The sequence below is a fragment of the Sciurus carolinensis genome, chromosome 12 (assembly GCF_902686445.1).
Source record: "Sciurus carolinensis chromosome 12, mSciCar1.2, whole genome shotgun sequence".
NCBI classification, from domain to species: domain Eukaryota; kingdom Metazoa; phylum Chordata; class Mammalia; order Rodentia; family Sciuridae; genus Sciurus; species Sciurus carolinensis.
The window spans coordinates 62,125,244-62,269,422 of NC_062224.1; the positions used below are offsets into that span (position 1 = coordinate 62,125,244).

Below are 144,179 nucleotides of genomic sequence, written 5' to 3' on the forward strand. Positions count from 1 at the left end.
AGCACAATGAATTTGTACATAGTTTTAACTTACATTAAAATTTCCATGGGCTGAAGTTGTGGCTTAGTGGTAGAGTGCTTGCCTGGCATGTGGAAGGCCCTAGGTTCAATTCTCAGCACAACATATAACATAAATAAATAAAATAAAAGATCCGTTGACCATTAAAAAATATTTTTTAAAAAATTTCCTGAAAAGCCAGGGGTTGCGCCATATGCCTGTAATCCCAGTGACTCGGGGGTCTGAAACAGGAGGATCACAAGTTCAAGACCAGCCTCAGCAACTTAGTGAGGCCCTTGGCAACTTAAATAGATTCTGTTTCAAACTAAAACATTTTTCTTTTTAAAAAGGGCTGGGCTGGGGATGTAGCTCAGTGGTAAAGGGTCCTTGTGTTAAATTCCCAGTACCACAAAAAAAAAAAAAAAATCCAGGAAAGTGTCTGCTATATAAACTGATTTTTTTCTTAAGGGTTGTTCAAAATTCGCAAGATCATGTTGCTAGACTGGGGATGTAGTTCAATGGTAGAAGGCTGGTCTAGCATGCATGAAGCCCCAAATTTGATTCTCAGCACCAAAATAACAACAATAATAATAAAATAAAATCTAAAACCAAGAAGCAACACCTCACCTACAGAGATACCGCTCGTCACTATCTGTCTGCATCTGTAGCAGATGTTTGGGTGGTTCCATGGAAAGAGGCTCAAGCATCTGACCTCTTCATTATTGTGGCAGGATTCATGCTCAAATGTTCAGTTTTGCTCATTGTTTTCTCTGTATTTACCCTTTATATTTCAATTAGGACATTTCCAAATTCTCTATGTTGTTTGTTCTATTAATTTCCTCCAGGTAGTAAAACAGAAACTTAAGAATAATCAGATGAAAAACCTTTGTGTCTTAAAGGGCTAAGATCTCAAAGTATACTGAGCAGAGACTACCCCATAGTCCCTGCACCTGGAATATGTGGAAGGCACTCAAACATTTGTGGAATGAATAACTTCACTAGGACAATCTTTTGGGGAAGTTAATACCAGCCCCTTGCTCTGTCCTGTGCATATAGTAAGGGATCAATAAATATTTCTTAAATGAATGTATGAAAATGGTTGTGCTTTGGACAGAAGAAGGCTGCAAAAATTATGCTTAAGATAATTTTGTCACTCAAGCTGCTCTTTGGCAATTGGGAGAGCATTTGAGGGGTTGGTGTAGTTAACTTAATTCAATAAATAGTTTGGGAGGAAATGAAGATAAGGAAGAAATGCTTCTGTATTTCCATATTTTTTCATCCACTGAACAAATGTTTGTTCAGTATCTACCATATGTCAGGTGCCAGGAGGCATAGCTGCCATAGTAGTAACAGGCTTTGGAAAAAGATGAAAAAACACAGTAAAGTATATAATAGAAAGATTAAAAAAAATTAGCCATTATCCCATCAATCCTAGACTACCCCTCAGTGACATTTAAAATATAATGCACAAGAAGCCAAGCATGGTAGGCCACACCTGTGATCCCAGTGACTCCTGAAACTGCTGCAGGAGGGATTGCAAGTTCAGGGCCAGCCTCAGCAAATAAGGGAGGCCCTAAACAATTTAGCAAGAACCTGTCTCAAAAAATAAAGGGCTGGCTGGGTGTGGTGGTTCAGGTCTATAATCCCAGCGGTTTAGGAGGCTGAAGCAGGAGGATAGAAAGTTCAAAGCCAGTCTCAGCAACTTAGGCCCCCTAAGCAACTCAGGGAGATCCTGTCTCTAAATAAAATATAAAAAAGGGCTGGGGATGTGTGTTAAGTGCCCCTAGGTGCAATCCCTGTACAAACATTAGAAAATAAAACAAACAAAATAACATGTACCCTAGTGAGCCTTATATGTGAGAGGGTACATTCTAAGACCCTCCAGCAGATGTCTGAAACCATAGCTAATACTAAACTCTGCATATACTTTTTTTTCCTACACAGACATACCTGTGATACAATTTACCTTATAAGTTAAATACAGAAAGAGATTACAATAACTAATGATAAAAGTAGAACAATTATAACTGTATTTTGCTATTAAAGTGATGTGAATGTGGTCCCTCTCACTCTCTCTCAAAATCTTATTGTGGTTTAGTCACCCTTCTTATGATGATATGAGGTGATACAATGCATATGTGAGGAGATGAAGTGAGATGAGTGATGTAGGTGGCATTGTGAGGTCATGTTAAGCTACTATGTAAGTGTTGCTTGGACCCAAGCACCACTATATAGTGACAGTCAATTTGATAACTGAGATGGCTACTAAGTGATCAACAGCGAGTGATTCATATCCTGGGCAGGATGGAGTGGGATGGCATGAGAATTCATGCTACTCAGAATGGCAAGCAATTTCAAACTCTTGAATTATTTTTAGAATCTTCCATTTAATATTTTCAAATTATTATTGACCATGGGCAACTGAAACCACAGAAAGTGAAACTGTGGATGAGGGGGACTGAATGTGTAAGATTAGAAAATTCAAACACTACAGAAACAGAATGAAAGGCTAGTTGCCCACATCTATTCCATATGTTTCTATTTTTAAAAATCTATATAAGTATTTTAATCCAAAAGAGTCATACTGTAAACATGGTCTTGTGCCTTCTTTTTGTAACATTAATATATTTTTGAGATCTTTCCATATTGGGACATTCTTATTAACAGCCATTAGAATTGCACATTCAGTGCCATAATGTATGTCACTTGTCTCTTAGTAATAGGCAGTCGACAGTGTGTATATTTTTCGTCTATATCTTTATTTTTTTGGTACTGGAAATTGAATCCAGGGGTACTCCACTATGGAGCTATATTCCCAGCCCTTTTTTTTTGGGGGGGGGCACCAGGGATTGAACTCAGGGGCATTTGATTACTGAGCCATATCCCCAGTCCTATTTTGTATCTTATTTAGAGACAGGGTCTCACTGAGTTGCTTAGCACCTTGCTTTTGCTGAGGCTAGCTTTGAACTCACGATCCTCCTGCCTCAGCCTCCTGAGTCGCTGGGATTACAGGCCTACACTACCAGGCCCTGCCATTCTCAGTCCTTTTTATTTTTTTATTTTGAGACAGTCTCACTAAGTTGCTTAGGGCCTCGTCAAGTTGCTGAGGCTGGCCTCAAACTTGTGACCCTCCTTTCTCTGTCTCCTGAGTCATTGAGATTACAGGCATGTGTGCCTACACGTTGGCACACTTTTGAGAGCTCTCTGTATCCCTTGCCAAGAGACCGGTTTTGTCTTCTCCTCTGACCAGCCCCAGGCAAAGAGGGGTGGGAGGGTGGGGGCTTTGTCTCTCAAACAGCGACCTCCTCTGGGCTGGGACAGGAAAGCACCCCATTAGGAAATAATGGCATTCATAGTACCTGTGTTAACAGAAGCTCTTTGGTGGCAGAATTCTACAAGTTTCTTTTTCTTTATATTTTTCTATGTTGATGGTCACCCATGGACCAAGAAGTGGGCCTTCACCAGCCATCAAACTGACTTCCTTGTCTTCAGAAATGTGAGAAATAAATTTCTGTTATTTATAAGCCACACAGTCTATGGTATTTGATTACAGCACACAGAGTAAGACAAGTGGCCGGGCAGGTAACAATATAAATTGATACAGTCCAAATCTACTTATCTTTTGACATGGAACACATACAGGTCCATGACATATAAACAGTGTCTGTCACTGCCCTATCCAGTGCTCTGACTTGGTTTTACTTATTGGACCATGACGTCTTGAGGTTGGACAGTACAGCCACTTACCTTTGTATTCCCTTCAGTATCCGGTAAACAAGTCAGTCTCTAAATGTATGTTGAGCTGAACTGATGTTTTATGTAACTGATGTAATTTTGCCTTCATTCATTTAACAAAACACTCTGAGTGCCTACTTCATATCCCATCCTGGGCTTGGGACTATGGGGAGTACAGAGAAATTGCCTTTGTACACCAGATGCTTATGGTCAAGGAGCATAACCTAATTTTCACTACTAAAGTGTTCTGCATTACTAAATAACTGCAAAATTTTACTGAGTACTAATTATTGATACATGAGATAAAGCAGGAAACAAAAAATTTAACTCAGTTCCTATCTGGTGACCTAACAATGTTTAGCAAGGAAGATGAAAATATGTGGACAGAACAAGGTAAAAATTGGTTTAGGGAAGAAATGTTAGGAAATATTTCAGAAATGGTAACACTTCAGATGGAAAATCATTGAATAGAACACCATATATATAGGCTTTCTATCACTGCGATAAAATACTTGAGATACATCATTTTAAAGAGAGGAACAGCTGATTTTGGCTCATGGTTTGGTCCATGGTTGGTTGGCTGTTGTTCTGGGTATGTGGCAAAGCACAGAATCACAGGGAGAGTGCATAGTGGAGTAAAGTTGCTTTAGCTCATGGTGGCCAGGAAGCAAAGAGAGGGTCAGGAAGGGGCCAGGATTCCAATATCCCTCTTCAAGGCACATCCCCAATTAGCTAACTTCCTTCCACTAGACCTCTTCTCATAAAAATTCTGTCACTTCTCAATAGTACCATGAGATGGGGACCAAATCTTTAACATATTTGCCTTTGGGGAACATTTAAGTTCAAGCAACTGAAATTTACAGTGAAGATGGTTGATTTAAAATACGCACCTTTGTACAAGAACAAACATGGAGAAGATATTTGAGTTTTGTTTTGTTGGGGTACTGGGGGTTGAACCTAGTGGGCACTCTACCACTGTGCTATATCCCCAGTCCTTAATTTTTGATACAGGGTCTTGCTAAGTTGCCGAGGGTGGCCTATAACTTGCAATCGCCTACCTCTAGCTCCACAGGTTGCTGGGATTACAGGCATGTGCCAGCATGCCTGGCTTTGAGAAGATATTTGAAAAGTTTCAGAAAATATGCCTTCTTTTTTTTTTTTTTTTTTTGAAGCTGGGAATTGAACCCAGGGCCTGTGCTTGCAAAGCAAGCACCCTACCAACTAAGCTAAATCCCCAGCACTGAAAATATGCCTTTTTAACAAATTAAAAAAATGAACTAGCCCCACTTAAAAAGTGAAAACAATAAATAAAAGTATTACAAAAAAAAAAAGGAAAAAAAGGAAAAAAAAAAAAGGAAAAGAAAATATGCCCTTTTGGCAATTCTCTGAGCATCCTTACATATGAAAAACAGATAAGGAAAAGCAGGGCTGTTTATGTAAAGTCAGATTCTATTGTGACACATGTCTTTTCCAATAGACATTTTTATAAAGTCTTTGGGGAGGGATTACAAATGAGGTGATGAATATGCTTGCTATGTTGATTGTGGTGACAGTTTTATAATCATATTCATATGTCAAAATCTAAATTACAAACACTAGTATTTGCATTTTATTATATACAAATTATATCACAATAAGATTGTGAGGAAAAAAGTTTGCTAGACTTTCTATTCAAACTGTGATCTGTAGACAGCAGCATCAGCATTGCCAGATTATTAGAAATGTGGGTTCTCTGGGTCTAGGGTTATGGTATGATGGCAGAGCACGTGCCTAGCAAGTGTGAGCAACTGGGTTTGATTTTCAGCACCATATAAACAAACAGATATTGTGTCCATCTACAACTAAAAATAATGAAATAAAAAAAAAAAAAAGAAATGTGGGTTCTCTAGAGCTAGGAGTGTGGCTCAGTGATAAGAGTGCTTGCCTAGCATGCGTAAGGCCGTAGCTTCCATCCCCAGCAGCACCCAGAAAGAAAGAAAGGTTGATTCCTGGGCCTCCCTGCACACTTACTGGGTCAGAATCTGTAGTTTAACAACTTTCAGGTGATTCTCACATTAAAGTTTCACCTCTTCTTATAGTGAATGTCTGGAACTCATCTCTCATAATGAATTGTTAAAAGGAAGTTGTATTGTTTAGGCCTTTTTTGGTCACTCTTAAGAGCAACAATCTTAGAGATGGTCCTTGCTGGTTCTATTAGGAAGAGATTTAGCTGTTAAGTATGAAGGATGTTTGGGTTTTTCAGTAACATTTGTTAAGTTCCGAACAGTCAAAAAATATCAATGGTGATTAATTTCCTATCATACTTTACCTCTCTAGACGTATTCTATAAGTTTTAATATTTGTTCTTTAAATTAACTTTTTTTGCTGGGCTTGGTGGTACACACCTGAAGTCTTAGTAGCTTGGGGAGGTAAAGTGCCTTTGGGTTCAATCTCTGGTACCTACCACCAAATTAACTTCTTTTTCTGATTACAAAAGAAATGCTAAAATTTTTTTTTTTTTTTTTTTTGGGTGCTGGGGATTGAACCCAGGGCCTTGTGCTTACAAGGCAAGCACTCTACCGACTGAGCTATCTCCCCAGTCCCTAAAATTTTTTTAAATAAAAAAGAAATGTTGGACTGGGGTTGTAGCTCAGTGGTAGAGCACTCCCCTAGTATATGTGAGGCACTGGGCTCGATTCTCAGCACCACATATAAATAATTAAGTAAAAAAACAAAGGTCCAACAACAATTTAAGAAAATTTAAAAAAAGAAATGCTAATTGTGGAAAACAATCTATAATTCCATGAAGCAGAGTTATATTTACCCATTTCATTATTACCTGCAACAGTTACTGAATACTAAAGGTAGGATGATGAGTTAGATACAACCCAGAGAATATATTTAATGACTTTTTGGAGGTTGGGTCTTGTAATATGTATATTTTAAAACTATTTTAAGCTAGATATAAACATCCAAGCTAAGTAGAAAGAATCCAGGTACTGGAGTTAGAAATAATCTTGAGTCTTTTACAAGTGGGTTTATCATGAAGTTAATGAAGTTCAAGTTTTAGGGCTCTGCATTTGCATAGACTCCTTCCAAGGTCCCAGAGGGGCCCTAGAGTACATACATATGGTATAAAATTACTGTAAAATCTTTGAGAATAATATATTTAAGACCACTCACTGTCTTTTTATTTCTGATTTCCCTTCATCACACTTTTCCTCTGAGTTAGGAATGGTCATCAACTTTTAGGGATCTGGCTAAGGGGACAATGATTTAATAAGGTATATATCTTGGGTTTTAGTAGCATGCATTTAAGTGGTTTGCACAAATAGTTAAATCATCGCTCACTGTAGGTGTAGGAATGGCTTTCTGAAATACATCTATTACCCATTCTGCCAATTCAATTAGTACCATGTCACAAAAGTGCAGGGCAAAAGGGCAGAAGCACTATAGTGCCTGGCACAGTAAGTACATAGGTAGTGAAGGAGAAACAAAGATTGAAAGAAAAGGAGAATCTAGTCCACAGAGAAGTTTTCCAATCATCAGGAGTGAAAAATTTTAAGTAGAGGGATCAATTCTCTCAGTGTTACATCAAAATGCAAGTTCTCATTGATCAGTAATCTACTAAATAATGTCATATATACAATTATAAATGCACCATACTTATTTTGGTTTTATGGGAATCATGCAAAAGAGAATATATTAGAATTCCTATTGTCTGTATGTGAAGTTATGTGTCTTATTCATTCTAATGGATCAAATTGTCTGAACATAGCAGACAAATCTAGTTCTGAAAAAACTCTCTGGGGCTCCAGTAAACATTGCACACAAGCTGGGTTCCGTGGCACATGCCTATAACCCCAGTGGCTTGGGAGGCTGAGGCAGAAGGATCATAAGTTCAAAGCCAGCCTCAACCATTAAAGGCCCCAAGCAACTTAGGGAGACCCTGTTTCAAAATGAAATGTAAAGGGCTGGGGATGGGGATGTGGTTCAGTGGCTAAGCGTGTGTTCAATCCCCAGTACCAAAACAAAACAAAGCAACAACAAAAAATACCCACACACAAAATTGCCATTGAAACTGCCAAATGATCCTTAAGATCTTATAGTTTATGTATTAGAGAAATTTAAGGTTTCCCCAAATTTGACAATAATTCTAAAAAAGTACATAAGAATTGTGAAGCTTAAACAATAAAAAATTAGCCATGCCAATTTTTTGTAATATCTTCATAGAAAATATTACAAAATAATCATAAGAAAAAGATGATCAAAAGTATGCAGTCCCCCTCCAAAAAAAAGTAAGAAAAATGATCATAAATGGTGCCCCAAAAGTCTAGAAACAGGTGATACGTCAAGGACATCTTTGATCTTTAAAAACAATGATTATTTTGGGGCTCTCAGACACCTAGTATCAGGCAGTTAAAATATGGTTATGTGTGATCTGTGGATCTTGTTAATTTAAAAATGTCATTTGTGAATTCTTTCATTCCAAACATATTCACTTTCCTATCCTCCTGTTCCTATTGTTTTGTACTCTTTTTTTTCCCAGTAAGGGTCCCACAAATTACGTGAGGTTCAGTTCCTGCAAAACCAGGAGCTCCATCTATCTACAACCAACCCAGAGAAGCCACTGAATTTCTCAGCAGTTCTGTTTCCTCTTAAAAGAAAAAAAAAAAAGTTTTTTGCCTTGCATTTCCTCAGTTTCTGTGACGATCAAATAAAACTGGTGGGCAAAAATAACTCTGCCAACCACATAATCCCCTACAAAAAGTGAAGGGCGCCCTGGCGGGTGGGGCGCCTAGCTACACAGTCACACTCTCTGCACTGACCCTCACGCTGGGCTTGTCTGACCCCGCCCCTGCTGAACCGTGAATAGCCGCTGAACCCAACGGGGAGACTCGGCGGGGGGCGTTGGGGTGTAGCAGCCACCCACCAGGAAGAGCTGGAATCAGAGTGCCCGGGTGATGGCAGGGAGGGGCGGCGAAGAGCAGTCGGACCTGAGGCGATGGCGGGTGGTCGCGGAGGGGGCGTGATCGACGGTTCCGGAGGGGGCGGGGCATTAGGCTTCAGCCCCTCACGGGGAGCTCTGGAGTCTCCTTAGCACCGGAAGTTCCGGTGTCGGCAAGCGGAGGTCAGAGGTCAGCAGGAAGTCGATACGTGGCCGCCGCCTGTCCCCGCCGAGGAGGCGCAGCAGCCGGAGATGGCGGCGGTGCTGAACGCAGAGCGACTTGAGGTGTCGGTCGACGGCCTCACGCTAAGTCCAGATCCGGAGGAGCGGCCCACTGCGGAGGGCGCACCGCTGCTGCCGCCGCCGCCACTGCCGCCACCCTCGCCGCCTGGGTCCGGCCGGGGCTCGGGCGCCGCCGGTGAGCAGCCGGAGCCCGGGGAGGCGGCGGCTGGGGGCGCGGCGGAGGAGGCGCGGCGGCTGGAGCAGCGCTGGGGCTTCGGCCTGGAGGAGCTGTATGGCCTGGCTCTGCGCTTCTTCAGAGGTGAGCCGCGCCGCCCCCACTCCCGCCGCCTCTGCCCGGCACCGGGAGCCAGGGCTGTGGTCCCCAGGGAGACCGGACCAGTCTCATTCCTACCACCCGTGGTAGGCCCGGTGACCCGAGCAGGGCTCCGTCCTTGGGGGTACCCGAAGTTTGTCACTATCAGCTTGGACCAGGTCACACCCCTGAGGGGCCTGGAACCGTGCTTTAGCAGTCGAGTCCCGCCTCCCCTAGGTTACCGGGGCATTTTACCTGATTTAGCGTCTCCGGTTTCCATGAGCCAGGATAGAAGAATGAGACCTCTCTCCCAGAGGATCCTATTCTGGGATTGCTTTTTTTTTTTTTTTTTTTTTTTAGCCGACGTTTTCCTTTTCCTGTTTCCCATGGTTTGTCACATAGGACTCCACCGGCTTTTACCCTTTTCCTATAGTGGGAGAAATTTTTCAATTGGTCCCACACACATACCTCTTCCAGCCTTTTGGGGGAACTATAGGACATGGTCCCCTGGCAGTATTGATGTAGGAGAGGAAAAATTAAAGTGTTAAGCTCTTTCATGATTTCCAGCTTGTCAGATTCCGAAGAGATGTCCACTATGTTCTAGTAGGTTCTAAATGGTTAAAATTTTATCCTGTAACCAGTGTGGAAGAGTGAATTCTCAGTAAAGCCTTAAAGTACCCTCAGTGCCTCTCGTATAATTAATTGTGAAATGTCTCTTGTTTTAGAACAAGATTGTGTTGTGCAGTGTTTTATTTATTTATTTAAAGTGGGTGATTCACTTAGTCAGATGGTGGAGACCCATCAATAGTTTTGTCAGTAGGAAAGAGTGATGACTGTTAGTTTGATCCTTAAAGATATTTATGCCTTGGTTGCAGGGCAGAGAGAGAAATCAAATGAAACTTTTAAAATGTGGTTGCTAGGTTCTACGTACATTCCAGAACAGCATATTTATGACAGTTTTCCCAGAGGGAGTACCTTTCAAAGTACACATTTTACCACCTGAAGTTGAATAGTTCACCTTAGTGATACATGTTAAAGATATATATTTTCTCTCAAAATAACTTTAATTTTGCAAACTAGTAAAGATTTATCTTTTATAAATCTTCAGAAGGTTTGATCATTCCACATTTTTTTATTAAAAAGTTTACCCTTGAACTATTCTTTGTCCTTATACAATGAATTTAGCATTCATGTACTGGCTAGCTTGGGGAATTGGTAATGGCTAATGGATTTTGGATCACTTGACCCCTTAGGTCATTGACTTGAATTTAGCGTTTGCTGTGGTATGATATATTACCACGTATATACAAATCTAGTGGTTCTGTACAATTCATGAAATGGATGTATCTTAAAATTTTATTCTTGGAATTTATTTTTCCAATCAAGTATATTGTAGCAGAGACTAAGAGTAGAAAGGAATCAACTTTTATTTGCTTTTGCTACATGACTAACAACAAAATGGGTAATTTCATCTTTTTAGCCCGTCTTATTTAGAAATAGTAGTAACATCTACTTTGAAAGATTGAAATACTGTATATGGTACAGTAAATTTAGCATTGCCTCGAGAGTCAGGAACCTCTGGATTCTAGTTCCTTGTAAACTCTTAGACATTAACTTTGTCAGACCTAGTTTCATATTTATAAAGGGATCTGGATTAGATGAAGTTTGATATCTCAGATTTAAGCTTTAGTGTTCTAAACCTAACATTTTATTGAGTGGTAGAAACCCTAGGGGAATCCATAGTGTGGGGAACTTAGTTATCAGTCATCTTAGTGACAAAAGCTTCCTTGATTAGATATGGTTCACTCATTTCTTAAGTTTTCAAAGCAGTATCCAAGTACTTAAAAAGAGAAGTAGCTGTTTAGCAATTAAAAGCTACCTTTCTGCATGGATCATTACATCAGATGACAGTATATGAGATGCTAATTGATTAAAAAAGGAAGAATGTAAAAGTAATCAGAAGAATTATGAAAGTGTGGTGAACCAATTAGTGCTGCCTTTGTTTTAATGAATTTTTTTTTCTAGCAGAATACTTGGTATGTTTGCAAGGTCTTCCAATGTATTACTGTTTTATAGTTTTGTACTAGTACCTGATAAAAATTAAAGATCACATTTTATATTCTGTGGAATAATTGTGAATCTTGAAAGCATGAATATAATTTTCCATCGAAAATAATTTGGATTGGGAATCAGGAACCCTGTTTCTAGTTCTAATATTGTCACAGTGGTCATAGATCAATGATTAAGTTTATATGTCAACTACTCTCTTAATTTGGTCAAGGTAAAAAGTTAAATAATATAGTCTGGGGTGTAGCTCAGTGCATTTGCCTAGCATGTGTGAAGACCTGGGTTTTATCCCCAGCACTAAACAGAAGAAAAAAACAAGTGAAGGGCTGGGTATATAGCTCAGTTGGTAGAATACCTGCCTCACATGCAGAAGGCCCTGGGTTCAATCCCCAGCACCACAAAAACAAAAAACAAGTGAAATAATGGGTGGAAGTACGGGTAAATGTAAGTTAGTATTTTACCATCTAAATTGTAGGCATTATTGCATCCTTATTATGTATAATATTTTAAGTTAGGTTACAACTGTAAATGAATAATACATTCCTTTTTTGCTATAAGGACCTATGAGTCCAAAGAGGAGTTAAAGACTCAGTGACAACAGTGTGAAAGATTGAGGGAGTGGTGCCATTTCATTAAGTTGGTAAGGCCAGAAACCCTGAATGGGCAAGGCATGTATGTCTGGGAAGTGGCACATAGGAAGTAGTTTGGAGAGAGCTAGCTTAAAAGGTAAGTTTAATTGTGATCCTAATAGGAGTTGAATGCCATTGTAAATAATTTGTCCTTTTTGTCAGCATATGGTGAAGAACCACTGAAAGTTTTTAAAGGGAGCAACAGAGTTGGCCTAATTCAATTTTAACAAAACTAAGTTGGGTTTTCTTTTCTTGTTAAAGACCCAGGGGAACCCAGAGCATATAGCCTTTATACTTCTTGGATGAAGTTTGGGTTTTTAGAGTTCTTGTGAAGGGGTGGATTTTTCTTTTTCTAATACTTTATTGCCACATTACATTAAGTTGTTAGATTGGTTGCATTAACTTAAAATTCCAAACTAATGATTTCCAATATGTTGAGCAGATGTTCACTATGGTGAAAGCAGTATACATGCTGTTTTGTTTAATTTTCCTATGCCCTTTTGTGAAGGTGTAATTCCCGTTTCTTGCATGAGGAACCTGTCTGGGCCATTCATTCAGTGGGTATTAATTTGGCACTGGGGATTGCACCCTGGGGTCCTTCACCACTGAGCTACATCCCCAGCCATTTTAAAAATTTAATTTTAGGGACTGTGTGGCTCAGTGCCTAGCATGTGTGAGGCACTGGGTTTGATTCTCAGCACTGCATATAAATAAATTAAAATAAAGGTTTGTCCATAACTAAGAAAAAATGTTTTTAAATTAATTCTAATTTTTTTTTAAGTGGGGCAGGGGGGGTGGACAGGAGAATAAACCCAAGGGCATACTACTGAGCCACATCCCCGGCCCTTTTAAACCCCTTTACTTTGAATGTTTCCCTTAGTTGCTGTGGGCTTTCTTTCCTAAGTTGCTGAGCTGGGCTCAAACTTGTTATTCTTCTGTCTCAGTCTCCCTAGTATCTGAGATGACAGGCATGTGCCACCACACCAGGCTCAGTTTTTATTTGTTTAAGAGAGGAGTTTGGTTCTCAGTCTGTTCGATTTCAAAGAGTTCTTTGCACCACAGGAGATAAAAACAAACAGGAGCTCTGTTTTTTGGTGAAGAGAATATTTAAAACAACCTAGCTAATTAGATGCCTTATCACATTTTGGAACTTCTTCAGTGTATTTTCAGGAAAATATAAAGGACTAATGGAAAGATCCAAGTTGGTTTTCTAAACATGATCATATTCTAGAACGGCTCAGATGTCTGTAAAATAAGCGTGAGGGAATTCCTAAATAACATTGCTTTTGGCTTTGAAAATTTGAATGCATTGAGGGAGAAATCCTAAAGGACTTAAGTAAATGTGCCCATCAGAAACGAGTCCTGCCTCAGCCTCCCAGGTCTTTGGGATTATAGGCAGGCATTCTGGGCACCAAATTTCCTCAGTGAACAACATGTATAGGAAAAAAGTGGTGGAAAAGTTGTAATCTTATTTGAAACCTTATTTAAATAAACTAACAAATTGTAGCTCAGTGGTAAAGCACGCACTTAACTTGAGCAAGAAAGGTCCTGGGTTCAATCCCTAGCATTCCCCCAACCCCTGAGGAAAAAAAAGATGAGTCCTGTTATTGCTAAATCTCATTTCCATTTAGCTAATGTAATGATTATTATTATTATTTTACGTTATAAACTACTGTAATGTAATGCTAATGTAATGATTATTATTATTTTACTGTTATAAAAATAGATGTAACATTTTTAAGTTTAATTTAAATTTTTTTTAGTTGTAGATGTACACAATATTTTTTTATTTTGTTTTAGTTGTAGGTGGACACAATACCTTTATTATATTTTTTTATATGGTGCTGAGGATCACACACACTAAATGAGCACTCTACCACTGAGCCACAACTCCAGCCCTTAAGTTTAGTTTTTTAAATTTAAATCTTATTTTAACTTTTTATTATGGAGAATTTCAAACACACAAAAAGAGGCAAAATGGTGCAGTGAATATCCTTGTACCCATTACCCAGCCTGACCTTCTCCATTTAATTCCCAAGTCATCTAAATATTTAATTATATTTAAAAAGTGAAGATTCCTTATTTTGTTTTGTTTTGCGGTATTAGGGATTTAACACAGGGGCACTCTACATTACATGCCTTTTTTATTTTTTATTTTGAAACAAGGTCTTGCTAAGTTGCTGAGGTTGGCCTTAAACTTGAAATCTTCTGCCTCAACCTCCTAGTTAACTAGGATTATAGGTGTGTGTCATAATCCCTGGCAAAGACTTCTTTTAAGAACTGACTACAATTCCATTATTACAAAAGTTTTAAATTTATAATTCTTTAGTATCACATGTCTAGTTAAGGGATAAAGTTAAGGGTAGTTTCATTACAATTTCTTGAACAGTTTATTTAAATGATGTTTCAGTTAAGATTTACACATCCATTCCTTATTTCCTTTACATTTTGTTTGTTGAGGAAATTGGACACCCATAGTGCATGCCTGTCATCCTGGGGAATTGGGAGGCTGAGGCAGGAGGATCACAAATTAAATTTGAGGCCAGCCTCAGCAATTTAGCAAGACCCTTAGCAACTTAGTGAGATCCTGTCTCAAAATATAGAACTGGGAATATAGCTCAGTGGTAAAGCATCCTTGGGTTCAGTCCATAGTACGCAAAAACAAAAAGAAATTGGGTGGTTTTTCGGTAGATTTTGTGTGTGTTTTTTTTTTAATATTTTGTTTTATTTGTAGGTAAACACAATACCTTTATTTTATTTTTATGTTGTACTAAGGATTGAACCCAGGGCCTCATGCATACTAGGTGATCGCTCTACCACTAAGCCACAACCCCAGCCCTAGATTTTGTTGATTGCATCCATGTGGCTTAAAATATTTTTTCATCTCTGTATTTCCTAAAGTTGAATAGTACAGATTCAGGTTCTGGTTTTCTGGCAAGACTACTTTGTATTGTGTGCATTCTTCCATGAGGCAGATAATGTTAAGTTGTGTCTTCTTTTGTGATGTTAAGGCCATTGATAATGTTTGGATCTGTTAATTAAGGATTTTTAAATGGTGGTATTTTATTTGTCCTTCACTGAAATACTTTTCCTCATATATTGTTTGATTTAGGGTAGAGTTCAAATAGGAAAGATAAATACTTGTTTCCCTCTATTTACTAGTTTTCAAATTAGTGAATTTTCCCCCTAGCAGCCTCAAAAAGTTACTTTTTTTTTAATGTCATGATATACTCATACCCTTACACATGTGATTTTTATTTACTTTTTCTTCTTGGTAATTCTTATTGATGCTCAAATTATACCATCTTGGGCAAGTGGTAAATTGTATTGCCTTTCTTTCTTTTTTTATTTGCAGTACTGGAGCTTGAACCCAGGACCTCATGCATGGTAGTCAAGCACCCTTTTATTGAGCTACACCCCTATCCCTTTTCATTTTTTTTTCGAGACAGGGTCTTACCAAGTTGCTGAGGCTGTCCTGGAACTTGGAATCTTCCTGCCTCAGTCTCCCAAATAGCTGGGATTACAGGTGTGTGTGTGTTGTACTTTTTTTTTTTTTTTTTTTTTTTTTTTTTTTGAGTACCAGGGATTGAACCCAGGAATGCTTAATCACTGAGCTCTGAGCTACATACTTACCCTTTTTTTTTTTTTTTTGCAGTTCTGGGGATCGAACCCAGAGCCCTGTGCTTGTAAGGCAAGCGCTTTACCAACTGAGCTATCTCCCCAGCCCCATACTTAGCCCTTTTTATATTTTATTTTGAGATAGGGTCTTGCTAAGTTGCTGAGCCTGGCCTCAAACTTGGGATCCTCCTGCCTCAGCGTCCCAAGCTGTTACAGGTTTGTGCCATTGCACCCAGTAGTGTTATAGAATTTTAAAATTGGTTCTGGACTTCCTTTGGCAGGACTCTAATAATTTTCTATAGCTTCCTTGCTTTGTGGTATGAGATGTTCCAGGGTTATCTTACACATGTCTTGCCTCGAGGAATTGGCTGTTTCTTGGGGGATATGGTTCCTTTGAGTGGAAAATGTCATTTAAAGAACAATAATCTGAGCAAAAGGGGTGGATGTTCATTGCTAACTGGATTGGTCATTATTTCAGTAGATATATCTAGGGAGGTGTCTAGGAGTGGGGAGTGTTTTTGAGGGTATGATATAAAAAAGGCTAAGTTGGATCTGGAAGGACTTAAATCTTAGACTTGGTTTATTATTAATTATGTTTGAATTAGTGTTGGCTGTTTATATTATTCATAGCTGGGACAGACATATAGTTTGATTGCATTTTGGTTCTTGAACAAACTTGTTTTTTGTGTGGAGGCAGTTACTTGTTTTCTTTGTCCTCAGGTTAACTTAATTAATTAATTAATTTTTTAAACATCAGCTCAGTTTCTTTATGGGATAGTGTGTTTCTGCTAGCTTTGCTGTTGATTATATTGTTATGTTACCTATAGTACTGTACTCTAGCAGAGAATTATATATTAACAATAGGATCATAAGGGCAGTTGAAATGGTTCCATTTCATGTGGTCTTTAAGTATTTGCATCTGTAAGAACTTTCCTTATGAAAGTTTTAAAATACTGTACAACAGCTATCATTTATTTATTTGTAACTTATACAAAATTAGCATGGACCTCCTAGACTTAGGAGGATTAGCCTCAGATAATTTCAAGTTTGCTTGAAGCTATGAAGCTATTTTAAATTTTGGATTTATTTATTTCCCCCTTATTTATTTATTGTCTTTACTTTTAGACATAAGTGTGTACAGGAAGATGTATAGACCTAAGAGATAGTTGCAAGATAAAATATTATAGCCACCAGGTTCATATTAAATTTGAGATGAACTGAAATTTTTCATTGGTTGAACTCAGAGAGGTGTATGTGTATTTCATATGGGAAGTTGAACCCAGGAATTCTTTACCACTAAGTTACATCTCCATCCCTATTCATTTTTCATTTTGAAATGGTCTCATGAAGTTGTGTAGAGCCTTTTAAGGTGCTGAGTCTGGTCTTGAACTTGGCTCTTCTCCTTCCTCAGCCTCCCTAGTCAGTGAGATTACAGGTGTGCACCACTGCCCCTGACTTTGTGCGTATTTTTTTAATGTAAATGATTTGAAATTTGAGACCTTTCCTGTATCATACATGCAGAAAAGTACAGATTCCAAGTGTATAGCTTCCTGAACTTCCATGAAGTGGACACCTCATTGTATAGCCAACACCCAGAAAGATGTTTACTTTTATCACTATTGAGAGCCACAGTGACTCAGTATTTAGAAGGTGAGCATTGGAGTCAATACTACATGGGGAGTTTTTCCTCTCTCAGCTGTTTAATTGTTTAAACATTTTGTGCCTTCATTTCTCAAATGGTGATTGTAAGAATTATAAAAAATTATACGTATATACACAGGCACATATATACACATTTTCTTAACAGTACCTGACAATTGGCAGCTGCATTTGTTAAAAAGGAGGAGTTGCCAAAAATTGATTGTGGGTGTGTTAAATTAATGGGGAGGAAATCTTAAACTTTTATTATTTAGCACATGCTAAGTAATTTCCAAAGTGTTTCATATTCGTTGAGTCAGGGATATGGTACTGTATTATTCTTTTCTTTTAAATAGTATAAGAATTTGTGAATTTTAGGCTTTTTCTCAATTCAGAAATGGGAAGATGTGTTTTTATGTTAATATGAATTTTAATAAGGGATGGATTTTATTTAAAGTCTATTTTCTATTGGGTATGGGGGCATACACCTATAATCCCAGCAACTCCGGAGGCTGAGGCAGGAGGATCACAAGTTCAAGGCCAGCTCAGCAACTTTGTGAGACCCCAAGCGACTTAGTAAGACCCTCTCTCAAAATTTAAAAACAACTGGTTAGGGACATTCAGTGGTTAAATATCTCTGGGTTCAGTCCCCAGTAAAAGAAAGGAAGGGTCATAGGACAAAATTTTGTGTGTCCTAACTTTATATCATACTTTATAATTAATTATGTTTGAATTAGTGTTGGCTGTTTATATTATTCATAGCTGGAACAGAACATATAGTTTGATTGCATTTTGGTTCTTGAACAAACTTGTTTTTTGTGTGGAGGCAGTTACTTGTTTTCTTTGTCCTCAGGTTAACTTAATTAATTAATTTATTTTTAAAATATCAGAACATACTTCTGACTCTAGAATCAAAAATAAAACCAAGGGCTTGGGTTATAGCTCAGTGGTAGAGTGCTTGCCTAGCACATGCCAGGCACTGTGTTCCATCCTCAGCACCACATAAAAATAAAAAAATAAAGATATTGTGTCTGCCTACAACTAAAAAATATTTTTAAAAAGTAAAGCCAATTAAGATCTGTAGCACTGGGTTCAAGTCTCAGCACCACATACAGATAAATAAAAATAAAGGTCCATCTACAACTAAAAAAAAATTTTTAAAAAAATCTGTTAAAAAGAAAAGACATGTATTTTTTGCCTAAATTAGTTAATTAGTCTTAGTTTTCTACTGCACTTCTGTCTTCTTGGAAACTGATTACTGTTACCTTTCTGTTCTTTTGAACTCCTTTTTACCTGAATCATTGCTATTTACTATGCATACACTGGAAATGCATGCCCCTAGTAGCTTCTTGAGAGGAGAGTACATGGAGGTTACAGTTTTTTAAACCATGCCTTTCTAAAAATTTGTGTGTTTTACTGTCACATTTGATTGTTTGGGCACCAAAGTCTAGACTGGGAATGTTTTGTTTTTCTCTAGCAAATATAGAGTCCTCTGCAGAAGTTGGGACAAAGTAACCATTTGCCCTTTTGGGTTATTATACATAATGGGAGGGATAGTGGCTCTTTGCTTCTTATATAAACTTTAAAACAAATTCCAGTTTTAAAAGAATTTGGTGCCTTTGGTTTCTGAACATTTTCAGGGTTCTCTAAATTGGCTTATTTATTTCTTTTAGTGGGATTTCATTGAGGATAAGAGATAATTGTGTGTGTTCAGGATATCTTTAACTGGAAGTTTTATTTGCATGTTTTCTAACCTTTTAATTATATTTGTGTTTTTTAAACTTCCTGGAAATAATTTTGGTCCTTTGAATTTGCTTCTTCCTGTAGTCTAGGGTTAACAAACTTTTCTTGTAACAGGCCAGGTAGTAAACACTTTAGGGCTCGAGGATCATACATGGTATGGTTAGTGTTGCATACGCTTTGTTTTGTTTTTGCTTTTCGTCTTTTTATAACCCTTTTAAAAAGGTAAAGATCATTTTTAACTTGTAGGTGTCATAAAAAAAAAAAAAAAATTAGCTGTGGGGGCTGGGAATGCAGCTCAGTGGAGCTGTGGGAGGAGTTGGGCTAGTTTACCAGCCTCTAGGGGCTTTGGTCAGTCTCCGTTAGGTAAAACAGATTTTTAACCTATTATTGGTTTTCAGTTTTATAGAAATGGAAGTGGACTTTGTTATGGTTGTTGCTGGACACATGTCAGCTAGTGATCTCAGTTCAGTTGAGAAGGGCTAGATTTGCATTCATGCTTCTTAAGGTAACAGAAGTACTTCTTTCTCATTAGAATAAGGACATTTTCACTATGGCATCTGAAAAATAGCTCTGTAACTTCTTTACAAGCATATTTTATGTTTATTTTTGGTTGCCATAGAAAGTAGAGTTCCAGAATTGATTGAACTAAATTACTTTGCAATAATTAACTCTTATCTAATTTTAAAAAGTCTAAACAAACCATTGTGATGTGTGAACTAGAGCCATCTGAAAAAAGAGAAGAAAACTTTTTTTTTTCTTTTTGGTAATACTAAAATTTGCCAAGCAATTTAGATGGTAAAGCATTTTCATTTTTCTGTCTGTTTGTAGTTAGGACACATGCTACATAATAAAGGTGGTCGGGATTAGCATAGCCTCCTGGGTTTTGTATATTCTGCGGGAGAATAATTAATCTTTTCACTTTGTCCCAAAGGCTGAAGACATTGATTTGACTTTTTTTTTTTTTGGGCGGGGGGAGGTCCTGGGAATTGGACCAGGTCCTTATTCGTGCTAGTATACACTCTTCCAATGAGCTACATCCCCAGCCACACTTTGACTTTTTAAAAGTACGTTAAAAAAGAAAAAAGTGTTTTTGAATGAAAAAAGGGGTTATGTATATGTTTATTGAAGAAAATTTGGAAAAATAAAAAAAATGAATAGAGAAAATACAATTAATCTGTAATCCATTCTTTCCAAAATAATTATTGGTCTTAACATTTACCATGTTTTCTTTTTCTTGAATTTTTTTAAGACAAATTTGATTCTGAAGTAGAATAATAATGATTAATTTGAAAATTCAGTAACAAAGTTTAAAGGAAAGATTATAGATTGATCCTTAAAACTAGTAAGTGTATAAAATATAAAAGATTCACTGAAAATACCAATATAATTCACAAGGGTGGAGGTACAGTTTTGCTCATTGTCACAAATTGACCCATGAAGTTGATAAGTTGATTTTCCTCCTCCTCCTCCTCCTCCCCCCTCCTCCCCCTCCTCCTCCTCCTTTCTTCTTTCTTCTTTCTTTCTTTTCTTTTCTTTTTTTCTTTTTTTTTTTTTTGTATGAGGGATTTGAATCCTGTAGTTCTTACCAACTGAGCCACATCTGTGGATCTTTTTATTTTGTATTTTGAGACAAAATCTTACTGAAGTTGCTTAGGGTCCTGCTAAGTTGCTGAGACTGGCCTCAAACTTGAAATCCTCCTGCCTCAGCCTCCCACGTCACTAGGATTGATGTGTGCCACGATGCCCTGCTTAAGTTGATTTCTTTCTTTTCTTTTCTTTTTCTTTTTACTTTTTTTTTTTTTTTTGATACTGGGGATTGAACTCAGGGGCATTCAACCATTGAGCCACATCCCCAGTCCTATTTTGGTATTTTATTCAGAGATGGGTTCTCATTGAGTTGTTTAGTACCTTTCTTTTTGCTGTGCCTGACTTTGAACTCTGGATCCTCCTGTCTCAGCCTCCTGAACCACTGGTATTACAGGTGAAGTTGATTTCTTTAGTGAGATGTGTTGGGCCTGGTTTTGGTGGCTAATGCCAGTGAATAAAGCATGTAGCTGAGCACTGGGGGTCATGGTGGTAGACAAATCTGTTTTGTGTATTCCTTAGGAGAATACTTAACCAGGACTAACACTGCAAACATAATTTTTAAAATTATTTTCCTAATTTGCAAGGCATCATTAATTTTGACAGTCATAAAAATAGGCATATGTTAATTTAATATCCCCAAGACCTACCTCTTACCCTTCCTATTGATGAGTCACATTTTGGTGCTCAGGGTTAAACTAACACCTGCTATATGATGGGTAGTTCTCTTGTGTATGTACCATTTCCATAGTCTACTACACATAGTTGGAACCACCAAATGCTTAAAATGAAGCAATTTATCATCTGATGGGAAAAGGACACATTCTCCACAGCCCTGACTACCATTTGTACTTATACTACTTATTAAAAAATATGACTACTATAACCTGTGACTACTATAAGGTTATTTGTATAATACTATAAAAGCTATTTTACAAATAACTTTTATGATGGTTGTCGATTAAGAAAAAATTTTTATACCCACTGGTCCGTCTCATACCATCTCCCTACTGCAAAAAAAAAATGTATGTTTGAAAATTGCTGTTTCACTTGGCCAATCTGAAAAGTGATTGATCTTCCAGAGAATAAAGATTCCATCTGATTTTATCTTATTTATATATATTGTTTATTTTTTCTTTTTGCAGTGCTTGGGGATTGAACCTGGGCCAAGCACTCTATCACTGAACCACATCCCTAGCCCTGATTTTATTGACATTTACTTAGGTTAATAAAACCATTTTCATCAAATTTATACTGTTTTTTCAAAGAAAAAGTGAAAATATTCTAACCTCATCGTTTTCAGGCTTACTACATCTTTTTTCTTTAATCACCAGCAGGCACTTTTTTCTTTTATAAGATTTAAGATAAAATGACATAGATGAAGGCCTTTTTTATTTTAAGCAACAAAAACCTAAAGTAGGCACCAATGACACATGCCTATAATCCCAGCAACTCTGGAGATTGAATCAGGAGGATGGCAAGTTCAAGGCCAGCCTGGGCAACTTAGAGCCTGTCTCAAAGTACAAAGAGCTAGAGATGTAGCTCAGTGGCAGAGCACTTCTGAGTTCAATACCCAATACTTTAAGAAAAATGAAAAGAAGAAGAAAAAAAGAAACTTTGGTCATTAATATGTCTAAAATTAAGATGGATGGAATGAATGCTTTTGAAATTGGAGATAATCTTTTTGGTAAGTAGCACAAGTACAGTTTGTAGCCACTATTGCTTTACATATTTTAACAACCCAACAACATCTTAGAATAGAATTCTGTCTAGTTTATTTTGTAAGAAAAATGCTGCAGTTTTTTAGAAGAATGATCTATAAGTGTATCCACTTTCCCAAATTATAAAAATTTTATCTTTCTGTATTCTCCCTGAATATCTGTCCACATTGTAGGCATTTTATATTGTGGAAAGTATAGCACATAATTTTCCATTCTACTTAATTAATTCATTATCAGTATGTTCTCTGTGTTATAATTGGCCTTATCAAAGGTCCTGTAATAATCATTTTAATAGCTATATAGTCTGTTCAATGAATTCAAGCATTGCATTGTTGAATATATTTTTTTCTTTTTCAAAAAAAATTAATGTAGCAGGGAACGGTTGTAACACCATTTTTGTTGCTATAAATTTTCAAGGTTGTATTTCAGGGAGATTTCAATGGGAAGAGAATGAAATAAAGAACAGTTCTCTTAGGCTTGTTGGTTTTCATATAAAAGATAACATCAAGGTGTATTTCGGTTTCATACACTATAATCTCTTTTGCTTTATACTGTGCTGGAATTTAACAGAACTACTCTCCTAACCTAAGGAGTTGTAACAAGTCTACTTTATTACTTTTTTTTTTTTTTTTTTGGTCAGAAGTAAACTAAAATCTTTCCTTTATCTCAATATAATTTTGTTACAAGTTGTTCTGTTATATATATATATATATATATACACACACACACACACACACACACATATACACACATATTTTTATTTACATACAGATACACACATACACAGCTAGGTGTGGTGGCACACATCTATAATCCCAGCAAATCAAGAGGCTGAGGCAGGAGGATTACAAGTTTGAAACCAGCCTGGGCAATTTAGTGAGACCCTATCCCAAAATAAACTGAAAATAAAAAGGACTGGGGATGTTGCTCAGTGGCAGGGTGTCCTGTTCAATCCCCAGTACTGCAAAAAAAAAAAAAATGTATATAGATAAATACACGCACATACATACATACATACATACATACATACAAACAACACCCCTGGCTTGAAAAAATATTTTTTAAACGACCAAGCTGTCAGGTTGTTAGATGTGGTGCAGCCTGAGACTGAGGCAGGAGAATCACAAGTTCAAGCCAGTCTCAGCAACTTAGCAGGACTCTATATGAAAATAAAAATAAGAAGGTACTGGAGCCAGATGCAGTGGTATACACCTGTAATCCCAGCATCTTGGGAGGCTGAGGCAGGAGAATCGAGAGTTCAAAGCCTTAGCAATGGTGAGGTGCTAAGCAACTCAGTGAGACCGTGTCTCTAATTAAATACAAAATAGGACTGGAGATGTGGCTCGGTGGTTGAGTGCCTCTGAGTTCAATCCCTGATATAAAAAAAAAAGATACTGGGAACCCCTGGGTTCAATCCCTAGTACCAAAAAAGGGGAAAAAAAAAAAAAAATCCCTTAAGTATCACATGAGTTTCTGCTTAAAAATTTTTCATGTGGTATATAAATGGGGAAACTTGTTCAGTTCCCACCCTTCAATATTGCAAGTCACTTTCCAGAGGCAGTACTTCTTAACTGTTTAGTTTGTCCTTCTAGATATTTTCCTTTGAAAGATTAAATGTTGCAAGGAAAACTTCAATTCTCTACAACCACTTCTAATTCCTTTTTCCTCCCTCTTCTGTTCTCATCTTTTTCTTTGCATTTACAGTAATGTTAGGTTTGCCTAACAGCTTATACTTCATCAATTCTAAGACTTATCTTAGGGACAATTTAAAAAAAAAAAAAAAAAACTGACTGGGCCTGTGGCTTAGTGGTAGAGTACTTCCCTAGCATGTACAATGTCCTGAATTTTCTAAGTTTGATCCTCAGCATTGCCAGGGTGGGTGAAGGGGGCAAAAGAAAATAAAAACTGCCGATTTATAACTATAAAATATACATTGTAAACCCTAATCTCACATTAGAGATGTTAAAGTGTGTGTGTAGAGAGTACTTAGAATTGATCAGATACATTTGTGCTATGATTATGTGTAGTTTTCTGCTACTTACCTTTTTTCACTTAATAATGGTAACTGCTTCATTTATACCATGGTCTGAATATACCCCATTATTTCACTGGGCTGCTATTGATGAACTTTTATTTTGTTTCTAGTAACAGTGCTGCAGTGAATTCTTACATTTGTTTCCTTCTAGATTTGGGAGTGCTTTTCAAGGCTATGGCTACGTAATAAAAATTGAAATTACTGGATCATAGGGAATGCATATTTATAATTTTGAAATACATTACCAAATTGTTGACCTGGATAACTTTAACAGTTTATACTTTCAACAGTAGTATACAAGAGTGGGTCCTTGTTTGTCCCCTTCTTACCAACTTTGAAAGTTACCTTTGTTTTTTATCTGATGGAAGGAGGGAGTCTTGGTATCTCATAATTTTAAATTTCTGTTTTTTTCTTTCTTTTTTTTGTGGGGGGATGGTGCCAGGGAATGAACTCAGGCGCACTTGACCACTAAGCCACATCCCCAGCCCTATTTTGTATTTTATTTAAAGACAGGGTCTCACTAAGTTGCTTAGTGCCTCACTTTTGCTGAGGCTGACTTTGAACTCACAGTCCTCCTGCCTTAGCCTCTCAAGCTGCTGTGATTATAGGTGTGCACCACCATACCCAGCAAATTTCTCTTTTCTTAACTAGTGAAATTGAATATCCTTTTGCATATTTATTGTCAACGTTTGTATTTTTTCAAGTTTCCTGTTCATATTTTATGTCTTATTTTTCTTACTAGTGATTTTATTTTGGACACTCCTATAAAAATGAATTAAATGTGTTGTCAGTATATACTACTTTACCTTTATTGAAATTTGGTAATCCGTTCTTCTTAGAATCAACCAATAATGTTTCTTTTTATCAAAGAAGTAGTATTCTTTAAAGATTTCCCATTTTTACCAGCACCCAGTTTTATACAGCTTTTGAATGTTGGTGGAGGTTAAATCTTCCCAGGTCAAACTTGGTTTCATTCTTTTTTTTTTTTTTAATTAAATTTATTAATTAGTCTTTTTATTTATCCATTTATTTATTGGTGCTGGGATTAAACCCACGGATGCTCTGCCACTGAGCTACATTACCCTAGCCCTTTTTATTTTTTTATTTTGAGACAGGGTCTCAACTAAGTTGAAGAAGCTGAACTTAAAAATTTGTAGTCCTCCAACTTCATCCTTCCAAGTCTTGGGATTACAGGTATGAGCTGCTATACCTAGAGCTGGTTTCAGTCTTGATTGTCTGGTTGGAAGCTTGCCAGAGATAACCATAATATGAAGGAAGGCAAAAGATGTGATAGTTATTGTTAAATAACATCCTACTGCCTTTGAAGCAGCAGTTTGACCCTCACTTTCTCAATGAACAAACTGAGAGGTTAACTGGAATCTCTTGGAAATGTGAGATGAGATTTTAAATTAACCAACCTGCAGGGTGCATGCCTATAATCCCAGCAGTTTGGGAGGCTGAGGCAGGAGAATTGCAAGTTCAGTCTCAGCAATGGTGAGGCACTAAGCAGTTTAGTGAGACCCTGTCTCTAAATAAAATACAAATAGGACTGGGAATGTGACTCCGTGGTTGAGTACCTGAGTTCAACGCCTGGTACCAGCACGCCCCCCCCCCCCCCCCAAAAAAAAAAAAAAAAAACTAAACTAAATAAATAAATAAAATTAACCAAACTGTCTGATTTTAGAGTTCCTCGTACCATAGCAAAGCTTCAATATATAGTACTGGGAATTATATATTTTGTTGGTACTAATTGTTTCCTTTGTATTTCTTTTTTGTTACAGAAAAGGATGGCAAAGCCTTTCATCCAACTTATGAAGAAAAACTGAAACTTGTGGCACTGCATAAGCAGGTCCTTGTGGGCCCATATAATCCAGACACTTGTCCTGAAGTTGGATTCTTTGATGTGTTGGGGAATGACAGGAGGTAACGCTGTTTTGTTGTATAGTAAATGTAATGAGAACAATGTTGGGAAAGGGTGCAGTGTAACTTGATTAAGATGCAAATAACTGTCTTGTTAGTTTAAGACTGCAACATTTTGCTTGTAGTTTCTGGAGTCTTCAGATATAAATTATATTTTTGGCTTGGAGATGTTTATGTCTAACTGTTGATGTTTTCTCATCTGATTATGAACGTAAGACAAGTACATTTTCAATTGCCTCTTCCTAAATAATATTAAAAACAGCCCTTTATGATACATAGAAATTGATTCCCTTACTGGGATATGTATAGAGTTTGCCACAAAAGAATACATTAAGTATTTTGTTCAGTTAAAGCTAAAATATGATGTAAGGAAAATAAAAGGTAGACAACTTTTCATCTTATGGGAATTAATATCAATGAAGTTAAATTTTGGATTGTATGTGGCATTATTTATTAAGTCAATACATGATCATTGAAACTTGGAAGTTTTGAACCTTTTGCTTAAATTAGAATCATTCTTTTAGGTATAATTGAAAAATTTTCACATTTAGGTTTAAATTAAATCACGTTCTTATTCTGTTAAGGGGAGGTAACTTTTCTTATTATTCTTTATAGGAGAGAATGGGCGGCCCTGGGAAACATGTCTAAAGAGGATGCCATGGTAGAGTTTGTCAAGCTCTTAAATAGGTGTTGCCATCTCTTTTCAACGTATGTTGCATCCCACAAAATAGAGAAGGAAGAGCAAGAAAAAAAAAGGTGACATTTGAGGGCATGGAAAATATTTTACACTTGTATAGACAGTATGCTGGTACTTTGGTTTATGGAGTATCTTTTCCAGGTATCTTTCCGTCAGTCCCCATTTTTAATGGCAGTTTAAACTTCCTTATGTGAACAGGTATTTATACCTGAATTTTGATGGATACTGCTTCCTTCTGGCTATGCCTTTTAAGTTACTTCTCATCCATCATGGCAGTGTTTCTTTTGTCTTATTACACTATAAACTCCATCATAAACTCAACTACACCTTCTTCCTTACCTTAGGTCTTATATACCCTTTGCTACTGTCTCTCAGGAGCTTTTAGAATATTCATACTCCATGTTTTTCAACCGCTACATGCTAGACCTTATGTAGTCATATATATTTTTGTCTCCCAGATGTCTTATTAATTATTTCCAGTGTTGGAGAAGGAACTGCAAAATGTGCTGTTTATGTTTTGGGGATTCTCTGTTGTGAATTAGAATTATAGTTAGCATCTTATTTATCTAGGAGTTATATTTTTATCAACAACTCTGACTTTTTAAAATTCTAGGTAATTAAGATCATTCAATGAGGCCAGATTATGTTGTACTTTGGAAACATTTGAGTCTCTGGTTTCCTTCCTTAATCTGCATTAGAAATCACAGAAGAGGAAATAGCCTAAAAGTGAGGGAGAAAAATGAAAATAGACATAAGAATTATAAAATCATGTCAGAGACTATTTAATATGATGGTGAACTTTTCCATCAAATATTGTATCACAGTACTATTTTTATGTTTGTAGTCATAACCCAGAGTTATCAAGGGGCAGAGCATCAGATATAATTTATTACTGTTTAAGAGCTTAATTATATTTTCAAAAGCTACTTATCCAAAGTACTTTTTTTTTTTTTTACCCAAAAGAAAAGTTTTTATTCTACTGGAAATGGAATAAGATTGCTTTAACTACAAAATTAATTTATGTACTAATAAATTCTCTGGCCATGTTGGATCAGTGAGGCATAGCTACAATGTCCTTGAAAATATATATGCCTTGCTTTTTTTTTTTTTTTAGATGTAGTTGTAGATGGACACAATTCCTTCATTTTATTTATTTATTTTTATGTGGTGCTGAGGATCAAACCCAGTGCCTCACACATGCTAGGCAAGCGCTCTACCACTGAGCCACAACCCTAGTCCCCTATTTATTGCTTTTTAAGTTCTAATTTTAATAATAATTACAATATTCTCTTAAGCATTGTCAAAAGGTATTTATTTGCGTTAACATTTTAGTTAGATTTCAAAGGTACATGTTTATTTTTTGTAGTGCTGGGGATTGAACCAAGGCCCTCACACATGCTATATATGCATTTGTTGAGTGTTTTCCAGCACTACTTAGCCCCGAGTATGTAGTGGTATGAGATAGGCAGTCTGTGTCCTTATGGAACATACTTTTTTGTACTGGAGTCTAAACTCGGGGCCTTGTGCATGCTAGGCAAGCACTCCCACTGGGCTGCATCCCCAGCCATGTGGAATATATATTTTAGTGGGTAAATCAGTTATATTGCTAAATTTATCACATAAACTTAATTACAACTGCGCAAGAATTATGAAGGGAGGGCCCATGGTTGTGGCTCAGTGGTAGAACACTTGTTAGCACATGTGAGGAACTGGGTTCAATCCTCAGCACCACATAAAAATAAAGTTATTGTGTCCATCTACAACTAAACAAACACACACACACAAAGAATTATGAAGGGAAAGCTGCTAGTACTATTAGTATATGTTAAAGGGGATCCATCCTTTAGGGTCATAATAACTTAAGTAGTACCTTATCAATGGACTCCTTTCTCTAACCCCCCCCCAATCCCTTTCTAAGTTTTTAATTTTGGTACAGGGTCTTGCTAAGTTGTTAAGATTTTCCTGAGTCTCTAGAATAATAGACATGTGCCACCATACCTGGCAGCAATAATTATTCTTGATGTGATCTTGTATATTGTCAGATTCACTTCATAATGTTAAGTTTCTACTAGTGAAGTGTATGTGGTTTATATTTTGATGAGATTGTTGCATCATTCTCTAAAAAGGTTGTTTCACTGGGCTTAGTGGTACATGGCTGTAATCCCAGTGACTTGGGAGATTGAGGCAGGAGGATGTCAGGTTTGATGCTGGGTTAGGCAGGACCTGTATCAAAATAAAAAGGGCTGGGGAAATAACTCAGAACACCTCTGGGTTCAGTTCCCACTGCCAAAAGAAATGAAGGATGGATGAGAGGGTAGGTAGGTAGGTTGTGTCAGTTTTTACTGGGAGCTTAAATTTCAGTGATTTTTAAGCCACTTCATTCTCTCTGGTCTTTTGGGAAGGTTTCATTCTCTCTGGTCTTTTAGGAAGGAGGAAGAGGAGCGAAGGCGACGTGAAGAGGAAGAAAGAGAACGTCTGCAAAAAGAAGAAGAAAAACGTAGGCGAGAAGAAGAGGAAAGGCTTAGACGAGAGGAAGAAGAGAGGAGGCGAATAGAAGAAGAAAGACTTCGGTTAGAGCAGCAAAAGTAAGCTTGTTGTATGAGTTATATTTAAAAATGAAAAATGGGCTACCATACTGTTCAACTATCTTAAGTTTTTACCATTGTGTGTCTTAGAATAATTCTGCAGTTGTGTGACTGGGAGGTAGACTAATACAAGCTATTTTTCCATTTTTACCAGTGATCTGTTGTCAGAGAATATATTGGAAGGATTTGTTATTAGCTTGCAAAACCCAGAGACTAAAGCAGGAACTGAGGTTGCTTTGGTTGTTCTGTCTCTGGGTCCATATGACCTCTTGTCATCTTCTCAGCTTATGTCTCTGTTTCATTCTTCCTGATACATGCAAAGTGTCGCTCTGCTTTGGCATTGGCATATGCAAGGCTATCTCAACTTGGATTTTTTGTGATTGATTTTTCCCTGTGTCTAACAAAGACTGGCTGGAATCTGTGAGACTCAGTAAAAATTCTGAGAACAGAGAATAGTTGACCCAGTGTATATATCTGGTGTCCATCCCTAGTTCGTATTACAGGACTTGGTGGCTGAAACTATGTCTTATTCAGTAGGAGTTGTGAGAGCAGTTATATCAGAAGGAACTAATTCTTCAAAAGGGAGATGTAGATATGAGGAGGAAGTGATTAGCACACGTTAAACACTGGGAGAAGTCCTGAGGTTCCAGGGGTGGCATGGTGGATAAGTTGAACCAGATAACCTAAGGGTTCGTTGCTTTCTCCCTATTATTTCCAGGTAGTTTCTCAGAAAAAGACTAAAGTGCTAGCCTCAGACTGATCCAGGCCCTCTTTCTACTTTGGAGAGAGACTAAATGCTATTCTTTCTTGGGGTGGAGTGCCCTAGGTTGACCAGTGTTATGTTTTATTAGGATTCTATGAGATTTTACTTGGTTATCTGTTTATCTTCTTCTTAATAGATAGCTTTGAGATATTCGTTAAGTGATCACAAAACCCAGTTATAAAGCATGTAGTTTCTCTATGAAAGAAAATAGAATGTAAGAGTTTAAAGAAATTGGTTTCCCCTTTAATAAAGGCAGCTTTCAGTAAAATGCTGCAGACCCTCAGATTTTTTTTATTTATCCTTGTAAGGGGTAAATAATATCTTTTGACTATTCTTTTGCCTCTATTTTACCGTTTGTTGTTTTTAGGTAGAGAAGCCATAGCCAACATCTCTGCCCAAATGATAGTCCATCAAATTATAGCATCATGGTGAATTAGTATAACCTTTGGAGCCAGACTGTCTGGATTTGAATCCTGGCTCTGGCATCTACCTGCAGTAGAATCTCAGTCAAGTTATTGAACAATCTCCTAGGGTTGTTGTGTACTAAATGGATTAGTACATCTAAGTGCTTTGAACAGTACATGGCACACAGTAAGGGTACAATAAATGTTAGTATAATTATTGTGATGGTGATGAGGATGATGTACTTATTATTCGTCATCCCAAATTTGCCTTGAAAAACCTTAAAATAAAAAATGAGAGGCCAGATTTATTTTCTTAAATCTTTCTTCTAGGGCTGGGATATTTGGTGATTGATACATAATACTAGCTTAGTCACTTTTAAAGACTTACAAACTATAAAAATAATAAGGGCATTTTTATTTTGTCATGAACAAAATCTCCTGTAGTCAGACTAGTGTATATTTTTTAATGTTTTTAGGCAGCAGATAATGGCAGCTTTAAACTCCCAGACTGCCGTGCAGTTCCAGCAGTATGCAGCCCAACAGTATCCAGGGAACTACGAACAACAGCAAATTCTCATCCGCCAGTTGCAGGAGCAGCACTATCAGCAGTATATGCAGCAATTGTATCAAGTCCAGCTTGCACAGCAACAGGTATGATAGACAACCAAGAATTCAGCCTTAGAGAAGGAGTTTGATTTCATTGGAACCAAAAAGTTATTTTTTAGCAGATACCAATGAATTTTTTTGCATTAGTTAGCCTCTAAGGTATAAAATAACTTTCAGATGATCTTTTAACAGACTTCAGCATTGCACTGGCAATTGTGAGAGAAAATAGATGATTTGAAGCAACAAATGGTGAGACCACTGTTATATCGTCATAAGGGTATTTGGGAGTTGTATGGGCCAAGTGTTATTAAAATGAGTCTGGTGTAGACCCTTGTAGTTCTCCTGAAACCATAAGGACCTTGGTTTAATTCAAGGACATCCTTCAGGAAGAGCACTACCAGAGGCCAGAAGTGTCCAGAGGGAGGATTTCCCCTAGGGACATAGGCTGGATCTGTAGAGCTACATCAAATTCATGGTAGTGCTCATGACAACACATTCATATACTTCCTCCGACTCCCTACCCACTAAGTGTTTTGTTTCAACATGGAGGAAAGTGGTTTAGGTAAAAGGACTTGGGTCTAGGGGGTGTGATAGCAATTGGATTTTTATACTAGCTTTGTCTTTATCTTGTTCTCAGACATGTTATTATTGATCTGATTTTCTTCCTTTTCTCCTAGTTTATGAAAATAGAATACAGAATCAAGGTTCCTGTCCTGCTAACCTCACAGGACTATCAGAGGAAGAAAATGAGAGAATAGTTATTTTGTATGCATGGAATATGGTGATTCTTTTTCATTTGTGGAAGCATAAAATGTTTCCTTAAACTTAAACTTAACTGTGTTAAGTTTAATTTATTTAATTTTCACTTATAAAGTACTTTATCACCTGTCAAAAAAACTGAATGAAGAAAAGTGTTACATTATAAGTACTCAGCATTTCTTATTACATGAAATAATCTTTGTTGTTTTTGACAGACTCTTTTTAAATTCCTTGAAAATGTACGTTTTCTAACCTCCATCCCCACCATCTTTGGCATTAGTGAGGATTTAAAAAATTCTTTGGGTTTTGCATAATCCACAAGAGGAGGAAAAGGATACTAAACCAGAGTTCAAAATAATAAACAGTGTTTTTGAGGAATTCTTTTCTGTTCCCTTCAGCCTGTTTCTGCTTTATTATATTGCTTTCCTTTTTCTGTTTCTTGGATGGGCATTGAGATAATTTTTTAATAGGATAGCTCATACACACTGTACTCTTTATAGGTTGCTGTCCATGAAGAGAAATTCAGTGTAGGCAAATTCAAGGGCAGTCTTTGAAACAGAATTAGAAATTCACAGTTGGGAGTAGAGTGATCACACTCAGTTTATCAAATTGATTGGTTGCCTCTGGGAACAAGTATGATAGATACGTTTTTTATTTTGAGACAAGATGTAAGTCTTAATAAGTTGTCCAGACTGACCTTGGACTTGAGATCCTTCTGCCTCAGCCTCCCAGGTTTCTTGATAAGAGCCATTCACCACTTCATCCAGCCTGCCAATAAATTTTGCATGAGGGGAAGGAACAAAGGGAACTTTGCCCATATAAAGTATTTAATTTTTATACAAACATCAAGCAAAATGACAGAATGGGAACACTTGTTAACTTTTGAGTATGGGTACATGGACGGGTGGTTTGCTGTATTTTTCCTTTATCTTTCTATGCTTTTTTTAAACTTCCGAAAGTAAATAAAAGAGTCATAAATAAATAATTGCAGTCTGTTGTATGTAATAGATGCATATTAATGGATAGTAAGATCTCAGAGAATGGGGTTTGTTCATTCTGTCAGAAAGCTTAGTGGAAAGGGACTATTTACACAGGACCTAGTGATCATAAGTGAAAAAAAAAAGTTTTGAGCAGTCACTGTTTTGAGCATACTGACGTTTTGGTTGTATGTACTTTTTCTGGAAGCTGGTACTCTTTCTAAAAGACTAACATGGAGATTATTAAGAATCCAGTCTTGGGAAGAGGTACTTTAATTAAAATCTTAAATGTATTACTAGCCTGCCTGTGCTAGCAGCAGAGAGAGGTGTGGCTATCCCTCTAATTAATTGACTTATAAATGATATACTAAATAAAATGTGTATAAAATAAGTTATCCCTAAACCATGGCATTATAAAGTTCTCTCACATACACACACACACACACACGTGTGTATATATATGTTTGTGTATACTTACATTTTTTTAACTGCAGTGAACATAATATGCTTTCTTGTGACTTAGTGTTTTAGTTTGAAAAGTACTTACATGCCCAAATGCTCATCAACAGGAGGATGGGTAAATAAATTGTATATTTTCACAGTGAACTATCCTAAAGCAATGTAAACCACAATTTACAAGTATTTATGACTTTGTAGGTGAACATTACAGAAGTAATGTTGAGTGAAAAACAGACATAAAAAAGAACATATACTGTCAATTTAAAAACAGGCAAAGCAAATCTAAATGTAAGTTGAAATAGTTGTTGGTCTTTGGAAAAGGTATCTGGAAAGGGGGTATCAAGAAGGTTTCTAAGATGCAAGTAATGTCTTTATCTGGGTGTTGGTTGCATGAATATGTTTGATTTATAAAGATGAAGCTGTATAATTTATGATCTGTGTACTTTTTCTATGTTTATTCTAATTCAGTTTAAAGTTCTCCCAAAAGTCATTAGGTAATAACATAGCTATTTCAGTAGAACTATTATTTTATTTTTATTCATTGTGATATTGGGGACTGAATCCCGGGTCTCACATGTGCTAGGCAAGTGCTCTACTACTAAGCTACATCCTTTTTATTTTTCATTTTGGGACAGGATCTTGCTGTGTTTCCCAGACTGGCCTCAGACTTGTCATCTTCTTGTCTCAGTCTCCTGAGTAATACTAGTGCATCCTGATTTAGAAGAGAAATATCCCTTAGTTGTCCTTTGGGCAAAAGTTACTTTTATTCTTCTATTTTCATTTCATATTTTATACATTTTAATCCTAATCATGAAAACTGTCAAAATTGCATTGAGGAAAAAATATATATATTTGGAAAAATATATATATATATTTTAGTTGTCGATGGATTTTTACTTTATTTATTTATATATGGTGCTGAGAATTGAACCCAGTGCTTCACACATGCCAGGCAATGCTCTACCACTGAGCCACAACTCCAGTGAGAAATTTTTACTTCAAACTTTCATCTATAAACCTATTTAATTCTTAGATCAATGCAATTTTTACAACATTACTAACAGTTTTAAATTTAAGGATGTCCTGGGGATGTAGCTCAGTGGTAAAGCACCAACTTAGTGTGCATGAGGTCCTGGGTTCAATCCTTACCACTGCATACATATGTACATACATATGTTCATACACAAATTTAATTGTGATTGTAATCTTTCTATCTTTGTGAATTTTCTCCTGTGAGCATTAGTTTCTATAAAGTATAATTTTCCTAATCCAAATTTTATGTAATTGAATTTTATGAAGACTTTTTTTTTTTTTTTTTAATCAGTTTTGAGAAAACATTACTGAGCTGGGCATAGTAGCACACACCTGTGATCTCATCAACTCTGGAGAATGAGGCAAGAGGATCTCAAGTTTAAGGCCAGCCTGAGCAACTTAGCAAGACTGTCTCAAGAAAAATAATGAGGGCTGGGAGTGTAGTTCAATGGTAGAGCACCCCTGTATTCAATTCCCAATACCACAAAAACAAAAAACAAAAAAAAGTTACTGTTTTTTGTCTTTAATAGTATTATTTTGGGTTGATTGTTTCTACCTATTTTAATTTTTGCTTGTTAATTTTTCTAATGATGCTCAAATCAGGAAATGTGATCCTTAGTTACAGTGTTTTGTCCATGTTAATTTTCATCATTTTAAGCTGTCAGTTGGTATTATACTACTAAAATAGGACAAAAACCAATAAAAGTTTATTGGTTATTTCTTGGAGTAGAATGCTTTGGCAGAGCACATGCATGGAGTCAGAATGTACCTCACGGCAAATGTTCCATCTATTAGCCTTCCTGGTCAGTGTATCTTCACTTTCTCTTAATTCATAGGCAGCATTACAGAAACAACAGGAAGTAGTGGCTGGGTCTTCTTCACCTACTTCATCAAAAGTGAATGCAACTGTCCCAAGTGATATGATGTCAGTTAATGGACAGGCCAAAACTCACACTGACAACTCTGAAAAAGAACTTGAGACAGAAGCTGCAGAAGAAGCCTTGGAGAATGGACCAAAAGGTATGGTTCCACATATGCATTCAACCACCCAGGTGTCCTAATTCAGATGTCCTAATTCAGATCCCATGAAAAGGAAAAATAAGGAAGACAGACTAACAAGCTTTTGAGAGCAATTACATATTTGTGAGAGTGGAGCAGTTTTTCATTTCATTCTTGTGAGTTTGGATCTGATGCTTCTGTTGATCTTTAGAATAGTGTAAAAGAGCAAATAAGATGTTTTAGACAGTTAAGACAAGATACTTTTTGTGTCTATATGTATCAATTATTTAAAGCTATGTAACACATTGCATTGCAGAATTAGCAGTTTAAAATAACAATAAACAGTCAGCCTTTGTGGCACATGCCTGCAGTCCCAGTAACTGAGGAGGCTGAGACCAGAGGATCACAAGTTTGAGGCAGCTTAGTGAGACCCTAAGCAAATAAGCGAGACCGTATCTCAATTAAAAAAAATAAAAAGAACTGAGGATATGGCTCAGTGGTCAAACACCCTTAGGTTCAATCCCCAATACTAAAGAAGAAAAGTAACAATAAACATTTCTTTTTTGCATAGTTTCTGTGGGTCAGGAATTCAGGAGCAATTCAACTGAATAGTTCTGGCACTAGGTGTGTGAAGAGGTTGTAGTCAAGATGTTGACTGGGGCTGTCATATTGTGAAGGATTGCCTAGGACCAGAGAATCGGCTTCAAAAGTGCTTCTCACACATGGCTGGCAAGTTGGTGCTAGCCGTTGGCAGGAGGTCTGTTTCTTGCCATAGGAAGCCTCTTATAAAACTGCTTGAGTGTCCTTAGCACAATGGCTGGCTTCCCCCAAAGTACATTATCCAAAAGAGAATAAGGCAAAAGTGGCAGTGTCTTTTATTCCCTGACTTTGGAAAGCAGTGTGTCAGTACTATGACCATATTTTGTTGTTTACACTTGCCAACCCTACTGTGTATTATGGGTGAAGACCTTGAAAGTGCATGAAAAATCAGAGGCCAGGATCACTGAGGGCCATTTGGAGACTTGCTACTATATATTACATTTTTTTGAGAATAAAGTACCATGTTGCCCAGAAGATAACAGCATTTTGAAAACTATATTAGCTGTCCACAGGCAGCTTATTTATTCATTCAGCAATTGGTCGAAGGTTCTCTGAGTGCTAGGAAAAAGGTGGTAAGACAAAATAACATACATAAAATGTAAATCATAGCTGTGATAAGTGATACGATGGAGAAAGAAGCACATTATAGTGTTCTTTATGACCTCAAAGAGGTCACCAGAGGCTTTCCTGAGGAAGGGACAATTGGCCAACAGATCTGAAGCAAGGATAGGAGTTAAGTTTCAGTGACAGTGATCAGGGATGGTTGTGTGGTTCCTAAGAAACTTTAGAAACCTTGAGATGCTTGGTTTACCCTCCCCCCACTTTTTTTTTCTTACTAAGAGTTTATGCCAGTGACTAACTCTGGAAAACCTGCTGAGTGATCCAGTGCACATACACACTTTTCAGTAACAAGACTTTGCACCTTTTCTTAATTCCCATTGGTTCTATTTTTGTCCACAGTTTTCTGTTCCTTTGAACTCCTTCAAAAAAGCCCCTACAACTTTGGGACAGGTCAAGGCTTTTTCAAGCGATTACTGAAGTCAAAGCCCAATTTTCTTTGTTCACATCCAAAAGAATAATTTATTCTGAATTCCAGATCTCTCTTGCTGTATTTTCCCCCTAGGTTCAGTTAGGGAGTTTCCAAAAGTTATTCTTAAGTCCTCCTATGTAATCAAGGGTTGAAAAAAATCACATCCAAGATTATGAATTCCATTTGTTATTTGAAGTAGTATGTTGACCTCTGAGTATTTGTGACCTTATTAAATGAATGTAGTAAGTAACCTGGGGAGAGATTTCCATGAAGGGGCTTTTATGGACGGGGCTGTGGGTCAGTGGTAGAGCACTTACCTAACTTGTGTGAGGCACTGGGTTCAATCTTCAGCACCACATAAATAAAGGTATTGTGTCCATCTACAACTAAAACAATACATATTTTTTAAAAAAGAGAGAGAGAGTGTGTTTTATATTCCCTTCTGCTTTTAGTTTAAGCTATGTGGTACTGCACTAGTTGCCTGAGTTACTTGGGCAGGTGACCCTATGCAAATAGTGCTGCCTGCAAGGTGAAGGCTTTTTTTCTTTAGCTTTTGTAATTCCTGTTGCCTTTAGAATCTCTTCCAGTAATAGCAGCTCCATCCATGTGGACCCGACCCCAGATCAAAGACTTTAAAGAGAAGATTCGGCAGGATGCGGATTCTGTGATTACAGTGGGCCGAGGAGAAGTTGTCACTGTTCGAGTTCCTACCCATGAAGAAGGATCATATCTCTTTTGGGAATTTGCTACAGACAATTATGACATTGGGTTTGGGGTGTATTTTGAATGGACAGACTCTCCAAACACTGCTGTCAGCGTGCACGTCAGCGAGTCCAGCGATGATGAGGAGGAGGAGGAAGGTAGAGCCATTGGTTCATATTCAGTAGCTGCTATTTGTTTGTTGGCTAAAATGGTACATCATTCCTATATATCAGTCAGCCTTATGCTTCGTGATTAACACTTCATGGTCAGAAAACATCCTCATCACTAGTGGAACCTTGAAGAAGCTGTGAGAGGATCAGGGTCTGAATGTAAATTTTTCTAAATGCCAGGAAAGTCTGTTTGGCAGTTAGCTATTTTACTCCTTTTTGGATACTATTGTACTTCCAGCCTTGTGTGTTGAAAAGTTAAAGGTGTGAGATAACTTTGAACATTGTTAAAATTTATTTATTTGGTGGTCTCGCTGTGTTGCCCAGGCTGACCTTAAACTCCTGGGCTCAGGTGATCTACCTGCTTCCGTTTCCTAAATAACTGGGGCTACAGGTATACACCACCAACCCCCAATTTGAAAAATTTTAAAGGGGCAAGTAAAAATTTATGTTTCTGTTAATAGATTTTTAGGTCATTTTTTCTAAAATTTTTTAATGAGAATATAGAAATTCACCAGAACATCCCACCTAAAAAAAAAAAAAAAGAAAAAAAAATTTCAATTGTTCTTCCCTTTGGAAACCACTAATTTACTAGAGTTTAACTATCTGAGTAAGTAGACAAAAATCAGGTGTTTTTAAGGGCTGTCTAACTTACCTTGGTGTAGGAAGCAGATTATACAGTGTATTGCTTTTTTGAGAAGATGGACTCCTTAATTTTGTTACCTAGAAAAGTTTGGGCTTGAACTGGGTGCGGTGTTGCATGCCTGTAATCCTGGTGACTTGGGAGGCTGAGGTAGGAGGATCATGTGTTCAAATCCAGCCTCAGCAATTTAGCAAGGCTCTAAGCAAGTTAGTGAGACCCTGTCTCAAAATAAAACATTTTTTAAAAAGGGCTGGGGATATGGTTCAGTGGTTAGCCTCCCAGTTCAATTCCTGATACTACACACAAAAAAGAAAAGTTTGAGCTTGAGGATACATACCTAGTAAGGGCTTATTTGCTGATTTGATTGGGAGTGATCTGAAGGGTGGAAAAGCATCATGTCTCAGTTCTCCATGACCAGCTGATCTTCAGGTGACTTGTAAACAGAGTGCTTATTCTTGAGTAGAGTTGGTAATGTTTCACAGGGATTATATTGAGATAAATTTGAAGAGATTTCCTGGAAGTATGTGGAGTGGGCATAAAGTTCAGTCGTCTTTAATCATCTTTAATCATAGTTCAGTCATGTGTAATTATACTACCACACCATGCCACACTCTGGAGTCCCTGAGGTCATGTAAGAGGTCATGAAACACACAGCAGGTATGCCATAGCATTTCTTGAAATTAAGTTTCATGGTTAATATTTAATACTAATAAATTTTTCAGCTCCAAAGACAATTTTTATTCTGTACCATTATCTATATGTATGTACCATCAGAGTGTCCCAGATATCACAGTTTATCTTGCAGATTTACTTTCACCCCAGAAGCAGATTTGAAATCCTTTATTATATCACAGGTTCATATTTGGGCTGATAAATGTGAACTCATGTGCCACTTTGTCTTACATGGCATTTTGTTTTCACCAATCTTTATTCCTAAGTACCACTAGCAAGGTAAACCGTTGCCTGTAAATACTGCCGACTGGCCCCCCAAAAAAAAGAGTTGAGAAGGAGGGTATGTGGCTCAATGGTAGAACTCATGATTTGTATGTGTGAGGACCTGGGTTCAATTTCCATCCCTGGGGGAGGTGGGGAGTCCCTGTTAAGAAGTTGAAGTAATGCGTTTCTCCTGTCCTGCCTGTAGAGAGCTTCTAAAAAGAGGTGACTTCTTAAGCTGAGGCCTTCAGCTGATGGCAGTTTGCAGGTTACTGATGTTAGGAAGTGCACTGGTAAAAATGACTGAGATGAGGACTTTGATGTCCTCAGCCTTAGCTTTAATGTTTGTCCCTCCCAGGGGAGATGGCATTTACTACCCTTGTGCCTTTCCTAATCATAAAAAAATTTGCAGCAAATACTAACCCATCAGAACTTCTGTACTTTGTTAACAAGAACAATAGGGAGAGTTTATTGCTTGCAAGATTTGTTCACTAGGAGTGGGCATAACTTCCTCATTGAAAGATTTAGCTCATGAATTGCATTTGTACATATATCTTAGGCTGCACTGTGTCTTGTTCATAATGTACATTTTATAAGGAGTTCTTTTGACTTGATTTCAATAGAAACTGAGCCCAGTTTTTGTTTGGTGTTTGGTTGGTTTAAATTTTCTCTAGGTCTTAAAGGTAGATAATTTGTTTTCTATGAAGAAGCATCCTATGGGCAATGCTCTTTTTTCTTTATTGTTTCTAGGTCCCAAGGCTTTGTTTAAACTGATGAAAGGTGCATTGTTCATCTATCCCAGTAATCTTTAGTTTTGCAGAACTTGAACAAAATTGGATCTTGAATCAGTGGACTCATCTGTTGCCTGAATCTCCTTATAAGTCAATAGTGTACATTTTTTGAATTCTGTATTTCTTCTTTGCTCATGAAATATGTTTGATTGTAGGTATATCTGTGGTCAAGCAAATTTGATTTGGACCTACTTTTATATGAGTTCCATCTAGTTTTCTTAAATAAAGCTTTTTATTTTAGAATAGTTTTACACTTATAGAAAATCTGCAAAAATAGTGCAAAGAGCAGCTGTTTACCAGTTGTGTATTCTGCCTCCAGTTTCCCCTGTTGTTAATATCTTTCTTTATACTATGGTATATTTATTTTATATTCCAAAATGATATATTACTATTATTTAAAGTCCATATTTTTCTAGCTTTACTTAGTTCTTAAAAGTTCCATGATCCAATCCAAGAGGCCACTTTAGGGTTTCATTTCCTTATTTTCTCTAGACTGAAAGTTTCTCAGACTTCCCTTGTTTTAAATTCCTGATGGTGGCCATTGACAAGTATCACTCAGTTAACTCATGTCACTGGAATTCACTCTACCATGTTGTAACCTTGAAAAACTTTTTAAAAAATCTTCTATTAGGAATTTTCCCTTTATCTATTTTCCCGGAGGCCATTTATATTTAAAATGATCAACTGAGACTTCAGGTGGCATAATTTTCTCATTTCTGTGGGTTCCTAACCTCATGCCATTACAGTTCAAAAAACTTCATTGAAGCAACCTATGATCAAAACTCATTTTTTGCCACTTGGATCATCTCTGGGTTAATAAGTAAGCCTACCAGAAATAATAATTTGAAGAGCATCTCTGAATGCCTACCTTTTTACTATGGTTTTTACAGATTTTACCCTATTTAAGACATACAGAAAGTAGTAGTCCTCATAAACTACCTTCTCCTGTTCTTTTTTTTTTTTTTTTTTTTTTGTGGTACTGGGGATTGAACCCAGGGCCTTGTGCTTGTGAGGCAAGCACTCTACCAACTGAGCCATATCCCCAGCCCCTTCTCCTGTTCTTAAAGTGGGGAGGACTTATGGGGAAGGAGGAAATCAGAGTAACATTTTCTTTGGTCTTACTTAGAAGAGCAGGATTCCTTCTACTGGGGAAGAATTTAGAATTGAATGGATATCAAAGGGTAAAAATGGGGCCCAGAAATAGAGCAGTGGTAAGACAGACAGAAGGATAGCATGCAGGTTGCTATTGCCATTCCAGGTCCAACACTAGGCTCCCAAGTTCCAGAACAGTACATTTTACATAGCAGGTACTCTTGCATTTGAGTGAATGAATGAATAATACATGCTCACATGCACATAAATTGTAGAATGGTTCAAGAACATTCCTAACAAGCAATTTCTCAAAGAAAGGATAGAATTTAATTGCTTGATGCCAAGTTGATTTTCTTGGATCTGTTCTTTGACTTGACCCTACCTATTCTTTTCACAGAAAACATCACTTGTGAAGAAAAAGCCAAAAAGAATGCCAATAAGCCTCTGCTGGACGAAATTGTGCCTGTGTACCGGCGGGACTGTCATGAGGAAGTGTATGCTGGCAGCCACCAGTATCCAGGGAGAGGAGTCTATCTCCTCAAGTTTGATAACTCCTACTCTTTGTGGAGGTCAAAATCTGTCTACTACAGAGTCTATTATACTAGATAAAGATGTTACAGTGTCTGAAGTCTAGGGTTGGCAGAAGATGGCATTGAATTTCTTTTGACTTTTGTGGAGCTTTGGAGTCATTGTTTACCCTATTGATTTTGGTCTGATAGTTTGTGAACTCTTGCTGGGAATAAGGGATTTCCTTGAGGCTCTTTAGCATTAATACTTTGGGGTTAAAAGGGGTTCCTCAGACTCATCTAGCCCTTGGGTGCTGACCAGCAGAGTCACTAGTGGATGCTGAAGTTACATGAGCTACATGTTAAATATTCAACGTCTTCAAAATAAAACATCCCAACATTGACCCCACCTGGCTGATGGTTAGTCCATTGCTGCCTACTCCATGTGTTTTCTCGGAGCCCATACTTAACAGTACCCTTTAATTTGAAATGCTTACGTTAATAGTCTGCATCAGATGCAGCTGGCATTGAAGGTCACGTTTTTAAAATTTAAAAACTCACAACCTGATTTTAATTCAAAAAGAAATGCTTCCATTATATCTTATTCTGAATGACCCAGATTGTTTTTGCTTTGGGAAAAGCTGATTAGTTCCAGAGTTATATTATAGAGAATTACTTTCTGAACTAATCGTAAATTTAGAATATTCAAACCCAATAGATAATTCAGTTATCAGGATACATAGAACACTTCAAACATCTTTCTTGGTGAGTCTCCACAAACTCTCAGGCTTTTTCTTTTCGTTTGATATTCAAAGCAAAACTGATTTTTCTCTTGATTTGACTTTATAGAGCATCTCAGAACTGTTCTCTGACCAAAGCATACAGTTAGGGATTTTGTAAACTCAAATTGGCTACTGAATTAAAAATCTATAAAGTCATTTAAATATTATTCAACATTTGGGGAGTACCATTGCACTAATAATGGAAATCACTGCCAGATACAGTCCATTTTCTTTTCATTTGTTACCAAGGCACAAACCCTACATGATTCCAATTTGAAATTACTTATTAGAATTGGAAATGCCCATGCTTAAATTTTTAAACTTTAATCTGTATTATGTCTTTATTGATGAGAAGAGGCACATCCTTGTTTTTCTTACTGAAAACAAATATGGATTAATTGCTTCAAATTTGTATAAGTGATAAATGTAGAGATTCTTGTTTTCATAATGGTGGGTGGACTAGATAGAAAATGACAAAGATGGCAATATACACTTAATGTTGTTATATGTTCTTACTGAAAAGCTTAGATTTTTTAAATTTCAGGTCATAAATCACTTCTTACAGGAGGGATTCCATTGATTAGCTGCAGTATATACAGTTCACTACATACAGGCTGTTTGGGTTTTTGTGTACTGCATTTCTTTGTTTTTTAATACCCAGTTTTGTATGTATCTAACTCTGTTCTCTTTTGTTTGTTCAAAAATTGGATTATTTTCTCCTAAGCAGTGCTTAATTTGTTTTTCAGTTTTGATTCAGAAGAGTCCCAGTGTTCATACTGTTACATCCAGAGCATTTGTTAGGCTGTCCCACAGCTCTCATGTACATAAGGTATAGAAACCATGGAGTTAGGCACTTCCTGGCTTTTTTTTTTTTTTTTTTAATGAGAAGAATACTGTATTTAAAATGTAAAATAAACTTTTAAAAAGCAGGCACTAATATATATTTCTTCCAGCCTTTGATTACAAATTTGTCCTTGCACATATTAAGATGAAGTATCTTCTAAAAATATTGTTCTTGGGAGCAGTGTATGTTACTTTACCATAGCAGTTCTTCTGTCACATATTCATGTCAACATTTTTGGTTTTAAACTTTTTTATTGCCTTTGGCTGTTGATTAGTACAGTACAAGTACGATTTCAAAAAGATCTTGAAAGTAATATATTTAATCAATTAAAATGTTTATCTGTAACTTGTTGATGTTTCATTAATACAGTTACTCTGAAGCATTAGTACAGTATTTCATCATTTGGATAGGAACAAAAAGTTTTTAATGATCTTTTCAGTTTGTTTAGTTGGGAAAAAAAGTCTTCCTGGCCGATTAGGTTTTGCTGTGAGTTACCCTTCTGAGTGAAAATAGATTTAAAATTTTCTAGACTTGACTGCAAAGGGGGGACGTGCTGACCTTTCTTACTGAAAATAACTGGGCTAAGGAGGATGTTGTGGCACATGCTTAGGAAGGTGAGGCAGGAGGATTGCAAATTCAAAGCCAGCCTCAGTAACTTAGTGAGGCCCAGGAAGGTGAGGCAGGAGGATTGCAAATTCAAAGCCAGCCTCAGTAACTTAGTGAGGCCCTAAGCAACGTAGACCCTGTCTCAAAATAAAAAAATAAAAAGAACTGGGGATGTGACTCAGTGAGTTAGCACCCCTGAGTTCAGTCCCTAGTACCATAAAAGAGAGAGAGAGAGAAAGTAACTGGGCTATAAAATGTTTCCCTATACTATCATACTGTGTTCTGTGATGTACATATGGAGACAGTCTGTTTTAAATTGTCTTCTGAGGAATAGCCTTTGCTCAGGGCACATTATTGCAGAACAGTAGTTAAAGGAACACCTGAAACTAGGTATAATTAAGGAGACCTGTTGATGTCAGCATGCTTTGTGAATCATGCAGTAGAGTCTTCACTGACTGTCCAATGGAAGAGGAGAAGCAACCAGTTCAAAATAATAAGTGATTGTCAGTGAATCACTGGTCTTAGAGCACAACAGTCTACAACCTAAACCATCATTGCTTCATTTCTAAGCTTTTTCTCGGTTCAACAGTTATGTTAGCAACCTAAAATATGTGTACTTGTGGATCTGCTTGGGGTAGAGTGTACCTTCATTTTCATTCACTTACTTTTCAAAATGTGCATGGATCAAGTGTTGTACTTTTATCCCATACATTTACCTAGGATTTAACTTCTTTTGAATTTTTTTTTTTAAGACTGACTGGAGCCAGGCCTGGTGGCACGCACCTGTAATCCTAGCGGCGGTTCGGGAGGCTGAGGCAGGAGGATCCCAAGTTCAAAGCCAGCCTCAGCAACTTAGCAAGGTCCTAAAGCAACTCAGTGAGACCCTGTCTCTAAATAAAATATAAAAAAGAGCTGGGGATATGGCTCAGTGGTTAAGCACCACTGGGTTCAATCCCTGGTACCAAAAAAAAAAAAAAAAAAAAAACCAAAACCTGAATGGATTACTGTCCTTCAACTCCTTTACTTTGCATTTATTACATTTTCATTATTTCTGGTGCTTATTATCTTACTTGATTTCTCTTGTAATGAAAGGCAGACACACTGCCTCCATTTTACTAGTTAACATGTCACTTGCAAGTTGTGGTTTGTAATATTAGGTACTTAATTCATATCAGGAAACTAAGTGCTGACTTTTCTATAATTGACACTGGCATTTGAATTCAGGCAGTCAAACATGAGGTGGAAATATAATTGGAGCAATTAATTCATTTCTTTCAGCTGTAATGAAAATTTGATTGCTCAGTTCAATGTGTGATGAACTGATAATTCACAAGTTTATTTCTGAAAAGAGCCAAGGACACATTGTATTGCAAGTGCTGATTTTTTTAACTTTAATAGCATATCTATATAATAATCATTTTTATCCTTTCCTCAAATCATTGAGTATCTCCAATTGGAGATGATACTTTTTTTTTTTTTGGCATGGCACAATACAGAAATGTGAATGTTTTTCCTAAGGTCTACGTTTGGCAACTTTTGGAGGACTTGACTTAATAAGTACAGGTCGAATATCCTGTACTTATAGCTAATGCTTGAACCAAAAGCATTTCCAGTTTCAGGTTTTTTTTTTTTTTTTTTTTTTTTTGGGTGGGGGGGATTTTAGAATATTTGCATAGACTTTTTAAGATATCTTGGAGTTGGGACTCAACCCTGAACATGCAATTTGGTTTTTATACACCTTTATATACGGAGGCTGGAGGTAATTTTATTCAATATTTTTAGTGTGTAATTTTTATTACAGCTCGTCACATGAGTCAGACATGGAATTTTCCACTTTTGGTATCATGTCTGTTTTCAAAAAGCATTTTGACTATTTGAATTAATGATGCTCAACCTGTATTAGTCTATTGCATTCTGTTAATCTGTGTGTTTTTCGGTAGATCCATTCTTATTTTGTATGTGTGGCAGGGGTAACCGGCAATTGAACTTAGGACCATTGCTGAGGCTGGCTTTGAACTTGTGATCCTCCTGTCTCAGCCTCCCAAGCCGCTGGGATTACAGGTGTGCGCCACTGTAGAGCCGTTCTTTGTCTATTTTTCTGTTATTGAACATTTAGGTAACTTCTAGGATTGGTGTTATTACAAGTGGTATTTCAATTATATGTCTCTGCAAATCTGCATGAGTTTTTCAAGAACAGATACAGAGAAGTAGATGCCAGACCATAAGGTCTGTTCATTTTTAATAGACACCATTAAATTGTCTTTCAGAATGGCTGAAAACCACTCCCACCAGGAGTATTTGAGAGTACTTGTTTTCCCTTTGTTTTTTTTTTTTTTTTTTTTTTTTTTTGGGTGCTAGGGATCGAACCCAGGGCCTTGTGCTTGCAAGGCAAGCACTCTACCGAGTGAACTATCTCCCCAGCCCCTGTTTTCCCTTTGTTAACACTTGATGTTATCAAGACAAATTTTGGTCAACTTCATAGATGAAAATGAAGCTTCACTTTAATCCATTTTCCCCTGATAACTAGTAACAAGATTACTAGTTATCACTTTTGGATTTGGATTCCCTCTACTAAAAGTTGCCTGTTGTATTTCTTTACCTATTTTCCAATTGGGTAATTTTTTATATGGTTTATTAGCTTTTAAAAATATATAGTTTGGCCCAGGCACAGTGGCACACACCTATAATCCCAGTGGTTTGGGAGGCTGAGGCAGGAGGATCCCAAGTTCAAAGCCAGCCTCAGCAATTTCACAAGACTGTAAGTAACTCAGTGAGACCCTGTCTCTAAATAAAATAAAAAGGGGGTTGGGGTTGTGGCTCAGTGGTTAAGCACCCCTGGGTTCAATCCTGGTCTAAAAATGTGTGTGTGTGTGGTTTGTATTCTATTTATGTTAGTATTTCCTCCCAGTTTACTGCTAGTATTTTGTTGTTTTTTGAGGGGGGTGGTTTTTTACTTTTTCAGTGCTGGGGATTGAACCCAGAGCCTTGCTCCTGCTAGGCAAACAATCTAACTCTAAGCCCATCCTTAATCCTACTGTTCTTTTCTTTTTTGTTTTTAATATTTTGTTTTTAGTTGTAGGTGGACACAATACCTTTATTTTGTTTTTATGTGGTGCTGAGGATTGAACCTAGGGCCTCACACATACTAGGCAAAGGCTCTACCACTGTGCCGCAACCCTAGCCCTAATCCTACTGTTAAGTCTTAGTTCAGTTTATAGTATATGTGTATGTGTTTATAGGTATTTTAAATTTTGTTTTCAGTTTTTATTTTATTCCTTTATGGATTTTGCTTATTTTCATGTATATGAGCCTATTTCTGAACTCTCTCATTTTTCTGTTCACTTATATGCTAATATCACATTTTAAACTACCATAATTTTTAAAAATTTTTTTAGTTATAGATGGATATGATAGCTTTATTTTATTTATTTATTTTTATGTAGTGCTGAGGCTCGACCCCCGTGCCTCACACTTGCCAGGCAAGCACTTTGCCACAGAGCCACAACCTCATCCCTAAACTACCATAGTTTTATAGTATATTTTTTAAAAAAAATTTTTGGTTGTAGATAAATACAGTACCTTTATTTTATTTATTTATTTTTATGTGTGCTGAGGATTGAACCCGTTCCCTCACACATGCTAGGCAAGTGCTCTACCAGAGCCACAACTGCAGTTTTATAGTATATATTTTTTTATTTATTTTTTGGTACTGGGGATTGAACCTAAGGGCACTTAACCACTGAGCCACATCCCCAGCCCTTTTTATATTTTATTTAGAGACAGGGTCTCACTGAGTTGCTTAGAGCCTTGCCAAATTACTGAGGCTGGCTTTGAACTTGGGATCCTCCTGCCTTAGCCTCCCAAGTTGCTGGGATTATAGGTGTGCACCACTGTATCTGGCTTGTGTACTGTCTTTGTAGTGGGGAAAAAAAAATCAATGTAAGTTATACTTTTTAAAACTCACCTGATAAAGAAGGCAGTCTGCTAACTATCCATTAGAGTCTACTTTTTCATTATTTGACATTTGCCTCAGAGTTGAACAGGGGACTAATTGCCTATTTAGAGGCACTGCAGCTAATGCCATGTGACTAAATACTTGCTAATGGAAATGTAAATAGAAGTAAGTTTTCTTTTTTTTCTTTTTTTTTTTTTTTGGTGCTGGGGAATCGAACCCAGGGCCTTGTGCTTACAAGGCAGGCACTCTACCGACTGAGCTATCTCCCCAGCCCCAGTTTTCATTTTAAAACTGGGTATGCACACCTGCACTCTTCAGTCCCTGAAAGATTTGAAATAGGAAATGTGATCCTAGTGAGGCAGCTTCTAACCATGCATACAGAAACAACACTGTCCCTTAGGATGGGGAGCAACAAAATGAAAATGATCTGAGGCTATAAACCACTTCCTGAACCCCTGGAGCCCACCAGTTCAGCACCACTTGCTTCCTTTGGCCTATGTATGAAAATAATCTTTTATGAACTCCTTTTAGTCTCTGTTGTCATCCAGGGTCTTAACTAAAAGAAAGACCTCTTAAGGGCAGTACCTTCCATCTCTTCTGCTGAAAATAATATTTAAGAACAAAGAAAACTAAAAAGGAATATAAGCTCACATTAAAAATCAGCAGCTGATGGGTTGGGGTTGTAGCTCAGTGGTAGAGTGCTAGCCTATCACATGTGAGGCACTGAGTTCAGTCCTTAGCTGAGGCAGAAGGATCACAGGTTCAAGGCCAGCCTCAGCAACTTATGGAGACCCTGTCTCAAAAAAATAAAAAGGGCTGGAGATGTAGCTCAGCAGTTAAGTGCCCTTGGGTTTACTACTTGGTGCCCAAAAAAAAAAAAAGAAAGAAAGAAAAAAGTGATACACTTAGGTGATAAGAATAATGAATAAAATTGTAAGCCTGTAATTAAGAGGAAATAGTTATCATTTTGGGAATCTTTCTGATGTCCCCTCCCTAATTTTTAATTATATAATTTGAGCATGTATAGAAAAGAATAGAGCATAATGTGAGTACTTACGTACCACCTACATTGGTCACATTTGCAGTTTGCCTATTTTGCTTCTGGTCTTATGTAAGTGAAACATTAATGGAAGAGTTTGAGCCCCATGTACTTTTTCCTATTACTAGTCCCCTTTCTTCTCCCAAAGCTAATCATTTTCATAATTTTGATGCTTATTGTCCTATATGTTTTTTCTCCCCCAGCAGGCTTTTTTTTTTTTAAGTTGTTAATGGATCTTTTTAATTTTATTTATTTATATGTGGTGCTGAATATTGAACCCAGGACCTCACACATGCCAGGCAAGTGCTCTACCGCTGAGCCACAACCCCAGTCCCCCTATATGGTTTTTATCACAAATGTATGTTGTCAGAAAAAGTAGACAGTGTGGTTTTACAGAATGTTTATAAGTTTTATATAAAATTTTACACAGTTGTGTGATTTTTTTCTGATCTACATTGTTTTTAATACTTAGATTCATGTAACTGTGCATAAACAGTGCTGTCATATGGATACATATATCACAGTGTAATCATTCTGCTGTTAGACATTTAGAGTTTTTCCCAAGTTTCTACCATTATAAACATTCTTACATGTGCCTAATTAAACTCAATTGCAATAGTTTCAAAAGAAGTAGAAGTGTTAAGTTGTAATCTATGTGGATCATCAATGCAAAATAGCTCTTCGAAGATTGGGCCAATTTAAACTCCCAATAGCAGTATACAAGAGTCCCTGTGTGGGCTGGGGGCATACATAGCTCAGTGGTAGAGCACTTGTCCAGCACGCACAACGCCCTGGATTCAATCTCCAGCGCCACAGAAAACAGCAAAAAAGAATCCCTCTGAACCACATCTTTGCCAACAATTGTCAGAGTTTAGCATTTTTCCAGTTTGATGGGTATAAAACAAGTGCATCTGTGGTTTAATTTGCATTTTCTTAACCAGCAAGGATAAGCATCTTTTCATATGTCACTGCCTTTGTTGCATGTTTTATATCCTTTATTCATTATTCTACCTGGGCATTTTTTATTTGTACTTTATTCTGAATACAAATATTATGGGGGGGAGTTAAACACATGCATTATAAATAATTGGTTCGACACTTCAGATTGTCTTTATGATGTCTTTTATTGTTGAGAAACTTTTATTTTAAATATATTAGGACTTCATAGTTTGTGCTTTCTGGATCTTTTAAGAAGTATTTTGCCCAACCCAGAGGATATTTTATTTTTTGATGGAACCTAGGACCTCACGAATGGTATGTATGCACTCGACCACTGAACTACACCTCTAGCTAGTGAAGTTTTTTCTTCTTTTTTCTTTTTGGCCCCAGGAATTGAACCCATGGGCACTTAACCACTGAGCCACATCCCCAACCCCTTTTATGTTTTATTTTGAGACAGGATCTCACTAAGTTGCTGAGGCTGACTTTGACCTCTCAATCCCCCTCCCTAGCCTCCTGATTCGCTGGGATTAACAGGGATGGGCCATTGTGACCATCAAGTTTTTAAAAGTGCACAATTCAGTGCCATTTGGTGCTTTCACAATGCTTGTGCAATCACCACCTCTCTAGTTTTCAAAACTTCATTGCTCTAGCAGGACACACCAATCAATGGGGGAAGGGGGGAGTCATTTCCCAATCTTCCCTTCCCTTCCCTTAGCAATTACTAGTCTGATTTCTGTCTCTGGATTTTCCTATTCTGGATACTTCATATATAAAAATCTTTTGTGTCTTTTTTTTCTTTCACTTAACGTTTTCAAGGTTCATTCAAGTTGTAGCAAGTTGTCGGTACTTAATTACTTTTTATGCCTGAATCATAATCCAATGTATGTTTCTACCACAATTTATTCATTTGTTGATGTATATTCAGATTTCGCCCCTTCTGGCTATTGTGAATAGTGCTGCTGTGGGTGTTCATGAACAAGTATTTGAATACCCATTTTCAATTCTTTGGGTATATTCATAGGAATAGAGTTGTTGGGTGATATGGTGACCATACATTTAGCTTTTTGAGGAAACAAAACTTTTCCACAGTGTCTGTACCATTTATATTCCCACCAGCATTGTTTGAAGGTTCCTATTTTTAATGGCCATTGTAGTTGGTATGAAGTGGTATCCATGTATGTGTGTGTGTGTGTGTGTGTGTGGTTTTTTGTTTTGACAGGTGAACAGGGTATTGAATTCAGAGCCTACTGCATGCTAGGCAAGCACTACCCCAACTCTTTTTAAAAAAAATATTTTTATTTTGAAAGAAGGTCTCACTAAATAAAAGTTGCCTGGACTGGCCTCCAACTTGAAATCCTCCTTCCTCAACTTTTCATGTAGCTGGAATTACAGTCATACTCCTCTTCTACCCTCACACACTCACCTGGCTCATTGTGGTTTTGATTTGTATTTCCCTATTACCTAGTGATCCTGAACACTTTTCCATGTATTGGTCATTTCTGTATTTTCTTGGGAGAATTATGTATTCAAGTTCATTGCCCATTTTTAAGTTGAGTTGGTTTGTCTTTTTTTAGAGTTGTTGGTTCTTTTTATATTTTGGACATGAAATTCTTGTTAGATATATGATTTGCAAATATTTTCTCCTGTTTGATAGACCTATTTTCACATTCTTGGTAATGTCTATTGCTGCACATGTTTTCAATTCATGTGAAGTCCACTTTATTTTTGTTCCTTCTGCTTTTGTTATTAAATCTTAGAATCCACTGCCAAATCCAAGGTGATATGTTTGCTTTTAATAGTTTTGTCATTTTAGCCTTTATATTTAGGTAAGTGATCCATTTTGAGTTCATTTTTTGTATTTGGGTTGAGATAGGGATCCAACGTTATTTTTTGTTTTTTTAGTGCAAGTGTCTCTCCCTTATTTTTAAGTGTATTCAATTTTTTCCCTTTTTTATTGGTGCATTGTAATTATACATAATAATGGAATACATTGTCGTATTCACACATGCACATAACAGTTTGAACAATCTCATTCCCCCATACCCTTTCCTTTTTTTCTTCCCAGATCCACTTGCTCTGCTCTTCTGCTCTCTTTTGTTGTTACTTTAATTAGTTATAATTAGTTCCATCCATACACAGAGAACTCATTGTGGTAAATTTGTACATGAACATAGCATAGTGTGTGAGATTTCATTCCCCAGCTCTTCCCCATGCCCTTCCCTCCTCCAACCCTCTTGATCCCCTTCCTCCATTGGCCTCAAATATTTTCATGACATTCTCCCCAGTTTTTTATTCCTTTTTTCTCTCCCTGTCTTCTCCCTCCCACTCACTTTCTGTAGCTTCCACATGTGAAAGAAAACAGTCAACTCTTGATTTTTTGAGATACACCTAAGGATACAACTTCATGTAACTTTTACATGTAGTTAGCCATTTGTCCCAACACTGTTGGAGGGACTGTTTCCATGTTGAATGGTCTTGACATCCTTGTCAAAAAAAAAAAAAGGAACTGGACATGGTAGTGCATGTCTGTAAGCCCAAGCAACTCAGGAGGCTGAGGCAAGAGGATATCAAGTTTGATGCCAGCCTCAGCAGTATAGCAAGGCCCTCAGTAATTTAACAAGACCCTGCCACAAAATAAAATATAAAAAAGGACTGGGGATGTGACTCAGTGGTTAAATGCACCTGGGTTCAATCTTCGGTACAAAAACAAAAAAACAAAAAACAAAAAACAACAACAACAAAATATATATATATATATATATATGATGTTTATTTTTTACCTCAATCTCATTGCCTTGGACCAGTGGATTTTACTACTTATAATATGTGGGTGTTGCCAGTTTTTCACTGCTAGAATTTTGTGATTATGTACCTGTATCATTTTGCATGTTCATCTCACTGTAGGTTCATAGGATTGAACATCTTTAAGTGTCTGATACTTTTATGTTTGAAGATTTTTTTAAATTTTTATGTATTTTTAATTTTTTTGCTAAGTTGCCCAGGCTGGCCTGAAACTTGCAGTCCTACCCCAACCTCCAAATTGCTGGGATTACATGTAGTACCACCATGCTGCTTTTTTATTTCTCCCAATTTTTTTTTTTTTTTTTTTTTTTTGCTACTGGGAATTAAACCCAGGAGTGCTTTACAGTAGAGCTATATCCATCCCCAGTTCTTTTTGAGACAGTGTCTCACTAAGTTGCTGAGGCTGGCCTTGTAGTTATAATCCTGCTTCAGCCTCCTGAGTCAGTGGGATAACAGGTGTGCACCACCACACTTAGCTCCCATTTTTACTTTTTGAGTGTCAGGTATATTGATGTATAAATTATATACAGTAAATGTACCCTTCTTAGATATATTGTTAGATGTCATCATGCCAAAAACTTTTGCCTTGTCCCATTGGAGTCCATGATAGAGAACAGACAGATGTGAATGGTGGGAATATGAAATTAAGGGAATAATTCTATAAACTGGGCTCACTCTGCTAACCCTTACATGCTTTTTTTTTTTAAAGGAATTTACCTGTAGCCCTGCCTGACTTAAGTTGACAGGGTGTTATGTTCCTCAGCAAACTACCTGTTATCTGCACAAAAAATGCTGATAAGATTGCCAGGTGCTGTGGTGCACACCTGTAATCCCAGTTACTGTATGTGGATTGCATTGAATGAATGGATTAATGCAGAAATTTGACTAAGAATATTGGATCTTCCAAGGTGTGAACAAAGTATATACCTCCATTTGTTTAAGTATAATTCTTCTCAGTCATGTTTTCTAGTTTGCATTGTAAAATCTTACACATATTTGTTTAGATTTATTCACAGGCACTTGTGGTTTTGTATTATAAATAGTACTTTTAAAAAATCTAATTTCCAGTTGCTGCATTGACGTTTTAAAATATGGAATCTGTACTTGACAACTTGGTAAACTTTTGTTACTTAGAATGGCTTTTTTGTAGTCTTTAAGACTTTCTATGTAGAAGGTCATGTCCTACACAGAGATAGTTTTAATTTTTATGCACTCTGCATGCTTTTCATTTCTCCTTGGTACCTTATCACACTGGATAGGCCCTCCAGTGCAGTGTTAAGAGGAGTGGTAAGAGGAAGGCCTGGGGGTGTGTCTGGGTGGTAGACCACTAACCTAGCTCCCACAGAACCAGCAAGGCCCTGAATTTGATCCTCTGCAAAAAAGAAAAAAAAGAGAGTGTTTATGTGTGTAGACATCTTTATTTTATTTCTGGGCTCCAGTGGTCCTGCCTCATCCTCCTCTGTAGCTGGGAAGACAGGAGAATGCACCACACCCTGCTCTGGCTTGGCAATATTGTGAATGACAGATTGGTTTTCAGATTTTGAATCATTTTCACATTTCTCAGATAAATCCCTGATAATGATCCTTTTTATGTATTGCTAGATTTTGCTTGTCAGTGTCTTGTTAAGGATTTTTATGTGTACATTCATAAGGGATATAAGTATGTAGTTTTGTTTTCCCATAATATCTTTGTCTGGTTTTGGTCTTAGAAGTTTACTGTCTTTGGCTGTCCCTTTCTGGAAATGGCCTGTATTGTTCCTTGAATGTGTATTCCTTGGTTATTCCTTGTTTTACACCAAAAAGCTTCTCACTTTTGAGATAGCCCACATTCTTCCTTGAATGTGCCTCTATTTTCATAAATAAACCTTTGTTAAAAAAAAATAAGGAAGTATACTAGAGTTGCTGGGATTAATCTGTAGGCATGCATCACCATGCCTGACCTATTTCTTTTTTCTTTTTCTTTCTTTCCTTTTTTTGGTGCCAGGTATTGAACTCGGGGGCACTTGACCCCTGAGCCACATCCCCAGCCCTATTTTATATTTTATTTAGGGACAGGGTCTCACTGAGTTGCTTAGTGCCTTTTGCTGAGGCTGGCTTTGAACTTGCAATCCTCCTGCCTCAGCTTCCCTAGTCACTGAGGTTACAGGCATGTGCTATCATGCCCCACTTCACTTGTTAATATCACCACTTCAGCTTTTTTTTGTGTGTGTGGTAGGGGTGAACTGGGAATTGAGCCTAGAGCCATATGCATTGTCTACCACTCAGCTATACCCCTAGCCCCCAACTTTCTTTTGATTAAAGTTTACATGGTATATCATATTCTTTTTACTTTTAGCTCATTTATGCCTTTCTTTTCTCTCTCTTCTCTCTCTCTCTACCTATCTCTATCTCTATATCTTTCTTATTTTTGATACTGGAGATTGAACCCAGGGACACTTTTCCACTGAGCTACATCTCTAGCCCTTTAATTAAAAAAAATTTTTTTTTTTTATTTTGAGACAGGCTCTTGCCAATTTGCTTAGGGCCTCATTAAGTTGCTGAGGCTGATCTCAAACCTGTGATCTTCCTGCAGTCCTCCTGTCTCAGCCTCCCATGATGTCAGGATTACAGGCACTTAATCATTTATGCCTGGTGCTCATTTATGTTTTTACATTTAAAGTGGATTTCTTGCCAACAGCATATACTTGCACCTTTTTAAAAAATTCACTCTTAGAATCATTTTCTCTTAATTGGTCTGTTTAGATAGTTTGCATTTATGGAATTTTCAGTATGGTTGGATTCAGTATACAACTTCCTATTTTCTCTGACCCATCTGTTCTTTGGGATATTTCCCCCCTTTTTTATTGCCCTAACAGTACAGACTACTTTCAAATATATTTTGCCATTTGATATACAGTTTGAGAACATTACAACACTATACTTCCATTTTCTCCCTAGTGGCTTAAGAGATTTTTGCCTGGTCTTTGGAGATGAGAAGTTTTGCTTATCTTCTCCAGCAACTTAAGTTTCTGCTTTATTGGAGAGATGCATTCCAGAGAAGTAGGTGGTATTTTATACCTGTCCCCAGGGATAGCTGATCACTCTTGCAGCCCTGTGCTGCCAAGCATCAATCTCTTCAGCTTCCTGTCCTGTTCCCCACTGGAGGTTCATCCTAGAAAAGAATTTGCAAGAATGGGGCCTCTCAACTGTTCAAAGTTGACACACTAACACAAACTTGACCTTTAAGAATTTAATAAAATTTCATTTCATTTCTTCTATATCTCCAGTAACACCTCCCTGCTCATCCATGCTCAACTTAAGGAGGAATGCTTGGTGCCTCCTCCCTTCCCTGTTGGATGGGCTTATCACCCTTAGGAATTCAGTTTGGTTACTTTGCTACAGCTCACAGATGGGCCAAAGAAATGTTACAATTTTGAAGATTATTCATTTTTTTCTTCATTAATGGAGAAGCAACATTCTCTTGTACTTTTCTATGACTTAAGCAGAAGTTAATCTAGATGAAATATTTTTAAAAATACCTTGTCTTGAGGCTTGTTGATAATTGTTTTGCTTATTGAAGTTCTACTCCTAGGTATTTTAGAATAAGTTATTCCATCCTGGAAGGGTTTTACCTTTTGACACTGGCTTTGAGACATGGCAGTATTTAGTGCTGATGATAGTGAAACCAATTGTACCAATCTGGTGACAAGTGACTTTCACTTAAAAAATTTTTTTGTTTTTTGATACCAGATATTGAGCCCAGGGTTACTTAACCACTGAACCACATCCCCAGCCCTTTTTAATTTTTTTTTATTTTGAGACAGACCTTCGCTAAGTTGCTCAGTGCCTTGCTAAGTTGTTGAGACTGGCTTTGTACTTGAGATCCTTCTTGCCTGAGCCTCCAGAGTTACTGAGATTACAGGTATGCCCTGTAGTTTTTTGTTTGTCTGTTTGTTTCTACTGTGCTGGGAATTGAATCCAGAGGCCTGGCACTAGCTAAGCAAGCACTCTACTGAGCTATGCCCCTAACCAAGTTCTTTTGGATATAACTAGAAGTGGGATTACTGAATCATATGATAGTACTATTTTTAATTTTTGAGGTGTCCCCATACTGTTTTCCACAGTGTTTGTAGTTTTACATTCCCTCAAGAGTACACAAGTGTTCAAACCTCTTTACATCCCCTCCACTTCTATTTGTTTGCGTGTCCCTGTGCATGTGTCCCATCCTAATGGTTGTGATGTGGTATTATGGTTTGGGTTTCTATTTCCTTAATGATTAATGATGTTGAATGTCTTTTCATATGCCTTTTGGCTGTTTATATCTTTGGAGAAGTGTTTGTTCAAGTCCTTTGAATTGGACTGTTTGTCTTTTTGTTTTTTGGGAGTTGTAGAAGTTCTTTGTATATGTTGAATGTTAGTCCCTGGACAGATAAATGACTTGCAGATATTTTCTCCTTGCAGTGCTGGGGATGGAACCATGCTAGGCAAATGCTCTATCCCTGAGCTGCATCCCCAGCCCTGTTTGTTTCTTTTTTCCTTTTTTTTTGGGGGGGGGGTGCTGGGGATCGAACCCAGGGCCTTATGCTTACAAGGCAAGCACTCTACCGACTGAGCTATCTCCCCAGCCCCGTTTCTGTTTCTTAAGCCTGCTGTTTTTATACCTAGCAGCAAGAGCAGGATTCCTGGACTTTTTAAACAATAAATGTGGTGAGACTAGAGGTAGAATAATGTGGATTATGTTCTGTACATTCACCTACTTGGCTTCAGGATTATACTGAGTATTTGCTTCACAATCAGGGTCTGGTGAGGACAGAGTGTTGTCACATTCAGTTGGTCATTATACCTTGAAGTGTGCATTCAGAAAAGTGTCTCCTTGGTGGTCTCAAAGACCCCATTTGCCTAACTTCTGGAGTTCCATCTGCCCGCTCCACCTTTCTTTTCCTTTTCTCGGCAACCTGTGAGGAGACCAAGGAGTTGTTTGGAATATAGGGAATATAGTTCTGTATTGTTCCTAACAGCGATTGCCAGGAACCTCCTCCACATTCATCCTGCGCTAAATAAGACAGCCAGCAATAGCTGGAAGCCTTAGTTATCTCTGGAGGCAGATACCTGTCCCCACAGACCTTTCATGGTAAGTTGGCTGGGAGAGGAGTACAGAATCCTTTCTGCAGGAGAATTATTTAGCTCTTTAGTATAATTAAATCCCTTAAAAAGAATAAAAATCCTGTGGTAAACACTGTCTCCATATTCCATCTGTTAATATCCTATGAATACTGTTTTGGCCTAAGGGATTGTGTACCTCTGCATGGAGTCTTGGGAAAATCTTTATATTTTACAAGGAAGCATTGAGCGTACATGCTGACAGCCAATCCTGGAAGATTATGTGAAATGAAAGTGGGAATTTTTGTTTCTTCTGGTCCCAAAAGGTTGTTCCAGAGTCCCTATAATACTTTCAGGCGTCACCTACCAGTTTCTAGTGTCTGAACAGGCTGCTGCCTTCTGTTCGCAGGTTCCATCTATTTCTAGGACAGCCCCCTTTCTTGACCCCCAATGTGTAGGGTGCATACTGCCACCAACTGTGAGGTTGATAATACTTCTCTGAGCTGGAATTGGGTTTCTTTGCTGTGACTAGATGCATTTCTGAGACGTCTTGTGACAGCTTCTTTCCCTAGGCCATTCTCACATGCTGGGCACAGGCATCATTCCTTCTGTTACTCCTACTAAGAAAATTCTCCACCTTGGCCAGAAACAGTCCCAAATTCCAGAGACAAGGTTAAATTTGAAGGAAAAGTGAGTTACTAAAGCCAACTATCACAACAATCAGTCCCCAAAATTTGGCAGCCACACCAGGAATGCTCACCATTGGGCTCAGGTCAGACCCATCAGGCGGAGCCTCTGTAGCTGTTCTAGTGGTTACTGACTTACAGAAACTTCTCAGGCTCAAAGCCTCATGCCCAGGAAGTCTGAAGTTATGTATCTTTTAAATTCTTTTTCCCAGTCATTTTGTGGGGGTTTAATGGGTGCCTCAATGGGGTTAAGCTAATTTTTTCCTATAAATAGCCTGTGACCCCCTTTTTGTCTGTCTGCTAGCTCTTCGTTGGCTTTTATAGACAGTTTTCCTGTCTGTAACACATGCCCACCATCCATGTATTTTGTTGTTACCCTTAGAGCCACCCCAAAGGAAGGTTGGAACAGCTGCTACCTCCGAGAAAGGATTTGTGGAGGACAAAACCCCTGCAGTCACTTTGGACACTTAGGTTAGCAAGTGCTGCTCTAGAGGAGTGGGTGTTCAGGGGTGTTGGTCTGGGCTGTGTTGGGCTCTGCAGTCTCCTTCACCAGCCTTCTATTCTCTGGCTCCCTAGTAACCTCCTTCATAGTTGACTGCTCTTCAGCACCCCCAGCAAGTGAGCTGGGCTCTACCTACAGGGGAGAAGGCCTTCCCGCCACCCTGCCCTATGTCCTTTTTGGACAGCTTTACTTCCCTACATCCCATGCCCCACCTAGAGTCCTCCATGCCCTGGTCTAGATCCTGCTCCTGGTATGGCTGCCTTCTGCCTTCATCATATAAGCATGTTCCAATTTCATCTTAGAGGGAAAAAAATCTAAATGTTTCTGGAGCCTGTTGCCCACCAGCTTTTGCCCCTTTTCCTTTGTATCACATACCGCAGGCTACTCAGGAAGGAGTCTTGAACTTCTTGTCCGTACTTTCAACACTGCAAGCTGGCTTCTGCCCCACCGAATGCCACCGACATTCTCTATGGAAGAACACCTTTGCATCCTGAGTCTCCCTGGGTGCTGTTCCTTCCTCCTTGAAAGTCTTTGTTCCTCTGACTTCCATTGCCACCTTGGTTTCCTGCTGCCTCTCTAGGCACTCGGCCACCTCTTCCTGGCTCTGACTCCTCCGTCTGTCTCCATAAAGACCAGTGTCCTGGGATTCTGGCCACAGCCCTCTTCTCCTTCCACTATGTCTCCTGGCTCTGGTTTGTGGGCTTCTTTTTTTGTGCTCAGGAAATAAGAGCTCATCCTGCAAAGCCTTACAGGATTAAGGTCTTTATGTGCAAAACACCAGGGAGCAATAAAAAGTCTGAGCAGTTTAAAGAGTGGGGGAAGGAAGGTACCCTTATTTGACCTTTGGACCCCATGGATGGGCTGTGTGGTACATGACCCGCTTGGAAACCTGCATGCAGGGTGCACATGTGAGCCTTTACTCAGTTTTCAACCTGTTCCCAAAGGACTATGGACAAAGAGGTCAGTGCTCACTGGCCTGTGCACTCTGCATGGTCTCTCCCCTCCTCCACTCCTACCAGCTCCTAGGCCCAACTTCAAACAGGAGTAAGGAATGGGGTGGTTCTCCTATAGAGAATCATTTCCCCCAGAGCAGGAAGTGGGGTGGACTTTGGCGCTGGGTAAGGAGAAAGGCACTGGCAAAAGGCCAGGCCTAGCACAGCAGTAGCAGTGACAGTGCAGCCTGGCCTGGCGTCGGGCTGCGTGGGAGGAGGTCAGCTGGGTGTGCACAGAGCTGCAGCATTCTAGTCAGCCTGTGTAACAATAGAAACCAACTTGTTCCTCAGCTACTAAGTGTTGCCTCAGGGACAGGCGTGTCACTAGGCTGCCTGTATGCAGGGCTTTGAAGCAGTGTGGACCAAGTTCTCTGCTGCATTCAATAGCAATTTGTTGAACAAATACCCCTTGAGACCTGCTGTCCCAGTGCCAGACACTGGTAGTGCCAGGGCATGGTGGAGCCCAACGCGGGCCCTGCTGTTAGATAACTGATAGCCAGTTGTGCAGAGACAGCCAAGTCAACAAGGGGACAATGTCAGATGGTGAGTGGTGAGAGTAAAAGGTGAACCGATACTGAGATAGGCCCCTCCCTTAGCTTGGGTGGTCAGGACAGGTTTTCTGAGGAGGGGCTATTCTGTCAGGCTTGAATGATAGGTCAGCAGATCAGGGTCAGAGCCTTTCCAGTAAGGGAACAATTGGTGTGAAGGTCCTATGATGGGAAAGCAATTGGGTGTGTGAAGAAAGGCAGCTGGCAGAGGTGGGCATCAGGGAGAGCGCAGGGATAAGATCAGGGAAGGCAGGGGTACTTTGTCACCGGAAAGGGGTGGCCATTCCACTGCAGGTGCAGCGAGTACTCACAGAGAAGGAATGTGAACTGGTTTATATCTTGAAAACATTTCTCTGATTGCCATACTGGTAGTGGGGGAGCAAGAGTAGAGCAGAGAGCCTGTTAGGAGGCTGGGCTGGTGGTTGAGGCGCCATGGTAGCTTGAACAGGGTGGTGTGAAGACAAGGGAGCTGATGTAGGGTAAATTTTGGAGACTGAGATGGCAGATGACAGAATGTCCAAAGCTGGACAGGACTGCAGGGTCACGATTCATACTGAGGCTTACCCCACCTGATTTGGGGTTCTAAGCCTGAGACCATGCTGACTGCACCCACTCTTTACACTGAGTAGGTTTGGGAGTCTTGGTCACATGGAAGAAGAGGAAATCTGCTGACACTGGTGGAGGGGGGTTAAGTGAGGTCCTTAGAAATAATGTGTGTTGGGGGGAGACTGCCACTCTTGCTCACAGTTTTGCAGATGACCCAGTTACACTGAGCTGTCCAGGTTCCTCTTGGATTCCACTGTGGAGTCCCATGGCACCTCAATTTAGTGTCCAGAACTACTCCCCCAAGCCACCTTCTGAATCCCCATGTTGGTGACCACTGCCCTCTCTAGAGTCTCCCTCATCAGCACCCACATCTTGGTGCTGATGTCTGAAGCCAGCCCTGAGTGACTTTCAAACCAGCCTCTCCCCTCCCCAGGGCGTCACTGGTTCTTGGTCACTGCGTCTGCTGTGGTGCTGCCCAGGCCCCCATCCATGCTGCAGCACAGCCAGAGAGCTTCCCAGTAGGCAGGTCTAATCATGTCCCTTCTCGGTTTAAAAGCTTCTGGGTCCCTGGAGAATTCTAGACAAAAGCAAACAGAGCTAATTCCAAAGCTCACCAACATCCAGCTCCACCCCCTCCTTCCTGCCTCCTCTCCTACTGCTCTTCCTGCCTCCTCTCCTGCTGCTCCGCACTGGCCTCTAGGATAAATCCCCGTAGTTTCCCTCTGGCCTTCCTCGGGGGAATGCCTCTGCTTCCCTGGCTCTCTCCTCTTGACCTTCAAGACTCTGTCTTCCCTCCATAAAGGCTTCAGGACCTCCTCTGCTGCCCCTGTCCTCACTCTACCTCACACCATCACTCTGACTTTGGAACAACAATCCTTATCTGCCCCTCCTCTTGGCATGGAGGCCAGGAATGCCTTTTTCATCTGTATCTCATATAGTTCCTGCCACAGTGATGGGGAATAAATAATGAAGTGAACACCATTCCCTTCCCAGGAAAGGAGGCAGAGGACCAAGGAAAGAAGAGTGACAAGTCTAAGCCTTGAGAGACTCTTGAGAAAAGGTGTGTTGGGTGGCAGTGGTTGAAGAGGCTGAAGACACCAGATGGGGCAGTAGCAGGAGCCACCTGGAACAGCTTCCCCCACTCACCATGGCCTGCCCTCCAGTGGCACAGGGGTCAGTGCCTCAGCCTGTGCCCACAAAGCTGCTCTCTAAGCATCAATTTGGGCAGGGTGTTGAGGAAGGAAGGGGTAGAGATGGTTCCTCCACCCTGTCAAGTCAGTATCCCATGCAGCAATCTGCCTTTGTTCCTTTGTCTTTATCCCTACCTAGTGAGACCTCCAGGATCAGAGAGGGCAGGGCCCATGGAGGACTTGCCTTAGGGAGGTCAAGCAGTTTACCCAGTGTAGGTGGAAAATCATTATCAGAGCTGAGATTCAAATTAAGACTGACTGATTCTGGATCCCCAAATGTAACCAGGGTCATGGTTTCTAGAGTCAGATGACCTGAAGCCAAATCCAGCCTCAGTTGCTCACTGAGGAAAGCTGGGCAAGTTGCTAAAGGCTCTGTACTTCTGTTTCCTCATTTGTAAAATGGTGATACCAACAGAACCTATCTCAAAAGTTGTTCTAAGGAGTGAGGAGTTAATACATGGCAGGTACTTGGCAGAGGGCCTGACACATGATCAGCATTCTGAAACTGGGTCTGTTATTTATGATTATGATCAACTGTAGACTGGAACTGGTCTCCTGAGTTTCTGCTTGAAGGAAGCTGGGCTTAGTGGACACCCCAGCTCAGCGCCCTTCTTGTCCTGATGGGTTGAGCCCCTGGTCTAAAGCCTTATGGATTTGCCTTACTGGATGGACCCAGGAGGTGTAATGCACATGATTATTCTCCTTGTTGAGTCATGTTAGGGTAGTGAGCAAGAGTCACTTCAGTCCTGGGACTGTGACCTCCCAAACGGAAACTGTGTATCTGATTTCAGAATCAGTTTTACCAATTTTTCCTATTGCTTCAAGATGCAATGTGGCTCAGACTAATACTGTTTGAGTCAGTCTTTATTTTAAATTTTGATACATTTTTTTGCATTTTTTAATTTTTAAAATATCTAGATTGATTACTGATTTACTTGGCTTCCCTAAAATTTTGGGCGTGAGGTAAGTGCCTTGCTCATCCTCATCCCAGCCCTTCTCAGGGCTGCTTAGGTGTCCTCACAATATGGCAGCTGGTATCCCCTAGAGCTAATTGATCTGAGAAAGAGCAAGAAAGAAGCTGGAATATGTTTTGTGGCCTCGGAAGATACACTGTCACTTCTGCAATGTCCTGTTGGTTACATAGGTTAGCTCTGCTCTGTGTGGAAGGGATACATATAACAGGAGCCATCATGGGACCATCTTGGAGGCCAGCTACACATCAGATCTCTAGCCCAGAGACTCAGTGACTGGGAGCAGCCTCCACACACTGGAATGAAGAATCCAGTGAAGGTGAAGGGGAACTGAGGAGATGTTAGTCAAAGGATACAAAACTTAAGTCAGGAATAAACTCTGGAGATGTGGATATGTTAATTAGCTAGATTTAGCCATTCTACAAGGTAAACATCAAAGCACCCTTGTACACTATAATATGTACAATTTTTATTTTTCAATTAAAAAGAAAAAAATAGTTCATTCAGGGCTTTTCCTTTCTCTACTGCACTTTCTTTCCCATAGACCCTGAGTGGCACTAACCCAGGGCCCATGTGGACCCCACTCTGCAGATCATAGTTCACCGGTCCTGGGAGAAGCCCCTGACCCAAGTCGTCCCTCCCCCAGGGTTTTTAAATGTGGGAGCGTAGATGCCTCTCAGTTGGCAGTTGTAGCCTATGGGTGACTGTTTCCAGCTGGGTGGGGAAATGGGCCAGGAGGTATAAGAGAAGGCATTCCCAGTCTCTGCTTACATTGGGCATGAGGCCAGTGACATCTTTGCTCTGCCTTGTCCATTGTCAAGGGTTTAGAACCAATGCCTTTCCCCTTCCCCCCATGCCCACTTGAGTTGGGTTTCTGTCACTTCATCACCTCTTCCTGGGTGGCCTTCTGTGCAAGATGGTGCTAGGGAGATTTTTCTCAGCATTAAGCCAATACCACATTGGGCTTTTGTTGAAACTCTGTCTGTGCCGCCCTCCAAGTCTGAAAACTCTCTGGCTGTGGGTTCCAGGAATCAGCAATTTTAGTCCTGAAGTTTGGGTATGACTGTGCTTGGTGAGGAAGTCAGGTGACAGCCACAGTACCTTTTTCCCACCAAGGTCTGTGGGTCATGTTGGCCAATGCGAGTGTAGGTCAAGAAATTCCAAATAACAAGGGCTCAGGAGGGGTAACGTGCAGAACTGCTGAGGGATGGGGAGCATGCCTCACAGCTTTGGGGAACCAAGGGAATTAAGAATGTTCTGGGGGCACCTCATTCTCAATAGGTGGAGTTGACAAGTCCTGTCAAGGCCTGCTGCCTCCCTGGCTGGAAGAGGAGGTTGGGGCTGGGGACAGGGCTCAGTGGTAGACCCCTGGCTTAGCAGGCAGGAGGCCCTGGGTCTCATCCTCAGCACCCCAAACAAACAAAATGGAAGACCTGGGAGGTGACTGATTTCCTTTCCCAGAAGGCTGGGTCCTCCGGGTGCTCAGGGCTGTTTTCTGAGGGTAGGGCTCCCCCGCTAGAGGCTGAGCTCTGCCCTCTGGGTTTGTTTGTTCACTTCATTTCTCCCTGGAGCTCAGGTTCCTTCTGGGAAACTTCTGGGCTGAGCCTCGTTGCCATAGTGCCACTCTGCCAGGAAGGCACAGGGTTTCTTCCACTTGACAGCAAGAAGACCCTGACCCCTCAATTTCCTGCCACACTGCTAGGCCAGACACAGTAGAAGATACAGGGACATGCAATAAACTGGGATTTGCAGGTACCAGCTCCAGCTTGTCATTTCGACCTGTCCTTCTGGAAATTTGGGCTCCAACTAGCATCAACAGCAGAAGTATAGTTAGAAATGCAAAATATTGGACTCCACCCTTGACCTACTAACTTAGAAACTGAGGGTGGGGCTCAGCCATCTGTGCTTTTAATAAGTTTCCAGGTGTTTCTGGTGCAGTGCTTGGAATTGAGGCCAGGGCCTCACATATACTAGGCAAGTGCTTTACCACTGAGTTATATCCCAGCATCCCCAGTCAGTTTTATTTTTATTTTGAGACAGGGTCTAGGTAAGTTGCTTAGGGCCTTGCTAAATTGCTAAGGCTGGCTTCAAACTTGCAATCCTCCTGCCTCAGCCTCCCAAGTTGCTAGGATCATAGGCCGTGCACCTGTACCCAGCTGTCAGTTTTAGCACTGAAAGTTGTGTGGTGGTTGTTTTTTCTTGGTGCTGAAGATGGGATACAGAGGGGCATTATTCATGCTAGGGAGGCACTCCACCACTGAGTCACATCCCCAGTCCCTCACTCAGAATCTTGTGTCTGAAAACCTTTTAGTTCCAAGCAAACTGGGATGGGGTTAGTCACCCCTAGCTTCAGGTCTTGTGTTTCATTATCTAATGCTGTGAAAAAACACCACCTATCAAAATGTAGCAACTAAATATTATTTTGTGCATGAATCTGTTATTTAGACAGGACCAGCTCATCTCTGCTCCATTCCATGTCAGCTGGGGCTGCGCCAAAACCAGGGGGTGGAATCAATGGAAGGTTTGCTTAGTTCTACATCTGGCTCCTGTTCTAAGATGACCCAACCAACTGGAGACAGAAAAACTGGTCTCAGGCATCTCAAACTCTGTGGAATACTGCCAGTATGGGTTCTGGGTGGATTCTCAGGGGTATATCCCAAGAGAGAGAATGGTAGGTGGAAGAAGCTCTGTCCATGGCAAATGTTAACCTCACCTTGTAAGAGATGCTCACTACAAGATGGTGGTACCATTTTTAGGAAATCCATTCAGCCACATGTTGTTATTGCCCGAGCACAACAGGAAACTATTCTTTCTCCTTCCTTTCTTCTTCCTATTTTATGGAGTTATTGGGCACCTACCATGTGCTAGACCTGGAGCTAGGGGTTAGTATACTTCTACAAATGTATCCACTTTTCTGAAGTCAGGTCTGAAGCAAGTGTGGTAGTGCATACTTGTAATCCCAGAGACACAGGAGGCTGAGACAGGAGGATTGTGAGTTTGAAGCCAGTCTCAGCAACTTAGCAAGATCATGTCTCAAAGTTTAAAAAAGGCGAGGTGGGGGATAAAGGTAGGGGTATATCTCAGTGGTAAATTTTCCCTGGGTTCGATCCCCAGTTTAAAAAAAAAAAAAAAAATCTGAGCTCTAGTACTGGGAGCCTGAGGCAGCTTGCAGCTCTGGAAGAAAAACAAGTCTGGTGCTGTTATGAGTGTCTGAACTCAGGGACCAGGTGGGAGAGTGACAGGAGGGAAGAAAGGAAGGAATTTCTACTACTGCTGCTTTGAAACTTTCCTGGATAAATAGTAACAAGGACCACAACCCTCCTTACTTGAGTGATGGATTTAAGGTTTTCAAAGCACTTACCTTCTCATCACCCTGTCTGATTCCAAATTGAGTTTTAGAGCAATCCCCATAACACAAAGAGCAGCCGTACAGTGTCTTGTTTCCTGCACCTGACAGGGAGCCCCTCTGGGGACCAGGACGCTCATAGAGTCATCATTAAACCTTCCAGTATAGGGAGTTCCCTACCCATCTGCAGCTGCTGGCTCCTGTGCAGGTACCAGCAATACAGAGTACAGGCCCCAAATTTTAACTCCAGTCTGTACTGGGAGAACTTTGTGAACTCGTGCAAATTAGAAGCAGCCTCTCTGGGCTGTCACAGCCTATCCCAGAGCCTCAATTCCAGCTCCAGCCTTGGCCAGAGCACAACCTGTTTAACCACTCTCCACTCCCAACCTCCCAAGCATTTAGACCAGGCAGGCAGCCAGTGGTGGCTTAGGAGAGAATCTTCACCAGCCCTCTAGGAGCCAAGGGGTCACCCTCTGGATTCATTTCTGCAGTGAGTCTGGGCCTGGGTAGTCAGAGCTTCATATCACTGACTTTGGCGCCATCTTGTGGACTTACCTGGGCCTACAGGACCTCAGCCTTTTCTATGACCCAGAAACAAAACCAGGGACTTAACACTTTGTGCCTTTAGAAATTTGAGTCCCAAATCCCTAGCCTAGACACTTCCAGCCGTTCAGCGTGCACTGCCAGCTCCCTGCCCAACACCAAGTCACCACACCTTAAGCTCACGCCAACAGGTTCTCAAACTGAGATTTCCCTCTTAGATTCCAGCCCTGGACTCAAATATATGTGCAAAGGTGAGTACTGGTCATAATGGAGCAGAGTGAAACAACCCATAAGTCCATGGAGATGGTGAGCACCCATTCTGTGGAATACTGTGCCACGGGTCAAAGAAGGTGCTAGATTGGAGACATGCGACACATCTATTAAAAAACAGTGTAGCTAGGTGTGTTGGCACATACCTGTAATCCCAGCAACTCTGGAGCTCCAGGCAGGAGGATCACAAGTTCAAAGCCAGCCTCAGCAACTTAGCAAGGCCCTAAGCAATTTAGTGAGACCCTGTCTCAAAATAAAAAATTTTAAAATGCTGGGGATATGGCTCAGGGGTAAAGTGTTCCCGGGTTCAGTCCCTGGCACAAAACAAAACAAAATAGTGTGGACCTCAGTATTAGAGCACTTGTCTCTAGCATGTAAGAAGCCCTGGGTTCAATCCCCAGAACCACATGGGTTGAGTGAAAATAGGGCTGGTCAGAACACATGGCGGATTAACAATGGTCACACCTTAGGGGGTGAATTGGGGAGGGGTGAAGGAGGTCTATCATTTCACATACTCTTATGGTATCTTTTTAAGTCAAGACAAAGGTAAATAAATAAGTTCTATTGCCAGTATCTGAGATCTGAGTCCCTGTTGCTCTTGAAGATGCTTTAAGGATGGGCAGCCCTGATCTTCTCCCACACCCACCTAGCTGTCACCCCTTTCCTCCCTGGGTATCTTTCTCAGTATTCTGCAGCCTCTCCCTCCTTATTTTGTATTTTATTTAGAGACAGTCTCACTGAGTTGCTTAGCGCCTCACTTTTGATGAGGCTGGCTTCGAACTCTCAATCCTCCTGCCTCAGCCTCTGGAGCTGCTGGGATTACAGGTGTGCACCACCACACCCAGTAGTGAGGTGGGACTTTCAGAACTGGTTGCTGTTCTTTTGTTTTAACCCTTCCTGGTTCTCAGCAGCGAACACTGGTGGACTGACAAGTATTCACATGACCTTCCTCCCAGGTGCAATTGCCTCTGTGGGAGCCATCAACGGAGTCAGGGTCCCTCCTTCCACTTCAGGCTGAAGGACACCAGCTATTCCTTCTGCCCGCAGACAAGCCCCAGCCCAGGGGTCTACCAAACATTTGCAGAGGATGGAAAGAGGGCTTACTGTAATACTCGGTTGTCTTATTTTTTTCATGGGGATTGAATTCAGGGCCTCAAGCACTCTAAGCCAGCATTCTACCACTGGTCAGCAGCCCCCCTCCCCGCCCTCTTTCCCTTTAATTGTGAGACAGGGTTTAGCTAAAGTTGCTGGCCTCCAACTTGCAATCCTCCGGCCTCACCCTCTTGAGTATCTGGGATTACAGGCATGCACCATGGCACCCAGCTCACTGTCACTTTTGGCTGTTAGCATCAGTGCTTATTTCTTGCAGCCTCTGCCCCACCCTCACAGGGGCCACTTAAACGTGCCCTTACTACTTTCTGGGACCCTGCTGTGCTTTGAATGATGGTGTCTCTTCCAAAATTCATGTGGAAACTTAATCCCCAATGCAACAGTTAAGAGGTGAGGCTTTTGAGGGTCACAATGAATGAGATTAGCAACTTTATAAAAGAGCTCTAGGTTAAAAGGGGCAGTTTCTTTCCTTCTCTCTCAATATTATAGAATACGATTTTTTTTTTTTTTTTTTTTTTTTTTTTACAGTGCTGGGGATGAAACCCAGGGCCCAAGTGCACTATCACTGACCTACATCCCTAGCCCTGGAGCAGTCCAAGTAAGGACTTCCTCCCTTCCCAAGTAAGGACACAGCACGCCTGCTCTCTGGATGCAGCAACAAGGTGCCATTTTGGTAGTGGGAAACAGGTCCTCCCGACACCTAACCCGTGGTGTCTTAATATTGAACTTACCAGCCTCCAAACCCGTGAAAATAAATTTCTGTTGTTTACAAATTACCCATTTTGTTACAGCAGCACAAACAGACTGACAGCCCCTCTGCCAGCCCTTAAGCCCTCCTCAGCTTCATCTCCACCTGGCCAACCTCCTTTGCAACCACACAAGCTGGTCTTCCGGCAGGTCCTCTTGCCCTGTAACCCACTCTGAACTCCTGCAGGCTCAAACCATCCCGCTGGATCTTCTTCATTATCTTTGCCCAGTCAGCGCCTACACAGCTCAGGTCCCACGCCATCATGCAACAAGATACTTAGATATTTTCGGAGCACCTACTTTGTGCCAGCTTCTGGAGAGCGAAGGCAAACAGAGGACCTGCTAAGGGCTCCCCAGTCCCAGAGCCAGCTCCCCTTCCTCTGAGGTCTCCCAGGGGCACTTGCTCAGCACCCTTTATAGCTACCTTCTGCAGCTGTCCGCTAGTTGCCTCGCTGCTGCCTGAACTGCGGAGCAAGGCCCAAGCTGTGCGCCTGCGCGAATTCTGCCTCGCGGTTGTCGCTGGCCTCACAGAAGTGGCTGGCCAACAGCTAGGAGCTGGGACGAACGCCTAAGGAGCACTACAAGTGACTCTATCCTCGGATTATACAGTCCGGAAAGCGGCGCCTATGATGGATTCCATAAACAGGGGCGATTTGAAAAACCAGGGAATTCATTCGCCAGGCCAGCGACCGGGGCGGTCCTTTCCTAACCTCCTGCCTTGGGCCTTCCAAGGAATGGCGCGGAGGCTGCGGGAGGGCGCAGGAAGCCCGGGAGGTCTGAAGAGGCCTGGGGCGCCCGCCGGGCCCCAGCAGATCTGAGTTCGGTCCTTGATGTGACTTTCAGTCAGTTCCTTCGACTCCTGGGCCACTGGCGCCAGCCGCTGTCCAGCCGCTGTCCAGCCGCTGTTCTCCTCCGGGACCAACCTTGCGAAGAGGCGCGGGGTCTGTGCCCGGCGCTGCCCCGGGGCCCTCGGGCGGGGCGGGGCGGCCGAACAAAGCGGCGCGCGGGGCCCGGGAGCCTCGGCGTCCGGGGCGGAGGATACTCGTTGCCCCAGCCGGGTGTGATCCGGAGGCTGCGCTCCCAACCCGCGGGCTCCTCGGGAACACAGCTACGCGACGCCACAACAATAGCCACCATTTCCGTTCCGCACGGCTGTCCCCGTCCGCTCCTGCCCCAGGCACGGGCCGCGAGGGCACTCCTCCCCCAAAAGGGCCAGGTATCCCCAGTGGTTTCACAAAAGTTAGGTTTTACCACACATATACTTCCTTTTTGTAAGTAAGGAAACGCGGCAGCGAGCACCAGTGGCCCCAGCGCGCAGGGTCCCCGGACCGCTGTCACCCCCACCCGCTGCGGGGCTAGAGATTTCGCGCTCCCGGGTGCCGCGCGTGGTGGCCACCAGAGGGCGCGCGAGCGCCGTCACCTGGCCTTCCCGCGCCCCAGCCCGCTGCCACCTGGTGGAGCGCGGGACCTAAGTCTGATGCGGAGGTCAGCGGCGGGCCGGCCACCTGCTGCCCTGGTGGGGTAGGTTGACTGTCGTACTGTCCCTCTTCCGGACGTGAGTCAACAGGCCACCAGCCTGCGAACCGAGCTGGGTCACTGTATGACCTTAGGGCACTTGCCGGTGGTCCTCCTGCCTCGGTTTTCCGCCTATGGACCCTACCTACAGCTAGCACTTCCCGCACAATGGGTGAGATGTGGAGGTTCCTCCGCCCGCCTACCTGACTGATCATGAGGGAGAAAGCGTCTCTGTTACATTCGGAAGCCCCCCAGTAGGACTTAGAGCTTAGAATTCCCAGGTGCACCTATCTCCCACATTGATTTTTGTCACTATTCGATACATCATGAAAAACTTTGCTTTAAGCTTTCAGTGAAAGATCTTTTCCACCCAGGAGACAAGCAGAAGCTGATGGTCTTCTTGAAAACAGGGATAATTTGAAATGGGATGTTCCTCAATGAGTAAGTTGTAGGCAAATCACTTTTGTAATTAGAATATATATTATAATAGTACAGATGATTTGGACATGAATCCTTTTGTAAATTAAATTCTTCCTTGGAAAAAATGGTAATGGGGCTGCTATAACTTGTCTAAACGTTCCCTAAAGGCTCATGTATTAAACACTTGGTCCCAGGCTTGGCGCCTAGGAAAGTGGTGGAACTTTTAAGAGATAGGACCTAGCCAGAGGCAATGGCCCCACACATGAAATTCCAGGGACTCAGGGATTCCAAGCTGAACACCAGCATCATCAACTCAGCGAGTCCCAGTCTCAAATAAAAAATGAAAAATAAAAGGGGTTGGGAATGTAGCTCAGTGGTAAAGGACCCCTGGAAAAACAAAAACAAAAAAAGAGGTGGGGCCTACTGGGAGAACTTTAGGTGACTGGGGGCTGTCCTTGAAGGGGATAATGGGACCCAGCCCCCACTTTCTTTTGCTTTCTCACCAAGAGGTGAGCTGGTTTGCTGTACCACACGACTGCTCATGATGTGCCACCAGAGGCCTCAAGTAATAGGACTGAGGGATCAAGGACTGAAACCTCCAACACTGGAGCCAAAATAAACCTCTTCTTTGTAATAAATTGATTATCTTAGGTATTTATTATAGTAATGGAACACTGACTAACACAAGGGTCAAGGGTAGATAAGATTGCTCCAGACTTACCTGATAGATACCTAAAACATTCTGTAGGGGAAGACCCTCTGAACCTTGTTCTTTTCCATTCCTTCTGCATCCAGCCCAAACAGGGATTCAGATTCAGGGCTGTGCAGCCTGCACCTGGGCCCCTTTCTACCTCAGTTTCCCCTCTTGCACCCCCACCTCCTAAGGCAGATTCTTTGGTTACTTTCCATGTTTCATCTGGACAACCCAGGTTCACTGGGCCTTCCAGGTTGTCTCTGTTCAGAATGGGTGTTCCTTGTGAGGACTCTGGCTTTGCTCATCCTGCCTGACTTGGGGACACCATCCCATTTCTTACTCTCACCCACACATGCTCACAGCATTACTGAACTCAGTGCAGCATCTCTCTGGGCACTGGGGGATAAATGAAAAGGCATCACAGCTCCAGGACTCCAAGGGAGGTCTGGATGGTATCTTGGCTCACCAGCCTGAGACCAACATAACCACTCAAGCCTTGCCTTTCTCTGGGCCCCTTGGTGCTAGGTAGGAATCTGTAAGTAGACAATACTGCTCACTCACTGTTTTTAAATCTCTGAACTTCGTGAATTTTTCATTGAATCCAAAAAGCCAGTGGAACACACACAGGCTCACCCCTTGTTCTTTTTTTTTTTTTTTTTTTTTGGTGCCGGGAATTGAACCCAGGGCCTTGTGCGTGCAAAGCAAGCACTCTACCAACTGAGCTCTTCCCCCCCTCTCACCCCTTGTTTACTGAAGAAGAGTCAGAAGTCAGTGTTGAGGTTTGGCAGGGCCCTCTTCACTCCTATTTAGGAAACCTCCCCCTCCCTGGTGCCCCAGCCTACCCTGGGGTGATACACAGGCCCACCTGGAGGAGGGTGGGGGTGGAACCCTGGGAAGTCTGTAAAGAGGGCTGCCAGTCCTGGGGTCTCAGGGCTGCCCTACCTGTCCTCCCTACCACCCCAGATCCCTGCAACCTGGAGGCTCAGAGCCCACTGAGGAGAGATGGATCCTATCCACCGTGTGCATGGGCAGAAAGTCCCCCATGCAACAGATTTCTTTATAATTTTTAATTTATTCTTCATTTGTTCCATCCATAGTCCCTGACACTTATTTTGAATCAGGCTGTCTAGCAGGGGTGAGCTAAACTGGAGACATAAAGAGATTTTTATAGGACCTTTTATTTTTTGATACTGGGGATTGAACTCAGGGACTCTCTGTCACTGAGCTCCATCCCCAGTCCTTTTTTATTTCTTGAGACAGTTTTCCCAAGTTGTCCAGGCTGGCCTTGAGCTTGTGGTCCTTCTGCTTCGGCCTCCCAAGTAGCTGGGATTACAGGGGTACCCACAACCATTCCGAGCTAGGACTTTTTATGGTGCTTCTTACTTCCTAATACTGGGGTGAAGGACTCTGACTTCACCATTTATGCACTACGTGACCCGAGGCAAGTCGCTGAACCTCTCTGAGATTCAGTGTCCTCATCAGTAAAGTGGGACCAAGAGTGACTTACCTAGAAATCTCCCCTGAGAGTCTTGGCCATGAGGCTAAGAAGGATTCCAGGGGAACTTTCTCTGGTCATAACCCAAAGATAGCCTGGGCTCAGGGGACTGTGGAGATAGCCCAGACCCTCTGCCCTGAAGCTGTTGATTTCTCCTCCACCTTCCCTCATCCACCTAGGACTCTTTTTGAGTGCTCTGGGCTTCCTCACTGGTCCTCTCCCTATTGTCTGGCAATGTCCAAAGATATGTTCCTATGTGGTTGGTAACTGATTGAGTATTGAGGCTCACTGAGGACTCCATTCTGGGCCAGAAACAGCTATTCCACGAGGAGAGGAAGGTCTCCTGGCCACTCAAGTCAGGAGGCTCCATTCATGTTCTGGCCCTGTCACTCACCATCCACAAGGGCCTGCTCTGGAAGGTGTCTCAGGCCTCCTCACATCTCCCTGCAGTCAGCAGAACTTGTTATGTTTTATCCAGGCCCTAAATTTCCTCCTTTAGAACTATACCCAGGAAACCATACATATATGCCCTTTCACACCAGGAGGGTCTAACTATCCCCATGCCCTGGACTGTCTACCAACCAATGTACTCCAACCAGTCATCAGGGACTCAGGCCTCAAGAATTTGCCCTTTGGCTGGGTGCAGTGGTGTATGCCTGTAATCCCAGCAATTTAGGATGCTCGGATAGGAGGAACATGAGTTGGAGGCGAGCCTCAGCAACTTGGCAAGACCCTCAACAACTCAGCAAGTCCATATCTCAAAATAAAAAATAAAAAGGGTTTGGGGATATAGCTCAGTGCTAAAGCAGCCCTGGGTTCAATCTCTAGTACCAAAAAAAAAAAAAAAAAAGGTTTGTATCTTTAAGTAAAAGCTGGTTCCCCATTTCCTCACTTCTCCATCCCCCCTTTTCCTTCTTCTCCCCTCTTCTACCCAGTGGGCAGCACCCCAAGATCAGAAGGGAGGCAGACACCACAAGCACCCTCCACAGCCAGGGCAGTCATAATTGATGAACCTAGACAGAGGCCACCCCAGGCAAGGAGCTGGATTGGCTCACTGCACCACTTTCGTTGCCACGATTCACCTCTCCGTTAGTGTCAGGGTTTCCTTGATGAACCTACCTGACAGCTGCTGCCACCCTCAAGATGGGACAAGCCTCTGCCAGAACAGGTCACCTGATGAGGGAGAATCCTCACCCAACTCCCCTTCCTGATCCAACTTCCCCAAGCACCAACTCCACCATAGTACAACTGCCATTTGTTCTCAACCCAAATGGCAAAAGAGGACACCATACACGTAGGACAGATTTAGGTCCTATGTGGACCAAGTACAGATTTCCTAATACCTGAGGTCCCTGATTGGCCTGAGGGCAGGCTGAGCAGAGCTGTGGGGCTCTCTGGGAGTATGAGGCTCAAGACCCCTTGAGGCCCAAGAAAGGCAAGTGGCTTCTCTGCTCTCAGGGAGACAGATGAGCAAGAGGCAGCCAACCCCTGTCCCTACCAGCTCAGTCAGAGCCAAGAGACCCACCCTTTGCTCCTGGTCTCTCCCCAGCCCTTAGGGCCCAGTTCAGCTGTGCTCTCCTCTGGCCTTGGCTTATGGTCATCTGCACAGTCCTGCCTCCAGGGTTGGGGATGGAGGTGCCCCATTATCCCGCCTCAGGGAAATGTCTGCCACACACCTGGGAACTGAAACTGCTCAACTGGAACACAGAAGAGTATCTGGTGCCACAGACCAAGCTGAGCCAGAGTGCTGGGGCCTGGGGAGGGGAGGGCCTTTGTCTCTGAATACACTTTGCCCTTTTTCATTTATTTACTTAGGAGAGAGGGTCTCACTATGTTGCCCAGGCTGGCCTTGAGCTCCCAGGCTCAAGTCATCCTCCTGCCTCTGCCTCTCAAGTAGCTGGGACTACAGGGATGCACCACTGTGTTTTGCTCCCTTAGGCCCCTTTTAAATTTTGAACTATTGGACTGAGGGTAGAGCTCATGGGTAGAGTGCATGCCCAGCATGTGTGAGACCCTGGGGGGTTCCATTCCCAGAACCACAAAGGGAAAAAAAATGTGAACTGTGTGAATTTCCTCTACCTAACGCACACCTAAGAGAAAGCTTTATAAACATATAAAGGAAAAAAATCACAACAGAGTAACATACAAATCTTTCAGAAATTCCGCCAGTGAAAGAACCAAACTGTGAATGTCCAGGTGGAGTTCCGTGGTGACCAGTCACTAGTTTACTGGGGGGAACACAAGGGAAAACTGGGGCACTCCTCCATCCTGCAGGGCCCATGCTCTGCCCACCAACATCCCTGCCCCTGCTCCAGCCCTCTGTTCCCAATCAACCTTCTGCCTTGCTCAGGGTGGCTAGGACATTGCCAGAGTCAACCATCTCCCATCCCCTACCTGTTTCTTGTAGTTTTGAACTGTGTCTATTTCTCCATTCTCGAGGTCCCTACCAATGCACTGCTAAGGAGGAACAGGAGGAGAAGGGAGAGGCTATGTGGGATGGCCTGGGAGCAGGAAGGCCCCCATGTTCCTCTCAGTACCTTAGTGGTGGGGCTCAGGTTCCTGGGCTGTGCCTGAGGTCCAAGTATAGGCCCTGGCAATAAGGAACCAAACTCTGGTGACAAATGGCCTAGCTCTTTGGCTAGTGGAGAAGAGGGTAGAGACTTTCTTATCGGAGGGTAAACTCCTTCCCATCCTCAGGGGTTCAGAAGGCTGCACACGTGCACAAGTCTGCATCACACTCAGGAGAGAGAAGGCCCTGGCTCTGCACACAGCCTCACACCTTGCATGCTTGCAGAGGAGACACAGAAGAGCCCAGCAGAAAGCAAAAGCTGGGTCACTCTTGTAAAATGCTTGGGTTTTGAATGCACTCCCTCCAGTCTACACACAGATACATTCACAAAGGGTGCAGACCTTACTGGCTCAAAAGGTTTCTGCTCGGGCTGGGATTGTGGCTCAGTGGCAGGCACTGGGTTCGATTCTCATCACTGCATATAAATAAAATAAAGATACATTGCCAACTTAAAAATATATATATTTTAAAAAAATGCTTCTGCTCAACTTCTGACTAGTCACTGGCTCACAAGGATGGTCCCTAGGCTTAAGATAAACACTAGAAGCTGAGTATCGTGGCGCATGCCTATAATCCCAGCAGCTCAGGAGGCTGAGGCAGGAGGGTTTCGAGTTCAAAGCCAGCCTCAGCAATTTAGTGAGGCATTAAGAAACTCACTGAGACCCTGTATCTAAATAAAAATATAAAACGGGCTAGGGATGTGGCTCAGTGGTTAAGCACCCCTGGGTTCAATTCCTGGTACCAAAAAAAATAAATAAATAAATAACAAAAATAAATAGTAGAAGGATAAAAACTGAGCAGAGTTATCAGTAACCATTGTGAGGTGTGGAAGACAGACTCCATAGAATTTGTCCAAGCTGACCACTAAACAAAATACAACAACAGTGTTGCAGGTAGGGAATCAAAGGTGCTACAAGATATTATCTAAAATGGCCAATGTTCAACAACAACAACAATGACAAAGTTAGGAGGCCTGCAAACAGGAAAGTATGACCCATAATTTGGAAAAGAGCAGTCAGTAGAAACTCACTGAGGGGGCCTACATGTTGGACTTTGTCTCTCTCCTGTTCCAATTTCCTGGGAGGAGACTCTGATTGGACCAGGGGCCTGTCCTTCAACTTATCAGCTGTGGAGAAGGTGGGGGTGGGAATTAGCAGAGAATATCTGTGATACCAAACCAGGTGGAATCTAGCGCTTTGAACCTCTGTGGATGAAGATCAGTCCCCAGGGAAAAGAAATTGGTGCCAGTCTAGGTAGATATCCCCAAAGGTTGTCACCCCTATTTCTTTCTGAAAAGATAAATAGTGATGCTCCCAGGAATCCAAAGGTACTCAGATTTATTCTCTCCTATCAGAAGGAGGACATTCATCATCTGATAGCCATTTCTTAAGTTGATGCTTTGTTCCCCCCTATGAAGGTGCTGTGTAGAGTGCGAAGGGGGAGGGGCAGTAGAAGAGGGCTCCTAGCCCTAGGCTCCCTTTGAATTACCCGTCTCAGAGGTGGTGCCATCATTCTATTTAATGTAAATTGCACTCACAGAAATGGTCATTGGCATGTCCCTTTTCTTCCCTCTGACTGGGTTTCTGCCCATGATCAAGACGGGGCTGTATGACCAGGACATGGATGGGAGCCCTGACAACACTCAGGGTGGGCCCTGTATGAAATGCAATTCCAAAGTCCCAAGGAGAAGACAAAAGAACCAGGAACAAGAAAAATAAAAGGTATTAAAATAGGCTTAGCTACTTTGGGGTTTTCCTTTGTATTTATTTTTAGCAAGGATTGTGTGCCTAACTCTGCATTAAAATAGCTGATGCTACCAGTCATTGTTCCAGGCCCTTGCACACTGCAGCCTGGCAGGCTTTCTGCAGCCAAAAGTGAAGGCAGCTGGCAGGGCCTGGCCCACCCAAGCAGAGCAGCAGGCATTTATTTCATGGACCCCCCTCACTGAACCCTCCTGGGCGTGAATGCAAACAGAAGCAGGGTGCTTTGGGTAAGGCTCACAGGCAGGGAAAGCTCAGAGTAGGCTGCCATGCTTGAAGACTTAAGCCTTCAAAATCATCTCCTGCTGACCGTAGCTGATGGAAGGCTGAAATTTTTGTGCTAGATGGCCATGCCAGGCATCCCAGGCAGACAGATGCCCTGACCAGCTCTCCTCACACTTCAACAGGGACTTTCCTTTGAATATTTTCCCTTGGAGAGGGGGTTAGGAAGGACTTGCTAACTGGAAGTCCTACCTTAAAATGTCTGATTTCTGTCATGTCCTCCCCTCTAACCCACTGGCCAGGGTTGTGCAGGCCTCCTGGGAGGAACACAGGTGTCTGGGGAAGGAGTAAGATGGTAGAAGGGGGAAGGGCCAAGAAAGGAGTGGACCTTGGAGGCCTGAAGGGAGGTTCATGAGACAAACTTTTCCTTTCCAAATCTTGGCTTTGATGCCTGTGACCTGGTGCCAGTGACCTGGTGCCAGTGACCTCCATGAAGAGCTGGACAGAGTCCCTGAGCAGAGTGGGGCTGATAATCCTGAGCAGGAAGGTTGCCATAGTGTCTACAACCAACTCTAGAATACTAGGGAAGAGACAGTGTGATGTCTGTGTGTGATGACTCCAATTTCTACCCTGGGGACAATTATCATCTGAAGCATCCTAATCAGGAACCAACATTCCAGATGTGGCTATGTCAATTGCTTCAAATATCTTTATCAAAATATGCACCTGAGGGGTGCTAAAAATGCAAGATCTTTGGCAAAATGATTGATGTTTCAGACGTGATGGACTAGAAAGCCTGAGCAGGCACTTCTGCCTGGGAATGAAGGGGATTATGAAATTCTGGCAAGCTCCCAGGTTTCCAGTTCCATATGTTTTTGTGGTTTCCCTTAGGGGATCCTTCTTTTGGCTGATACTGCAAGATGAATACAGTTACATTTTCTTCCAAGGGACCATTTCTTGCAAGATGTTTGTCTTACTCTAACCCGGCGACCTGTTAGGTAGCGGTACTATGACCTGAGCACGTGACCTAACTTCTCTGAGCTCCATTTCCCGATTCAGTCTTTTGGAGATATGTCAGCCTTGCAAGGTGGTGATAAGGAGCAAACTTTGAAACGTCGAGTTTCTGTTGCAGCGCCCTTTGGTTGTGAGGCTGGAGCAAGGTCAGAACCAGCGTCTTGACTTCAGGACCCTGGCCTCACCATTCCCCGCTGCTCGGGGTATGCTCCTTCCTCGCCGGGATGCGCCTTTCCTTCCTTCCCGCTCCCGGACTTCTGGTGGCCAAACGCCCCTCTCTATATGGCTGCCTCCTCCGTACCTCTGCGGGAAGCTCGGAGCTGGCAGCTCCGCGCTCAGGTTCGTCGCAGCCTGGGTGTCCGCTTGTCTCCCCCAGCGCATCGCTCCCAAGGGAAGCCACCCGGTTTGGCGCCGGCGGCCGGCTCCCACGGAGGCGGAGAGTGGGTATGTCTGGGAGTCCCGGGGGTTGCCCTCCGCCCTGCGCCTCAGGCCGGCCAGGGACTGTCAGCCGTGAGAGCAGCTGCTGCAGGTTCCACTCTGTCCTGCAGCTTTGAACTTGCCCCCACCCCCCCCAGCATTGAAAGCAGCTGCCAGGAACTGAAATATTAATAGGTACAAACTTCCTGGAAAGATTTTCGTCTTCAAGATAGATGACTCCGCCTTGTCCACTGAAATAAATAAATAAAGGTCAGCTCCGGGGACAGGCGGCCGGGGAGCCAGGGCCTGCTGGATTGGCTCGCAGCGACGCTTTCCCGCGGGACCTTCAGCTTTCGCGCGGATCACCGACTTTGGATGGGAGCTGCGGGCTCGACGCCGCAGGGAAGGGGCCAAGAGTCTCCTTTGTAAGCGGAGCCCGGGCACGCGCCGGCAGCGGGGACGCCCCGAGGGCTCGCGCAACCGGGCACGCGCACACCCTGCTCCTCCCAGCCCGGCCTGCGGCGGCTCCTCCTCCGCAACAAAGCCCCGCGGGCCCTTGGCGCTCCGCGCATCTGTCACTTAAGATCCTCAAAACAAACCCCCACCTGGCATCGAGAGAGCGGTTTGCTTTTCAGAGTTCTTCGGCATTGCCCTCTCCCGGGATCCCTGGGCGGGCGGAAGCAGTTGTACCCGAGGAGGCCAGCGGGTCTCTCCAGCCCGCCTCTTCCCTGCTCCCAGCGCCCCGCGAGGGTACAGACCAGGAAGACCCACTCCACTCCCCGCTTTCTCGGACGCTGCGGAGCCAGCACCGCTCCCACCTTGCAGACAGCCAGGCTCCTGTGCCTACGCACGACCCTCACGCTCCCCATCTCCGGCTTCAGGCTTCAGAAAAGAGCATCTGTCCCTGGATTTGCTTCAACTTTTCTCCCTACCTAGAAGTCATCATTCGTTCATTTAAAATATTTATTGAGCGCCTAATGGGTCCCAGGCAGTATTCTATACACTGGAGACGCAACAGCTAAAAAGGAACACAAAAATCCCAGCCCTGCCGGAGCTTATTTTGAAATGGTAAAGACTGGACAATATACCTAAAATGTAGAGTATGGTAGACAGTGATGAAAGCTCAAAGGAACTGAAGCAGGGAAGGTCATTGTGAGGACTTGGGCTCTCGCCTGGGTGAGAAGTGAGTCATGCAGGGTTCTGAGCAGAGGAGAGACCCCGTCTGACTTTTTTTTTTTTTTTTTTGAAAAGCAGCACTCTGGGCCGGTGAGCAGACTGCAGGGACAGGAACAGAAGTAGTGACATCATACAGGAGGCTCTTACAGTAATCCCAGGAAAGATACTGAGGCTGGACTGGATCGGTGGCAGCAGAAGTGATGGGGGAAGGGTGGGATTCTGGGAATATTTGGAGGAAAGGGCGACAGGATCTCTTACCAGGTCAGCTGTGAGAGGGGAGAGAGAGAATGTGTCAAGACTAGCATGAAGGTTTTGGCCTGAGCAACAGGAAGAAACCATTAAATTAGGTGGAGGAAACTTGCCTTGCTTGTTAGGCAGGTGGGGGTGGGATGCTCAGGAGCAGTTCCCAACGTGTGAGGTTGAGACACACATTAGACATCCAAGTAGAGGGTTGAACAGACTCTGGTTAGACAGGTCTGCAGTGCAGAGACACAGCTGGGGATAAATACCAGCGAGGCAGCAGTACACACTTGCTGGTATTGAAAGCAGCTGTGCCTGAGATCAGCTAGTTCTGTGCTATCCACTATGATAGCCACTAACCAGACACATGTGGCTAATTGAGCACTTGGCCTTAGTAGAAATTGGGTAGTTGGAGAACTAAAAATTTAATTTTAATTAATTTAAATTGAAAAAAAACATATTTGATTCAGTTATTTAAATTTCTTCTGAGGCGGGGAGGGTACAGTGATTGAACCCAGGGGTGCTTAACTACTGAGACACATCCCCAGCCCTTTTTATATTTTATTTAGAGACAGGGTCTCTCTGAGTTGCTTAGGGCCTCGCTAAATTGAGGCTAGCTTTGAACTTGTGATCCTTCTGCTTCAGCCTCCTGAGCTTCTGGGATTACAAGCGTGTGCCACAGTGCCTGGCAGTTATTAAAATTTTTAATGTGCTTGGAACAAATAGGTATGTACATCTACTTTTTCAACTGCAGAGTTTATGAAATCTAAAAACAGGTAAAATATTTTGATGAAAATTTTTAGAGTCCAAATTGAGATAGTGTGAAAACACACTGGATTTCAAAAAATTAACACAAAAATGTAAAATATCTCCTTAATAAAATTTATATTGATCACATGTATAAATGATGCTTATTACTTATAAGGGGTTAAGTAAAATGTTATTAAAATTAATTTTACTGTTTATTTTTGGTACCAGAGATTGAACTCAGGGGCACTTAATCACTGAACCACATTTCCAGACCTTTTTTGTATTTTATTTTATTTATTTATTTATTTTCCAGTACTATGGATTGAACCCAGGGCTTTATGCTTGGGAGGCAAGCACTCTACCAACTGAGCTATATCCCCAGCCCTTGTATTTTATTTTGAGACAGGATCTCACTGAGTTGCTTAGCACCTTGCTTTTGCTGAGGCTGACTTTGAACTCTCGATCCTCCTACCTCAGCCTCCAGAGCTGCCAGGATTACAGGCTGTAGCCACTTCAGTGGCTTTACTGTTTCTTTTTAAACCACCCAACCCCCACCCCAGGTGCTGGGGATTGAACTCAGGACCTCAGCCGTGAAGGCTGTATCCCTGAACTACACACCCAGCCTTCTATAATCCCAATACTTGGGAGGCTGAGGCAGGAGGATCACTTGAGCCAGGTATTTAAGGACAACCTGGGCAACATAGTGAAACCCTGTCTCAAAAGAAAAATATATATATATACATAAATACATACACACGCGCGTGCACACACACACACACACACACACATATATAAGAAATTTTAGGGCTGTGGTTGTGGCTCAATGGTAGAGCTCTTGCCTAGTATGTGTGAAGCACTGGGTTTGATCCTCAGCACCATATAAAATAAAATTAATTAATGAATGAAAGGTATTGTGTCCATCTACAACTAAAAATTTTTTTTTTAATTACACATATGGTTCACATTAAATTTTTATCAGATAGTACCAATCTAGGGAGGAAGTGCATCTAGAGAAGAGAAGGGGACCACAGTTCCAGCCTCAGGGTTCTCCATTATGTGGAAGCCAATGAGATGGGGAAGAATCAGAATGAGCTGAGATTCCTGGAAAGGAACAGAGAGGTAGAAAGAAAATTAGGTAGGTGTGTTGTCACAGAAAGGCCTAGGTTCCTAGTGGGAGGGTTCCTAGCAGGAGGGAGTGGTCATCTGGTTAGATGTTCCTGCAAGGTCAAGTATAAAGAACAGAGACTGGACATTGGTTTAGCAGTGGGGAGGTCACTGATGATGTTGGCAAGAGCAGTTTTGGAAGAACAGTGGGGGCCGAGCCTGATTGGAGTAAGTTCAAGAGATAACAGTAGGGGACCCACGGAGAGCCCGTTAGCAGAGTTTTGCTATGATTTGGGAAGAGAAGGGGAGCTGGAATGGAAAGTGATACAGAGTAGTTCTTTTATTTTTTTAAATACTTTTTTTTAGTTGTTGGTGAATCTTTATTTTATTCACTTATTTATATATGGTGCTGAGAACTGAACCCAGTGCCTCACATATACTAGGCAAGCGCTTCTACCACTGAGCCACAACCTCCACCCAAAGAGCAGTTCTTTGATAGCCAGGAGAAAGGGCTGCATATGTCCCTGATGATGGGGGTGGCAGGTGGAGAGGAGAGAGTGCCTGAAGACCTGAGTGGGCTGGATGGCATGGATGGCACACACAGGGAGGGCAGGGGCCTTTGCTGAGGCTGGGAAGGTTTGTCCAGAGGGTTGCACTCCTTGCAACCTCCACAGGATCTGTCTCTCCTCAGGACCCAAGAGATCTCCAGTCCTGTCTTCCCTTGTATCCATAGTTGGGGAGCAGATGGTTACTGAGCCCTCTTAGGTGAAACCTCTACGTTCTAATTAGCTCTGTTCTGAATGCCCCTCTGTATCAATGCTGAGTACTTAGATTTGTGCCTTCTCCCTTTTTTGTCACCTTCTTTCTAAAACGAGGTCCTGGAGTACTGGACCAAAACCTCTTCTGTTCCTTCCCTCAGAGCCCAGTGCAGTGAATTCAGGCCTTAACCTGTGGGAAACCATCCTTATCTAGCAGAATCAGACGAGGTTGAGCCACAGGACACAGAGGCCTGACTTCTCAGAGGTCTGTCCCAGATTGCCAGGGAGTATGTGGCACTATGGGAGTGGTTCCTTGCCTGGTTATATGATAGTTTCCCTGAGAAAATGGCTCCCCTAACTCCACTCATCCAGTTCATCACAGAAGCAACTCCTCCCAGTCTTGGCCCCCTTTACCCGTGTGTCTATAAATAAAAGAGTGGTGGGCTACTCCATGTTGTTAGAGGCCAGATCTGGTATGGCCTGACCCATCATGCCCCCCTCTCATTTAAAAAAAGTATTGGCTCTTGTGTGTTTATTGATTAGACAAGTTTATGGGTAATTGATTGGTTTATAGCCGACATCGTCCTCCAGCAGTTAGGCCTTTTCTCATTCACATGGGATGTGGCAGAAACCCCCACAATTCCCCAAGTGTGTTTTGCAGGTACAAGTCAGGGAGGTCAAACTCCTCCTTGATACCATGTGCATGTGGGAATTTGGCTTGGGGAAGGCCTGCAGCAGCAAAATATGTTTAGGTACTTTTCCTAAATAGCTTTGTCCCTGGATCCTTAAAATCAGAATGCTGGGCTGGGGGTGTAGACTAGTGGTAGAGCATGTGCTTGGCATGCAGGAGGCCCTGGGTTCAATACCTAGCACCCGTAGAACGTGGGAAAGAAGAATGCAAATTACAACACATGTTAGGGCTGGTTACTAACTTGATCTTCCAAAAGGATTCTTCTCTTTGAAACAGCTCTTTGGGACCTTGTTTTTGCTTTTGTTTTTTGTACTAGAGATTTAACCCGAGAGTGCTTTATCACTGAGCTACATCACAGTCCTTTTTATTTTTTATTTTGAGATAGGGTTTCACTAAGTCATTGAGGCTGACTTGAACTTGTGATCCTCCTGCCTCAGTCTCCCCTGTCACTGAGATTTACAGGTGCACCACCACGTGTAATGGCTCTTTGGGACTTTCAAGTGTTGTTCACTGGTCATTACCCAACTGACTGAGGAGTGAAACAATTGACAAACTTAAAAGAACCTACTGAATATTGAACGTCAAATTAACTCTAAAATTTATAAAGTAAACCAATAGGGAACTATGACTACATTGGTAAAAATCTGGTTTGCACAGGAAAACGTTGGTTAGGACCAAGTATCCTCTCTCAGTCTGGAAGTCAATGAATGAAAAATTTATTTGACAAGTAATATTTTAGGAAGATAATTCTTTTGTGAAACAAAGTCAACTTGAATCCAGTTATGTGTGTCTGTCTGTTATATAAAGAGTCCCGAGGCAGGACTTCTAGGGTTGGATAGTGCTGTGGTCTGAATGTCAGCGTTCCCACAAATTTCTATGTTGAAATCTTAATCCCTAAAGGATGGGATTATGAGATGAGGCCTTTGGGAGGGGATTAAGTCAGAAAGCTGGTGCCCTCCTGATTGGGATTAGCGCCCTCATAAAGAAGTCCCAGAGAGCTAGCTAGTTCCTTTTGCCATTTGAGGTCTCAGTGAAAAGGTGAGGAAGTGAGCCCTTGCTGAATCACCAGACACTGAATCTGCCAGTACCTTGACCTTGGACTACCCTGGTTCCAGAACAGTGAGAAATAAATATTATAAGCCACCCAGTTTGTGGCTTTCAGTTATAACAGCCCCAACAGATCAAGACAGATGGCAATTCCATGGTCACAGGAGCCCAGGCTCTGCCATTATTAGCTTATGGCTTTCATTGTCAAGTTCGTGTTATAGAGACAAGATGGCTACTGTTGCTCTAACCATCACCTCTGGGTCCTGAGAAGGAAAAGGGGGTAAGAGTTAGCTGAGAAGTTCTAGAAATCACTAATTGGCCTGTTGAATTAGCCCCATTTAAAGGACTTTTCCAGATGTCCCACCCAGTGACTTTCATTTACAACTCCTTGGCAACCCTTATCTGCAAGAGAGACTGGGAAATGTAGATGTTTAGCCCTGCACCATCATCAGGACAAGGGTAAGTTACCAGGAGAAAAATGCAGGTGGCTATTGATAGGCCACTGGCAAATTCGGTCCCTGAGGCGAATTCTGTGTTCTGCCTTCTTTGGAACCTGGAGAATGGGTCTAAGATGAACTTGAGCTCTCAGACCCTCTATGTAATTCTGAGGGGCAGGGGCAGAACCAGGGTGGCACTGTGGCTTTAGGCCTGGAGATGGGGGGCATTTCTGGAAGCCAGGCAACCCTTAAAAGGAGCAGAGACTGAAACAGTGGTGAGTAATCCAGGTGAGGGAGAGGGGCTGCCTGGCTGGGTGTCTCTGGAACAAAATGCCAGCAGGAGACACCACTGAGAAGGGGCCTGAGTGACCTGGGGCAAGCCCATGCTGAGGCCCCATTCTTGTCTCCAGAATCAGGAGTGACTTCCTACTTGGCTTCTGTCATCATGTCCTGCAACAGAAAGACCTGAGGACATAAAGATGCTCTCCCCATGCCAAGAGTGCTGAACCCTACATGAGCCCATGTCATAGGTAGATAGCTATTCTTACCCCATTTTACAGATGTGAAAACTTGCTCAGCCATATTCCTGGCATTTTTCTAGATTGGCAGCACTAGGATTTTGAGCCAAGGTCTTGGGGCTCCTGGTGCAGCAGAATGCTGACAGACGTGGGGCAGGAGTCTGGGGATAGTGGCAGGACATGGGTAGGTGGCTGGCCTGTCTGCCTTTGTTTCTGGTGTCTCTGGGACCTGAGGCTGAGGAGGCAGCAGCAGCTCTCCCCAGCTGTGAGGGGCAGGGTGTGCTAGATCTCACCCTCTGTTCTGCCCAGGATGCTCACCTCCCTTCCAAATGGGCTGGTCTTCAAAGTTATCTCACCCAAGTCCTCAGCAGTACATCTCTGGCACTGATGCTGCACAACCCCTCTCTTGGGCTCCCTGGGGAGGGTGGTGGGGAGGCCGCTCCTCAGTACCTGTCTCTCCCTCCTCTGTCAGCAGCTTCCCCTGCTCCCCATGGCTTTGCCTTTCTCATTTCACTCATGGCCCTGCTGCCTCACAGTGTCAAGCAGGGTCCCACTTGGCCCCATGGGCCCTTTAGGGGACACCTCATGCATTCTGCCAGCTCCTCCTGCTGCTACTGCCTGTTCTCAATTAGAATTCCCTAAAGAGAATTTGATAGGCTCAGCTCATGCTTTCCCACCAGGAGCACCATTGCCCAGACCACAGACTGGTTCATCTGGAGCCAGTCACCTGTGCCTGGGGGAGGAAGTGGGGTCCCTTCAATAGGGAGCTGTGGGGCTGGGCACAGACTTGTGGGATACTGTGGGGAGAGAGGAAGTAGATGAAGTATCTTTATGTGTAAGGTGATATTTGAGCTGAATCAGGAAGAATGGATTGGGGGAGTCCAGAGAGCAGAGATGAGGTAGAACTTTCCAGAAGGAGTAAAGGGCATAAAGCAGATGTTCGCAGAGCAGCAGGAAGTCTTATATGGCTGGAGAAGGAAATGAGACAGTTTGCTGAAGCCAGACTGGATAGGGACTGTATGTTGTAGGAGTGGAGGTAACAGTGGGGTTGGGCAACAGGGGGAAAGTTATGAGACTGATATCATTGGAGCTCTCCTCTGGGAATCAGGGAACAGATGGAGGGAGGGGGCAACTAGGAAAGTACCTATACCTTTCCCTGCATCCTTTGTTGTCCATCTTCCTATGTCCAGGAAGAAGCCAGTCTGCTCTCTGATCTGGTGCTCAATAAGTTGAAAAGACACTAGCTGGTCCATTGAGTATGTGTGGGCTTTTCCACCTCTTCAAAGCCCTGGTCCCTGGTCAATGGGCTAGTGTTGACCAATCAGCTATGACAGGAAGTAACCTGTGTCACTTCTGGATTAAAAGGTATAAGTGCTCTATGCCCTGTCTTCCTGTGCCACAGTGATTGGGGATTATCTAGATAGTGGGTCTTCTTATAGCCTGGGTCCTGAGACACTGGGTGGAGCAGAGACCTGCTTTTCCAAAACCTCCTTCTCCCACTACATTGGGTGTGTAACATGAATGAGAGAAATATTATATTGTGTGAAGTTGTTGGGTTCTAGACTGACTTAGTGCAGCAGAACCTAGCTCAACCTGACTAATAGACCAGCTGAGTGAAGCTCCCCTTTCAGGAACATGTCCCTCATACACATATGCACAGAGAAGGGCTGGGGGGATGGGTAGAATTAGGACAGTGTCAGGACTTAGACACCTGAGGAAGGAATTGACTGGGCCCTCTTAAAATAAAAGGGCTCACTATTGCTGGAAAGACACTGCTGGGTGAGCCTACATTGCCTGGGCAACCATACCTTCACAGTGGGGCCAGGAGGCACCTGCCTATGAGGGTCAGCCACTGGCCACAGCAAGTGAATTTTGTCTGATACACCAGTGATTCCGTTCAGGAAGGCGTGAGGCTGGAGACCAGCTTGGGTTCATAAGACAATAGTTTACTCCCTGAGCTTAGTCTTGCTTCTTCCTTCCCAAAGCTCTGGGCTGGATGAACTTGGTCACATTACTTCCCCATTATGAACTTAGGATAAGATCCAGATACCTCATGGACTTTTCATGGTCATTTGCAACTTGGCCTATTCCTCTCCATTTGGTTCCTTCATCCAGGATCTGCAACAGATTCCCCAGGACTGTCCTCCCAACCCCTGTTAGGCTCATGCCTCTAGTCTATGGCCTGTGCCATTTATTCTGCGTAGCTAGAATACCCCTCAAATGTTACTGATCCTCCTGAGTCTCTTCCTTTGTCTGGTCCTGACCTCAACTCTTGAGCCATCAAGTCACTCTAGCTTCCTTGGCCTCAGGTCCCTGCCAAAAGTCCTCCTGCCTTGGGCTGGGGATATAACTCAGTTGGCAGAGTGCTTGCCTCACATGCACAAGGCCCTGGGTTCAATCCCCAGCACCACCAAAAAAAAGCTCCCCTGTCTCTCTAAGGTACCGAGGAGGGTAGTCTCCTCCCTAAATCCTGTGCCAGGCACAGTGCTGGGTGCTGCATTCAGAAGTGAGCAAGATGAACACAGTCTTTGCCCTCCTTTAGCTGACTGTTATGGGGGCAGTTAATCAGACAAATGAATCTAGAAGTCTTGAGTGAAAGGAAAACACAGGGTGGAAGGTTCTGTTGGGGATGTGGGGTGGGGGTTGCTAGGTTAGTTCTCTTCTAGGAGATGATTTTTAAATTGAGGCCTCCTTGGGTGTGGGTGGTGCTCCATGGGTAGCCTGATGTTGGCAGCAGGCAGAGAAGAGTGTGACCCAAGTCCTGAGCACAGGTGAGAGAGAATGAAATTAAGACTCTAAACTGCAGAGCCCTGCAAAACCCAAGGCCTTCTCTTTTCCCAGCATTATCCTCTCCTGTTTTTCCTTTTTCCCCTTCCTGTTTTCCCTCCAGTCCCACCTCTTCTCTTTATTTTTTAATTTTTATTTATTTATTTATTTTGGTACTAGGGATTGAGCCCAGGGACACTTAATCAGTGAGCCACATCCCTAACCCTTTTTGTTTTTTATTTTGAGACAGAATCTTGCTGAGTTGCATAGGGCCTCACTAAATTGCTGAGGCTGGCTTTGAACTCTCGATCCTCCTGCCTCAGCCTTCCAAGTCACTGGGATTACTCATGGTGCTCAGCTACCTCCTCTCCTCTTTATCTAAGGTAGATGCCAGGGATGCACCAGGTGCTGTCTCAGGCCCTTACACACTTTCATCCCTTCAGGAGACAGGTATGTTCACACCCATTTTACAGACCAAGTAATTGAAACCCAGAGAGGTTAATACCTTTCCAAGGCCATTAGGCAACAAATAGAGAAGCGCACATTCCAACCCAGACCTGGTTTTTGTGCTGCTCTCTCTGCCTTGTAGGAACGGGGAGTGGGGGGCACTTGGCTTGTGCCCTACGCCCTACCCTAGCAGGAGGCTGGTCCCTTCTGTTTTGTTCTCCCCGCCAGGCTGGAGGGTTGTGGAAGAGGAGCAAGCCATGGCTACAGGAAGCTGCCCGCAGGGGCCCTGCACACTGCCATTGGTAATGGAAAGCCACAGTGGTGCTGAGCTGAGAACGGCTAAATGGTTTCAGCCACCAAACTCTCAATGCACATTATTTTTAATGCTGACCCCAAGTGTATCTGCTGGGATCTCAAAGAAAGTAAAAGTGTCACAATCAATAAAGGAGACAGACTGTCATTTAGGCCTGATGACTTGCTGATACCATGATTTCTCTGGTTAAAATGGAGTCTCAGTCAATAAAAAACAGCCAGGTCCAATGGCAGCCCCAGCAGGCCTCAGGCAGAAGCTGGGGGCAGGAACCTACCTTTGGTGGGTGCCCACCATTCCTGGCGCAATCACCCATGATATTCTATTAACCCACAGCAGACTCCGGAGAAGCGGATGACCAATACTCTAATTCTGCTGCTGAGTGAACTGCAGCTCCTAATGTTCAATCTCATGGCCAATGTTACAAGGGGGACTGGAGCAGGGACTCAGGGCTCTCATTTCTTTCCAGTACAAGCCCACAATTCTTTTCAGTGCATTGTACTTCCCACAGGCATGTGGCAGGGAGGGGACTGGGGATAAGAGGCCAGGCCTCACTTGGTGGTCTGATGGTGGTCTGATGAGGAAGGGCCCAGCCACCTCCTGAGGCTTCCCCAGCAGGAGATTCCTGGGCCTTCTAAGCCTTATTAGAAGTGGCTTTCTGGGATTGTATATTTTTGGTAGTGTCTGAGCATCTCGACATGATGAAGGTCACTATTCTGATCCTTGGTTTGCAGGTTCATGACCTCCAGGTGATAAGGAAAGAAGTGGGAAAAAACACAGGGCTGGACCAAAAAGAAGACTCACCCAGACCTTGCCAAGGCCAGAAAAACTACATTCCAGGAGGAAATGTCAGTCTCCTTTCTTTATATGACTGAGAAATTGTAGTTCCACAACCTTCCAATCTGATGGGTATGATGGAGGGGGGTGACCGCCGAGGGCCTAGGTTTCCTGACCTATTGAAATCCCTTATATCCACTCCATAGACAGATGCTTTCTCTACTCTCTCCCACCAGGACTCTGGACAGCTTAATGGACTAGAATAGTTTCTAGAAGCAGTGATTTAATCTCAGTACCCTCTAGGGAAGTGTTGGGGTGAGATGTAAACAGAGGGCTGGAGATACAGCTCAGTAGTAGAGCACTGTCTAGCATGGGCGAGGGCCTGGGTGCCATTCCCAACTCTGGAAAAAAAAAAAAAAAGACTCATGCCTGTGATCCCAGGGCTGGGGGGTGGGGGTGAGGCAGGAAGATAGAAAGTTCAAATCTAGCCTCAGCAACTTAGCAAAGCCCTAAGCAACTTCATGAGATCCCCATCTCAAAATAAAATATTTTTTAAAAGGGCTGGGGATGTAGTTCAGTGGTTAATCTCCTCTGGGTTCAATCACCTCCACACACTAAAAAAAAAGAAAAAACTCCCCCTTCCTGGATACTGGAAAAGAATGGCTTTATAGATCTAGGATTCTGAACCACAAGCAGATCTGAAAAGGGTCATCATTTCTTAAGCACCTACTATATGGAGGAACTAACTCAGATGCCATCCATTTTTTTCCCCAAATTTATTGAGGTGTATTTTGTACATTTACTCATTTCATGTGTATAATTCAATGAATTTTTGGTAAATTTACCAAATTGCTAAGAATATTTGTGTATAAGTAGGTATCCTGTGAATATTGTCATACTTGCTTTATAGATGAGACAATGAGCATCATAGACATCATGTAAGTCACCCACGGGCATGCAACTGCCATATTTCTTCAGGCTTAGGAAGCATGTTCCCCCCCGACACACACATTTTCATGCTTCTTAATCCAGGATGCATCTTACACTCAATGGCCTATCATAGCTTATTTTGAAGTATTCTTCCCTCCTTAGTGGTACATAAATAACAGTATATTTATAATCAAAGCCATCTTCCCTTCAATGAAATATGTAATTAAAGTGTAATTATGGTATAGGCCTCCGTTATGGTTTATCTTTGTGTTAGTCAGGATTCTGGTTGCAAGTGACAGATATTATGGTTTGGATCTTAAATGTCTCCCAAAGGTTCATGTGTGGAAGACTTGTTACCCGGCTGATGGTTTTGTTGGGAAGTAATGGAACCTTTAGGAGGTGGGGCCTATTGGAAGGAAGTTAGGTCATTGAGGGCAGGCCCTCCAAGTGAATATTGGGCCCCTGGTCTTCTTGTCTTTGTTTTTGCTTCCCAGACACCAAGAGGTGAGCAGCCTCCTCTGCCACATGCTGCCTCTACCATGATGCACTGCCTCACCCGCAAGCCCAAAAGCAACTCAGCCAATCAAGAACTAAAACCTTTGAATCAATGAGCCAAAATGAATATTTCCTTCTTTTATTGCATCAGGTATTTTGTCACAGTAATGGAAAGCTGACTAATACAGTAGAATCCTAGAAATAGGTTATTGGATTGGAGAAAGAGTTTCAGAGACTCTGAAAGTGGGACTCAACAGTATTAGGCTTCTGTCCATCTTTTATCTCTGCTCATCTTGACCAGTCAGGCTCTCTTCCTCCAGAGGCAACCCTAGCTTATAATTCCAGAAATAAGAGAACCCAAGTCAGTGCTACTTGGGAGACTGAGGTAGGAGAATCACAAATTCCCAGCCTGGGTGACTTAGCAAGACCCTGTCTCAAAATGAAAATAAAAAAGGACTGGGGATCTAACTCAGTGGTAGAGTGCCCTTGGCTTCAATTTCCCAGTGCCTCAAAAAAATAATAAAGAAATAAATAAATCTCCTGGTTTGTTCCTTCTGTTGTGAGGTGATATTCTAAAGAGGTTAATTATACCTCTAAAAACTGTTGTTTGAAGGACTTAATAAAGCAATAAAATATGCATGTAATATACTAGGTGTAATTATGTTTAAACTTCTCATCAAGTAAAGATTTGTTTGCAGACAGATTTTTAATAGAAACATGAAAAAGCTTTTAGGAGACTAAACCTGTGAATTTGCCATATTGAGTTTAGCACTGACTTTAAACTGTATAATATCTCTTCTGCATCCTCCCAAAAGATCTAGGACTACCCTATCTTCACCCCTTCCTTTGATTTCTCTTTGTCTGAATAGCCCCTTCCCCCTTTCTACCTAACCAAATCTTACCAATTATTTAACATCACTATCTCAACAGGAGTCTTTTTAAATAGCTTCAGGTGAAGGGACTCCCTTTTTTTGGATTCCCACAGCCCCTTGCTAAGGCCAGTTATATGGCACCCATCAGACATGATCTTATGGCAGCATAATTTCCTGAGCATTAGGTTTTTCCTCTCTGCGTTTTCATTTTCCTATTTTAGGTAATTTTGTGACCTTACCTCAGGAAGGTTAAGTCATAGGAGTTGATACAAAAACATCCCATATCATTTGGGTAAAGATTAAGTGACTAGGGGCTGGGGATATAGCTCAGTTGGTAGAGTGCTTGCCTTGCAAGCACAAGGCCCTGGTTTCAATCCCCAGCACCGCAAAAAAAAAAAAAAAAAAAAAAAAAAAAAAAAAAAAGTCTCCCTAAATGAGAAGACCATGCTGATGACAAAGTGACTGGAAGACAAAGTGGCTGACCTGAACTTGAACATCCAGACATCATTAAAGAAAAGAAAATAAGTAACCATGACCAGAATACATAGGAACTATGGAACAACAATAAGAGACCAAATTTAAGAATCACTGGATTAAAGAGGATTGTGAGATGCAGGCTAATGGAATTCATAAGCTCTTCAGGGAAATAATAAGAAATTTTATAAACTTTGAGAATGAGATGGACATCCAGCCGGGCACAGTGGCACACTCCTGTAACCCCAGCTGCTCAGGAGGTTGACTCAGTTGGATGGTGAGTTCAAGCCAGCCTCAGCAAAAGCGAGGTGCTAAGCAACTCAGTGAGATCCTGTCTCTAAATAAAATACAAAATAGGGCTGGGGATGTGGCTCAGGGGTCAGAGTGTCCCTGAGTTCAATCCCTGGTACCCTTAAAAAAAAAAAATAAAAGAGGGAGAGAGATAGATGGACATCCAGATACAGAAGACATCCAGAACCCCCAACAGGCAAGATAAAAAACAAACAAACAACCCCCAAAACTTCTCCACAACACATTATAATTAAAATGCCTAACATATAGAACAAGGATAGAAGTTTAAAAGCCTTAAGAGAAAAACATTATGTCACATTTAGAGTCAAGTCAATCAGAATTACTTCTAATTTCTTGGCACAAACTCAAAGAGATAGGAGGGCTTGGAATGATGTGTTCCAAGTCCTGAAATACTTCAATAACTGTCAACTAAGATTGCTATATCCAGTAAAGCTATCCTTCAGAATTGAATAAGAAATAAAATCCTTCCAAGATAAGCAGAAATTAAAAGAAAGCATGACTACTAAACTGGCACTACAGAAAATACTTAAAGAATACTCCACGCAGAAGAAACAAACCCCAAAGCTCACAAATGAACAAATATCATATGAAGAGTAACTAAACACATGAAAAACAGAACCAAATTCATTATAAATAACTAAAACATGTCTGAGTATGGTGGGACATGTCTGTAATCCTAGCAACTCAGAAGGCTGAGGCAGGAGGATTGCAAGTTCAAACCAGCCTCAGCAACTTATTGAGGCACTAAGTAACAAAAAGCCCCTGTCTTAAAATAATAAGTAAAAAGAACTGGGAATGTAGCTCAGAGGTTAAGCACCCCTTATACCAATAAATAATTAAACAAATAAAAATGGCAGGAATTAATAAATATCTCTGTATAATAGCATTGAATGTAAATGGTCTTTAACTTTTCAATTAAAAGACAAGGGCTGGCAGAATGTATTAAAAAACAAGACCCAACTATATGTTGTTTGCAAGAGACTCACTTTATAGGCAAAGACAACCAGAGGCTGAAAGTGAAAGGATGGAAATTGTTAAATCATACAAATGGATGTAAAACAAACAGGAGTAGGTATTGTTATATCTAGCAAAACAGATTTCAAGCCAAAATTAATCAGAAGAGACAAAGACAATCCAACAACAGCAAAATAACAATAGTAAGTATGCCTCAAACTTCAGTGCACCTAATTACATAAAACAGAACTACTTGTATTAAAGACTCAGGTAGACTCCAGTACAATAAGACTGGGTGATTTCGACACTCCTCTCTCACCAGAAGATAGGTTATCCAGACATAAACTCAGTAAATACTCTTTGGACTTAAAAAATATTATAAACCAAACAGACTTAAAGACATCTACAGAATATTTCATCCAACACCAGTTGAATACATTTTCTTTTCAGCGGTCCGTGAACCTTCTCCAAAATAGACTGTATTTTAGGCTACAAAGCAACTCTTAGTAAATGCAAAGTAATTAATATGATTCCTTTCTTCTTATCAGGTCAGAATTGAATAAAATCAACACCAAAAATACCCTGCAGAAACTGTATAAATGGCTGGGCATGGTGGCATATGCCTGTAATCCCAGCAGCTTGGGAGACTGAAGCAGGAGAATCATGAGTTCAAAGCCAGTCTTAGCAAATTAGCAAGGATATAAACAACTCAACAAGACCCTGACTAAATAAAATATGAAAAAGGGCTGAGGATGTGACTCAATGGTAAAGTTCCCCTGGGTTCAATACCCAGTAGCAAAAAAAAAAAAAAAAAGAAAGAAAAAAATAAAAAAATAAAAACAATACAAACATATAGAGATTGAACAATACCCTTTTGACTAATGAATGGGTGATAGACAAAAACAGAGGAGAAATTTAAAAATTCTTAGAACCAAACATAATAATGATATAACATTCCAGAACCCCTGGGACAGGGACACTATGAATGTAGTTCTAAGAGAATAGTTTATAGCTACAAGTGCCTACATAAGAAAATCAGAAAGATCCCAAATAAACCTAACAATACATCTCAAGTTCCTTGAAAAGGAAGAATAATTCCAAAACCAGTACGAGGAAGAAATCATTAAGTTCAGAACTAAAATCAATGAAATTGAAAATAAAAAAATAACACAAAGGATGAATAAAATGAAGAGTTGGTTCTTTGAAAAAATAAACAAAATTGATAAGCGCTTAGCCAAACTAACTAAAGGAAAAAGGGAATTAATAAAATTAGAGAGGAAAAAGGAGAAATCACCCCGGACATGACACAAATCCAGAAGATCATTAGGGACTATTTTGAAAACTTTTACTCCAATAAATTGGAAAACCTAGAAGAAATGCATACATTTCTAGACATACATGACCTTCCAAAACTAAACTCAAGATAACAGAAAACTTAAACAGACCAACAACTAGAAATACTATGGAAGAAGTAACAAAAAGTCTTCTAACAAAGGAAAGCCTGGGACCCGATGGATTCTCAGCTGAATTCTACCAGACCTTTAAAGAAGAACTAATGCCAATGCTCCTCAATTATTCCATGAAATAGAAAGGTATGGAATGCTTCCAAATTCATTCTATGAAGCTAGTATCACACTGATATCAAATCCAGATAAACATACATCAAGGAAAGAAAGCTACAGACCAATATCCCTGGTGAACTTAGATCCAAAAATAATTATTCTCCTCCTCTTCCTCCTCCTCCCCCTCCTCCTCTTCCTTTTTCTTTTTCTTCATACCAGTGATTGGACCCAGAGGCACTTCACTATTGAGACATATCCCCAGCCCTTTTTATTTTTTATTTTGAAGCTGGGTCTCTCTAAGTTGTTTAGGGCCTTGTTAAATTGCTGAGGCTGGCTTTGAACTTGCAATCCTCCTGCCTCAGCCTCTGGAGCTGCTTGAATTTTCAGGCATGCACCACTGCACCTAGCTAGATGTAAAAATTCTTAATAAAATATTGGCAAATCATATTCAATGGCATATTATGATCAAGTTGGCTTTAATCCCAGGGATGCAAGAATGGTTTAACATACACAAATCAATAAATGTAATTCATTATGTAAATAGAATTAAGGACAAAAATCACTTGGTTATCTTAATTGATACAGAGAAAGCCTTTGACAAAATTCAGTACCCATTCATGATAAAAATATTGAAGAAATTAAGGATAGAAGGAATCTACTCAACATCATATTGGCTATATACAACAAACCCAAAGCCAACATCATAATTAATAGGAAAACTGAGAGCACTTCTTTAAAATTCAGAAGACAAATCCACTCTCATCACTCCTATTCATTATAGTACTTTCAGAAGTTCTAGTCAAAACAATTAAGCAAAGGAAGGATACAAAAGGAATAAAAATAGGAAAGGAAGACTTCAAAGTATCACTAGTTGCAGAGGTATAGTCCTATGCTTAGACGATTCAAAAAGTTTCACCAAAATCCTGCTAGAGCTAATAAACGTAATCAGCAAAGTAGCAGGTTACAAACTCAACATACAAAAATCAATAGCTTTTCCACAAACCAATAATGAATCTGCTGAGAAAGAAATCAAGAAAACAATTCCATTCACAATAACCTCAAAAAAAGTAAAATACCTAGGAATAAATCTAACCAAGGAGGTGAAAGACCTCTACAACAAAAACTGTAGAAAATTGAAGAAAGAAATTATAGAAGACCTCAGAAGATGGAAAGACCTCCCACGTTCATGGATAGTCAGAATGAATATTGTTAAAATTGCCACGCTACCATAAACAATATACAGATTCAATGTAATCCCCATCAAAATACCAATGATAGTCTGTACAGAACTAGAAAAAGCAGTCTTAAAATTCATTTGAAAGAATTAAACACCCAGAATAGCCAAAGTAATTCTAAACCAAAAAAGCAATGCTGGGGCATCACAATACTTGAATTCAAATTATACTACAGAGTTATAGTAACAAAAACTGCATGATACTGGCTTAAAAACACATAGACCAATGGTACAGAATAGAAGACACAGAGAAAAACCTACAGAGATGCAGTCATCTGATCCCTGACAAAGATGCCAAAAAAATACACTGGGGAATAGACAACCTTTATTAAAAATTATGCTGGAAAAATTGGCTATCCATATGTGGAAGAATGAGACTACACCCTTATCTTTCACACTGCACAAAAATCAACTCAAAATGGATCAAAGACCTAGAAATTAACCTCAAAACTATATAATTCCTAGAAGAAAACATAGGTAAATATTCCAATATATAGGCACAGACAACATCTTTCTCAATAAACTCCCAAAACTTAGGAAATAATTCCAAGAGTTAATAAATGGAATGAAATAAAATTAAAAAGCTTCTGCACAGTAACGGAAACTATTAGGAATGTGAAGATAAAATCTACAGAATGGGAGAAAATCTTTGCTAGCTACTTTTCTGACAGAAGATTAATATCCAGAATATGTAAAGAACTCAAACAACATCAAAAATGAACAAACAAGCCAACGAAAAACTCAAATGACTCAATTATACGGGCACTTACGTGGGCAAATAAACACTTCCTAAAAGAAGAAATATATATGATCAGCAAATATATGAAACAGTGTTCAACATTGTTAGCAATTAGGGAAATGTAAGACAAAACTACACCAGGATTTCATCTCACTCCAGTCAGAATAGCAGCCATCAAGAATACAAGCGACAATAAATACTGGTGAGGATGTAGAGGGAAAGGTACGTTTTCACACTGTTAGTGGGATTGTAAATTAGTTCAACCACTAGGAAAATCAGTATGGAGGTTCCTCAAAAGACTAGGAATGGAACCATCATAAGACCTGTTATACTACTCCTCTGTATTTATCCTAAAGAATTGGTCATTATACTATAGCAATACAGTCGTACCCACGTTCATAATAGCACAATTCACAATAGCCAAACTATGGAACCAGCCTAGGTGTCCATCAACAGATGAATGGATAAAGAAAATGTGATATATGTACACAATGGAGTTTTATTCAGCAATAAATAAAAATGAATTTATGTAATTTGCAGGAAAATGAATAGAACTTGAGAATATTATAGCAAAATAAGCCAAACTCAGAAAGTCAAGAGTGGCATTTTTTCTGTCATATGTAAAAGCTAGAAAGGAAAAGAAAGATAGGGGGGTAAGGATCTCATGAAAATTGAAGGGAGATCAGTAGAGTAGAGGAGGGGGGCAGGGAGGAGGGAAGGGAAAGGGGAAATACATGGGAATGATATTGGTCAAATGTATGAGTATGTAACATGCATGCACATGTAACAACAAATTCCACCATTCTGTACTATAATGCACCAATAAAATATATGGGGAAAAGAACCCCAAAAAATAAATTGAGAGACATTAAAAAGAGGGAAAGGATTATGTGGCTGTAATAAAGACTCTGAAATGAAATCATTCCAACAAAATAGAAGTTTATTTTTCTCATACACCAATCCAGAGGTTGGCATCAAGGGTTTGAGATGGTTAAGCTGCTCTATTCTACATGGCTATCCAGGTGTTTTTCTACTCTGTTGTTCCGTCTCCTAGGATATTGCCCATGCCTGTAGGGTTACAGCTGAGACACTCTCTCATTTATGTTCCAGCCCATGAAAAAAGGAGAGTCCAGAAAAGAACATGGCTACTGTTTTGTGGTCAAAGCTTGAAAAGGGTATGTATTCCTTCCACTTGCATCTGATTATCTGGAATTACATTATATGAATGCATCTAGCTGCAAGGAAGCCTGGGAAATGTGGTCTCTATCTGGAGCAATGTGGGCTTATCTAATACTTGACTATAGAAGAAGGGGAGAAGATATTTTGAAGCACAACAAGCAGCTTATACACTTTTTTTCTTTTTCCTTTTAGTTTCCCCAAAGCCAGTGCAATTGAAGAGCTGGGAGCTCCAGGGACCAGGGAAAGGGAGACAATCTATAAGATTCAGAAGGGAAGAGAAAGACGGGAGAGAAGAGAAGTCCTTGTCCAGTAGTCTATTGTTGCATAATAAAACACCCCAAAACTTATTAGTATTAAAAATCAACAACCTATATTTGCTCCTAATTCCATTATTTAGGCAGCATTTGATGAGGAAAAAAACTGTCTCTGCTCCACTGAGCTTGGGCATCCCAAGATTGGGACCTGGAATCATCTGAGGTCTCAAGCAAGATATACCTGGTTGATGCTTATAGATTTTCTCCTGTGACCTCCTAGGAGCTTTATAATTTTGTGTTTTGCATTTAGGTCCACGATCCATCTGTGTCTGGATTCAATTTTCACTTGTGATCCAGTCATTTGAGGACAAACTGTTTGTTTGTTTTGTTTTTTGGGTGCTGGGGATCGAACCCAGGGCCTTGTGCTTGCAAGGCAAGCACTCTACCGACTGAGCTATCTCCCCAGCCCCTGAGGACAAACTGTTGAAAAGCATAAATTTATTTTTGAATTACATACAATAAAAATTGACTTTTGGGAGGGGTATTAAAACTTCTGAAAGTTTTAGCATATGTACAGATTCTTGTAACCTCCCCACAAACAACTCTTTCACCCTCAAAGTTCCCTTTGTAGCTGAACTCTCTCCCAAATCTCTAACCCTTGGCAACCACCTTGAGAATTGGAGACCAGAGGCCGCTTGCTGGACGTCAGACTGCCCTGTGACTTCCATGCTGTAAGGAAGTCAAGCTTCATGGAGAGGTCATGGGTAGGCACTCTTCTGACTGCCTCAGTCTTCTGATTTCTAGTTTTCCCAGCTCAGGTACTAGGTACGCAAGTGATGGAGGCTCAGATGATTCCAGCTCCCAGCAAAAGAGTCATTCCCAGTCTTTAGTCTTCCCAGATGAAGCCCAGACATCTTGTTCCTTTTCAAAACTTCTAATCCACAGAAGCTTTCAGTATTAAGAAAAAACACATTGGTTGATGCCACCAAGCTTGGGGTGGTTTATTACATAGCATTGGGTATAGGAGAACCTTACTTGTGGTCTCCTTTAGAGGACATTGTGGTTACTTCCTTTGTATACATTCTCCCTTCCACAGTATCTGCCCCAATTTTCATTTGGGTACCATTTGTGTTAGTCAGCTTTTCATTATTGTAACAAAATGCCTGAGAAATTTAAGAAGAGGAAATGTTTAGTTTTTGCTCACAGTTCAGAGATTTCAGTTCATTGGTTGGCCCTATTTCAATATATCATGACAGGGAGTGCATGGTGGAAGAAGCTGCTCATTTCATGGCAGCCAGGGAAGCAAAAAAAGGAAGAGAGGAATGTCCCACAGTCTCCTTCAAGGACTTGCTCCCAGTGGCCCTAAACCTCTTAAAGAGGCTCCACTTTTAACACATGGACTTTTGGGGTACATTCCAAATTCAAATTACAGCATCATTTTTCCTCAAGGTATAGTGTCAATTCTGCTCCATTCTAGTGGTTACTAGAGTCAGAAGCCTATTCAAATTCAAGGGGAGGGTAATCAGATTCTGGAGTGGCATTGTTCTACAAGTACAATTTAAATGGCAGGGCTGCTGTAATACCTTAGTAACAGCTGAAATTAAATTTCCTCCTAGCTTGATGGTCAAAGGATCAGAGTTCTTGAAAACTGACTGCAAGAAAAAAAATTAAGTTATGTCCTCTAGTATATTTGGACTTAACTGTGACAGTCTTGGTTTGCTGTTTTTGTTTTTTCCTTCCCTGGGGAGTGTTTTAAAAAGGGTGGGCCAGGTGCTACGAGGATTGGATGATTTAGGTAGCATTTGGATGAAAGTTGAGGGAGGGGTTGGTTTAATATGGGTTTGATTTGAGGATTGAACCTAAGACCTCGTGCATACTAAGCATGTGCCCTACCACTGAGCAACATCCACAGCCCTAGGATGAAAGTTTTTATTTTAAATCTTAAGTATTTGCTTTACTTAGATATAAGAAAACATATAATCAGCCTACCACAGATACCATTACTTAGGATGAAGCTGAATTTAATTAGTAAAAAATAGAAAATCTATTTAAACAACTACATTAAATAAATCATTTTGAGTGAACACTAGGGCAAGAGAATTCTCTGCAGCAAGTCCAGGCTGCAGTGCAAGCTGCTCTTTCACTTGGCCCTTATGATCCAGCAGCTCCAACAATATTCCAAGTGGATTTGGCAAAAGGGGAGCAAGCACCAGTAGGAGAGTCATGGCACAAGCCTACAGGAGTTGGGGGCAAATCTGTGGTCTGTTCCTGCAGACAACCATGGATCCATGGGTCATCCAGTGGCCATGCATGTGCTGGATGTGCTCTTACCCACCACACGGGATGGGGCACATGCAGTAGCTGGGTCTTATCACGTGGAAATGGTAAATGAGAGATTCAGCTTGAACAGGTACAGAGGGCCCCGAGTAAGCTGTGCAAGCAGGTGGCAGGGACTCTTTCCACAACACTTGCTTCATCACCTCTCTTCCTTTAGTCCTGGGACCTCATAGAACATTCTGTGGGATCAGCTGACTGAGGAGAAATAAATTTGTGCCTGATTTACAGATGGCTCTGCAGATGGCTGGCATCGACACAAAGTGGACAGCTGAAGCCTTACAGTCTCACTCCAGGGTAGGCCTGAAGAACAGTGGTAAAATAAGTCTTTCTATTGGGCAGAAATCAAGAGGCACATTTGTTTGTGCACTTTGTCTGGATCAAGAGATGGCCATAAGTAGAGATCTACATTGGCTCATTGTCAGGAATGTGGAAGGAATATCACCACAAGTTCTGGGGAAGGAGTATGTGGCTGGATCTCTTCAAGTGGGCGTGCAATGTGAAGTTATTTGTGTCCCATGTCAAAGCTCACTGTGTTCGTTAGCTTTCTGTTACTGTAAAAAGAGGAAAGCTCTTATTTGGCTTCAAGAGAGAAAAGGCTTATTTGGTTAAAGGTTTTGGAGGTTTCATCCATGGGCAGCTGGCCCTGTTGCTTTTGGGCTTGTGGGGAGGCAGCATTGGTGATATTGCATGATGGAGGAAGCCCTGACCTGTGGCAGGAAAGTAGGAGAGAGAGGAAGAGCCCAGCATCCCACAGTTCTCTTCAAGGGCATGTCCCCAGGGACCTAACACCTTTCACTAGGCCCCACCTCCTAGCCCCATCACCTCCCAATAACACCATGGACCAAGCCTTTAACACATGGGCCTTTGAGGGACACTTATCCAGACCATAGCACTACCCAAAGGGTGTCACAGCAAAAAACATCCTTAACAACTGGTAATATGACATATTCTATGGGGTCAATCAATCTCTTCTCCCAGTCACCCAGTGATGGCTCAACAGGCTCATGTAACAAAGTGGCCATCACAGCAAGGGTGGTGGCTACACGTGCTCAACAACATGGACTTCTCTTCACCAAGGTTCACTGGACCAGTTACTAACTGCCTAATCTGCCAACAGCAGAGACAAACATTGAGTCACCGTGGTTGCCCCATGGGCCACCTAGCCAGCCACCTAGTGGCAAATTGATTACACTGGATTGTTTCCATCATGAAAGGGGCAGATACTTGTCCTTTGTGAGTTGCATTATTCTTGATAGGGATTCGCCTTCCCTCACCATACTGTTGCTACCAGCATCACCGCATGGATCTACGGACTGCCTCCCTCACTGTCCTTATGCACAACACAGGTTCTGATCAAGGAAGTTGCTTCACATTAAAAGAACAGTAATAGCAGCTGGATGGTCATGGAATTAACAGGTTTAATTTCATACTTTATTATCCAGAAGCAGCTGATTTGATAGAAAGATGAAATTGTGGGTTGGGGATGTAACTCAGTGGTAGAGCATTTGCCAAGCAAGAGTAAGACCCTGGGTTCAATCCCCAGCATCGCCGAAAAAAAAGAAAAAAAAATGTTGTTAACTAGTAACTGAAAGAGAAAGAGTAAAAGGGAACTTTAAAAATTTTTTAAATTAAAAAATAAGCAGGATTTTTTTTTTTTGTATCAGGGATTGAACCCAGGGGTGCTTAATGTTAACATGAACCATATCCCCAGCCATTTTTTATTTTTTATTTTGAGACACAATCTCTCTAAGTTGCTTAGAGCCTTACTAAGTACTGAGGCTGGGCTCGAACTTGTGATCCTCTCTCGCCTCAGCCTCCTGAGTTGCTGAGATTACAGGCATGCACCACTGCATCCACATTAAATGGGAGCTTTAAGGTGTAGCTACTGCAGAAAGCAGCCACCATCTCTAGCACTGGGGGAACTAAAGAAACTAGGATTATTAAAGTTTAGAACTTGGAGGAGAAGCTCTGGAGCTGAAACAACACTCTGAGAAGGGCACGGTACTCAGCTGATTCTAGTGTCTCTGAACTTGGAAGAGGAGCTTTGTGAGTCTGGGACACAGACTTTTGGGAAGGAAGGCTCTAGGGAGATCTCAGGTGGAACCTAGCTGTAGTTCCCAAGAGTGGGTGTGTGCCTCTTTCCCAGGATATAGATTTTCCCTAGAGAAATTCTTCATCAACTCTGCTGATAATGGCTTAAAATGACCCTGTTAAAACTTCAAGGCTGTTAGGAAGGTGTAGTGGTACAGAGACTTGTAATCCCAGCAACTGGGAAGGCTGAGGCAGGAGAATTGCAAATTCGAGGACGTCCTCGACAATTTATAAGATCCTGTCTCAAAATGAACAAACAAAAAAATACATTCTAGGCAGCCGAGTGTGGTAGCCCACACCTATAGTCCTATCTTCTTGGCAGTCTGAGGTGGGAAGATCCCTTGATTCAGAGAGTTTGAGACCATCCTGGGCAACGTAGCAAGACCCAGATTAAAAACATCAAAAGCCTTCCGGGAAGGGCTGGGCGATGTTGCCTTCAAGGTGGGATTTGACCTTAGAGTGCCATCCACCAGGTCTTCTGGGACCCTCTGCCCTGCCAGTGGGAGAAACTGAACAGAACATTTCAAAGAAACCACTGTGAAAGGCCTGGAGAAGTGGCACAGACCTGTACTTTCAGCTACTTGGGAGGTTCACAGCTACAGGAAGATCACGTTTGACCAGTCTCAGTAAATCAGTGAGGTCCTAAGAAACTTAGTGAAACACTGTCACAAAATGAAAAAAAAAATTTTTTTAAAGGGTGGGGGTTGGCTAATGGTTTAATGGTAAAACGACCTTGGATTAAATCCCAGGTACCAAAAAGAAAAAGAAAAAAGAAACCCTTGGGAGAGACAGCCCCACTTCATGATTGCAGAGTCAGGACACAAATTGTTGAAAGTCATTTAAATACCATTTCACCTTTGGTGTTCCCAAGACCTGGCTCTTCCAGGGATTAGGAATTCCTATTCCACAGGGGCGGATCCTCAGAACAGATCACTTGGTGACAACCCCATATGACAAAGTAAAAGTAGACCCTGAAGCCCCACCATCTGTCTCTGGTCCTAAGTTGTGAAAGTCCTGCTCATCTTTGAGGTCATAGTGCCTGTTAACCTGGCAAACTGCTCCTTCCCCAAACCCTTTCCCCACAGCGCTAGAACCAGGACACAATCCCTGGCCTCCCTCTTATAAGCGTCCCCTTATGGACGTGCCTTCCCACAACTAGCATTCTCCACGTTCCTAGTCGGGTGTCTGGATGAAAAACAAACTTCAGGTAATAACAAGGCTTAAAATGGTCCTGTGAAAACTTCTGGGCTGCCGCCAGTGGTGAGCTTAGGCATGTAGTCCCAGCTAACCCAGGAGAGGAGGGAGGATCCCTTGATTCCAGGAATTTTGAGATCAGTCTGAGCAACACAACGGAGTCGTTTTACCACTAAACCATTCAAAACCACCACCACCACCTGCTGCCTTCAAGGTGGGATTTGTCCTTGGTGTGCCCTCCCCCAGACCTTCTGGGGCCCTACCCACAAGGCTAGTCAGATGTGAGCCTGTAACGGTGTTCTGATCCATTTCAACCAGGTCCAGGTGGTTTAAACCCAGGGAGTTTAAAGATTGCAGCCCACTCTCGCGGGGCCAAAGGGACCAGACCGCGGACAAAAGCGGGAGTTGGGAACTATTGCTCCCTTCAACCCTGGAAAGAATCAACGCAGTATTTCTCCGACTTAAATGGGTTCTCCGATCAAGTATTACATTCCTACCCACCCACTAGCGAGGCAGCCGAGCTTTATGTCCCAAGGGCCAAGCAGAAACCCTTTCTCAAGCTGTGTGGCACCTTCACAGTCGAAGCCCGGCTCACCCGCCGCAGGGAGCCGACCCCTCCCTGAGGGAAAGGAGTCTAAACCCCAAAGGCAGGAGGAGTTGCAAGGCCGCAAGCGTCGGCGGCCCAGGTAGGGGCGGCTGGGAAGTGCAGGATCCAGGGCGACCACACCAGAGTGCTGGCGGAGAGGGTGCTGCGGGTCTGGAACCCCAGGGAAGCAGGAGGCAGAGCCCGGGCAAGTGCTGAAGCGCGGAGGGGCGGGGTCCTGTGGGCGGGGCCGACTTCGGTGGGCGCGGCGTCCCCAGAGAGGCGGGGCCAGCGCGGGGCCAAGGCCTTGACTGCCCAGCTAGTGGTGCTTAAAGGCTCAGGGTTTTAGAAGGGTCACTCCCGCACCTGAGGACAGGGAGGGCGCGAGCCTAGGTCAGGAAGCGACTTCGGAAGCACAAAAATAGGAAGGGCCAGCTCCAGAGCCACGATAGCGGGACAGAGGGGGAGAGGATGGAGCTCGAGTGATATTGAGGACTGCCCTCCCCGACCTTTGGTCCATGCGATGAGTGGGATCCCGGGCAGAGAGGATCACGAGCTTCATTTCTGAGGCTCGGACAACGCCTACCTCCCCACCCCGGCTACCCCCGAGGAAAGGCAGGAAGAGGCAGCATTTCCCCATACCCTGATTTCTGAAACTGGGGGCAGCATTCCTCAGGAGGCGGTCCCTGGCTGCCCGCCTCGGCACTGAGAGCCAGAGTCGCCTGGGACCTGCAGGAAAGACCTGATGCGAGGCCATCTGCTGACCAGTCTGATGCCAGTGTGGTCACTTCGATTCTGCTGGCAGTGAAGCCACGAGTATTACACGCCATCAGGCTCCAACAGGCCCTGCAGCCCGCTAAACCCTGGCATGACATGCTTTGAGGATATGCTGGTGTCATCTTAGCTAAAATCCTGGCCACCTCTCTTCTCTCCTCCTCCCTCCCCTTCACACGGAATCAGAACTGCTTATTTCAGGTCCAAACGTGGTGAAAAGATGAACAAGTCACCTTTTTCAAGCGTTCTGTCATATAATCTCCATTTTTCTCCTTATTTTTACCTTGCCAGCACTACCTGTAAAACTATTGTTAATTTTTTTTACTTGACTCAAAATTTGAACTTAGAGCTTCTACCTGAAATCTCAGGTTTGCTTTGTGATGTTTATTTTACTAATTCATATGCAATATAAAAAGTCTTTTAAGTGTTTATTCATAAGCCACCTAAAATTACATGTTTCACCAGTGATGTTTTTTAAACTGAGGCTCATGGAGGTTAGTGTCCTGCTCATGGTCATGGCACAGACCTAGCTAGTTCTCCACCTTAAAGCAGACTTTGATGATTAGGAAAGAATGCAACTCAGAGGAGTGCAACAGGGCAATTCTGAGAAGCAGGAACCCAATCACACGGATCTGCACAAGACACTGAGGGTGCAGGCATGGGAAGGCAGGGATACTTGAGCCTCCAGTTCTCTCATCTGAAGTGGGGATGACAAAGGCTACCTCAAAGATCCCTGTGAGAAGTAAATGAGATAAAGCAGAAGTTTGGTACAGTGCTTGACTTGGCACACAGCAAGCACTCAGTCAACACTTACCCTTATAAAAGTTGGGTAACAGGTACTCTGAGGGCCATGCCTCTGGGTGGCTTCTTGGTTAGAACTTCTAAGATTCTACAAATTTCCCTTAGGCTACCGCTGTTACCAGTTTGGTGTCTATCTTTCCAGATCTTCCCTATGTATGCACACATAGTACTTGTGTATATACTGCCCCCCACCACACACGCATGTGGGCATGTGTGCGTGCACATGCAGGTGTGCACACTTACAAATTATTTGGGTGGTTAATGTTAAACTCATGGAAAAATGGTATATTTATTTCACAACTTGTTTTTAAAATTTAACAACAGAGTTTAGAACTCTTTATCAACATATATAGGTCTCTGCCTCATTCTTTTTAAATAATGTTGTATTTCTTAATATCATGCCATAAAATCTTATTTGGCCATTTCTCTACTCATACACATTTAGGTTCAAAGTTTTCAGTTTAACCAGTAGTGCTGGTTTATACACATGTGTGTGCTTGCACACACACACTTGCATATCTTTGTATTTCTAGGGGACAGTTTAGTAGAAGTCGAACAATATTAAACTATTTTCATATCATACCTCCTTTCAATTCTTTTATTTATTTATTTGGCACCAGGGATTGTACCCAGGGCCCCTTAACCACTGAGCCACATCTCCAGGCCTTTTTTGTATTTTATTTTAGAGACTGGGTCTTGCTGAGTGCTTAGAACCTTGCTAAATTACTGAGGCTGACTTGGAACTCCTGATCTTCCTGCCTCAGCCTCCCTAGCCACTTGGATTACAGGCATGTGCCACCACTCCCAGCCTTGATAGTCTTTTAATCCAACTGAAATTTGGAGGTATGAAATAATAATTATTCTAAGGAATAGTCCAATTATCTCATGTTCTAAAAGTTGAATAACTCACTCTTATCTGATGATTTTTAACACTATCTTTATCATATTTTAGATTCCCATATATTCTTTTCTTTTCTTTTTTAGTTGTAGGTGGACACAATACCTTTATTTATATGTGGTGCTGAGAATCGAACCCAGGGCCTTGGGCATGCTAGGTGAGCACCCTATCAATGAGCCACAACCCCAGATCCCCTTATATTCTTGGATCTGTTTCTTTTTCTTTCTTTTCTTTTTTTTTTCTTTTTTTTTTTTTTTTTTTTTGGTACCAGGGATTGAACCCAGGGGCACTTAACCACTGAGCTACATCTCCAGCTCTTTTTTTATATTTTATTTAGACACAGGGTCTCATTGAGTTGCTTAGAGCCTTGCTAAATTGCTGAGATTGGCTTTGAACTCACAAGTCACTGGGATTACAGGTGTGCAACACGGCGCCAGCTTGGATCTCTTTCTTGACCATTTATCTAGTCCCATTGACATTTACTTTATGCAAATTAGTTTTAAATATTATAACTTTATAGTATACTTTGACATTCGTTTAAATAAAGTCTTCTCTCTCTCTTTTTCATTTTTATTTATTTATTTATTTATATTTATTTAGTGGTGCTGGGGACTAAACCCAGGGCCTCTTGGATGCTTGGCAAATGCTCTACCACTGAGCTACATCCACATCTCAAATCTTCTCTTTTAAAAAATTTCTTGGCTCTGAGCGAGCATATTTTCTCTTACCAAAGAACTTCAGAATTTGTCAAGTTCCACTTAAACTTCTGTAAGAATGTTTGATGAGCTTATCTCAATGTCTAGATTAATGTAGAAAGAACTGAAACCTTTACAACCACCCTAAAAAAACAACTGCATCGCAAGCACACAAAGCATACAACAGTAAACATCCTATTAGTTCCATCTTAGCAGAACAAAAATATCTCTTGGGCTCTTACTGTCCTCTTCAGTTACTGCCCATTTTCCTCCATTTTAAGCCAGAAAGAGTACCTCTACTTGCTATCCCTATTCTTTACCTGGAATCCTTTCTCCTTCTCCTTTTATTCTTTTTTCTTTTCATGCTGGGGCAATTTTTTGTTTGTTTTTAAAAGGCATTGTTCCTGCTTGTTTTGAAAAATTTAAAACTATGGAAAAGTTTAAAGAATGGCACAAAGAGCATTCTTCATGTAAATTAACCAACTGACTTATTTTTTTGTTGTTGTTTTTAGTTGTAGATGGACCCAATACTTTTATTTTATTTGTATTTGGTGCTGAGGATTAAACCCAGTGCCTCACATGTGCTAGGCAAGCGTTCTACCACTGGGCTATAACCCCAGCCCGCCAACTGATATTTTACCATATTTTTCTCTTTCTATATATTTTAAACTATAGCCTTCAAAACTGTTCATCCCTTTAGCATGTATCTCTTAAGAACAAGGATATTCACAGATGGGTGAGGTGGTGCACGCCTATAATCCCAGCAGCTTGGGAGACTGAGGCAGGAGGATTACCAGTCCAAAGCCAGCCTCAGCAACTTAGCAAGGTTCTAAGTAACTCAGTGAGACCCTGTTTCTAAATAAAATATAAAAATGGACTGGGAATGTAGCTCAGTCCTTAAGTGTCCTTGAGTCCAATCCCTGGTACCAGAAAAAAAAAAAAAAAGAAAAAAAAAAAAGAAGAATATTCTCCACATTATGTATAACCGTACGAATGAATGGGTTTCTAATTACAATAAGATATACTCCGTGTGTGTAATATGTCAAAATATACTCTACTGTCACATATATCTAAAAAGAACAAATAAAAAAGGTTTAAAAAAGAACAAGAATATTCTGACATTCTTCTTCTCAATCATAATACTGTTGATATACACCCAAGAAATTTGAAATTGATATAATATTTAATACATATTCTTACTAAAATTTTTTCAATTGTCCTGATCATTTCCACTTAAAAATAATCTGAGTGAGGCACATGGTGCATGCAGGTGGTCCCAGCTCCCCAGGAGGGTGATGCAGGAAGATTACTTGAGCCCAGGAGTTCAAAACCAGCCTGAGCAACAGTGATGAGACCCTGTCTCAAAAAACAAAAGTAGTGCAGTGGCACATAACTATAACCCCAGTGACTAGGGAGGCTGAGGCCAGAGGATCACAAGTTCAAGACCAACCTGAGTTACTTGAGATTATGCCTCAAAATAAAAAGGACTGAGGATATAACTTAGTAGTAGAGTTCCCCTGGGTTCAATCCCCAGCACCACAAACAAACAAACCCCAAACCCCCAAAATCACAATCCAGGATCCAGTGAGAGATTAACATAAAATTATCATTTCTTAAATCACATTTAATCTAGATCACTTTCAATCTGTGTTTTCTGTGGGGGGGGGAGGGGTGCGCGCGCGCGCTAGTGTGTGCACACGATTGGTTTTGTGGTCTGTTTGTTCGGTACTGGGGAATGAACTCAGGGTTGCTTTACCACTGAGCTACACCCCAGCCCTTTTTATTTTGTAATTTGAGACAGGGTCTCACTAAACTGCTGAAGTTGTCCTTGAACTTGGAATCTTTCTGCTTCAGCTGAGTTGCTATAATTATAAGGAGTGTGTCACTGCATTGAGTTACTTTTGGTTTGTTTTTAAATAGTCTAGGCCAGTTGTTTTGTTAACCGACTTGCACTTTGTATGTATCTGGTTGTTTCCTCATGATTATGATTTTCATTCAACATTTGGATGATGTCCTCAGCACTGTGTCACTTTGTCTCATGATTGATGATGTGAAATTTGATCATTTTATTAAAGTCCCACTGTCAATTGAATTCACTCCAATCATGTTTTGTTTCCTCTATTTCACCGAAACTTGTTCTAAATGACCTCACTCATATGTTGTCAAATCCAACGGTCAGTTCCCAGAGCTCTTGTCAGTACTTGATACAGGAGACCACTTACTTTCTTTTTGGTAGCACTTCCTTTTGACTTGCAGATCACCACCTTGTCTGGTCTTCTTCCTCCTTGCTCACTCTTTCTCATTCTCCTTTGAACATCACCTCCAGCCCCTAAACTCTAAATGTTGAGTTCCTCCATCCTGGACCTCTAATTCTGTTACCTCCTTCCTGGTGATCTCATGTAGCTTCTTGGTTTTGGGATTACTTTTTTGGGGGTTGGGGAGTACCAGGGATTGAATTCAGGGTCACTTAACCACTAAGTCACACCCCTGGCCCCTTTTATTTTTTATTTCGAGACAGGGTCTTTCTAAATTGGATAAGGACTCACTAAGTTGCTGAGGCTAGTTTTGAACTTGTGATCCTCCTGCCTCAGCCTCCTGAGTTGCTGGAATCACAGGCGTGTGCCACTGTGCCCGGCTAGGATTACATTTTTACTAATGACTTCCAAATTTATATTTCTAGCCCAAATCTCTTTCCTAAACCCTAGGCTCATTCTCAACAGTCTACTTGAAATCTCCACTAGAAAGATTAATTGAGCATCTCAATCTTAACATGTCTTGAACTGAGCTCCTTAAATTCTCCCCGACTTGCTCCCCTAAGTGTTCCCTATGTTAAGTAATAGCAACTTAATTCTTGTAGATGCTGAGACCCCCCAAACCCTAATGTTAAAGTTTTTATCAAGCCCACATCTACCAGCAAATCCTAGCCATCTCGTCTTTTAAAAAGTACCCAGAATGCCACTTTACATTACCTCTGCGCTACCACCCAAGCCCAGGCCACTATATCATGTCACATTTAGGTTAGTGCAATAGCTTCCTAACTGGTTTTCCTTCCCACTCTACCCTTATTACTCTCAGCCTATTCTCCACACAGCAGCTAGAGTGACTTTGTTAAAACCTAAGTCAGACAATTTTCTCCTTTTGCTCAATTCTCCAGAGGCTTCCCATCTCAGTGGCCCTGCAAGACTACATGCTCTGGCTCCCATTACAGCTCTGATCTCTCTCTTCTCACTCCCTCTGCTACATTCGTGCCTCTGCCTCCTTGTTGTTGCAGGAACACACCAGCCAGGCTCCCCAGTGGAATCCTCTCCATAGGGCCGGAAATACTCCTCTCACATCCATGTGGCTTTCTCCCATGGGGGGGGGGGGGGCTTTACTTGAAAGACATCTCCACTAGTGTCTTTCTGGCCAACCTAACTTCCAATAATCACTCTCCTTGCAGCACAACACTTATCCACCACCTTCTTCTTTCTTCCCCCTCCTCCTCCTCCTTCTTCTTCTTCCCTCTAGCACTTATTAAAACCTTAAGATCTATGTATTTTACTTTTTTTTATTATTTCCCTCTCTAGAATTTAGCTCCATGGGGACTAAATTCTAGAACTTTTTGTTTTGTTCATTTCTGCCTCCCAACAGTACCTGCAAATCATTATTTCCTTTAAAAAAATAATTTCCTCATTGACCTGAACTTTTTTCAAAGAATGTTTAATAATAGTGGTAAAAAGAATATTGACTTTGAGAATCTCTTACTTAGGATGTTCTTACTGATTCTGCCCATTTGTTGTGACGATAAATGTATGCCTGCCTAGTCCTGTTTCACTGTGACACCAATGACCAACAGTACAATGATAGCTATTTAGCAGGAATCCTACTTGGAAATATTGGAAGTTTGAGGCTAGGTTTTCCCCAACAGCTCTGCAAGGAGCTGTGTCGGAGCAAGTGTGATGGTTTGCTTTATCAGAACTTTAGATTCAAATTCATTTATTGGGTTTATTATGTTGGGCCTTGTATTTTGGCATGTTTTCATTTAATCCTCAAAATAACAAATCAGTTTCCATATACTGGGATTATACAAATTTAATGTTAACACATGAAGGCAGGGGTCTGGGACTGTAGCTCAGTTATGGACCAAGTGCCTAGCATGCATGAGGCCCTAGGTTTGATCTTCAGTCTTGAAAAACAAAAAACCAAAAACTGGAAGGCAAGCAGTTAACATTCAATTCTAGCATTGGTAAGATTTATGTGCAGGTTTACTATGTAACAGCACTGTGGCTACAACTGGAAATATGGTAAACTCCTGTTCTTGTAGCAGTCTAGTGAGAGTAGATTCAACAAAAAAGTAAAATTAACAAGGTAATTTCAGATTTTGAAGGAAATAAAGCCAAAGAATATGGAAAAAGGTAAGCGGGAAAATGACCTGGAACAGTTTTAAGTTTTAGAGTCATTTCTCTGAGGTCACTGTGGAAAAAAGGCCAGAGCGGATGGATGTAGATAAATTATTGAGTTCAGGTTAGAGACAACAGCAGCTTGGACCAGGAAGGTTGAAGTGTTAACTGGAAAGTTTTGGATGCAATTTTGGAGGAAGCGCCAAAAGAAATTGAAGAGGTGAGAGAGAGGAATTAAGGGGAGTGAGCAGGTGGTGAACAGCATGGTTTTGATTGCACACAGGCCTGTTTTTCCTAAAATCTGTCCCCCTCATTCCTAATTTTTTCTTCCCATGTTTCTAATATCAAGACTTAAACTTCTACAATCCATAGCAAAATTAATTGCTCTAATTTGAGTATGGTCCCAATATGGCCTACCTTGGGACAAAGTCCATCTCCTCCATTTGCTGTGTAACTTGGGCAAATTTCTTCACTTGCATAATCAGGTATTTATAATAGTACCCATCTCATAGGGTTGGTGAGAATTAAACCAAGTTGGGGCATACCTTTGCATCCACAGAATATGCCAGAACTTCAATGTATTTACAAACTTGAATTTATTTCCTTAGATTCTAGATTGCCAAGATAAAGGGCAAGAGATTGGGCACTGTCCAAGTACTTAAGTCATCTGTTTGTGATAGTGAAGTGAGATTTGCTCAAGGGAATGTTTCCATTTTTTTTTTTTTCAGTGCTGAGGATGAAACCCAGGACCCAGTGTATATGGAGGTAACTGAGTCATACCCCTAGCCCTTCCAAATTCTTAAAAATCTTTCCAGTTTATTGACTTTCCTAAGATATACTTACCTACAATTATTTTATCTTTCAATATAACTTTTTAGAGGTTTTTATCTGGAATTTTAAGATATTTCCTTAAGTTACTTTAGTATTCAAAAGCTGAAACTTAACAGTGGTAATTTTAGCTCTAGTCCTCACACATGGTTTGGGCCCAACTGCAATTCACTTATAAATTTTGACTTAGTAGTTATCATATACCATCTCCAAAACATAGTAGGGAAGAGGGTTATTAGCCTTGTAGTAACTCAGCACTGACCCAAGAGCCAATGGGCAGGCAGATCTCATTCAATACCTGAGTTCAAAGGATAGCCTCAAGCTTCAAACTATTGTGTATTGGTCAGATCTCAATTAAGAATCTTTCCATTCACTTGCTTCATTTATAAACAGGAAAAAGTTATCTTCTTTATAGGAATATATGAGAATACAAGTAAAATATTCTTATTTTCTTTATACTTTTATTTTTATGTGGTGCTAAGGATCAAACCCAATGCCTCACACACGCTAGGCAAGCACTCTACCACTGAGCTACAACCACAGTGCCACAAGTAAAATATTAACATACCATGATATATTTAAACAAGCACAGTTCATCTACCAAGTATTCGTATACAACCACTGAATGCAAAGCTCATTACATAATGCTAACTTTTGGCAATATACACTTCATTATAGTTACCTAAATGAGTATAATGCCAACAAATTGTTTGGCAAAATCAATTAACTGCTAACAATCATTTCATGGGGCAAGGAAAAAAATACTTTTGGTTCACTAAAACAGTGTAATTTAGGATTGCGCCAGGCACAACTGTAATTCTAGTTACTTGGGAGACTGAAGCAGGATTCCAAGTTCAGCAACTGACCCTCTCAAAATAAAGAGTCAGGGATGTGGTAAGGGCACCCCTGGCCTCAATCCCAATACTGGGGGGAAGCGGGGGACGAGGACTGACATGACAAATTAGGGCTGACTCCAAGAACTTGAAGTATAGTGTCTACTTGTAAATAATTGGTCCCCATTAGATTCCAGTAGTTAACACAACTTCCTTGCCCATTGGAGTTTCTCTCCTACAACTATTCAAGTAACACCAGAGTTTGCCTGTAGTATATTCAAGAATCTCATCAAAACTAGGATGCCATATTAATGCATTAGTCTCTAAAAAAAAGTTCTATCAATTCTTCCAAAAATTTTATAACCAGCAATAAAGTTACTTATTACACCTTACTGACCTGCGTTTGTTCTTAGCCCAGTGATTAGGTTTCAACTTAATGTCACATTAGGGATGTTAAAGGTCTCATCTTATCTTCATTTCATGTTAATCATTCCAATGCTAAATAAAATATGGCTTATGAACTATTAGTACTTGCAGGGTTAACAAGTACGCATCATAAAACAGCCAGAGCTGCAATACACTGATTTTTTTGAATTATAAACTGTTACAAGTTTTCATTTAAAATTGAATAGTGTAGTACATTTGTGAAAGTACTTTTAGTACTTAACACACACAGATTCAACCAAGTATTTCTGGGTGATCCTAACTAGCTAGGTTTGATAACTCATAACATATATCCAGAGTTAAGATGTGGCAAATATTTACCATATGCAAACTTTTAAAAACTAGAAATAAAGCTTATACTTATCCATACCTCAACAGTTTTGTCTTGACGCACCTGGGACTAAAATTAGTTTTAATATGGAACTTTTGAATTAATTGTATGGGTAAGGTTGATTAATAAAGACCAAAAGCAGGTATAGTTTAATGTATTTTAATAGCAAACTTACAGGAACAGCACAGAAGACAGACAACATTAAAAACATGTACTTGCATGTAGGACAACTCAGTTAGAAAAGTATAGTGAATGGATGGAATCTACTGTATGATAAAAATGCTACAAACACCATTTAGTTGCCGTCAATAAGAAATTTACTTGTTTAAAAAAATCCAAATGCTGGCATTGTCCAGAAAAATTTAACAGTTTTATTTATAATTGTTATAAAGTTGAACTGCTGAAACTTGTTCACTGAAACATTTTGACTTGCATTAATGCTTTACATCCCCGCATTTATATTAAAAATTCACACACAAATGAAAATGGAAAAACGGCCAATACCTGATTTCTGTCCCCTATTTTTCCACTCGCAATCATATACTTAGGTACCTTTTGACCCCATGGAAAAAAATATCTAACGTTCAGAACTACCAATAACAGGAAGAAGAGAAAAAAAAAAAAATTTTTTTTGAGAATGAAATGTTTCCCATCATAGTGAATTCTTAAGCACGTTCTCCACGTATGCGGCGTGCTAGTTGGATGTCTTTTGGCATAATTGTTACACGTTTGGCATGGATAGCACACAGGTTGGTGTCTTCAAAAAGGCCAACCAGATAGGCCTCACTTGCCTCCTGCAACAAGAATAATGAAAAATTATTGTTATTTCCAAGAGTTAAGACAGATATTAACTAAAATGTTTTTGAATCCTGTAAAAACCTACTTCCCAAGATGTTGACTTTTTAACCAAATGATTATTAAAAAAAAAAAAAAAAAAAAAAAAAAAACCCACAAACTTTTGAGTGTATAAATCTTCATGAAATTACACAAGTCAAATCATGCGCTACTAGGATTCTTCAAATATCTCATTGCCAGCCTGGGGTCCTTCTTTTGAACCCGACTCACTCTAGTATCTGAACCTTCAGCTTGTCAGCAGTGCAATGTAGTTGACAACTGGTTTCCATTATACATGATTCCTTACCTTCTCTTACTTTTGAGGTGCTGGGGATTGAAGCCAAGGCTTCGAACATGCTAGGCAAGCGGTCTACCACTGAGATATACCTCTAGTCCTATCTTGTTTAACAAGTTTTATCATAAGAGCAGTTACACATCTGTAGCATTTATCACAGGCTGGGGTGGGAGGCAGCTACTATGGATTGAACTGAAGGCGTCAAACATGCTAGGGAAGCACTTTACCACTGAGCCTCATCCTCACCCTTCTTTTTAAAAAATATTTTTGCAGTATTAGGGATCGAATTCAGACACAAAGCTACACTTAAATCCAGCCCTTTTTATTTGTTTGTTTATTTTTTCATTTTGAGACAGACAGAATCTTGGCTAAGTTGCCCAGTCTGGTCTCGAACTTGTGATCCTCCTTCCCCCGTCTCCTGAAGAGCTGGGATTTACAGGTGTACTGCACCCAGCCTAAATTCTTCTTCTAAATACCCTAATCTGTAACAGCATTTCTTGCCCTCTAGTATATTGGGGTTCCTCTGGTTTTCCCCCATTTGACTATATATATAATTTTATTTCAAGGCATATCCATACTACCACTCAAAAACTGCTAGCTGTACGAATCACTGATACTGAGCATTGTCAGAGGAAATGAGGGCACTTCCATTTAAACTCATAACTCAAATTGTTGGTATATATTACAGTCATCTGAGAAGATGAATCTTTTGAGTCCAGGTTAAAAAAAATCTTTTGTGCCAGGCACAGTGGTACATGCCACAATCTCAGCAGCTTCAGAGGCTGAGGCAGGAGGATTCCAAATTAAAGTCAGCTTCAGCAACTTAGCAAGACTGTCTCAAAATAAAAATAAGAGCTGGAGATACAGCTCAGTCTGGGTTCAATCCCTGGAGTACACGCATGCTCATGCACACACGCAAACTCATTTCGAAATGACTAAATTACCACTTTTAAGAGTTACCATATGTTTAAGATTTAGAGCATCAAATGAGAGATTACTTGGTTCTCTCTCCATAAGGAAAAGCTGTTTCTCTGTTCACAATATATTTAGGGTAGGGACTGGGGGCATAATGACTCAGTAGTCAGAGTATAGACCAGCATGCTGATGGCCTTGGGTTGAATCCTGAGCACACCCTTCTTCCTCCAATGACTTTAAAATAAGATTACTAAGATCTACTTTTCAAAACATGAATATGGCCAAAACTAATGCAAAAGGTTTACATTTTTCATTTTATGAAAAATATCTTTTTTTTTGGTGCTAGAGATTCAACTCAGGGTTTCTGCATACTAGACAAGTGCTATACCACTAGAACTAGACCTTCATTCATATTTATACCTTCACCCTTTTCAGCTTTATTGCTTTTTTTTCCATAAAAATTTGTTGCATCCACATTTTACTATTTCTACATGTCTTTCTTTAGCAATTGTTAAGAACTCAATCTTATTAGCCTTGAAGGTCTCAAGACTCCATGAAAAAGCAAGCAAGGCACTCCTTTTGCCCACGTTCCTAGTGCAGGTAACCTTGAACTCCTACTTCCCTGGCATTTCTATTGTGTGTGTGTATATATGTATGTGGCGTATGTGTGTTTGTGTCTTGTAAGCACATCATTTTAGGATTATACAGATATTTAATGTTTCTGGTGAAACGCAACACAAATTGCTATATGGACATGTCAACAGGTGCTGTGGTTCTGAACCATTTAGAATGGTATCATTTACTGGCTTGTTTGGTATTACTCAGATGTGGTATGGCAGCTAGGGATCTCACTGCTGTCTTTGAACCCAACTACTGGTATTTAGGGTTGTGTCTGGTCAACTGGGAGATTACTGAAACCAGAGGCATGACAAATATACTTATTCTATTACCAATGTTCCAAAGTCCCTTAAACAGTAAGACTGTAAAGAGAAGTAAAGACGACCATGTTAATTTATAATGCAGTAAATATAATTAATTTTGAAGTGGCAGAAGAAAAAAGATCTTACAATTTAAAGACGATGTAATTTACAACATTGAGTATATTTGACTTCTATTTCAAAACACTAGTGTTCATTCTTAATGAGAATATTTTAGTAAACTGTCAGACATTAAAGGCAAAAGCTAAAATTGTTAAGTTAGCCAATAGCGCCTTCTTTTACCCATGGTCTCCCTTTTCAGGTCAAATGTGATTTGAACATATTAAATGGAAAATTCCATAAATAAATAGTTCACAAATTTTAAATATTTATTAAAGGCATATTGTTATAACTGCTCAATTTTGTCATCAGTTACTGTTATTAATCTCTGTGTCTAATTTATAAATAAACTTTATCATAGCTATGTATACCTAGTAAAAACATGGTATTTATAGGATTTGATGCTATCCAAGGTTTCAGGTATCCTCTGTGGACAAAGGCAATATGCCTGTATTTAAAGTTATAAATTGAGGGGGTGGGTTGCAGCTGAGTAGTAGAGCACTTGCCTGGCACATGTGAGGCACTGGGTTCAATTCTCAGCATCACATATAAATAAAAAATAAAGGTACATTGACAACTAAAAAAATTGTTATAAATTGAGTGATTCTAAAGCAAAAAAAAAAGGGAGGGAGGGGTGATTTGGAATTCTATTTCAACTGCTATCTTCTATTTTCCCACTTGCATCAGCAAATTATCCATTTGTATCTTAAAGAGAATTAATGAGTATGCTTCAAAAAAGCAAACAAGCAAAAAAAAAAAAAAAAAAAAAAAAAAAAAAAAAACACCTGTAATAGACTGGTCTTTCCAATAAAAATCAGTTAATGCTAGAAATACAGGCAGAATAAACATTTTGCCCAAAACCAGTAAAATCACACTTTAATAACAAATATATAACTGAATAATAGCAACAAAGGAAATCTACACATGAACAATTTTAAAGACAAAAGCCTTTACCAAGATTAAGTAATCCCATTATAAGACTGTATTACATTACTACTTTGAGCTCAAAAATGCTAGATTTTCAGTATAGCTTTATATTAAGCACAGGCTATTAACAATAACTAGAAAAGAAAAATTAGCATCTTTATACCAATCTTGGGAATCTTAAGAATAGTTGACTTAGTAATAAATGAAGTAGGAACTGAAAATAATCAGCTATTAAAACAAAAAATAAAGTTCCAAGTAACAGCATGGGAAGATTTTAGTAGTTGAAATTTCAGTAATTTCAACCCACTGAGAATTTAATGGGTGTCTATTCCTGGAATTCACCAATCAAATGAAGTTTAGACTAACCATAGAAACAGCTCAACCAATTACACTTCAGGGTAGAATCCACCTATCAAATCTTTCTCACATATAAAGCAAAAGCCCTATTTTCACAGCAACAGCAGCCTAAAAATCCTCCAATGGAACAGATGTAATTCTGAACCCACCTCCCAGTCTGATTCAGGACTACGATGGTGCCTAGCAATCTGCTTTTTAATTACTCTTTGCCCCATACCTCTGAGGAGGTGGCAGTCTTAACCACATTTTGAGATGTGAGGATCTTAAAGATGCCAACCACACAATACAAAAGATTAGACAATGGACGTTAATCATACCTATATACCTTACCAATTATCTATTTTGTTAACTGAGTTTTAATCTTTAAGTCACAAATCTTTCAATATATAACTGCCTCTAGAACAGCATTTCTCAAAGTCCTGACACTATGAAGCTAAGAGTAATCTCAATATGCTCCCTATTTAAGTGGAAATCCATAATTAATCCTCTTTAGCAAACTACAAGTCCTCAAATCTCTCCTCTTAACTTGTCCAGTTATTATTTTCAATTATCTTTCTTCACTACTATCAATTCAATCTTAACTATCACTGCTTTTACCTTAATGCATAATTCTTCAGTGCCACATCTATTCTGCCTAGATGTTAAGCTCTACATTGCACTCGTCTCTTCATGTCCAAGAGGACATTTGAACACTCCTTTTATATAGACAATATTGTTTAAACCTATGTCTACTAATAAAGACCGCTAGGTTCCAGACCTTAATGTCATACAATAGTCATAAACCAGAGCTTTCTTTTTTTCTTTTTTTTTTGGGTGCTGGGGATTGAACCCAGGGCCTTGTGCTTACAAGGCAAGCACTCTACCAACTGGAGCTATCTCCCCATCCCCCAGAGCTTTCTTTAAACATAGCTTTTAGCGCATTTAAAGCAATTTTTAAATGGCATAATGGAATATGCATTAGGTTTTAGAAATCAAATGGGTTCAAATTTTGCCATTTTCTATCTGCATGACCTTGAGTAACTTAACCTTTCCTAAGTCTCAACAGTGAAATCACCTACCTTAAATTGACTGAATTACTTGAACACATTGCAAAGATTCCAAATTACTCTTTGTACACAGCACAAAAAAACAAAAACTCTTTAAGAGTCTTCCCCACCCACCATTTTACCTGCAAAGCACCAATAGCTGCGCTCTGGAAGCGCAGATCTGTTTTGAAGTCCTGAGCAATTTCTCGCACCAGACGCTGGAAGGGGAGTTTGCGAATCAGAAGTTCAGTGGACTTCTGATAACGTCTAATTTCACGAAGCGCCACAGTACCAGGCCTTTAAAAAATTAACATTAAAGAAACTGTTACCAAATACACACATCACATAAAAAAGTGGTCAGTTTTTAAAAAAATGCAGTAAATTTTCTAAAAACAAACCACCTAGCTATTTTTCAGCTTCAGTATCAAATATCACTGATCAATTTATGACCCCATCATTCACCTTTAAGGAAAAAGCATGAAATATCCGGGAACTTATAAAAACCCTATTTTCATTTTTAAACTTGTACACATATATACTTATATAAAAATAAGTCTGTTAAGAATTACAACTTGGGGGGCTGGGGATATAGCTCAGTTGGTAGAGTGCTTCCTCAAAAGCACAAAGTCCTGGGTTCAATCCCCAGCACCACAAAAAAAAAAAAAAAGAAAAAAAAAAAAAAAGAATTACAACTTGGGAAGGTATTGCCAAGGCTGCTAACAAAGATTGGTTAGCTGTTTCTCACTTTAATACCACTCTTCTTTAACCTACCAGCACCCTAGATTATTTTAAAAGCCTTAAAGACTTGCCAACATAATCCAATGTGCATCACTTAAAAAGTGTTTAAAAAAAAAAAAAAAAAAAAAAAAAAAAAAAACAACTTCCAGAATACCTGTATTTTGACTTCTGTCATCCCTTATAAATAATGAAATTTGTATACTACTGATTGTACAGTGTTTCTTGGAAGTTTGTTTTGATAGTGGTACTGTGGACTCTACCACTGAACTATATAGCCCCAGTACTTTTTGAGACAGGGCCTCACCAGGTTGCTAAGGCTGGCCTTGAACTTGCCAACCCCCAAGCTCAGCCTCTCAAATTGCTAGAATTTCAGGAGTGTGCCACTATGCCTGGCTTCTTTAAAAAACAAACAAACAAACAAAAAACCCTAATTGTCAACCAAAAATTTTTACCTTTAATTCTGACTTGTTTCTTCCAATGAATAGGATAACTGTAAAATTTGCAGTCTACCTAATTATGAACAACTTGTGCCCTCTAATGGCAGATGTCCTTAACAACACTGCTTACATCAAACTCAAGCTAATAAAGGAGGAAATAAACAAATCAAGTAAATGAGGGTTGGGGACTTTATCAACACAATTTTGATTAATACCTTGCCAGAAGCAAGGAAGGCTATCCTGGAAAAAAAAAAAACAAAAACTAAAAGCACTTTATTATTTAAAAAATACTAACAACAGCTAACTAAATGTTAATCTATCCCATTAACATTTTTACTGATGTATTAGATCCCCTTAGGCCTCTAGATCAGATTATGACTTTGAAATTAAATGTTTCCAGTAAGACCCAACACTCAATTATACACACACGTGTATTCAAGTAGTAAATATTTTAAAAAGAAGCACATCAGTTTCACTAAAATAAAGTTTGACCGTTAACCATCTTTTTTGTTAGATTATACGGATACTACACGGGACTTTGTCCTATTTCTTCCTTTAATACCTGTAACGATGAGGTTTCTTCACCCCTCCAGTAGAGGGCGCACTCTTGCGAGCGGCTTTTGTAGCCAGTTGTTTCCTGGGTGCTTTACCACCGGTCGATTTGCGGGCGGTCTGCTTTGTACGAGCCATGGTAGAAAGATCTCCTTACTTACCTATCAGCATTAAAAAAAAAAAAAAAAAAAAAAAAAAAAAATTCACCATATGCAACCACTAAACAACCAAGTTTTCCTGCTATTACCCCCCCACATCTGGAAACTATGATCAGTATAGAAAAAAAGTCCCTAATGTTATATAATGTGAAAGGGTGCGGATTACGCCTACCACCCAATTGTGACTTCTTGAAACAAACTGTAGTACTAGAAAATTGTTCACGTTAACACCAGTCGTCTTCCAAAATGCCTATTCTGAGCGACAAACGGCAAAACAAAAAGACCCATAAAAGCCTTTGATCCAATTTCTTTAATTAGAAATTAGAAATGTCTGTAAACATTCGAGGCACAAACAAGTCAAAAGAACGAAGCCACAAACCACTGAAAGGTCGAGTCAAATTACAGCAAAAAAGGTTTTAGTTCCCCCATTCACCCCCCCTCCGCGTCTGGCACTTGATGGACTGCTGTAAATATCTGAAAACATTCTTGGTTTTGCATCTTTACAATTATGTTGACAAAAAGACGTCTCGATAAACAAGGGGAACAACAGCTAACCACCAGTGAGCATTCTACAAAGCACTGTCCTCGCGTCCAGTTCTCAAAGGCTTCGCAATGAAATAAAAAGTGCCCCGCACCCAGGCTTTAATTAACGCACGACACCGGTCGACCCGTCCACCCCAAGCACCACATAAACTTTTGGTTTTGCTTCCTCCAGGTTCCTCGGCACAGGGTCCCCCCAGCCTGCCCGCCTCGCTCAGGCACCAACTCGGCTCCAAGACCAGAACAAAATGGAAACAATCGCAAAACGTATCCGATTCTCTTCCAAAGAGACAAAACACCAAATCGCTCGAAAATACCTCGATCCTCTGCCACGTGCCTCCCTCCAAAATGCAAAAGTTTTTTTTGCATTTCAAATGCATCAAGTTTCCACTTCTCCAAAAAAGGAAAAAAATGTCCTTCTTTTAAATTTTTTTCCTCCCTTTTTAAAATGGGGAAGAGAGAAACGGGGGAAAAATATGGTCGGTGACCAGAGAAGAGAGACAAGATGGTGAAGCTTAGCAACAACTGTGGGGAGGCAGCAAAAAGCGAGTTACCCCAGGGTGGGAAGCGGCGGCGATTTCCACCCCTTTCCCGCCCGAAAACTGGGGGCCGGGACCCGGGGGCGGTAGTTAAGGGGCCCGCGCGGGTCGTGGTGAAGGTTTGGGGTCCGGGGAAGGGACATCAGGCGGGATTTCACCGAAGAAAGAGGAGCCAGGGGCGCGGGGAGGAGGAGGGAGAGCAGGCTCGGCGCCGCGGCGGTTGCTGCTGTTGGGCTGAGGCGGCGAGAGACGGCAGAGCCGCCGCCGCCGCCGCCGCCTGGGGGAAGAGGCAAACTCACTCCTCACCTCCATTTCTGGGCCAAAAAGTTTGTGGGCTAAGCTAGAGGGGCTGTGGGTCCTCTCCCCGCACCGACAGGGCCCGGCTCAGGGCTGACGGCAAGCGGGGCTCGGTTCTGGGGAAGCGGGCAGACAGGGAAACTTACCCCCCTTCTCCTTCGGCTGGAGCTCGGCAAGCTAGAGGCGGCGCTGGCGTTAGAGAGCGACGGCGGCGCGGCAGCGGCTGCGAACACAATTGAAAGATGGCTGACACCGAGGCTATCCCCCAACATACGCCGCCCCGCCCCCGCGCCGCGCGCCAGCCAATCACACACAATGGAGGGAAGGCTCGGCCCCGCCCCCGAGATCCCGCTCGCGCCCCGCCCCCTCCCCTCCCCCCGCGCGCCCGTTCGCTGGCGCGCGCTCGCCCCTCCCCCGCGCGCCGCCTGCTCCCACCTCCCGGCGGCCTCGCGCGGTGTGTGTACAAACACAAAAGACACGCCGAGGGGCCGCCAGATCCCGCTGAGACGGCCGCCCGCCCCCGTCTAACCTCTGCCCCCGGGCCCGCACTCCCACCCCGCTCCGCGCGCCCACGTCATCGAACCCCCGAAGCCTAGGTTTGGGGAGCCTAAGGGGAAGTAGGGGGAGGGGAAGAGGCACGGCGGAGGAACCGGCCTGCGGGCGGTGCGGGGGGAGGGGCCGCTCCGCCCCCGCGCGGGCTCTGGCGCGCGCCCCCGTGGCGCCCCGGGCGGCGTGGGGGCGGGGAGGAGGACGCGGCCGCTGGGTCGCCGCGCCCCAGTTGAAAATACTCCTTAACAGGAAGCTTGCAAATAGAAACCTGGCGTCCCGCGCCCACTTTCGGATGGGCTGCCGCGGCAGCTGACCAGGCAGACCGGTGGTCCTGTTCCCGCTGTCGTTACGGGCTAAGTGCGGCCGGGTCTTGCGGGTCGGTCTGAGTGCCTGCGGACAACTTTATCGGCTGAGACTCCAGCCGCGGCCGAGTGGGCCGCCACGGTGCGCTGCGGGCTGCGCGATGGACAGTCAGCCGCTTGGAGGTGACCGGCTGCCGGACCAGGGCACGGGGCTCGCCCTCTTCCTGGGCCAGGGTGCCTAATGCAAGATGGCTGTATTTTGTAAGCCTCTAAAACAGTATATAGAATACACCGCTAACTGCACAGGGCCTGTCCTGGGAGTTTGTCCTACCAGCCAGAGTGGGCCTTGTAACCGTCTCAGTATTTGGTAGGATTACTTTGGAAAGGGATTGCCAAATAAAATAGCGTAGTCCAGTGTTGTCAAGAGCTTCAGCATAGTTGGTAAGGGACTGAAAACGGCAGAAATAAGGAAAACATGATTTGGGAATTATATTTAACCATTTTCCAATTCTCGGTAGCGTGGGGAACAGACTTCATGGCTCAAGCTATCCTCATTAACTGGCAGTTGATTGGCTAGCAAACAGCTGAACCATCCCTAGATGATATTGACAATGCTCTACAACTGTCTGCAGGTTTTCCGTGGAAGTGACATGAAGACATCCCATAGGATGGTGAAGGAGACAAATTTCATAGATGAAGGACTCTACTACTCACAGAGCATCTTAGTCATAAACATTATCCCAAAACAGATAAATGGAAATCAGATATGAGGGAAGGAATGGATTGGTCCAAGGTCACTTAAGTGAGGAATAGACCCAGGAGAAACAAAATAATTCAGGCCTCCTGTTTCATTATTATTTAATGAATGTTAAGTGTCCGTGATTGCTGTACAGAACACATGCAATTTGCGATCCTATCTTAAAAGCACATGCAAAAAAGCTTCGGCTGAGCTGTGAGCAAAGAATTCGTTAAGCCAAGAAAAGGAGAATTTTTTGTTTTTCTTTTTTGTTTTGTTTTGTTTTCAGGAAACCAAAATATTTGTTGCTGGATTTATCCAGGAAGGCTGTTGTACGTAAGTTAAATTCATTATATTGTCAAAAAAATGTTAAATGACAGGGATAGTGTTCTGTTTGTATACTACATTTTCCCATAAGTTTCTTCTTCCTGGCTTTAGATAAATACATCTAAGGAATGGAAAGACTGTTTCAGGTGAAATAGTTCTGAACTTGGAATATCTGAACCAACTGGTCTCTATTTCTACCGTGGAAATAGTAATATTTATATGAAGGTATGCCACAAACTCTAGTTGTAGATTGAGTTATTAAGCACATGGATAAATGACTGGATACCTAATGGTGGCTTCAGAAAGTTTTTTTCCTTTTTAGTATTGGGGATTAAACCCTGGTGTGCTCTACTACTGAGTTAGAGGCCTGGAACTTGCAATCCTCCTTCCTCAGCCTCCTGAGTCTCTTGAGATTACAGGTATCGGCCACTGTGACCAGCTAGGAAGTTTTCTCTTTGGATTAATATGTATTGCTTGCCAACTCTGTTCTACGTACACCTGGGTGCTACCCCAAGGGACATTCCTACCTTCATGGTGCTTCTGATTTCTAGAAGCATTGCCTTGCTTCCTTATAGGGAAGTAGTATTTGGCCAGGGAGCAGGTTGCTTTGGAGCCCCTTTGGCAAAAACTCAGGTTAAAGGGAAAGGGATTGTGGAATCCAGATGATGGAGAAGGAGAGCTGCCCAAGCAAGAAGGAATTTTTTTTTTTTCTTTTGAGTTACAGGGGATTGAACCACTGAAACTACATCCCTAGCCCTTTTTTAATTTATTTGAGACAGGATATCACTAAGTTTCCCAGACAGACCTCCAGTTTGCTGAGGTAGGCCTTAAACTTGAGGTCCTCCTGCTTTTGCCTCCCAAGTGACTAGGATTGCAGGCTTATAGGTGTGGGCCACCTCACCCTGCCACAAAAGGGAGTTCATAGAGGGCACTAGGGGCCAGTACTGAATTGGTTTTACTTCTGAAACTCTTGGGCTAATAATGGCCTCAATATTTGGAGTTAAAAAAAAAAAAATGGGGGAGGAGGGGAATAAAGCCTTTAGGTGAAAATATTTTCCCTAGAATAGAATACTTAAGGTCACTAATTTAGATTTGTTTATAAGTAAAAGTGATAAAGTGGAAAGGATTTTAAAAGCATCACTCTTCCTATCTGTTTGTCTCCTGTCCATCAACTGCCAAGATTACTACCTCATGGAGATGTTTCTGGCTACTCTAATGCTATCTCCTTGCACACTTTATCACATCACTTTCTTTGTCATATTGATTTAAACCTATCATTTATTATTGTTATTATTTCCTTCCCAAAGAATGTGAACTCTAGGACAGAGGTCGTCTTACTTGTTTCTTCCGTCTAGCATTGCCCCACTTCATTACCACCAAACACACACCAGTTTGGGGCCTTTCCCTATTTGCTTTACCTTCTCTTTAGGTGATCACATCCAGTTCCATGGAAATTATCATATACAGAGGTAGAGAAAATAGTATAAAGAACCGCTATGTACCCATCAGAAATTATCCACTCACCACCCGTTGTGTGTTTTATCTTCACTTTCACTCACTCCCTCCTTCCACCTCCTCACTTGAATTATTTGAAGCAAATCCTCTCTACATCATTGCATCTGTTGATATTTCAGTATATATCGTAGAAGACAAATGATCTATGCACCTCTTAAATTTCACAATCCTATGTGCACTTTGTTGAAAAACATGGGTCATTTGTTCTGAGGCTTTATCTTCACCTTCCCTCCAACTGCCCTCCCCTCAGTCTTGCCCAGTAAATAGCACTACCATTTACTTAACTGCTCAAGTCCCAAAGTACAGGTATCCTCCTGGCACCTCTTTCTTTCACCTGCCTAGGTAGTCCTATTGGTCCTGCCTCTGAAATTCTTCTCAGAACCACCTATACCTGTCCTCACCTTTCATCTGACCTAACACTGGTACTTCATGTGTGGCTTTCCTTTTTCCACTCTAGCACTCTGTATTCCATTCTTTGTACAGCTCATACGACAAGATGTATACTTGTGACTCAATGGTAGCGCACTCGCCTAGCATGCATGGGGCCCTGGGTTTGATCCTCAGCACCACATAAATATAAAATAAAGGTATTGTGTCCACCTGCAAACTAAAAAATATTTTTAAAAATTATATTAGGTCACACCATTGTTAAATCTGCTCAGTGACCTCCCATGCTGTAGGTTAGACCCCACATGTGTGCTTCCTTCTCTCAGTTCTACACTGCAGATCAGCTACCTCTGTCCACCAAGTCCAACCTTGCTTTAGGGTCACTGCTCTTTCTGTTTCCCAGGCTTGAATGCTCTTCCCTCATCTTACCATCTTCTATAGCAATATTTTTGACCTTTCCCGTGTCACTTTATTTTTAGAAAATGGTCATTTTTTTTTTTAATTTATTTTTTGTTCCTGGGGATTAACTCCAGAGGCACTTTACCACTGAGCTACATCCCCAGTTCTTTTTATTTTTTTAAATTTTGAGACAAAGTCTCACTTAGATGCTGAATGTGGCTTTGAACTTGGAATCCTCTTGCCTCAGCCTCCTAAGTGGGATTACAAGCATGCACCACCACACCTGCTTAGAAAATGGTCATATTTGTAAGGTTACACGGAGGAGTATGGAGGAGCTTTGGAGCCATTCAATGTGGAACTTGATTTTACAATTCATTATTTATTTCTTGTTATATATTCACTATAAGAGAAAATTTTAGGTTTCAGGGAAGATATTAAATATGAAACTTGTAAAGACCACCAAATAAGTCATTTTGAAAATTTTTAATGAGAAAATTTGAGTTTACTTCTCAGAACATATTTTTTATATCAGGTTTTATGCTTGAAATGTACAAATGCAATTCCTGATCAAGACTTTGTAATGATGGGGCCTAGTGCAGTGGTGCATGCCTGTAATCCCAGCAGCTGGGGAGCATGAGGCAGGAGGATAGCAAGTTCAAAGCCAGCCTCAGAAATTTAGGAGGCCCTAAGCAACTTACATTTTTGTTTTGTTTCGTTTTGTTTTGTTCCATACTGGGGATTTAACCCAGGGGCACTTCACCACTGAATTACATCCCCAGCCCTTTTTTATATTTTATTTAGAGACAGGGTCTCATTAGGTCACTTAGAGCCTTGCTAAACTGCTGAGGCTGGCTTTGAACTTGTGATGCTCCTGCTTCAACCTCCCGAGTCACTGGGATTACAGGTGTATACCACTGTACCCAACCCTAAGTAATTTAGTGAGGCCCTGTCTCAAAATAAAAGGGCTAGGGATGTAGCTCAGTGGTGAAGTACCCTAGGTTCAACTCTCAGTTCCAAAACAACAAAACAAAACAAAACAAAACTTTGTAATGCTTTGTAATGATAGGGGCTCTGGGAATTCAGTAATAGAGCACTTGTCTAGCATGAACGAGGCGTTGGGTTTGATTCGTAGTACACCAGGGGTGGGGGAGGGATTACAACGATAATCTCTTCAGATTTTTGATAATTCCATTATTGACTTTGTCCATACAAGAAGGTGATAAATTAAAAATCATTTTTCAGTCATTCAAAAACATAACAAGCTAGGTACAGTGGCACATGCCTGTAATTCCAGTGGCTTGGGAGGCTGAGGCAGGAGGATCATGAGTTCAAAGCCAGCCTCAGCCACTTAGGCCCTAAGCAACTTAGTGAGACCCTGTCTCTAAATAAAATATTAAAAAGGGCTGGCGGTGTGGTTCAGTGGTTAAGTCCCTGGGTTCAATCCCTGGTACCAACCAAACAAAACAAAACGAAACAAAAACCAGTTGAAGTTACATATTTAAAATTCTTGTCAGGTGCAATGGCACATACCTGTCATCCCAGCTGTTCCAGAGACTGAGGCAGGAAGATCACTCGAGCCCACCAGTTTCAGACCCTATCTCAAAACAACTACAACAAAAAACTTTCTTTCATTGACAAATGTAATCTTGAAATTTCTTGTGAATAAATTTTAAATCCAGTTAAGCTTTTTTCTTATTTATTTGGGTGGGGTAAGGCTTATATACGCTAGGCAAGTACTCTACCATTGAGCCATATCCTCGCCCTTTTAATTTTTTGAGAAGGGTCTCACTGAGTTATGATTGAACTTGCAATCTTCCTGCCTCAGCCTCCTGAGGAACCAGAATTATAGGTGTGAGCAACTGCTGCCAGCTCTAATTAAACTTTGAGGGGAATTATTTATAAATAATGATGTGGCTCAAATTGCAGCATGCTAAGCAGTCACCTTGGACACCACCAAAAGAGCCTATAAACTACAAATAGAAAGAAGTACCTGGTAAGAGGACAGAAGTTTGGGTCTGCTCCAGGAGTCCTGCTCAGCCTCCTTGTCCCCAATCTGGATGCATTTTGGGTTATTTCAGTGCTCTTTGGACACCTCGCAAGGGAATTCCTCGAGCTCCTTGGGTACGATAGGTGAACTCTGCCTTGCAGAACTAAGGCAGGGTTCCAGAGACCTGGGTGCCTCCTTATCTGTGCTCAGAGCTTCACAGGGAGCAATGAGTGGTGGATGTCACTCATCTGTTTAGCATTGTGAGGACCAAGGGATTAGGCCCTCTATGCCCAGACTATTCTCCAAGGAGCCCCATATGGAGTTGCTCCCAAGAGGGAGCACTGATCCCTAGAGATGAGGGGACCTTATCTCCAAGTACCTCTGTAGCCTACATGAAGAGTCTGCTCTGAGATCTCAGCTCCATTATCACCTCTCAGCCACTCCTGAGTCCCTATCTTCCCTGTCTTCCCCGCTTTTTTTTTTTTTTTCATCAGGGATTAACCCCAGGGTCACTGTATTATTGAGCTACATCCCCAGTCATTTTTTTTATTTTTAATTTTGAGGCAGGTATCTCTAAGCTACCCAGGTGGACCTTGAATTTGCGATCTTCCTGCCTTACTGTCTCAAGTCACCAGGATTACAGGTTTATGCCACTGCCTGGCCCCACTCCCCATTTTCTGACACTTTTCCATGCCTATTTCCTTTATAGCAACTCCCACAAGTTGACATTTTGTTGATTTATTTGCTGATTTGTGGTCTCCTCCACTAAACTGAACTCAGCAGGGTCCTCCATGTTATACACTGCTGTCTTCATCAACTTGAATCATACCCAGCTCATGCTAGACACATAATAAATATTTGATGGTTGAGTAAGCAAAAAATCATACTTTATCAAGTCTTACAATCAATTATAGGATATACTCTGAAGGATAATCCAAATCTGAAAAACCATGCCTCTTAGAGTTTATGAGTACAGGGTGTGTGTCAGTATTCTCATGAGTAAAAGGGGGAGGAGGATATTTCTTTAAAGGTGAAGCTGTGAGAGTAAAATGGGCCCATTTGACCAGGGCTAATTATCACTATTAATGTTTTTATTTTTATCATAATTATTATTATCATTAGGGGGGGGGTTGAACCTTTGCACATGTTAGATAAGTGCTCTGTGTTATGGTTTAGATGTGAAGTATCCCTCCAAAGCTCGCATGTGAGACAATGTAAGAAGGTTTAGAGGTGAAGTGATTAGATTATGAGAGTCTTAGCCAAATCAGTGAATTAATCCCTGATAGGGATTATCTTAATGGTAACTAAAGACAGGTAGGTCATTGGGGGCATGCCTTTGGGGTAAATATTTTGTCTCTGATGACTGTAGTCTCTCTGCTTCCTGGTGATGTTCTGAGCTGCTGTCCTCTACCCCACCTTTCTGCCATGATGTTCTGCTTCAGTTTGAGCCCTGAGGAATGGACTCAGCCTTCTATGGATTGAGTCTTCTGAAACTGCAAGCCTCAAATAAACTTTTCCTTGTAAAAATTGTTCTTGTCAGGTCTTTTGGTCATTGCAAGGAAAAAGCTGACTAAAACACTTTACCACCGAGCTAAATCCCCAGTCCATTTTCTATTAATTTTTGAATACTCATTAAGTGATTGATGGCTTCTGTTCTTATCATTCTTCCCCATTCACCAAGCAACTATGGGATTGCGACTGGGCTGTCTGTGTAGATGTCCTCCCGATATTGGGAGACCTTACATTGTTTATAAATGAAGACATGGAGGACCTCCTGGTTCTGCATTAATTTTGGTGAACTGGGTTAGTGTGGGTGTGCCTTTTAAAAAGAATGCCAAAAAATTAAAAGTGGTTTCTAACACTATCAGGCCCAAAAGCACACTGTGAACCATAGTAAATTCCTGCACATATAGACCTCCTGATAAAGCCTCATGGTGAATGTTAGACTGAATTCGAGATGCTCCCCAACACTCTTTAAACTCCAATATTCTGACATAATGATCTTTATACTTCTGAAAGAAAAAACAATCTACAAAAAAAGAGGATACTTTCTTTTTAAAAAAATTCCCTCTTATCTGAGAACCAGATTAATTGTCTAAGTTCAAAGAAAGCAAGGTACTGCTGGGAATGTAGCTTAGTGGTAGAGCACTTGCATAGCATGCACCAAACCCTAGATTCTACCCCCTGTGCCAAAAAATAAAAAAATAAAATAAAATTTACATTTTAAAAATGCAAGGGTCAATAAGAACAACTATTCTTCTGAAGAAAAGGGGAATTGAGTTTCTTTTGGTAGACTTGAGAATATTTACTCAAGGACTTGAGTGACCAAGGACCCCAAATTACCTGGTGCTGTCGTCGTTGTCGTCGTCTTTTTTTTTTTTTTTTTTTTGGTTTGTTTTTGTTTTTGTTTTTTAAATAATCCAAGCAGTAGTGTTTTCCTTTTTCTAGTATCAAAAATTTTTTAAAAAAATTTTTTTCGGTGGTATTGGGGATTGAACACAGGGGCACCCAAACTGAGCTACATTTCCAACTCTTTTTATTTTTTAATGAGTCAGAGCCTAGTTAAATTGCTCAGACTGGCCTTTGAACTTGAAATCCTTCTCCCTTAGTCTCCCAAATTGCTGGAATTACAGATGTATGCCACCACACCAGGCTAAATTCTATTTTTGATACAGGGTCTTGCTATGTTGCCCAGCCTGGTCTCAAATTTTGTAATTTTTCTGACTCAGCCTCCCAAATAGTTGGAATTACAGGCATGTGCCACTACATCTGGCTTAAATTCTCTCTTATATAGCTCTCCCTTCACTTCCACCATTTATTAGAATATTTGAGGATTGGGGATATAGTTCAGTTGTAGAGTGCTTGCCTCGCATGCACAAGGCCCTGGGTTCAATCCTCAAAACAATAAATAAATACCCGACAAGTAAACTCATCCATTAAATTAAGAATTTTTCTTTTTGGTAGGGGGCTGCAGTTGTGGCTTAGTGGTGGAGTGCTCACCTAGCACACGTGAGGTCCTGGTTTCGATTCTTAACACCACATAAAAATAAAGGTATTGGGCTTGGAAGATAGCTCAGTTGGTAGAGTGCTTGCCTTGCAAGCACGAGGCCCTGGGTTCAATCCCCAGCACTGCAAAAAAAAAAAAAAAAAAAAAATATATATATATATATATATACATATATATATTAAATAAATAAATTTTAAAAAATAAAGGTATTGTGTCCACCTACAACTTCAAAAATACATATTAAAAAAAGAATTTTTCTTTTTAATAGACTTTTAATTATATTAAGAATTTTAATTGCAGACTTTAAATACCAAACTTTAAATGTAAAACCTTTACCTTGACAATAAAATTTTCTTTTATTTCAGTCTGAAAATTCTGTGCTGCTTCTGTAGACTCAGAAGGGTTGTCCCTCCCAAGGGTGAAATGTGAAAGCTTAATGTCCACATGGTTTCCTATTGAGATGATAAACTTTCTTTGGAACACTTTCTACACTGACACCCATCCAGGGCAAGACACATCCTAGATACTGTCTCCAAACCTCATGGAAGGAACTCTTTCTACTGTTAGCCCTCAAACTCAACCCATAACATTACTCCCCTGCCTGAGTTTTCAGATCAAAAGGTACCCAGACATACCTACACTAAGAAGTGATTCATTATTTAGCTAAAGTTCAAGTTTAACTGAACATCCTATATTTTTATTTGCTAAATCCACACTTTAACCCCTGCCAAGTTTATTTCAACTCTTATGGCCCCCAGCTCGTGGTTGCTCATGCTGTTCTGAGGTGTTTAGAGGCTGAACCTGGCTTCCTTCCATGGGTCTAGAGGGCTGGTGTCACCTGCATTCTTGCCACATCCATCTTTCCTTTTCTAACCAGAGAATTGCCCCCGTGTGAGATCTCTGTATTCAGGGTAAGGAGATAACATGCCATCTTGGGTCCCCCAACTGGTGTTCTTCAGGGACTTTCAGATTCTTCCACAGTCATGGCAAAGTTCCCTCCTAAATATTCTGCCATGAAATCTACCCCAGGGAGTGTCTGGGATCTTCTCTATAGTTACAAGGCCTCCCTTGAGGTTAGATAATGCCATCTGAATTCAGTTCCTATTTAGTCCTTCACTCTGAAGAAGATACTCCACAATAATCCCAGTGGCACAAACAGGATAAAAGGAGGTCAAATGTGAAAGGCAGGGGATTTGGAGTAAAACAGGAACTGAATTTGAATCCCAGCTCTGCCACTTATTGCCAGCTAATTATTAACCTCTGGATTCTGGCATCTTCATCTATAACTAATGAGGGTGAAATTACCTTGAAGTATGATAGTAACCCTGATAATCCGACCTTGCCAGGGCACTGTAAGGATTAGAAAGGACAATATGGAACTCCTGACATAGGATCCAGCCTCCTCAAATGATGACCCATTGTGCCACACCTGTCTTAAACCGCTCAGGAGATAATGATCTGGTCTTTGTTGTGATTTGAAATAGCTAAATGAATACTTCCCATACACATTCACAAATGGACTTTTTTGAAACCTGAAGGTTCAGGTTACCTTAAAAGTGATTTGTCATACTTTATTTGGCTTCGCAATCCTTTGCTAGGTAGCTAGTCATTGTTGCCCAGGGCATAGTATGATCCAGTACTTCCAAATGAAATTTAAGAAAGATACATAATTAAGCAATAGCCGGTCCCATAAGAGCAGAGGAGTAACACCTGAGAGAGAGAGAGAGAGAGAGAGACACGGGAAAAGCCTCTGATTCCATGGAAGAGGCTCTCACTCACTTTCAGTAAGATTCCTTGTCTTAGGATGGTATCCTCAGGAGGGATCAGCTTGCCCTTGCTTCTGGGTTTCCTGAACACCCAAAATAACTTATCACCGGTGAAAGAGTTACTGATGAAAGAGAGGGGATTGTCATTTCAAAGGCAAGCCCCTGAAACTTAAGAGGCAACAAAGCAACTCCAACATTAAGCAAGTTTCTATAGAGATTATTAAAAGTCCTTCTCTAAGCACTCTTACAACATTTCATTTGTGGGTATAGAATCCCCCCACTTCTGAATCAGCTTAGTGCTTAGAAATTTTAGAAGTCAATATTTGTGTCAGGAAATGGGTAAAAAAAAAAAAAAAAGATTAATCCAAATAATTTTGGTTAAAAAAAGTATGTGAACTGAACAGATTTTTTTTTCTTTCTTTATTCAGTTTTCTAAATTTTTATCATTACAGAGAAACGATTTGACTTTTATGTATTTATTTGGTACTGGAGATTGAATCCAGGGGCACTTTACCACTGACTTACATCCCCAGCCCTTTTTATTTTTTTATTTTCAAAATGCCTTTGCTAAGTTGCAGAGGCTCACCTCAAACATGGGAATGATTCTCCTTCCTCAGCTTCCAGAGTTGTTGGGATTACAGGTGTAGACCACTGGGTCTAACAAATATTACTTATATACTCAGGAAAAAAAAAAATTAGTAAGTGCAAAAACTGGGAGAAAGCACCCATGGCTGTTGACAAAGTGGGATAAATGACCCTGTTCTGGAGTTCAGTTTTTGCCATCATATGCCAGGCCCTGCCCACCACCAGTCTTTACAGGTTCTTCTAGCTGTTCAGAAGTGTGAGCAAGCTCAATTTCAGATCACAGACATCTGTTGAGTGCCCAGTATGTGCAGGTTCTCTGCTAGACACTTGCCACAAATGCAAAGCCCTTGCCTTGTTACAAAGGGTAATCTCAACATTATGGGATGCATGCTCCATCCGAGGTGGGAGCATGAGGGAAATGAAGTATTTGAAAAGGGGTGAGATAACCAAAGACCTAAGATGTCTTTGAAATTTTTTTGTACTTTAAATATGTATAATTTGTTACATTTAAATTTTACTTCAAAGTTTTAAAAATCAGTTCTGTGAGCTGATGAATTACAGTAACAGTTGAATTCACAGTCTCACCAAGCTTCTTGGATGTGATTCTGGTTAGTAGTGATTGACAAACAGTGGGAACTTGGAATAGAGATACTGTGTTAACTTTTTGTCACTTAAATTTTTAATTTTTAAAATATTTTAATATTTTTTCTTATGACAAAGACGGAGACAATTACAGATAACTACTTCTAACACTCTGGGGTATATATTTTTAGATATTTTGACTTTCTGAATATGATATTCATATATCAACATGCATAAATATGAGAATATAAATTTTTCTTTTGGTGTTTTTACAAAAATAAGAATTCATGTGGCTCTTGAGGAAAGAATAGGATTAGGTAAGGTGAAGAGGAGCTGCCTGAGTACAGGTGCAAAGACAAATGTGGTCCTACTATCAGGGTACATATTATGGCAGGAAATCTCTGGAGAGGAGGTTGGAGAGTATCAGGGACTTGGTCCTCGATGGCTTGTCTGTCAGAATAAAGTGCTTGGACTCTGGGGGAGAGTAAGGTGTTTTAAGGAAGGAAAAGATATGTTTGCATTATTATATAATTGTTTATGATTAACATTGGTTAATTGTACTAATACATGAATATTAATAAAAAGTTGATATCAAAAAAGAAAAAGATATGATTGCATTTTTTATATTAATGTAATGTTGTCAGCAGGTTAGATGGTGTATTTGAGAGGGGGATAAGGCTGAAATTAACAAAACAAAACAAAACAAAACACTTGAGGAGTCTGCAGAATGTACATTTTTTACACTTAAAGACACAGTCCAGGACGTAAGGCCCTGGGTTCCATCCCAGTATTGAAAAAAAAAAAAAAAGGAAAGGAAAAAGACATAGTGATTTTTGCCTCCCTAATTAATCTAACCAACTTTTCAGCAGAGATGGCCTGATGAATTTATTCTATCAATTTCAGGAGACTTGAACATCTCTGTTTATCCTGTACTTTTATCAACTATCTAGTGGACTCTCTAATAGTAAAAATAAGAAAGTAAACAGCCAATATTTAGAATTTATGGGGCACCAGACACTGTGCAGAATGTGTAGGTACATTTTTTTCAAGTAGTAATAAATATCTATCATTTTGCCCCATTCATAGGTGAGAAAACATACTGAGGGAGGTCTGGCCACTGACACAGGTGAGCAAGTGGCAGAGCTGAAATGCCATTCTCTGTCTGCTCAGGAGCCCATGATCTGCTGCCCAGTGATTCACAAGCTTATGTGACTAAGACTGATCATGGAAAATTATCAGAAATTTATCTTTAAAATTTAAAAATGGTCACACTGAATAATGTTTTTACCTATCAAGAATTGGCCAAGTGGGGTGCCATGGCTTGTACCTCTAATCCTAGTGACACAGCAGCCTGAGGCAGGAGGATCACAAGTCTATGGCCAGCCTTGCAATTTAGCAAGACCCTCACCAACTTAGCAAGACCCTGTCTCAAAATAAAAAATAAAAAAGGACTAGGCATATAGCTTAGTGGTAAATTGCCCCTGAGTTCTATCCCCAGTACTAAAACCAAACAGAAACCAAAAAATCAAGAATTGGCCTGGTTTTCTAGTGTGTCATAAAACTGTACCAAGAACTTCACAATTGCTACAATCCAGAAATATGTAGATAATATGGCAATGATGGCTATGAGCCCAAATGGACCAAAAGTGACTTGCATGACCTGGCTTTATGGAGGGAATTCTCTGGACACTACATTAGTAGTGACCCAAGGTCTACTAGTGTGCCGTAACTGAGTTTTCTCAGCAATTATCCTGTCCAGGAAACTTCCCTATTGATAGTGCCATTATCCTATCCAAACGCAAGTTCCACTAGTCCTAACAACATAAATACTGGCACACAAGAGCATTACAAGGTCTCACCCAGGATCTAGAAGCTTCTCCTTAGAGTTCAGATGATCACATCTCCCACTTTCCCCTCTCCTGGGACCTTTGTAGACCTTTGAAGGACCTTCTCCAGGTCCCTGCATTTGCAATGTGTCCGGGATGATGCTGGGGAGAATCAACCAGATAACTTGTTATTGTTTTCTTGCCCTTCTCTCTCCCTCTCCTGTTACATAAACTCCAAATTGTTTTAGCAAAAAGGTATCGCTAAATGTCCTGAAGGCTCATTCATTCATTTGTTCATTTATTAAATGATTAATTAAAATAGGCATAATTTACTGTGAACTGGAATTAAAGAGCAAAGAAAAAAATCCCTCCTTCAACCTCCAGCTTATTGGCTAGATCAGGCTCACACATGAAAACAATCCAAAATTTCCAGAAATTGCTGGGGAGGTTGGGGATGTGATCTGTGTGCTGGTAACTTGAGTAAGATGGGACCACACGCTCCTCAGAGGAGCAGGGCTCCAACAGCAGAAGGGGAGGGACTCAGTAATTGCTTACCCAGAGTGGGCCTTCTCCCTCCTGGTGAGCTGAGTTTAGCAGGAAACTTACAGGGAAGTTCAAAGTGGAGGAGAGAACACACTAGGAACAAATGTCTTATGCTAGGCAACTGTGCCCTGAATGAAGGAACAGTAGAACGGTTGCTTTTCCTTCCTGGATCTGCCCCTGGAGTTTGGTCCCCTTTGGGTGGTTTTGCTAGTAGAAAAGTGTTCATGGCCACCTGCCCAGGAGGTTTCCTAGGAATTTGTTGAGCAAATTTCTTTGATGCCTGGGATTTGATGTTTGCCAAGAGTCTGTCTCTGAACAAATCCCTACATGCTGAACTTGAAAACAAAATTCTCAGGGTCAATAGGCCCTGCTAATTGCTTCTTTATCTACCAGACTGGCAAGAGAATGTGCTAACTCTTCACTCACAAACACGGGTCTCATTGACCTATGGTGGGGGGCAATAGGGACTGGGTAGCCTTCACGCTCTTGCCTTTGAGAGGATTTCTGGAGAGTACCAGCCAAGAATCTTCTAAAACCTAGGAGGAAAAAGGCAAGGGGTTGACCTTTCAGGTGCTTCTTTGTCTGTTAATTCCATTTCCCCTGCTTGGTTTTTCCTTTCTCTCCTCTTCTCCTTTTCTCCCTCTTTTTCCCCTCCCCTCCCACTCCCCATGCTGGGCAAATGGATTAGGGAAGGGGAGGAAATGGACAGGCCTGAGAAATCCATTCTTATATTTTTTTCCTCTCTATAGAGAACCCCAAACTTTCTCCATGAAAGTACATGAGAAAATTACACCTTTGGGTTGCTGAGGTCACTCAGTTTCAAAAGTCAGCCCAGTCCAAAATGGATCAGTTAAGTGAAGTGACCATCCCTGGGGTATAGTCCCCAGACACCTGCCCTGTCTTTTTTTTTTTTTTTTCTTATGGAGGGGTACTGGATATTGAACCCAGGCAGGGTTAACCACTGATCCACATTCTCAGCTCTTTCTAAAATATTTTATCTAAAGACAGTGTCTCACTGAATTTCTCAGCATGTCCCTGAGTTGCTGAGGCTTGCTTTGAACTCACGATCTTCCTGCCTTAGCCTTCTCAGCCTTCCTCCTCAGCTGGAATTACAGGCTTGTAGCACCACACCTGACCCCAGAAATTTTTAAATAAAAAATTTTAGCTGAGTGCAGGGGCACATGCCAGCTACTCATCAGAAGACTGAGGCAGGAGGTTCACAAGCTTGAGGACAGCCTGGGGGATTTAGAGAGACCTTGTCTCAGAATAAAAAATAAAATAAAAAGGGCTGGGGATGTAACTCAGTGGTAGAGCGCTTACCTAGCATTGTGTGAGTCCCTGGGTTTAATCCCCAGCACCAAAACAAAACAAAACCAAAAAAAAAAAAAAGAAAGAAAGAAAAAAAAATTGCAAAATATACCCACCTTACAAAACATTGGGAAACAGATTAGATTAAGAAAAATCCACCCATAATTGCTTTACTCTATTACTACTGCTCTTAGTATTCCAAAAAGGTTTTAGAAAGCACTGGAACCTAGGCGCAGGCCTGTAATCCCAGCAGTTCCGGAGGCTGAGACAGGAGGATCACAAGTTCAAAGCCAGCCTCAGCAAAAGGGAGGTGCTAAGCAATTAGGTGAGATCCTGTCTCTAAATAAAACACAAAATAGGGCTGGGGAATGTAGCTCAGTGATCGAGTGTCCCAGAGTTCAATCCCCAGTACCCCCACCCAAAAGAGAAAAAAAGAAAAAGAAAGCACTGGAACCTAGGTGAAGACTACCCTTTGAGAATGAAATGAGAGAAAAAATTGTTGGGATCAGCCCTCCATAGTAATGGCCCAAACCTTAACTGCCATTCCTGAGATAATGAGACTGGTGTGACCCTTCCTTGAGATGTTGCTTGTGAACCAAACCTGCAAACTGGGCACTCTACAGAGGGTGATAAAGGACACAAATGTAGGCTGGGTTGTGGCTCAGTGGTAGCACACTCCCCGAGCATGTGTGATGCCCTGGGTTTGATCCTCAGCACCACCTACAACAACAACCACAAAAAGGACACAGATGTGATCTGAGCTCCAAAGAAATGGACTGACTTTTCTTTTTCTCAAGCAGAACATGGAGAGATATGAATATCTCTGTGGATTAGAGTCCTGTAGGCTGTTTTTTTTTTTTTTTTTTTTTTTTTTGTGGAACTGGGGATTGAACCCAGGGCCTTGATGCATGCAAGGCAAGCGCTCTACCCACTGAGCTATTTCCCCAGCTTTTCTTGAGGTTAATTTAACACTCCTTGAATCCTGCCAAGAGATGGTTCCCTGTGAGGAAGAGGGCAGCTGGGATTCGAGTATCAGAATACAGTTTGAAAATGAGAAATTTTAGAAATCAAATAGCTAGGACAGATAACTGGAAAAATCTGAATATGGACAAGATATTAGAGTCATGTGCTTCGGTTTGACTGTCCCTCTTCAGAGTCCAGGTGTTGTCAACACATTGGTGGAGCCTTGAAGAATGATTAGGTCATAAGGGCTCCTTCCTTGTTAATGGGATTAAAGGCTTTATTAAAGAGACTTCACAAAGTATATGTTCCGCCACTTACCATTCATCAAGGCCCCAGCATTTGCTGCATCTATACCTCCAGAACTATGAGAAACAAAGCTTGGGGTTTTGTGCATTTTTTGTATATTTGAGGTGCTAGGATAGGACTCTGGGCCTCATGCATGCTAGGCAAGCACTCTACCACTGAAGCTACACCCCCAGCTCTGTTCTTTATAAATGATTCAGTTTGGTATACTCTGTTATTGCTGCACAAAACAGATTAAGACAACATGGAGTTATTGTTAATTTTATTAGAAGTGATAAACAGTATTAGAGTTACATAGAGGATTTATCTTATTCCCTATGAGGAGGGAATGGGGGGTAGAGAAGAGAAAGCAAATATAGCAAAGGTGGACTGGTGAGTCAAGGGTGGAAGGCATATAGCTGCTATCTTACTATTCTAACTTTTCTGCATGTTAGAATTTTCATTAAAGTGTTAAGAGTGGAAAAGAAAAGAGGGAAACAAAAATATTCAGGGAAGAAACATAAGAGGAGTCAGTCAGGAAAGAATTCAGAAAAATGAAATAATTTTGAAAGAAAGGTGGAAAACAATGCTCGGAAAAGGGGAAAAAATGGAAGACACTAGGTGGGCGTCGAGAGAAAGTGGAAAGGGGAAAGCACAGGTTTCCATCTTGTACCCATCATTGAGTTCCTCTGGGGCCAGAGGAAGTTCTGATGAAGCAAGAACAAAAACCTCAGTGAAATCACCCGGTTTCAGTTTTTACTTTCACATGGATATGAGAGAGGAAACCCAAATTTATTTTATGGGAATACTAATTTCATAATACATTTGCCAAGATATAGACCCTGCCCATGGCTGGTGCACCAGGTTAGGGTATCTGGACTCATCAGCCCAGGATAGGATATCTGGGCCCAAGACCAGCCAATCCATCAGGTATACTGTGCACTGAATGCTGTCTCTTGAACACTGTAACTCAGGGCGTGATCATTCTGCAGATAAGAGGAACAGAGTTGCCCCTGATCAGAACATGAAGCAGGGCTGGGGTGTGGCTCAGTAATAGAGCACCTGCTTAGCATGCAGGAGGCTCTGCAAGAATAAAAAATAGGCAAAAAAAGCAGAAGACACTGGTCAAGAGAAGTGTAACTGAAGGACCCCAAAGCTCATAAAGCGGAGAAGAACCTTCCTTCCGGTCCCACCCTGTCCCCTGAGAATCCATCTGTTGAGCCCCGTTTCCTGCTCTTTGAATCTAATAACTCAAGATTGCCTGCTGTGCCCTGTAACAACCACTGCCCACCCTTACCTCTCTGACCTGAGCTGGTTCCAGTGGACACCTGTTTCCTGTAACCCAAGAGGCCTTATGCAGAGCAACATCTTGTCCCTACCTGTGGAGCAGCCCAGACACCAGGTCCCTGGGCTATCTAGCTCCTAGAGAGTACCAGCAGGATGTCTGGACCCATCGTACCTGTTCATAGTTTCCTATGCACAAACTGAAACTGTCTTGTTTTTGGCTCTGATTCTAGCCCCCAGGGCAACTCCTGACCAGGAGTGAACACTCCAAGACAGTGAATGGATAAACGGATTGCGCTGCCTCCCACTTGGCTGGGCTCTGGGAGCTCTCTCCTCTCTCAGCAATGTGTTACCTGTCCTCGCTGACATCCTTTTTGTTTCCTGCCCAGCTCTTCCACTTGCTCAAGTTCCCTACCTACCTGCTGCCTTTCTCTCCTCTGCAGTTAATAACAGCCCACATCTACTGAGTGCTTATTGTGGGCCAGCCATGGTCATAGGTGCTTTCCACAAGAGTATTCCTTTAATCCTCCTGACACCTATGAAGCAGATCCTATTATTATCATCCCACTTTACAGATGAGAAAGTTGAGGCACAGAGAATAAGTTTCTCATCCTACAACACGAAATAGCAGTAATGAGATTCCAACCAGGCAGGCCGGCTCCAGAGTCAACATCCTCAACCTCTTATTAGTTTTGATATTAAAGGCCAGCAGTGCTCAGCAGCCTCAATAAGAGAACAGAGAAAACTCTTTATTCTTTAGAAAAAAACAAGACAAACTACTCTTTTTGAAAGTATGGTTGTGAAAGGAGTGATTGTTCTCTAGTTCTCTTGCTTAGCACAAATCATTGTCTCCTCAAGCAGAGGGAATCAGGTGGGAATTCTACCAACTCCTCCCACCTTCAGACATCTTTATCCCACCAACCCTTCCTTTCTCCAGTCTCAGAGAGCTGGGTGTTCCTTTCACATTTGCTCTTGATCAGAGTCACCCTGAACTGTTTCTGGGGATTGTCTCATGTCTTAGTTTGTTTTCTGTTGGTATAACAAAATACTTGAGACTGGGTACTTAAAATGAAAAGAGGTTACTTAGCATATAGTTTTAGAGGTCCAAGAGCATGGTGCTGGCTTCTTGGCTCTGGTGAGAACATGGTGGATGGTATCACAGTGGCAGGAGGCCCTACAAGAGGGAGAAATCACACAAGACAGGACATCAGAGAGATATTTGAGGGTCACACTTTTGTTTTGTTTTTGCATAGTAGGGATGGAACTGGGGTACTCTACCAGTTCTTTTTATTTTGTTATGGGGTGTCACTAAGTTGCCCAGGCTGGCCTTGAACTTGTGATCTTCCCTGCTCAGGCTTCTGAGTTGTTGGGATTATAGACATGCACCACAGTCTGACTTTCGTTCTTTCTTTCTTTTAATTTAATTTAATTCATTCACTCATTTTGCAGTGGTGGGGATTGAACCC

The 144,179-nt window shown here is 41.3% G+C and overlaps 2 protein-coding genes and 1 non-coding gene across 3 annotated transcripts; 1 reads left to right on the top strand and 2 right to left on the bottom strand.

Moving 5' to 3' along the window:
• The first annotated feature begins 8,857 nt into the window (after positions 1 to 8,857).
• On the top strand, positions 8,858 to 42,055 carry Acbd3 (acyl-CoA binding domain containing 3). The gene is made up of 8 exons (XM_047521530.1): positions 8,858 to 9,200; positions 26,011 to 26,152; positions 26,765 to 26,905; positions 29,273 to 29,431; positions 31,075 to 31,249; positions 35,268 to 35,451; positions 37,636 to 37,920; positions 41,786 to 42,055. The coding sequence occupies exons 1-8, from the start codon at positions 8,912 to 8,914 to the stop codon at positions 41,995 to 41,997; spliced, it is 1,587 nt and encodes a 528-aa protein (XP_047377486.1). The 5' UTR covers positions 8,858 to 8,911; the 3' UTR covers positions 41,998 to 42,055.
• Positions 41,268 to 41,341, bottom strand: Trnav-cac (transfer RNA valine (anticodon CAC)). Its single transcript has one exon. It is a non-coding gene; the product is annotated as a tRNA-Val (tRNA).
• Positions 42,056 to 115,857: 73,802 nt separating the features above from the next.
• Positions 115,858 to 124,594, bottom strand: LOC124961536 (histone H3.3A). The gene is made up of 4 exons (XM_047520183.1): positions 124,512 to 124,594; positions 122,842 to 122,992; positions 121,248 to 121,401; positions 115,858 to 116,508 (listed from the first exon to the last, which is right to left on the bottom strand). Exons 2-4 carry the CDS (start codon positions 122,967 to 122,969, stop codon positions 116,380 to 116,382), a joined length of 411 nt encoding a protein of 136 aa, XP_047376139.1. The 5' UTR covers positions 122,970 to 122,992; positions 124,512 to 124,594; the 3' UTR covers positions 115,858 to 116,379.
• Between the last annotated feature and the right edge of the window lie 19,585 nt (positions 124,595 to 144,179).

What these genes read in the sequence shown, in the direction of transcription:
- Acbd3 (XM_047521530.1), top strand. Translation starts at nt 8,912, where the DNA reads ATGGCGGCGGTGCTGAACGCAGAGCGACTTGAGGTGTCGGTCGACGGC. An exon ending in GAAGAGCAAGAAAAAAAAAG is followed by an intron (nt 26,906 to 29,272) that starts GTGACATTTGAG and finishes CTGGTCTTTTAG; the next exon opens with GAAGGAGGAAGAGGAGCGAA. An exon ending in TGATGAGGAGGAGGAGGAAG is followed by an intron (nt 37,921 to 41,785) that starts GTAGAGCCATTG and finishes TTCTTTTCACAG; the next exon opens with AAAACATCACTTGTGAAGAA.
- LOC124961536 (XM_047520183.1), bottom strand. Translation starts at nt 122,969, where the DNA reads ATGGCTCGTACAAAGCAGACCGCCCGCAAATCGACCGGTGGTAAAGCA. An exon ending in AAGAAACCTCATCGTTACAG is followed by an intron (nt 121,402 to 122,841) that starts GTATTAAAGGAA and finishes AATTTTTTAAAG; the next exon opens with GCCTGGTACTGTGGCGCTTC. An exon ending in CAGCTATTGGTGCTTTGCAG is followed by an intron (nt 116,509 to 121,247) that starts GTAAAATGGTGG and finishes TTCTTGTTGCAG; the next exon opens with GAGGCAAGTGAGGCCTATCT.